Consider the following 142,891-nt stretch of genomic DNA (forward strand, 5'->3'; position numbering starts at 1 on the left):
CAAATGAGAAAAACATATGAGAAATCTATCAAGTGCTAGTTTTCCGTTTCCCATCCTTTGCTTTCCGCCACCTAATTCAGGCCTTCATTTCCTCTCAATTCAAAGATGCATTTGCCTCTCAACCACTCTCCCTGCCTCTAACCTCTGCTTCCACGTGCAACCTGCTGGATATGCAAGTGCTAGAAAGACCTTCTAAGGCTCAGGCTGTGTTGCTTCAAAATGCTCAATAGCTTCCCCTGCCTAAGAAGTAGAGTCCAAACTTCCGAGCATGCATTCTGAAACCCTCCCTGGTCTAAGGTCAGAGCCATGGTTCTCACCTCTCTGCCCTTTGTCTCCCAAATGGAACTCACCTTCCAACCAGCTAGGACTCTTCCCGTCCCTCCCTGGTCTGTCTTCACTCACTGAAAGTCTACTTACCCTTCAAGCCCAATTTAAATGAACACGCTCCTGGTATACGTTTTCTGAATCCCCACGAAGAATCTTTCCCTGCTGGGACTGCCAGTGTTTGCTTTCTACTTCTATGACAATGTCATCTCCCCTGATAGACTGTAAATGACTTGAAGTCATGGATTGAACCTCTTTATGTACCCATCTTTCTGTTCATCACAGAGCTTAGCACTGTGGTTTACACATAGTAGGTACTCAACAAGTTACATCTAATGATATATTCTTAAAAAAATTTTTTTAAATACCCCTAGGTGCCTAAAATTGTGTCAGGTGCTATGGCAGCTACGAAAAGCCTTGCCCTTGTCCCTGACTCAACACAATATTGTTGAGGTTACAAGATTGTTTCATATAGTTTTCTTATATATAAAAACTATATGAAAGAATCCGTGGAGACAATGCTTTGGGAAAGATCTGCAGTGCTCTCCTTACTTCCTGCAAGTAAGAAATCCTTCCTTCTCCTGGAGGAAAAAAAAAGGAAGAAGAAGAATCTGTGATTACATGCTAAGTTCTTAGTCCCACTTAGTGTCTACACAGTTGCATGTAAAGATCTTTGAAAGGCTTTGTGTACACTTTTTAATTTATAACTTGTTTTAGAAATGACAGAAACATAAGAAATTACATCTTGAAATAACTACATTTGCTAAAATTGAGGCTAAATACATTGCACAATTGCTCTCAAAGTATTCTAATTTTAGGTCTTGACACAAGTGAAAAATGTTTACCATGGACAAGAAGACAAATTTCTCTCTGGTTAGCAGAATTTAAGGTCATCAGCTCTAAAAAGAAAGCTCAATCGAAATTTTAATGTATTTTTCAGGTTCCTTCTATTCTATCCACAACCTAAGTTATTAAACTTTTAGAATTATAAAAAAGCACAGAAGGACTCTGTGATGTTCCAGAAAGCACACACCAAGTGGGTAGGGATGAGGGGTGGGATGAAGAAGTGGCTGGATTAGTGGAAGGACGGGGGGAGGGAGATGAGAATGCCTCTTGGTGAGTCTTTGAAAGTTCATTCTGAGCTCACAGCGCACTCGTGGCTGAAAAGGCTGGGAAACAAAGCTGAGATCCACTGAGTGTCAGCAGATGTGAGGTCAGTGCTCCCAGGCCCAGGTCCTGGACGTTGACCTTCAGAAAAGTCTAAGAAGACATGTGGGTTAACGACTAGAGCACTGAATTAAAAGTCTGTATTTTCTGGGACTTCCCTGGCGGTCTGCGCATTCCAACGCGGGTGTTGTTGGTTCGATCCCTGGTCAGGGAACTGAGATCCCACATGCCACGCAGTGTGACAAAAAAAGAAAAAAAAAAGTCTGTATTTTCTGACTTCCAAGAGCCTGTGCACAAACAAAACACAAGAGAAAAAAACAAAAAAGACTGATTTAGCTGCATAAGAGATGGCTGGGGTTCATTCTGGTTTGAGGTCAGAATGCTGGTGTTTCAGACTTGAATTAAAGCAAAAACACATATTTTCAGAAGTTTTAAAAAATTACTTCATTCCTGATATAAGCATGAACCTTAAAAGGTACGTTATATTTGCATTTGAATAAGCAGGTACTATCTGACATGCCCCATGGGTGTCAAAATATTTGGTGGGCTCTTGCATAATTATGTTTTGGGTTTATACAAATAAAGTCTTAATTAGTACCACAGAAATTCTGTAGAAATTTCGACTATTCACACTGGATGTTGTTTGTTGATATAAAGGGGACAATTTCAATGTGTTCATCTCATTGAGTATATATCTGAACACAGAAGCTGCCTTTAATATTGTAGGGTTTGCATCATGTAAACTGCCTCTCTCGTCCTGGCATCAGGGATCTCATGCTGCTATCCCGCTGGCCCCAAGCCTCTTTCCTTCTTGCCATCCGTAATTCTCTCAAGTATGTGCTTTCAAATGAGTTCAGTGCCCAGATACTTTGAAATTATTTCTTTTCTTATCGAACCATCACATAACCGAACCTCCAAACACCTCACTTAAGTGACTTCTGTTAGCTACTGCAGGACAGACAGCAACCTGACACCCCAAATTAAAGGAATTCATGCCAGGGTGTGAACCAAAGATCAAATGTCCCATCTCTTCCTCTCCCTTAGTCTCGGCACCAGCAAATCTGTAACTCTCCCAGACACCCACTGTTTAAATAGGCGAATGAATGAATCCCTGAAATCCAGGAAGGGAACCAGGCAATTAGTGGAAGGTGAGGCACGGTGATGAGAAGGAAAATTCTGGGCACTGGGTGGGGTGGGAAGCTTTCCTGATACCCTTGAATCACACTGCTTGCGCTGGGGCTTCTCCATGTTGGTCTCACCCAGTCGCAAGGGTCCAGCGAGAATATTGATTCTGGAGAGGGTTTTAAGGGGGGTGGTAGATTAAGGGGAAAAAAAACCCCCAAAGTGCAGGGCTCTTTTATGTTGAATGCCTGAAGCGCTCAGAACACTTTATAATTGCGATCCTATTGAATGCATTTAGAACAATTAAGTCCCTTTTATAATGAAAACCAACGATCAATGGGCATTAAATTTATCCACTCTCTATATACTGCAGTAGTTTTTAATCTGCAATGAGGTGGTCTCTGCAAATCGGTCCCTAGCTTCTGTTTTTACCTTTTCTGTCTCTAATCTGGTTATAACATCTGTCATTTTTATTCTTCCTCCAAAGGGTAGAGCCTGCTTCTCTCTCTCTTTTCTCTCCCGCTCTGAGGTGTGAATCGTGTTTATTTTCGCCTCAGAGCTGATGGACAGTTTCTGAGCGATAATCCCGTTCTCCACTCTATTTCCGTTGAGAACTACCCTCGCGTTCACAAGCCAGGCTGAAAGACGTGTTCGTTCGCATTTTGAAGTTCCCAAAGTGGATCTGGCGCTCTTCTTGGCTGCTGTCGGCACGGCTGGACATTGCCATTTACTGAGAAGGCCAGCGCGCCCCGGAGCGAACTAGTGCCTCCAGAGCCCCGCCTCCTCCCACCTCGGTCAGCGCGGACGCCGCCAGGTGGATCCTGGCCTCCGGGGACGGTGACCGCCGGTGGGATCTCCAGCACGGCCAAACCTCCCCGACGTCCTGCCCGCCCCGAGGGGGAGCTTCTGTACCCCGACTCCCCGCACTAGCCCGCCTCGTCGGGTGGCGTCTGAGGTGACCCTCCCCCATCAGTACTTACAAGCAGCTTTGGGGGTTGGTCGCGGAACCCACCTCGCCGGGAGTGGGGCAGCCCGTGCAGGGCTCGACCGCGCGAGGAGGGCGCGGGGGTGAGGCGGGAGTCTCGAGAGGTTCTCAAGGTTGCGCCGGGGATGGGCGCAGCGGTGGGGGTGGGCGCGGGGGGTACGGGGTAGGGGTCCACGGTGAACCAGGAACGCGGGGGTGAGCGCCGAAGCGCCGGAGGTCGGGTGGGCGTTAAATGGGCGGGGCCGTAGGAGAGCCCGGGAGGTGGGGCGCCAAGGGGGCGAGGGCGCGGGGCGGGGACGCAGAGAGGGGCGGGGGCAGCGCGGCGGGGAGGGGAAGTGGGCGGGGCGCCGCCGGGAAGGGGGCGGGCCGCGGAGCCTGGGCCCCAGGCGGCGGCGGCGGCGGCGGCGGCGGAGGCGCAGGACTTGAGGACTAGCGGTCTGGCCGGGCGGGATGAGCGGGCCCGGAGCAGCCGGCTCGGTGCGCGGGCTGCGGGTGGACGGGCTGCCCCCGCTGCCCAAGAGCCTGAGCGGGCTGCTGCACTCGGCGTCGGGCGGCGGCGCGTCGGGGGGCTGGAGGCACCTGGAGCGGCTGTACGCGCAGAAGTCGCGCATCCAGGACGAGCTGAGCCGCGGGGGCGCTGGCGGCGGCGGGGCGCGGGCCGCGGCGCTGCCCGCCAAGCCTCCCAATCTGGACGCCGCGCTGGCCCTGCTGCGCAAGGAGATGGTAAGGGAGGTCCGCGGGCTGGGGCGGGGGTCCTTCCCCTCCCGGCTCGCCGTCCCGGGAAAGTTCGCCGGAAGTCCCCGCGACACCCGCCCGTCTCCGGCTCTTTTGCCCCAAGCGCCGGCGCCGAAAGAGGGACGCTGTCCGCTCTGTGCCCGCGACTGGACCCTCGCCCTGGGAGGGCACCCCTCTCAAAAGGCAGCTTTTTGGAGACCGGGCTCCCCTAGTCCGGCCCCAGCTGGCTTAGAGACCCGGGAGGCGCGGCGTGGGGCTGGCGCTTGGCCTAGGGCCGGGGGCGGCTGGTCACCCCTCCCCAGAGGGCAGCAGACCCCCCGGGTCGGGGAGCGGCCATCGCTGCGCGCGAGGGCTTCAGAGCTGTGTGCGATTGTGTTCTTCTGCCCTGAAGAGGAACAGCTTTTTGTCCTTGCGAGTGTAGACGGCAGATGGGAACAGCCCTCGCCCCTCCCCCGCGCCCGAGGCGGCGCGTGCAGAATTGGATTACGGCGGAGCGGCTCCGGCCCACAGATGGCCGTGAAAGCAACCGCTCGACCTGACCGTGTCCGCGCGGTACGGCGACACCCCGAGCCCGCTCGGGAGGAGTGGGGCGGTGGCATGCTCGCCGTCTGGGTGAAGCCCGTGCAGGTTCTTCAGGTTGTGTCCGGGCTCTAAACAATGGGGCTTAGTTTTTCCGCAGTCGTTGGGAAGTATGTTAGGTGTTTGTGGACCAGGACGCACGACTTAGGGTGACGCCAGAAGCAACTCAAGGACAGGGATTTGGGTGGCAGAGAGCCTTTCTCCAGCCTTCTCCAGGCTTAGGCCAGCCTAGAAGAGAACAGAAGAACTTCCTCCTTCTAACCCTCCCGCAGGGCCCCTGAGCACCTTCCCCGGGCCACCCTCTCTCTTTCTAGAATTTGCCCATTCCTTTTACCTAGTGCAGGTTTTTCCCCTCTCCTGGCACAGGTAAATACTTTATTAAGGAAATCTGCTATATGAAAACTGCTTTTTCCCCAAGAATAAATTTACCAAAAAATTTATAATAGGAATCCTTTAAATATGCATCGAGTGCATTAAGATATTCTTTAGAAAAATTCAATTTATGCATTTTTTCAGGAGCATATCTGTTCTGAATACTGAGAATTAAATCTAGAAAAACAGCCTTAACACCTTTTAATCAATTAGATATTGTCTTCCCCCTCCGTGGCTGCCACTGAAGTGATTTCCAGTTCTCTACGAAAAGATTTTTCTAAGCTTCTTACAGAATGACTTAAATTCCAAGCCAACTGTTCTAAATTTATTAATAAACATTAATCGACACCAGCATTGCACAGCTGGTAAGCTGTGTTTTAATTAGATAAATGTACACCGAGTATGTTTACAGCCTGAACTTGGATGCAGCATAAATACGGGGGTGAAATAGGAAGACCCATCCTGGTTAAGTTACCAGAACAGAGACAGGAAAACCTCAGAGAGGTTTTTTCCTGTTGTGAAGCTCTCTCTGCTTTGTGAAAGTGCTTTGGAGTCTCACACACTCCCAAGTGGGAGTAAACATGCCCTTCCCGAAAGTGTTTTTCCAGGTCCCTCCTGGTGCAACTGAAGTATAGCCACAGCCTTCTCATTATGCCTTGGACCAGAGCTCTCTCAAAGCCACTATCTGAAGCACAAGGAAAGTAAACAGCCATCTTAGGTCTGTCTGATATTTAGCTGAGAACAAGACAAAATATGGCTACAGGCCTTGACAGGTCCCTCCCAAGAAACGTCACAAGGTCTTTCGAAGTACTCTGTTTTTTTGGCTTTTTGAGATTTACTAACCTAGGGCGGTGGGGTCTGAGTGGTCACCTCAAACTGAGGCTCCCGCTGGGGGGCCTTGCAAGATCAGAACGGAGAGTTCGTGCCTGAATTATCTGCCTAGTAGTTTGTGTTGATCTATTGACTCTGAAGGCCTGAGGTCAGATCTGTGTCAAGGGACCTAACTAGAAGTCCTGGCAGAATGAAATTAGTTCCTTTTGAAACAGTCCTGTGCCAGCACAGAAAGAGGGCCAGCTTCCAGCAGCAGTAGTGCGGAAGGCATCAGAAGGTGGCTGCATTTTAAGAAGAGAGAGGGTGATAGGAGTCTAGCAGCACAGCCAGCCCGAAGGGCGCTCCCATTGGAATAACGCAGGAGTGGACATTGCAGCTGCGAGGGGCCGGGGGCCGGGGCCGGGTGGGTTGCGGAAAGCCTCCAGTAGCAAAGGAAGGGGTTGAGCCGGAGAGCTGGCTTGGAAAGCGTTGATGTGATAGCAGGGCGCTGAGGAGGGAGAGCTCCTGGCAGACGCTAGAGGTATGGTCGGGGCAGGTGAGAGCCTCCGGCAGCATGGGGACCCGGGAATGGGAAACAAGAATCAAATGGGGGCTACTTCTCTGAGACAGAATCTGCAGGAGTTGCTGATACAATGTTAGGAGTCAGGGACAGTGATGCTGAGGAGCCAGAGATGACTTAAGTGTCTTGATGGAAAGTGCAGCCAGGCAAAACAACGAAAAATTACAGTCCTAGTGCCTGGGGATAGTCACCGTTAATGTCTGGGCGCATCTCCCGGGAGGCACGATGTGAATGCTTTCCTTACGTCGTCTTATTCGAATTTTATAACTTCTGCACAAGACAGGTACTGAAAGTGTCTAGTTTAAAAAGTATGACTCAGAATTTAAGTAGCTCACCTAAGGCGGACAAAGTCAGTCAGATGCGTCCGGCTCCAAGACCCTGTTTAATCACTGCATTTTACTACTTTCGGGGGGCACATATCACAAATATTTTCTAGGTCAATGTATACTCTAATGTCTTCTCTCACTCCATAGTGTGCCATTATATGGCAGTAATAACCTTGATAATCCATCATGGGGAAAGTGGGGTTCATCACAGCACTAGGGGAGTCAGGAGGAGTGGCTGCTTACGGGGGAAGGTGGCTTGCCATTACATCAGCGGAAGAGTATGTTAAACATTTCAGAATGTGGAGCTGGAGGCTGGCCTGGAGATAACTGATTGATGCACGGTGAGGGCAGAACCTGGGGAAGCTGGTGTCCAGGGGCCCCCGTGTGGGCAGAGGTTCTGTCCCATGACTGTCGACGCCCTGCTCTGCTCTGAGAGTGCTGGTTTCCTGTCCTTATAACAGGGTAACTGAAGTTCTGTGCTCCTGTGACTTCCCTTCCCCTCCCCTAGCGAGCTCGTTTGGAGAGCTGCGAGGGTCACACAGATGCTTATTGCTCTTTAGACCTGAAAAAGTCCTTTAAAACAAGAAGCTGAGATTGTTGTTTGTTTGTTTGTTTGCCAACATCAGAGAATAGTTTTGGATCATATTCAACAGATGTTGACCAGGTGTCTGCTAGTTATAAAGTGTTGTGGAGGACACAGAGGTGAATAGGAAGTATCTAGGTGTTAAGAAACTTATAACATGTGGTGGAGGTGGGCCTCTCTGCAGCAATATGATTGCTGTAGTTTCGGCCACTTGTCATTTTTTCATGTCTGAAGACTCTGTATTAGTAATAGAGACTCAGTTTGAACCAACTCTTGCAAAAGGAGAACCTTGTAGGGCTGCATGTGTACAGAGACAGACTAGAACCAGGGTTGATGGGGAACCCAGGAAGGCCACTGTATTCTCCTTTCCCCTCCTTTTTATGCAAAAAATTTTTCCCCTACATTTTGGAATGTGGCTGCCGAAAGTGTCCACACTCCCAGGTTCAGCCATGCTTCGTTTTTAAAAATATTTATTTATTTACTTATTTGGTTGCGCCGGGTCTTAGTTGCAGATACAGGGCTCCTTAGTTGTGGCACGCAGGCTCCTTAGTTGCAGCCTGCTGGATCCTTAGTTGCGGCTCGCCGGCTCCTTAGTTGTGGCATGCAAACTCTTAGTGGTGGCATGCATGCTGGAATCTTGTTCCCGGTCCAGGGATCGAACCTGGGCGCCCTGCACTGGGAGTGCAGAGTCTTGTCCACTGCACCACCAGGGAAGTCCCTCAGCCATGCTTCTTACTGCCACTTTGAAAATACTGTGTGGAAGGATGCCAGTGGGTCCAGCTTGGTGGGGTCTGGCCAGCCTGGGCCAGCTGTCAGTGACCGAGGGCAGGATGGTATTTTACTATGATGGTATGACCACGTGGGTGGGGTTCGGGGTTGGGCATCCCTCAAAGAAAGAACAATTTGCAGAAATGGAGCAGGGGGCAGCTGTTGGACAGCCAAAGTACTAGATGTCTACCGCAGACCTTTTTCTGGATAAGAATACTTTGCCCTCAAGGCCCCCATAGTTTCAAAGATTTTTATCTGCCACGCTGACAGGCTAGCTTGGCTCAGAAGATCTCGGTTGGCGTTTCAAATCCTTGCGTGTGGTTGAAGGACACAGGCGACTCTCAGGGTCCCCAGGGACCTGGCACACGCCTTTCCCTGCAGGGTTCTTCAGAGACCACTGGCCAGCAGCCCTGTGGGGTTAGCACATCAAGCTTAGGTCCTCAAAAGTGTCCCACGGAAGCGGAGAGACACAACGAGAGCCTCAGCCGTGGGGCTGGGAGATGGCCGTGTCTGTCTTTGGAGACACGGGGTCCGTGTCTTCTTGGGTTCCACTCCTCAAACCAGCAGCACGTTCTAGTAGCTTTGAAGACTCTTGGCCTCATTTTTTTTCTTTTTTTCTTCAAGCTGTCCAGCAGTTACTTTGGTCACCCACTTGTGCGTGAGTGGGAAGTCACCCGCGCAGAACTTTCGAGTTCCAGAGCTGCAGTGGTTTGGGTGAAGAATTTAATCTGAGAAAAAGGATTTGATTCCTGAGAGCAGCAAGACTTATCTTTCCCGCATTTCAGTTGAGACAACAGCTAAAGGCCTAACGAGCTTGTCCAGTGAACTGTATTCTAGGAGACAGGCATGAGCTTGAGTAGTCCAAATCCCCGCAGCGTTCAGTCCTCGTCCTACACACGAAACTAGCGTCTCAGAGAGCAGGTCTGAGTCTTTACATGGGTTTCTGGTTGGAGGTCCAATCTCGAGCCAGGCCTGTGAAATGCCATCTGAGGTAAGAGCATTAGCTCCCAATGCAGCGTTCTTGGTCGACCTTGGGCAGAGGCGACTGGGGATGGCCGCTGGCCTTTAGTATTGTCTTTGTGTTTCCACTGGTCTTCTCACCAGTATGGCTTATCTTGGTGTTCCCCAAATGGACCAGCAGCCCCAGAGTCCCCTGTGGTGCTCGATAAAAATGCAGATTCCTGGGCCCCTTCCTATACCAACAGAATCAGAATGGGGGAGAGGCAGAATCTGCATTTTTAACAAGCTCTTTGAGAGCTGGGAAGCTCATGAGCCGGGCATCAAGAGCTTGAATCCTGTTATCAAATTATGTGATATAACTTGGGCAAGCCTCTTCATTATTTTAGGCTACAGGTCCCTTATTGGGAAAATGAGATTAAATGCCATAAAGGATCCAGTTGGCAATAGTAGTATAATTCTTTTCCCCTCATGTTTTTATGGGTCCTTATGGTGCCTATAGAAGACGTTTGCTCTGTCATAAAATAACGTGGGCACGGGGGCAGGTCTTCCCTAATGCAGTGTGCTTAGTGCCTCCGAGGACCCTTGCACAGCTACACCTGCTTGTGACAGATCCACTTAATGCAAAGGGCTGGGAGCAGAAAAGGAAGAAGGGTGTAAGTTTGCCATTCTTGGACTTGGTTCATCAGAAATGTGGCTGTCTACAATAGTTCTTAAAGATTTTAGGCCGTTCTTACCCTGTGTAATACCTGTCTCCATCCCAGTATCCACCCAATAAAAGCAAAAGCTAAAAGTCTGTATGATAGCTCGTGCGTGTGAAAGGAGACTTGTGTCTATGGGGTCATTGGCCTGGTTTCATTCCCTTTCAAGGTTATCTCTAAGTGAGATCATACTTATAGTCTTTGTTTTTTTTGTTTTTTTGCGGTACGTGGGCCTCTCACTGTTGTGGCCTCTCCCGTTGCGGAGCACAGGCTCCGGACGCGCAGGCTCAGCGGCCATGGCTCACGGGCGCAGCCGCTCCGCGGCATGTGGGATCCTCCCGGGGTACGAACCCGCCTTCCCCTGCATCGGCAGGCGGACTCTCAACCACTGTGCCACCAGGAGAGCCCTACACTTATAGTCTTAAGATTTGAAGATGTAAAGGATTGAAAGATATGTTTTCGTACCACTTTCAACTTTTATCTCTTACTGTACCTCCCTGTAGAGACTCTAAATTCACATTTTCCCCAACTCAGAAGTCTCTCATGAATAGTGCTGCCCTTCTGCTTTTTCTCCCCCTTTTGGTTAAAGTCATTCATCTGTTAAGTGTGGCTCTAAACGTGCCCCAGTTGTTGGCACTTTGGGTACCTCTTTGTTTACAGAGCCAGTGCCCAGGCCTTTCTGCACCCTGCAGCCATCCGTGTCTCCTGCTCTGGGCCCGGGCCTGACGTTGCTGTAGATCTTCGAGGCAAGGTGGGCAAGGATGTTCAGAGAGGGCCCAGGAAGGGGGCCACAAGTCCCCAGGCAGTTTCTCCCACCCAGCAGCGGTCAGGAGCTGTGCAGTTTTGCTCCTGCAATGCCTGCCCCAGCACTACAGGGACTTCAGAACCCAATCTGAGAAGCTAAATTTTTCACGATACTGGGTAAGAAACCTTATGGACAGATCACAGAGTCCCTGAGCAGGAAACCAGCCCTGAGACTGGCCAGGTCAGATGTTTGCCCCCTCTTGCCCAGTGCTGTTCTCCAGAGCCCTGGCCTCCTGTTCACCTCACTGCTTGCCCACATTCTCCAGATGTTTCCAAGTGATAAGTAGGCAGGGCTCACAAAGGCTGCTCCTTCTTTCCTGTGGCTCATTCCCCCACAGACATAACAGAGATGTTCATTCTCCCCCAAGAGACAAACCCTTAGCCTTCCTTGCGGATCTACAGAAATTGTTTAAGAGAGGTGGCCTTCTCAGTTTTCATGAGCGCTCTCTGTCCACTTCCGTGATTGGCCCTAAGGAGCCATGGGCTGGCCTCGTTTTGCAGGTCAGAGAATCCTGTCTTCAAGTATTCGGGGAGGGAGGTGCTGTCCTTGACTGGAGAAGTGGAGGGGGTGTGTGTCCTCTGATCTGTGCTCTCTAGGGAAGGGGTAACGTCTGTGGGATGCCAGGCCTGTCCCAGCCTGGGGAGGCGGGGCTAAGGAAGATTACCAAAATACATATGGAGACTAGAAACTTGGAAGGAGGGTGTTTGGTGTATTCTTCGGTTGTCAACTGTACTTAGGATTGGCAATGAAATAGCCAAGTTCATGCAGGTAAAGAGAACGGCAAGGTGTTTAAAATCCCTTGTAACCACAGATATGCAAATTAAAACAATAAGGTATCGTGTTTTACCTAAAAGATTAGCAAAGATTGAAAACAATGATCATAGTGATGGTGTGGGTTCGGGGAAATACGCACCGTAAAACAGAATGGGCACCAACCTCTTTCTCTTGCTTCTCATGTCAGTTTTCTAAAAAACACTAGGTGCTGACACGAAGTTTTCTGTATATTGTCCAAGAACTTGGTTTTCTGATTTTTAGCTTCAGATGCTCTTCCTTAACTGCATCTGCTCTTGCAGAGAGGCAATTTCAATTAGTTGGATATCATTCAAGAAAGTGACAAAATGCAAGCTAACCTTCAAATGTGTGTTGAGTTCCAACGTGTCATTAGTAAGTCGTGTTTTTTCCTCTAGTCCCACCTGGTTTTTGGCCTCAACTGCATACATGTTTGCATTTATCATCTTGAGTAATGAACTTTCAGGCCTTGGACACAAAGCCTTGATGAATGGTCTGCTGTTTGTGGCCCCAGGATTGGGGAAGGACTGGAAGGAAGGCATCCCATTCCCCTTCTCTGCCTTCTCCCCTGCAGTTTCATTTTCATAAATTTATCTTACAGAAATAGTCACACAAGGGAATAACAGTACTTGTACAAGAATATCTTTTGCAGTGATACATAGTAGTATTCTATAATAATAATATATAACAGTGATAGAATACTGTATAGTTGTTGAAAAGAATGTGGTAACTATGTAAATAAACATAGGTGTTCAAGGTATGGAAAAGTTAAGTTACAAAACAGCACATGTATACGTTTGTGTATGCATGGTGTCTTGAGGGACATATGCTAAACAGCTGAAAGTGGATATGTTAAGAACAGTGGTTCTTAAATTATGGTCTGAGGACATCTAGGGGTTCCCAGATCCTTTCGGGGGTCCGTAATTATGTGGTGGTCACATTGACAAATGTGATTTTCCAAAGTAGTACCTAAGAAAATGTATCAGTATTTCGAGGAGCTAAATAATTCAGTGAATCATTTTTCCACACGTTTCACATAACCAACGCTTGACACGTGGTTAAAAGGTCCGTTCAGAGTGCGAGACTGGTGGGTTTTAATGAAACAGTATGAAAAGCTCATTGTCATAGTTTCAAATTCCACACTGGAGCCACCTTAAGGATAGCGTCAAAGAAGAATAGCCCCAATTACCTGAAAGGTGATTAAAATACTCCTCTTTTTCCCAATTACATACCTGTGTGAGGCCACGTTTATTTCAACCAAAAAAAGCATGTTACAAGGATCAAGTACAGAGCAGATAAGCCAGAGATTAAAAAGATTTACAAAATCTCATTTATAAAAATGTTATTTATATTAACAATGGGTATAGTGTTTTTGAATGGATTAATATTAAAGTTTCTCAGTTTCAATTTCCAATAAGGTAACTACTGATAGGTATAACCCACATAAACAAGAGATCTTGGGGACCCTCGATAATTTTAAGAGTATAAAGGGGTCCCAAGACCAAAACATTTGAAGATTGCTGCTTTAGAACGTGAAATTATGGAAGACTCTTTGTATAGTTATGAGCCGTTGACTTTTTTTTTTTTTGTGGTACGCGGGCCTCTCACTGTTGTGGCCTCTCCCGTTGCGGAGCACAGGCTCCGGACGCGCAGGCCCAGCGGCCATGGCTCACGGGCCCAGCCGCTCCACGGCATGTGGGATCCTCCCGGACCGGGGCACGAACCCGTGTCCCCTGCATCGGCAGGCGGACTGTCAACCACTGCGCCACCAGGGAAACCCCCGTTGACTTTTTAATAGTTAGAATATTTTATTTTTGTAATCGGGAAAGTTAAGGAATGTACAAAGACGTTTCTTAAAGACAACAGTTGATCGCTTTTCTTCATCTTCACCTAGGACACAACGAGAGGAAATGGGCTTCATTGGTACTATCATTACTTTAGGTCAGAGATGAGCAAGGCCGTCTTCATGAGAACTGCTGAGTTGCAGAATGGGCCCCATCCATCAGTGCGGATGCCTTCTGGTGCAAGCAGAAAACTCCACTCAAACTGCCCTTCCTGGTCGAGGAGTTCATGGGAGAGTGTAGAGGTGGGCCGAGCTTTGGGTCCGGCCTAATCCCCGGCGAGGCCATGCACCTGGTCTGTTTGCTGACTCTGAGTCACCGGGGCTCTTCCGAGGCAGTCCTCAGCTCAGTGGGGCCACAGTGTTAACAGGAGACGAGGCTGACTGATGTGCATCCCCCTGGGGAGGAGCCGTGTGACGGATGGAAGCCTGCTTAGGGAGCCCAGGATCACAGCATGCCGGGGAGCTCGGGGTCCTGCAGGGGCAGCTCTGTCCAGCTCCGGCTGCTGAGTTCATAGCTTTTTCTCTATTAGATCAACACCGATGAAGCTGTTCTCTTTGACTTTCCTTTTCTAAACAGTATGCGGGTCAGCGTCCTTCTGTCAACACATCCTTTATTCAGAAATCAGATTATGATCCATTAGTTACTGCTTTATTGCATTCCAGTCCTGTGGATGTACACTAGACAGTCTCATTAAGTTGGGGGCATTTACCAAGTCTTGTCTAAAATAAATTTACAAGCTGTTCATTGGATGTGCTTACTCATTCATTACGTTTTCAAAAGATAACTTTAAAAGTTCTCTCGTTATGAATTAAGACATATTCACAGGAGAAAATCTGGAAAATTCAGAAAAGCCCCAAATAAAAGGCACCTGTGATCTCAGCAGCTTGCACCACAGCTGACATGGCGGCATCTCCCAGTGCCGTCTGTGCAGGCGGGCAAGCTGATGGTCCGGCATGGACGCTGGAGTCCTACCACCTGCTTGCAGCCCCCTGCTCTTAGTGAAGGGCCTGCATCTTTCAGGGCTTCAAGTTTCCTCATCGTAACAGAATCCACACCTACCTCACAGAACAAGGATGAGGATTACCTATTTGTGTACAGCTGAGATTTTCTACTCCACGGTCCCCAGAAATGAACTGGTTAGCTGGTTAAAAGTTACGTGAGGGACTTCCCTGGTGGCGCAGGGGTTGAGAATCCGCCTGCCAATGCGGGGGACACGGGCTCGAGCCCTGGTCCAGGAAGATCCCATGTGCCGCGGAGCAACTAAGCCCATGTGCCACAACTACTGAGCCCGCGAGCCACAACTGCTGGGCCCGCGTGCCTAGAGACCGTGCTCCGCAGCAAGAGAAGCCACCGCACTGAGAAGCCCGCGCACCACGACCATGAGTAGACCCCGCCCGCCGCAACTAGAGACGGAAGACCCAACACAGCCAAAAAAAAGAAAAAAGTTATGTGATGTTTTAAGGCTTTTGATAGACATTGCCAGTGAGTCCTCCAGAAGGGTTTTACAAGCATGCAGCCCTATTAGTACTAGTTTTTAAAATTAGGAGTAACGTGCTTGTTGGAAAAAAAAATTAAGCAGTACAGAAGGCCGTGAACATCCAGTCCCACCTTCCAGAAGTAAATTCTGCTAACGGACACTTTCTCTTCTAGTCAGAAGCTTGCACGTGTGTGTGCATAGATGTATAAAGTGAGATCCTACTAAACATACAATTCTGTACCTTGAACTTTCGTGCCAAATGGTGTGTGTTGGTCAGTGTCCTACTCTAGTGCTTAGAGAGCTGCTCTGTCTTTTAAATGACTGCCTGGTTTTTATTGTATGACTATAATATAATTTCTTAAGTTTCTATCATCCGTTATGTTCCGAACTAAACTTTCACCCGACAGACTTTTTCCGCGTCTGTCCCCATATTTTGGGGCCCCCTGTACTGTAGTTCCCGATTCTATAGCTTAACTTTGGATCTGTACATCCCTCGCCCCATGTGAGGTGGGGTAGTTTTCATCTTAGGTTGAGGAATCACAGCGATAGCAGATAGAGGACTACCAGGAGAGAGGGCTCACTGCCCACGCTGGCATCAGATCTGCTTCCCCCTCCCCTGGGCCCAGGCTCCTATACGGAGCTGGGTACAAATAAGGCCATTTCCTTGTATGTTTGTCTTATTTTCTACTCACTGCTGTGTTTGGGAAGAAGTTGCACCGATGAATTACCCCAAATTTTGTTCTTAGTTACTTCAATAAAACAGACTCTTTTTCTTAAATGTATTTTTTACTTCTGAGAAAATCCTAAAATTTTTCATGATGCTTTGTTTTCAATCAACATAAATCTCCCATGAAAGTCTTCTTTCATCTTCTAGGCCTTGTACCCTAATGGTAATGTTTCTGTTATAATCTGAAAGTCAGGAAGAACTTCCTCCTCAACACCACCCTCCAAAGATATCCAGAGGCTGGGTGACCCCAGACCCAGCTGGGGACCAGCACCCTGTCTGAGGTGTATTCATGGGGCCAGCCCACTGTGAACTCTTGAAACCGTCACGAGCGAGGGTTGTTCAGGATTATCCGGCCCGGTCGTGGGAGATGCCGCGGGTTGGTGAGCCACCTGTGCGTGTAGCAGGCAGCGTGCAGGGAGCTCTGCTCGTGGGAAAAGTTCAGGAAGGAGGCAGGAAGCCTGACCAGGGAGAGGAAGGAATCACGCTAAGAGGAAGGAATCACGCTAGCAGTTTAAAGAGATGGAAGCGAGTGGCTTGTTCTGAATTGTCTCAGAGGTGTAGACCAAGGGGCTGCGAATGGCAGGGTCTTAGAAGTCTGTGTTTTTCTAAAATGAGCCGGTCTGAATTTTTCAACTGCACTTTCAAATAAGAGCTGCATTTTCTGAATCCAGCTGTGAATGAGGAGAGCAGCTGTCCTTTAGGGACCCGTGGGAACACGTCCGTAAGGTGACAGGCTTCTGCTCGCAGGGTGGGGACAGTGGCGAGGGTTAGTGGGCTTGCTGAGGGCATGTTCCCCTGCCTAGCCCCCCCCCCCCCCCCCGCCACCACCACCACCACGGCCGCCTCACTTTCTTCGGGAAGGATGAGAAGTTCTTGTTCATGGGTGATTTCATCATGTCCTAGAACATAATGGCAGTTGAGTTCTCTTGGCGCCAGTGTTGAGAGCCTGCTTTCTGGCCTGTCATGAGTTTGTCTTCCAGCTGCAGATGGCTGGCTCTGTAACGAGCGCTCAGGAAGGAATCTTGGTTTTGTGCCTCCTGTCAGGCAAGAGGCGAGTGCTTTTTTGATGACGTGGCGAGAACCACGCGGTCTGTGGCTTTCCTCAGGGGGACCTTGGTTTGGAGCCAGGGGCCTGCGGATCCTAGTGCGACGCACTGCCAGGACGCTGCCAGGAGTCCTCTGGGAGGGCACCGAGGTCTCCACAGCGAGGCGCTTTCCCTCAGGCAACCAGTATCCGAGTTTCCTCTGCAGGGTTCTGCGCTGGGTGCTGAGGGACCCAAAGGGCGGGTGGGTCCCTGCCATCTGGGCTCCTCCTACAGTAGGAGAAGGAAGACCGTGTGTGTACCCACAGCATAAGGTAGAGAGTGATAAATGCCATGAGACAGGCAGAGAAGGCAAGGGAAAGCAAGGAGCGCTGGTGGCTGAGCCCATCCAGGTCTGAAGAGTGGAGGAGACCCTGGGGCTGGGCTTCAACAGATGTAGTTGGAGACAGCCAGGGGACACTCGGGGTGAAGGGGCCTCAGCCTGAACAGTGCATGAGGCGCAGGGGAGCTTAGTTTCAGACCAGATCGGGGGATGCTGCCTAGGGATTTTCAATTTACATCTAGAAAATTCAAGTGAAAATGTTTAAACAAGCACAGCTGGGGGAGAGGGGGGGTCCTGGCTAGGAAGCTAGGTTGTTCCTAGCTTCCTGTTTACTTACCCCATGTCCTCCTAGCTAATCTGGAGGATTGCTGGTGAATCAGAGGAAGTGGAATCTAGCACCCGAAGAAGGAGGTCCCGAGAAGCTGGGTGGGGTGTGGGCGTGTGCGTGCACGTGTGTTGTTTTTAAATCCCTGTAATCCTGTTCAGTTAGTCCAAACGCTTGGCATCTGTTGGCTTGTGTAACAGGCATGTACAGGGCTGCGCTGTATCCCTGGGCTGGTCAGACTTGGTTTCTAGGCCAGCTTTCTGCCCGATGACAAGGCAGCTTTGTGAATCACCAGCCGCCACGGTGCAGAAAGGTCCAGGTCATGATCCGACTCCCAGCCTAGTGTGTCTCCCACGTAGGCCTGGGAATGCCTTGGAGAACCTTGGCACCTAAGGAGAATAGCCTGGAACCTCGCTTCGGGGGTAGCACGGCATCGTGGGAGGTCGGGGCCTCTGCAGCCTGTCAGGGGTTGTAGAGCCGTGGAGCCTAGTCTTCTGCATTCACCTGTGCCCACTGCATTCCAGTGGCCCAGCAGGGTGACAGACCTGGGCCAGTAGCATGTCACTCCCTGCTACTTCTTTTTCCCTTAACAGTTTTGGGATTCCCCCAACCCTACTGGTATCAGAGTGACCCAGCAGAAGCATCTCCAGGATTCTGGATGAATGTTTACTATGACTTTCAGAGCAAATATTGGTGTACTCTCTGGAAGGTGTGACTTCCTTCATTAAAGTTTATGTTCCCTGTATAAAATCCCAGAGAAGGTAGGGCCATGTGAATTTGCCGAGTCTGAACCTTGTGGCTTGGTTGTTGTATTCAGATCCGGATACCGTGGAGGAGGCTTTGGAAAGTCCAGAGGAAAGAACTAGATGGTTAATAGAACAGAGTCATCACGAATAGTGGAAGGATTGAGGATATTAGCTCGGAGAAGGCAAATGGTTTAGGGGGTGAAGGTGGTGGAAAGAGATTATCCTCAAATATTTAAAAGGTGGTTAAGAAAGAGAGTAACTAAATTTGTATGTGCAGCGGCGACACATAGCATCAAAGGGCTCGCAGAGTTTTGACTTGGTGTAAAGAATAATTACATCGGTTTGAAATGAACTAGCTGGTTTGCAAGGGCCTCTTCGTTGGGGTTTGAAGTAAGACACGGGAGGGCCTTTCCTCCTTGAGAGTCTGCAGTTACCACTGCTTCCCACAAAGCAGGCTGACGGGGAGAGCGTGCGTCCAGTGTGGCCGCCCCGGCGACGCCACGCACACCCCGGGCCGGATCAGGGCTCAGCGGGCGGAGGAATGAGGCGGCACGCGGGCGCTGCCCTGGCCGGAGCCCCGAGGTCCCTGCCATTCCTTTCCAAGCTGAAACCCTGCAGGCCAGCAGAGTGGAAAAGAACAGTGAAGAGGGAAACAAGGGTGGCAGCAGCTGCCGCTCTTTTCAGGAACTGAACAGTTGGTCTGCGGTGCTCTCGCAGCTTGGATACGGGCCGGCGGGCGGGCGCCCGGGGCCGCGCCGCGCCCTGGATGCGGCGCCGCGCCCCGGATACGGCGCCGCGCCCCCTGCCGGCCTGCGGTTCCGGGCGCCCAGGACAGTCCCTACACGTGGCCCGGGAGAGGCAGACGGATACTCCCGTCAAGAACCCTGGTTCTTCACTAGAACTGGACTTCAGGATCATCTGCGTAATTTTTAAACCACAAATGTCAGGGACCCACTCTTCCGACATACACACGTATATTTGTGTGCACTCACGCATGCGTACACACACACACACACACAAACACACTCATTAGGAATAGTGATGGTGTCTTGACCCGACAGTGGGACATTGTGGCCGCCCGGTCACCTCTTGGTTTGCCTTCCCTGTTCAAGGTGTGCTTTGGAGAGTAGGATGCCTTGGGGCATGTCTGTCCTTCAGGAAAGCCTTCTCCCAGGCGCTCGCCATTCGTTGAGGACTAAGGAGCGGTGGTTTAGGACACAGAGCCCCAGTGTTTGCGTAGCCACAGATTATCTGGCCCAAAGCCTCCATTTATTGACAGGTTGAGGGCAAGGGCCTCAACAAAGCCATGGAAAGTGCCAGAGCTGGGCCTGGAGGCCACGCCCCCGGCTTGTGTCGAGGTCTCTGCCTGGGAGCATCTTCTTTAGGAGTTCTAGGTAGAAGGAATTCTAGAATAAAGGGAAACGCTCCAGAAAGAACAGGACCCGCATCTCTGTCTGGGTCTTCCTTTGAGCATCCTGGCTATTATGCAAAGGCGGTGCGAGCGGCTCCGTTTCTGTGGTCTGTTCGGCTGTACTGGAGAGAGGGCTGGTGACTGGGCGTGGTTGACGGTGTGAAGAGTGACCCGGAGTTTATCGCCCAGTCTTGTCACTGGGTGACCGCTCCTTCCTGGGCCCTAGCTTCCCTTGCGCAGAAAATCTCACTGCTGGGTAATATTAAAGACTAACTCCTCTGACACTCCCTGCGGTTTTCTGTGGACTGTTCCCCGGGCATCGCGACCCCTTTAGCCTAGCGCTTGATACACAGGAGGCATTTGACTCCTGTTTATTTAAATGGTTGAGATTTCATTTGATCCTCCCAATAGATTAAGAGGAAGTATTCCATTTTGTCATCAGGTGAGACATAGAGCTGATAAATCTGGCATCTTGTTTAGAGTGTCTCCCCTCGAGACTCCGTGAGGTTTGCCACCCAGCAGCACTGCTCAGTGTTCCCGTCACCAGTGGCCTCAGGCCTGGGGCCCGAGTCCGAACCTGCAGGCTTAGCAAGATCCCCAAGTGGTTCTCACGCACAGGAAAGCGTAGATGCGTTGGTCAAGGCTGCATTTCTAGGTGAATTAACCCTTCTCCCTTTGGGATCGATGGAAACGATGCATCGCCTGTCCTGACTGTGCTCTCTTCCCTGGGATGGGCCGCGGGGAAGGGAGGAACCTGAAGGTAAACAAATACGTGACTTTTAAATGTTCTTGGTTCTGTCATCGCTTGTGAAAATAGTTCCCAGGAGAATCTGTAGAGGTCCCGGGTCTCACTAGGCTGATTCGGTGGCCGCTCTGGCGGGTGATCCCACAGCCATCTCGGGAGGAGATGTCCTCTTGTCCAGAGGAGAGGGAGTCTGACCACTTGTGAGCCTGGAGACGGAGCTGGTTGGAGGGTGAGCGCTCCAGGGGGCAGTGTGTGACACTGACCGGTGAGCCACTGGCGGTGGCAAGGAGACTGTTGGCCCAGGGAGGAGAGACGGCCGTAGCAGGGCAGGCACACGTGGGTCTTCTCTGAATCTGATCGTGGCGAGAGGAAATGACACCCTTGAATCTTGCTGTCCAATGTGAAGCCAGCTGGGGCTTGCAGAATTTGCAAAGCTGTTGCTCCACAGGGCGTGCCGGGGCCCCCGCCGCCCTGCGGGTGTGACCCTTCCCTGACATGTTGAGTAACGTCTGAGGCGTGGGCATCACGTAATTAAGGTTTTCTCAGAACTGGAAATCCGAAGCATTCAGGTGATGCTCTGCGTCGTTTGCCGCGTGGATGGAATGTGCAGGTGCGAGCAGATGGCTGGCTGAGGGTACAGCTGAGGTGACGCTGCAGTGCTGACGTGTCGTTTTTACCTGCCTGCCCCTTCCCTCAAGGTCGGCCTCCGACAGCTGGACATGTCCTTGCTCTGCCAGCTATACAGCCTCTACGAGTCCATCCAGGAATACAAGGGAGCGTGCCAGGCTGCGTCGAGCTCAGACTGCACTTACGCGCTGGAGAACGGCTTCTTCGACGACGAGGAGGGCTATTTCCAGGAGCAGAGCCCCCTGCACGACAGGAGGGAGCGAAGCCCCCCGAGGGACCCCTCACCGCCCGTCTCCCCGCTCTGCAGCGCCGACTGGATCCTGGAGTCCATCTAAAGGACCCAGGAGGGAGGCGACTGTCAGCGTGTGCTTCTCCTCTCCTCCCCCGCTGCGGGCGTCCCCAGGCCAGTGGGACCTGTGCTGCCCGTTCAGTTTGCAGGCGGGGAGATCTGCCTGGGCGCGGGGCCTCAGGCCACTTCGGGGGCCGCTTTCTACTGAGGTGACCTGGAGGCGTTCAGCAATCTCCTCACAGCCTGGCCCTGAGGCCCTGCGGCCAAGGATTTGTACTGGGAGCGTGATGAGAGGGTCCCTGGAGAAGACCTGCTCGGGTTACTTTGTGCGAGATGAGAGGACCCGTGTGTAGCTGGCGGCTTTCTCACAGGTAGGGTTTGCCTCCAGTTTACAGAGTAAGAGAGCTAACACTTCCCTGCTGCCCTTCCTCGGTGTGTTCACAGCAGCCCTTCTTGCTGTTCCCTGAGCTCTGAAGCCACTGGGTTGCGCTGTATTTATTTGTAAGCTGCATTACTCATGGTCCAGTGACTCAGTAAAAGCTTTGCACTGAAACAGTAAACATTTCAGGTCACACCAATCAAGAGAACTGCATTCTCTTAACCTGTCAAAAATTTTTGTATCATCGTTTGTCCATCAGATGTGGGAGGAAGGAAGATAGTACAAAGATACTTCAAGCGGGGGGATGGGGGGAACTGGAGCAAGCTGTGTTTTGTGTCACTCACGGTAAGGCGGTGAACGTGTCAGGTTTTAAAGATTCTGAATGTCAGCTACTATGTGAGAAAGCAAACTCTTCCACTCAAAACGGTCGTCACCTTAAGCCTTACTATATTTATTACAATCTTTCATGCACACTTTACGCTTTGTAGGTTACAAGTGAGGATAAAACGCTAAACTGTCTGTGGTTGTGTATCGATACTATTTTGGTCTGAATTAAGAATCATCAACTTTCATCCCTTGAATGCGTTGAATCCAATCAACTGCTGAAAGAAAATTGCAGTCTGTTTTCTTGCCGGTAAGAATTTGAAAGAAGCTTTATTCCTCTCTTAGCTCGTTCCTGGAGTTGTTTTATCAGTAGACTGCGGCTGACAGTTACGTCTCAGGGCTGTTCAGTCACTGAATACTCTGGGCCCCTTGCTTCTCTTCTCTTCTCTCCTTTGGTGCAGTAGTTGCTTATTAGCACCTCTCTGGGGTCAGAGAGAGGACGTAAAACTCACCATCGTGAAGCAGCGTGTTGACAGCCTGTCATGTACACAACCCCATGTCAGGGATAGGGGTGATATGCAGAGAAGGAAAAGCCTTGCCGCTCATTTGCTGTGTTGAAAGTCACCATTAAAATGAGGGGTGGCAGGAAACTGCCTTCAGCAAGTGGCGGGACTGTTCGGTGGGGAAAATTCATTTTAGTTATTTATTTTTGGCTGTGTTGGGTCCTTGTTCCTGCGTGCGGGCTTTCTCTAGTTGCGGAGGGCGGGGGCTACTCTTCCTTGCGGTGCGCGGGCTTCTCATTGCGGTGGCTTCTCCTGTTGGGGACTCTAGGCGCGTGGACTTCAATAGTTGCGGCACGTGGGCTCAGTAGCTGTGGCTCACGCGCTCAGTAGCTGTGGCTTGTGGGCTCTAGAGTGCAGGCTCAGTAGTTGTGGCGCCCGGGCTTCACTGCTCCCCGGCATGTGGGATCTTCCCGCACCAGGGCTCGAACCCGTGTCCCCCGCATTGGCAGCCGGATTCTTAACCACTGCGCCACCAGGGAAGTCCTCGGTGGGGAAAATTGAAAGTGGCAAAACCAGGTGAAGTCTGGTTGTCTACCGGAACCTCTTCCTTCGAGGCTGGGCCCCTGCTTAACAATGAGGTGAACCTGAGCTCAGCTGTTCTGAACCTTGACCACATGAGAATCGCTTGGGGGAGCTTTCAGAACAGTATCGAGCCAGGATCAAGACTTCCCCTTGTGCCCCCCTCGCGCCCACCCCACTCCCCGCTCCGGCCCCTAGCATCATTCAGATTTAATTAGTAAGGAGTGAGGCCTGGGTGCCTGTACGGTTCTAAAAGTCTCCCCTGCCCCCCCCCCCCCCGTGAGTCTAATGTGGATCTAGTTGAGATCTAGAATTCAAGATGTAGTCCGTGGAGCAGGCGTCACCGGAAACGTGGTACAGAGTCTCACCCCACCCAGCCTTCTGCCCCCGGCCCTGCGCCTTGACACGAGTCCTCCGACCATCATTCTGCACAGAGTTCCAGAAGTGCTGCTTTAAGTCAGCCCAGCACCAACACTGCCGCTCTCGGAGGGCTGTCCCTGCAGCACTGAAGAATTGCCTGGCCTGCCCCGGGCGAAGCTTGCGGGGCTGGCTCTGTCTGGGGGAGCGCTCTGATTCAGAATGCTTGCGTTCCCTGGGTCTGCGGGGACCCGCAGTGACTCCCAGGGCCTGTGAGTTTCTGGGCCTTTGTCTCATCACTGTGGGATAGCCTGTCAGAGTTAGAAGTGGAATGAATCAAGGCGAGCAAGGGGCCCTTCCCTTCCGGCTGGGCTGACACATTCCTGGCTCCTGCAGTGAAGTGGCATATACACATAAACCACTGTGGGTGGTCAGCGCTCCATCTGAAATATATATAACTCACCCCAAACCTTCTCTTACTCTAAGTGTAGTACACTTTAAATACTGTACATACAGCTTGGCAAGGAATATTAAAGTTTCCCAAATCATAAAGTGTTTTCGAATATACCCTTCTACAAAGGTGCCACAGGTGACTAGAAAATAAATTCAGCTGGTTTCGTTTTTTGCTACCTGGCGTAAGTCATTACTTGTAAGTTCAGAGTGGGTCTGTCTTGCTACTCGGTGACCAGCAGAGAAACGTAGGCGATAAGGCAGTCCAGCATTACCGGACGAAAGCTGCAGAAATTGTGAACTACTCTGTAAGGCGACATCCATAGTTGTTAAGAAAAACACCTCTAGCTTCCTAGGCATATGTGCAGTGAACGCAGAATTGTTGCTAATTTAAGCCTTGCAATTCACAAGCGATACTGTTCCCCTTATGTCCCCAGTGGAATTCATAGTCGGTTAGCCAACCTGACTCCTTGCTTTCATGCCTCTGTAACCTAGGGTGATGTTACTCCTTCAGCTAGCATTATTATTTAGCATTTATCGGGATCACGTTGATCCAGGCGCCCAGAACAGACGAACACCGTGAAGAGCCTCTGGCCAGTTCTCCACTTCCACAAATAGCTTAGCACGGGATGTTAAGTACTGTGATGGGGGAAGTACCATGGGCCGCTGAGTGCCAGAAGGAGACTCCACGGCTACTTGGGGATATTGGTGGAGCCATCTGAGCTGGCTTTGGAGGTTGAATAAGTCCCTCAAGAGGCCAAGAGTGAGAAGGCAGATGTAATGGCTTAAACGAAGTCTCCGAAAACTTTTACGTGCAGTGCCGTGTGCTTTCATAAAACACTTTCCTTTCTATAATTTAAATGGGTTAAGCGATTTGCCTAGGACCGTGGCTAAATAACAGCGGAGCTGGAGTTCTCAGACGCACTTTGTGCTTTACGTTTAAGGCGCAAGCAGGTGCTGGAATAATGTGAAATCTAAGGAGACTGCCAGGTACAGCCCATTCACCTTCATCACAGTGCCGTATTATTTAATGCTTTGTTGTGCAGTGCTTTCTGCTGGATCTTGGTCTGACGTCTACATGCACAGGCCTGATTTCTTTCAGAGCCCGTGATAATAAACATACGCCAAGTGTATTTGTGACCCAGAGACCCCCACAGCAGCCAACATCACTTCACTGGAGGCGAGTTGTCAGTGGAGTCTCATCTCTCTGCCCAAGGAAAACTTAGCGATTGTCAAAGTCCAAGCATGTCCAGTCCTCTCGTCTTCATGGATTGTACTTTCAGTTCAGAGAGATGTATCTGAGCCCATTCTGTACGGAGGTGGTAGAACTTCGGTTGGAAGGTAACATATGGAGGTTACACCTGAAGAACGGCTGACACCTGCTGGGTCAGTGTCATGGGTGAAAAGTCTATGGGAGCGCGTGGGCCTCCAGACCACCTAGTGTGGGCTTTGGAGAGGGTGTCAACAGCCTGCCTGATGCCTTCGTTCTAATCAACTATGATAAGGATGCGTGATTTCCCACCTCACGCCTCTGGCCACCAGTTAACTGAGGACAGGTCCCTAGAGACCCAGCTTCCAACCTGGTTCTCCTGACTCTCTGAAGAACTCTCACAAGGAAGCTTAGCATCGACAGGATGTTGAGCAACAACCCTGGTTAAATCCACGAACAAAGCAAGATGAGGAGAAGAAAAGCATGACGTGATCAGTAGTTTAGGAAGAGTTCTAGCCCCAGAGAGGCAGGTCCCTGTGAGAGGGGAGGACAAGAGGATGAGAGAATTAGGCACTGTCAACCTCAGGCAGAAGCTCAAAGACCCCCTCTCTCTGCTCTCCATCCCGTCTCCAAGACAGAAGCACTAATGAAAGTCAGTGACCAGTGGGGCCCCAGGAACACAGAAACCATCATTACTGGGAAGGCCGATTTCGGTGGGAGGAGTACTTGCATTAGAAATAGACGTGGTTAAAGCCACAGTCACCATACGACCTGGGAGCATTTCCCAAGTCTCTCACAAGGGCACGGGGTATCGGAGAAGAGAAGTTAGGACTTTGTTCTGGGACTTAGGGAAGAGAGCAGCTTACCTTTCATTCTCTCTCTGCTGCCCTCAGGGTGATGAGATGCCAGGGTGGGCTCAGGGAGAAAGGGCGAGAGAGGAAACCACTTAAGATGACCTCTAGGACGTCATTTGTGTTAAAGGCAAGAAAGCTCTGAAATTCCTAAGTCCAGCACAATGATAGGGAAGCCATGGGGACTTGAGGTTGAAGGGCAGGCTGGTAATAGCGCCTGTTCATCTGGTGTGTCCCTTTTGCATGGACGCCTCAGGAATCTAGATGGAGGTGAGTTTGGAGAACGAGGAGGGTGCTTGCTAACCAGACTCCACCTGCAGTTACTGTGTGTCCCCGGCCAGGCCATCGCCAGGAGTACTCCCCACTGGGCGCTGGTCCTCTCTCGCTGATGCCCATCTGCCTTCCTGGCAGAAATACTAGGGACGATGAGTTCAACTCATTTCCCCTGGGGTCATACACCATGTGACTTTTCTCAACAAGCTATCAAGACACACCCTAAATGGCCATTGATCAGTAATTTACACCAGCTCAAGCACCCTGCCCGAAGCACTTCCAGTGTGCTCGGACCTCGATTTGGAAGGAGCCCAGTATAAGACGTGGAGGTTGAACTTCTGTCCCCCAGCTGTGGAAGGAAGAGTAGAAACACGCCCCTTAGGGCAGAAGACACACTCTTGTACAGACATATGCCTGGTCACACATTTATGTATTTTAAATGGACTGGTACGATTTATATACCACCTGTGTTTAAAAAAACTGTTTAAGGCTGCTTTATAAAAATTCACACAACACAATAAAATGCAGTTTTTTTAAAAGTGGGTTTAAAAATCAGCAAAGGGAATACGAAGGCAGGAGAGGTAAGATGCAGCCAGGTGTAAAGTCAGCACAGGAAGCACCTGCTGTGAGAAAGACGAGTGGTTCTATTTGCCTGCAGAACATAAATGAAGGAGTTTCTGACCTTGAATTGAAATGAAGGCCATAGACGGATGGAGAAGGCTCAGCTCTCGAGCAGGTGTTCGCCTGGGTGTTTCCCTGCCAAATGAGTCCAAGCAAGGTGATTTCTGGGAAATATGGGAAGGAGCTAGAATGGCATTCTTTCCGTGTTGTGAGGGAATCGTCATAGCTGCACGGAGTCCACTCCCGGCCAGTGCGGGGAGCCCCTCGCAGTGCGCTGAAATCTGTGTCCCTGGGACTCTGATGAAGCCACAGATAGAAGGTTAAGTTTCACAGGCGAGTCCCGCTCAAATTTGGGAGGTTGTGTGTGTATGTGCTGGGTGTGGAGCTGCTATTCGCCAGATGATTTTGTGATAGGCTGAAAAATGGCCCCCCAGAGATATCTGGGCCAAAGATACAGTCTCTGGAACTTGTAAATGTTACCTTATTTGGAGAAAAATGCCTTTGTGGATGTAGTTCAGGATCTTGAGATGACCAGATCATCCTGAATTACCCGGGTGGGTCCTAAATGCTATCACAAATGTCCTTGTAAGAGGGAGGCAGAGGGAGGTTTGACTCACGGAAGAGGAGGTGATATGAAGATGGAGGGGAGGTTGACGTGCCCAGGAGCCAGGAACTGGCAGCAGCCACCAAAACCCGCAAGAGGGAGGGAATGGATTCTCCCTTAGAGCCTCTGGGGAGGGTAGTCCCGTCCACACCTCGGCTTTGGCCCAGTGAAACTGACTCTGGACTTCCTTCCTCCAGAATTGCGAGAGAATACATTTGTTGTCTTAAGCCGCAAGCTTGTGGTAATGGGTACAGCAGCCACAGGAAACTGGCACAGATTTCTGGGCACCCTTGTGTTCCTCCCGCTTAGCTGTTTATCTCTGTTGCCACAGGACAGCATCATTTAATCTGCCAGCCACCCCCCCCCACTGTGCCCGCCCCCTTTCAGAATACCCAGGATGCATTTCCCAGTGGGCTCTTAGAGGCAACTTCTAGGGTTATCATGAGGGTAAAGTGAGTTAACGATTATAAAGCCCCTAAAACAGTGCCTGGCGCAAAGTCAATAGTATATATAAACTCTTCTTAAATAGGAATGAATAACTATAATCCTATTTGGGTACTGAGCTTCTTGCTTTTGCAGCGTATTTCCTCTACTGGCTTAGCCAGAGAACACTATAATTTAGTCTTGGGTCACTAACTCTCCCTGCAGAATGAGTCGCCAGCTTTGGAAATCAGGTTATATCGGAAAGGTACAACCCATCTCTTAAGGATCGCAGCAATGCTGAGGAAAGAATACAACGCTCATTGTCTTCTGCAGCTTCTTCCTTGGAGGCAGAGGACTAAATTAATCTGGTTCTAGTCATTTGAGTTCCCTATGTATTTAAAACTCTGTTGTTCTCTATCCCTAACTGTATTTGAAGACCATTATCCTTTTTCTTAACAAGGGAAGAATGACTGCAGTACCCCCCCATTCGACTAGGGGTGGAGACTAATATAGATCCAGGGATCCACCCTTAGGCTAGGTAGTAGTGACCAAGATAGACCCATGGATCCACCATTAGACTAAGTAGTGGAGACCAAGACAGACCTGGGGATCCACCATTAGACTAGGTAGTAGTGACCAAGATAGCCCCAGAGATCTCCCATTAAACTACGTAGTGGAGACCAAGATAGACCCAGGGATCCACCATTCAACTAGGTAGTGGAGACTAATATAGACCCAGGGATCCCCTGTTAGACTAGGAGTGGAGACCAGGTTTTAGTCCCAGTTCTATCACTCTATGCTTCTGTGACCATGAGCGTATCCCTGAACCATTCTGAGCTTCAGTTTCTTCCTATAAGACTGATTTTAAAAATATCTTCAGCTTTTCTGACTGATGTTTGCCTTGTTTTGTTGTAAATACCTAAAAATACGCTTTCTTTGGCTCTCATGTACACCGTGATGTTTTCTTCCCGATTTAGTTCAAAGGCTTCAAACACTGTGACGGAAAATCTTCCAACAGAAGACCACTTGTCCGTTTTCTCTGTGCCTTATTCATCTATATTGTGCTCCCATAAATTGAGTATTTTTTCTCCTGGTTCTTGGCTGTGTTGAAAACTCAAGAGTCAGCAGTGGGCTGTCTGTGTGGCCACTGTGACGGTAACTGATCCGTGGTTTTAAGGTAGCTTTTCTAGGATGGCTCGGGTGCATATGCTTTTTCAATAAAAGTGTGGATAAAAATAATTTTTATACCTTCAAGAGAATTTTCATATAAATGCCTTCTTTGTTGTTGTCAGACCATGTTTCAATGACTGGGGGAGAGAGAGGGATGGCTTGGAAAACATAGACATCCTTCAAAGGCACCGAGCACCACCACTACCTCATCTTCCCAGCACAATTGAAAATTCTGCCATCTCAGGAATCACGGGGTAAAAGTTACCCACTGTAAAACCTAGGTGTGTTTTCACCGTACAATTCTTTCACCGTTTTTGTATCTTTGAAACTTTTCATAAAACATGTTGAAAAAGTAGGGCCACTGATAGCCCAGAGATAAGATGAACTCCTGTGCTAGGCACTGGGGCACGGGCGGGGCGGCGGGAGAACTGGCCACCTCGCAGTGACCTGGGAGGCAGTCTCTCTCCCTTGTTCCTGGAGTCTTGCCCTTTCTTTTCTCACTCCGGTGAGTGATGTGATGAATAGGCTGAGTGGAGTCCAAGGTCAGAGCTGATCAGACGGGTCTCCCTTGCAGTCCTTACCACACATTCTGCAGCGCTTAGCTACCTACCGCTCACGGATACCTCACTGACACCCTGGAAAGGGATTTCTAACACTTCCTTCGTTTTGAAAGATTAACAAGTACCTTTATGGTGATCTAGACAGCCTGGGAATGTATTGAGTACGAATTTATAAATGGGTGATGTGTGTCTCTTTATCTGAGTCAAAGATTTGAAAAGATATGATCAGTGTAGGGGGTTTTTTGGTCATTCTTTCCCCCTATTTGTTTTCGAATTGCTTTTTTCTTTTGGTTGTGTGCCTTTGAACCATGTTTTCTACCCCCTCCTTAACATTTACAGGCTCCATCTGGTGGCCAACGGTCCTCTCCAGCCTACGGCTGTTCTGTGATGTTATCCCAGTTGGTTTTGTCCTGTTTCTTTTTTACTTTGGAGTCTTCTTTTTAACTCTCTGTGTTGGTTTCATCATCCTTGGGATAAATTACAACTCACGAGGCCCTTCATAATCCGACCTTTACGTGTCTTCCTAGTGTCCTTTGTAAAACTCCCACTGCCCACGTTCCACCCAGTTGGACTCTTCGCTTTCAGCCCCCGCCTGTGCACATCAGCACTCTGCTCTCTAGGAACGTACGTGCACTGGCACCCTCTCTACCGGGGGTAGTGGAAAGTTCGTGTCCTTTCCCCTTCCCCTTGGAAGACCTTCTCGACTTCTGAGACTGGAACAGGTGTTCCCACTCTGCCTTTCCCGAGTACCCTATACTCACCCCTTTATAACACTTACGACACTGTACTGCAATTACCTACTCCTGTTTCTAAATCCATCACTACTCGGTAAATGTCGAGAGGGCCGTGTCTTTTTTCTCACTATATCCGTAGTGTCTGACCCAAACAGAGTAGGTGCTCAGTAAACATCTGGTGAATGAATAAGTAAATAATGAATGAAAGAACAAATGAATGAAGCAGGGAGAGAGAAAAGGAGAGAGGTGATATTTATTTAATAACAGCTCTATTGAGATATAATTCACTCCTGCTAAGTGGACAAACTCAGTGTTTAGTTATTTTTGGATCAGCTGATTTTAAAGACGAACTTAGTTACAGGGGAAGATGTTGAATCAAGTACTCACAAAAGCTCAGTTTATTGTGGCTGCGTTGAGAGAAAAGCGTTTCTCTTGTTTAAGAACACACAATATTATTTTAACCATTAACATTTAAATGTCAAAGGAACGAACAAAGATCTTTTCTTCTGTGTGACACAGGACTTCACGTTCCTTCAATTCAGACGCTTACCTGGACCATCTATAACGTAGATGGTTCCTTGTGTTTGTGTGAGTGTCTCTGTGTGTGTCCCTGTGTGGTTTAGTTGTTTCCTGCATGTAGGGGTGGGGTGGCAGGGTTAGGAGTCCCCAACGCCATAACCGTTGCTTTCTTTTTCAGGAAGTGTATCCAAATCTTTGCTTCATTTTACACAACAATAACGAGAAGCTTGGTTTGTATTTTACGCCTTCTATTTTACGGATGCAGCTGGTTATGCCCCAGAGAGTAAAAAAAAAAGGACACTGGATGATAAATGAAGTATTCAGAGTGGCACATTCTGCAGAAGATCATATCAGTAGATAATTATTAGGGCAGGCCGTGTACTATGGGAGACACAGTTAACACAGGCATGGCCTCTCCCGGCACCCAACCAGACTGGGGGAGACGAGCATAAAACATGAAACAACGTAAGGGACGTTAAAGACAGGTGACCTTCTCCTAACCAGAAGCTGTCATGGGTAGCCTGACAAGTGAAGCGCTGACAGAAGGAGGGGTCAGGCGTTCAGCACCGGAAGGGTCTCAGGAGCGCCAGCAGTGTGACTGTGCTGAGCTGGGTGCCGGGAGGTCTACGGAGGGAGTGAGCACGGCAGACTGGAGTGTGGGGAAGGGCTTCGTTCCACGGAGAAGCAGGGGTGACTGGACCTGGTTAGGCGGAGAAGAGGCCCCTCCAGGTCCTGGAGAGGGTGTGACATCTCTGGGGAGGGGGAGAGCGCAGTAGAGAACGTGGGCAGGAGCATGTCTGCAGAGGAGAAGTTAGCACTAGAGCTCAGAGAACACTAAAAGGTGTTCCTCAGGAAGAGGAAGCTCCTGTCCACAGTAGGAAGGGATGAGAAATTCAGAGAGACACCAGGAGCGGTGCTCTGTGAAGAGAAGCTGAAGGTGGGTGAGGCTGTTGTAAACTGTGAAGCAGGAGACCAGGAGGCTTGGGCTGGGGTCGGAGTGACAAGATGAGAAGCCATCAGGAAGGTTCTGTTTCCGTGGGGACGGGCGGGCGGGGTACTGAATTCGATTTTAGAGGTAATGGCCACACCGTCCTGGCAGTACCTCGGAGGCAGTGGAAGGGCATGAGTGACCTGGCAGAGGCGGAGGGCTACAGGTGTCAGATCTGGAAAGATCTGGAAGCAACCTGCACTGAGAGATGGGCCAAGGCGTGCGGAAGCCGGGCGTCTGCACGGCAGGAGGGAGAAGCGGAGGGCCGAGGACGGAAGCCGGGCACAGACAGGGAAGTCGGTGACAGAAGGGGCCCGGGCGGCCTGTTTCAGAAGCCAGCCGCTTCCAGCGCAGGGCGGCGACGGGGAGGAGCCTGACAGCCGGCGGCGGCTGCCTTTGATCGCAGGAGCAGCGGCTCGGGAGACTAGGGAGGAAGGACGTGTCACCAAGAGGGAAGGCAGTGGAGAAAGAGGCTCAGGGCACTGCTCGCAAGTCGAGAGCTGCACGTGTCTGCTGGCAGAGGGGAGGAGCCGGCACAGACGAGAGAGGATGGAGGGAGCGATGCCTGCGGGGCGGAGAGGCCGAGGCTGAGCTGAGCTGGGCGGGGGGCGGGGTGGGGGGGAGGCCGAGGTACCAGGAGAGGCGGAGAAGGTCTGCGGGACGCGGAGGACGCGCCCGCCGGCAGCTGCTCGCTTCTGCCCCACGCTTCCCTCACCAGCTGCCCCGCCTTCAAGTCGCCCGTCCTGCCTCAAGGCGGACTGCAGCTGTGGTCCAGACCCCTGAGGGTGACCAGAGGCGGGAGGACAGCTGCAGGGTGGAATCCGTCCGGGGTGCGGGGCGTGGAACGCTGAGCAGGGCTCCGAGGCGGGATGGAGGGAGGAGGAAAGAAGGCAGACGCCAAACAAGTTCCGGAACGGAGGGGGGACACCCAAGGAGTTGGTCAGTCTCAATTCTCAGCAAAGTGACAGCAGACGCGGAAGGAGGGAGCGCGGGAAGACTTCAGAACAACTGCTCTAAGGCCTCTGTGTGTGTGTGTGTGCGTGCGTGCGTGCGTGTGTGTGTTGGGTCCCTAGAGGTGCCCTCGAGACAGGAGCAGCCACCCGGCCGTGCTCTGTGCAGACCCAGGGACCGCCTGCCAGGCTTCACAGAGGAAACGGCTGGTGGACTCACCCCAAGAGCTCTAACGGGGGCGCTGACAGAAGGGTAGGAAGCTGACTCGTTTCCAGGGACTAACAGAGGATAAGGCAACAGCTGCCTCTAGGTTCCAGGCACAGTCAAGAGAGAGGCAAGGGAGGTGAGAAGTAGAGGAAAGTGAGAGGTTTAGGCAGCAAAGGCAGGGTTCATGGGAGGGAGGGAGTGGAATGGTTGGAAAGGGCGGGAGATGGCTGTCGTTCAGAGTCCGAGGTCTTAGGAGGAGTGCGTTGGAGGGAAGGTGTTACAGAACTGTGAGAACAGGGCCCCAGAAGCAACAAAAACATAGCTGTTGATGTCACTGTGGATGACAAAAGACCCCGAGGGAGGTGGAGGTGACCTCGAGGCACCCGGGTGCCGGGGGGTGGGTGATGTATTCTGCGACATCTGTCTAATTTGAGGAGGACACGTGTCTGCGTGCATGAACACTGAGAGATGCTCTCTGTACCTCTTCAAAAGTCTTGAGATTCATGGATGGCAGTCACTTCCAACAGCCAATGCCATCCTCTGCAAGAAGTAGACCATGGCGCTCTCCACCAGTAAGCCACTCAAGATGGCCAAAAAGGAGAGCTTGCGGTTGACGTTTAGGGTCACTGAAAAAGAGAAGGCAACTGATAAGTTCTTAAGAGTTTAATTAAATGATACTGGCACGTAAATTATGTGGTAGTGTGAATGGAGTTGTTTTGTAAAGCTGTTTTTAGAAAATCTGTTTGTTCTTATTAATCTATGCTGTTACTTTTCCATCTGCAAACCTTCTGAGAGAACCAAAGCATCTGCTTATAACAAAAACACTGAGCCTCTCCTGCTTGCATCAAGACACGGATTCCCATGAATATTACACAGGAAAATGAAAGATTCTAAGGTTATAAAGAGAGTAACAGAAAAAATTTGCTACTCTTGGTTTTATAGTTTACAAGATGATAAACATTATACAAAGTATCAGATAAAAGGTCCATTTAAAATAGCACTTCTCACAATGTGTGGGAAAAAGGAAGACACACAGGGCTGCTTACCCCTTCCTTGAACTGTCCTGAGCTGGGAGGCAGGCTGGCACCCTACCCTGGCTTGATAACTGCCGGCCACGTAACCTTGGTCAAGTCCCCACGAGTCATAAAGTGGAGATAATAATGGCTGCCCTACAGACCCCAGGGGATAGATATAATGCATAAAGAAGGCATTTTGAAAACTAAAGAGTACCATGTGGTTAAACTGAACAAATACCGAATGTGTGCTATATGTAAGGCACTATAGAAATGTTAGGCATCGTGATTATTCCACGAAGAATTCCAGCGCTTAACAGGTTATATAAAAACTACTCTATAGGGCTTCCCTGGTGGCGCAGTGGTTGAGAGTCCGCCTGCCGATGCAGGGGACACGGGTTCGTGCCCCGGTCCGGGAGGATCCCACATGCCGTGGAGCGGCTGGGCCCGTGAGCCATGGCCGCTGGGCCTGTGCGTCCGGAGCCTGTGCTCCGCAACGGGAGAGGCCACAACAGTGAGAGGCCCGCGCACAGCAAAAAAAAACCCAAAAAACCGCCAAAACTATTCTATAGAGACAAGACTTCAAGCTTTCAGATGGGTTGAAAGCTGAGAAAACAATAAGACACAAACATACCTCTAACTGCCTGAAAATTGGACGTAAGGACAAATACTTTAATGAGTCTGAGGCACAGGGGTGTGTAGTCATGTTCCCAGATGACAGCTGGGATGAGCAGGAGTTTCCCGTAGCTGGATAATAACAACGCTTTCAGCAGCAAAGTGAAGTTGAGGGTTTTTTTCGCTGTTATGGGTCGTTCTACCCACAGGAAAGTAAAGATGCCAGTAAAATAGGCAGTTTGTTCTAAGGAGGAAATGAAAAATAAAGATATGAATGTCCAGTCCAAAGCAGAGCCCCCTAGAAGCAAACAACCCACAATTCCAAAATGCAGCCTATCAGCTGACCACAAAAGAAATGCTTTACCAAGACCAAAGTTTCTTTTTTGTTCCGTTTTCTTCTTCTTCTTCTTTTTTTTAAATAAACCCCTGTCTCTTGTGTCAAATCCTGTATGATTTCAGAAACGTATTTCAATAATTCTTTCATGAAATACTTCATCATCGTCTGGAGAAAAAGTAACTCCATAAGAATTGTAATCATCGACATTCTAAAGTTCCTTTAGGAAGGAAGGTTCTGTGTAAACAGCTTTATTCCTGGCCATCTCCACAGAAAGGACAGACAGGAGAACGGACGCTTTTAAATCCGAAAGGTGGGACCCAGCCTAGGAAGTACATATGAGGAGGTTCTTCGTGGTTCATTCTTCTACTCTTTATGGAGTGCCTATTAGCCATAAGGTTCTGAATCCTCTGTTAGCTAAATTTAAAACTTCCCTTATTCATTTTAACAAACTTTTTTGAGTGTAATTCCATATCCTTCCAGAAAGCATTCAGAGACAGAGTCCAGACTAGAAGAAGCAATAGTTCCCCTGGTGTCCCACAGTCAGAATAGGGCACAATCTGTTCTGTCCCCATCAACTAGGAATTTAACGTTGCTTTTAACTGCATTATTCTTTTTATTAAGATGGTTAGTGCTGATTACCCGGCTGCATACATTCTGAATGGTCTGTCCCTAATTCTACCTTAAGGTTTCTGCAGGATCAGGTTTTTCTGGAACACATGGATCATATTCCAGGAGAAACAAGTGTATTCTTTCTAAGATGTTTTATAACTGAATCCAGCCAAAATAAAGAGGTTCCAAATATAGGTGATTAGGATCGATCGACATAATTTAGGATGGTTAGCCCACATGAAATTTGATATACTCTTCAGGAGAGACACACTACCTCAGAAGGACTGAAGGGCTTGTCAACGGCAAGGATCTGTTCAAACAGGCAGATCATACAGCCTGGGTTTTGGACCAATAATAGTAATAATAAAGAACTCCCTAACAACAAGAACCATCTAACGATGGTGGGTTGTCTCCCGTCACTGGGGATACTCAAACCCTCTCGCAGGAATCTAGAGAGAAGGGTTTCTTGCACTGGACAGGAGGGCTGACTAGGTCACCCTCCATAGCTTTCTAGCTTAGAACTTGGGAGACTCGGGGAACTGCAGCTGCCCTTGGGCTCTGCACAGTCCTTCACAAGGCAGATGTTGGAGAGCCCCTAGTACTTAAGGCGTTCGTGATCAGGTGGCTTCAGTAGGAGCGGCGGTGGAGGAAACGGGAGACAGGGTGCCAGGAGACCTTCCCCTGGCTCTGCGCTGATGGTAACCTGCGGGGGGACTCAGGGTAAACCATTTGCCCTTCCTGTTCCTGTGCTTCCACAGCTGCGGATAGGGAAGGAGCCCCCATCTACCCACCGAAGAGGATGGTTGTGAAAACTGAGTTGATAATACCGTAAAAACCGTGTTTAAGTTGTAAAATACCGTATTTGTGTAAAATATTATTTATGAGTTGTTTTAGGGATTTGAAACCTAACTAGGGATTAGATTAAGACACATAAAAAAGTTAAGTAACAGTAGAAAAAAATTTCTGATCAAGTGTCAAAATGGCCACTGTAGAGTCGGTGCCACAGAAATTCCAAACTATTTGAAAACAAGCCTGGTTTGCTTCTTAGAAATTATGGACATAGAGCAGTTTATCTAGAGCAATTCTAAGAGGCTTTGCTTTAAAGCTTAAAATTATATTAGGTTCTGGTTCTTGGTTTAGGTGATGTGTTCAAGGGTGTTTTTAATATTATTACGTACATTTGGGAGTTCTCGGCCTATAGATGAATTTTAAAACCTCTGGGACTGGATGAATTTTAAAACCACTGGGCCAAGGGAGTAAGGGCAGATTGAGAAGAAGAAGGGACAAAAGAGGACACACAGTCCAGAAACGTGACATTGGAGTGGACTGGAGACAACATTTCAGTATAATGAGAAGATTGTAGAAGCAGAAAAGCATGGAAACCAGTAAGTAATAAAATAGTCACAGAAATTAATTCAACCCCATTCTGACCTAAGTCACAAATGCAAATTCTGAAGAAAAGCCATTTCAGAACTTAAAGAATTTGGGGGAGTAGCCCCTTCCCTGCATGCGGCCAGATATATAACAAGTTTCCCCTATTAAATACATTGCATTAGTACAATGCAGTCAGTATAATACATTGAATAATGCCTGGCAATTATCAATCTGTTTTAATAAAGATGAGATTCAGGCAATCTTCAGATTGGATAATCAGAACTTAAATTGAAGAATTTTACTAAAAATACTGTGTCTCAAAATACTTTACGAAACACTCTGATCTGATAAGCATAATTATTTCCATGCCATATGTGTGGTAACAAAAAGAAAGCAGGTGATTTATACACACTCACCTAGCAGATTAGTGGTACGGCTGAAAATTTAGTCTCAAGTCTTCTGACTAGCTCCTCTTTACCAGTGATTAAGACCACACACCTTAATTTTAAAATCAAAATGTTAGGTCAACTAAGAATAGAAAGCATGGCTTCTTCCTACCTAGAGAAGCAACTGCAAACATTCTATAGAAATCCCACTCTTTAGCATATCTGATAAAGTCGTCAGGATCAATGCTCCGGCTCGAATCTTGAAGCTGCCACCATCTCAGGTACGCTTCACAAAGCAAACAAAACACGCAGAGTTTTCCGTGCATCTGGTAGTCAAAAAGACATTGCCGTGCAATCAGGTAAAGAAACAACTGTACTTAACACCAATAGGCACAGAGCTAACTTCTGTGGTTTTTGAAGGATGTCCCACCTAGTAGCTTGTCAAACTCTGAACTGCCCAATTAAATGCCAGCTGTATTCAGTCTGTAACCAGTAGCTCTTAATCAGCAATGTTCAGCAGAAGCATCACATGGGGAGAGTTTTCGAAACACAAATGTCTATGCCCCAGTCCTGATTCAGAATCTGTGGAAGTAAATCCTAGGCATGCATACTTTGAAACAGTTCCAGGCAGAGGGTGAATTTTTTTTTTAACATCTTTATTGGAGTATAATTGCTTTACAATGGTGTGTTAGTTCTGCTTTATAACAAAGTGAATCAGCTATACATATACATACGTCCCCATATCCCCTCCCTCTTGCATCTCCCTCCCTCCCACCCTCCCTATCCCACCCCTCTAGGTGGTCACAAAGCATGGAGCTGATCTCCCTGTGCTATGCAGCTGCTTCCCACTAGCTATCTATTTTACATTTGGTAGTGTATATATAAGTCCATGCCACTCTATCACTTCGTCCCAGCTTACCCTCCCCCCTCCCCGTGTCCTCAAGTCCATTCTCTACATCTGCATCTTTATTCCTGTCCTGCCCGAGGTTCTTCATAACCTTTTTTTTTTTTTTAGATTCCATATATGTGTTGGCATACGGTATTTGTTTTTCTCTTTCTGACTGACTTCACTCTGTATGACAGACTCTAGGTCCATCCACCTCACTACAAATAACTCAATTTCATTTCTTTTTATGGCTGAGTAATATTCCATTGTATATATGTGACACATCTTCTTTATCCATTCATCTGTCGATGGGCATTTAGGTCGCTTCCATGACCTGGCTATTGTAAATAGTGCTGCAATGAACATTGGGGTGCCTGTGTCTTTTTGAATTATGGTTTTCTCTGGGTATATGCCCAGTAGTGGGATTGCTGGGTCATATGGTAATTCTATTTTCAGTTTTTTAAGGAACCTCCATACTGTTCTCCATAGTGGCTGTATCAATTTACATTCCCACCAACAGTGCAAGAGGGTTCCCTTTTCTCCACACCCAGAGGGTGAATTCTAACGTGCACCCCTGGTTAAGAATCACTGCTTTAAATAGGAGTTCACCCTCCATTATATTTTCAACATTCGTCTGATACACGGAATCCAGCAAGAATTTGTGTGACTCAGGAGAGATGGAAGCAGCAGTAAGAGAATAGATTGAACCTGAAGATTTCATGATTCCTCCGAAGAAACAATTAGTCTGAACATGAATTTCTTAAAAAGTGCCCCTAGGTTGGATGCGTATAAATGAAAATAGTGAAAGCAATTAAAAGCTGGAAGTTTTTAAGAGGCTGAAATTTTGGTAAAAAACAGAAAATGCTAGGCAACAAGAAGTGGCTTTGTTCCATATATTTCTCCCATGGGTTGACATTTATCAATATAGAGTGGGGAAGAGAAAGTGTGTGCGCAAACTCAATGTGGTCCAGGGACGAGCGCGGGGTGAGCTCCTCAGGCTCCTCCAGCTGGCGCACTGGCGCTCCTGGCTGCACTCTGGAATTGCCCAGGGAGTTGTAGAAATACTCCTTCCTGGATCCCATCCCCCAAGATTCGCATATAACTGGCTCTGGGTGAGGCCTCGGCTTGGAAGAATTAACTGCTGTCCCCTCCGTCTCCCGCACGTTGTTCTAATGTGTAGCAAGGTTTGAGACTCAATTATATTCCTAATATAAACACTGCCTGCGTTAACTTGGGGGAGGAGGCACAGGGAAAATAAATTGCAGTTACTGTCCCCGTTAGCCCAAAATTAGGGGTGCCGGATTTGGCAAAGAAAAATACAGGACACCCAGTTAAATACGCAGTTTAGATAAACAGCAAATACTCTGTGTATGTATGTTCCGTGCAATACTTAGGACATATGCTAAAAAATTATTTATTGTTTACCTGACTTCCAAGTTTAATTGGGTGTCCTGTATTTTATTTGTCAACCCTAGCCAAACTATTAAAAGAGTTCACAAGTCAGTACATTAAATGTATATTTCAAAAAAAAAAAAAAAAAATCTAACTTCATATATTAGGACTTTTCTGATTTTTCACCTCATGCGTTTCCTGAACAGCAGAGTATAACATGCAATAAGTTATGTTTTTAAATCTTTTTCTTTCAGTGTTTGCTTATTTCTTTTAGGTATAATTCTCTCCCTACCAGGTTATATTTAATTTTATTCTGTTCAAAATTATTGATGTCTGTTTCAAAAGGCAACCTACTAAAAGGCAATCCAGATTATCATTTGTCAACTTCCTGCTAGTGACCATATTCTTAAACATACACTAAACACTGTACACTTTTTTAAAAAGCAGTGCCTGCTACTTCTAGAAATTTCCAGACATTGTTGAGATAGAAGACCCATTCTTGTTAGAATTTCTTTGTTTAAATAATATTCTTTAATTCTGTTCAAAATTGTTGATATTATTATTTAAAAATGCAAAATCATCCAGTAAAATTAGAAAAGAAAAAAATTATAACAACTTACATTTATTTTGGTATTGAAAAGAATATGCCTGTAGGCCTGGGCTCTGCATAAAATAGCATTAATCAAGATGATAACAGGATCATACTCGATATATTTGTCTACAGGTTTCTGGCAGGATTTCTGAAATAATGCAAGATAACATTAGAATAAACATATTCATACATTCTGAAATCTTAAAGGATTTCAAAACAGCGGAGTCTGTTTTGGATTTGTATGGCAATAAGGTTATATCAGCATTTATTTAAATAAACTTCCATTCAGATACAAGATGTCCATCTGCATAAGACCTGGTTTCAGAAATGCCTAAATAGAATCTTCTAGGCTAAAAATATGAATCTTTTAATCTCATATTTAAGAAGACCCAAAAGATATTTGATTTAAAGACTGATTTTAGGCAGGAAAGTATCTCAGAGCACGCTACTTTCAATTTGTAGGAACTATTATAAAATAAGTAAGTTTATAATGTACCTTCATTGCCTGTTGGCTAGATGGCCCCAACTTTGTGGTTCTTGAAACATGATCTGAAGAAAAGGGTTCAGAAAAGTAACCCTGCACCCAGAGCTTCTGAGAGCTCCAGGCAGGTAGGAATCCTCGGGTGGCACATAGCAAGAGAAGCCTGTCTTTCTCTCCATGGAGAACATGGCAAGAAAATGGTCCTTCTCTGCCATAGTAGACGCTGGAGAACGCCGGCTGTATGCAAGGAACGGGGTTGTGCCGCCTGATTCGGAGCTGCCCAAATCAAGGCCCCCTGGGCTCTCAGCCATTCCTATTAAAGGGCTTTTTTTTTTTTTTTTTTGGACACATGATTACAATGTTATGAAATCCCAATCCCATCAGAACATATAAAATGCAGGTATAGGAGAACAAGCTCATCAGAAATGACATTTGAAAGAGTATTAGCTACAAAGTTGCATCAGGTGTCCTATTCACTGCATAAACTAATGGCTACAATTGAAACACAAAACATTTTGAAACTCTGAGGGGATAGAATAGAAATAGAAGAAGTGATGGATATGCACACATACCAGGATGGCCTTTTAATTATATCAAAGTGCTAGAAGAAGAATGGAGTGCGTTGAAGAATATGAACCCTGCCTTCCCAATGTCACGAAGTTAGATTCAATTCCAATTTAAAGCTTCTCCACTTCACTCATGTCATTACAAGAAGTGTGTATGTCTGCCTAGTCATCAGGTGAACCAATGAAGGGAGATGTGCTATTACTCCAAATTTAAATCCACCTCATAGATCTGAGGTTTAAGAGGTTAGGCTTTTTAGCTGAGCAAAGAGTAAGCCAGTATCTAAACAGAAGCCACAGAATCAGAAATTCTATATACATGACAGAGCTGTTTTCTAGAACCTCTCCCTGTGCTCCTCATGTGGAGAACACTTCCTCTCTTTATACAAATGAGAACGGAAGACCAGAGATGCTACTTCACTTTAAAATGAAACTGCAGACTGGTCAGGGATCCTCTCTTTGTCCTTTAAAAGTTCCCTAAAACCCATCTTCTGACAGCATCACAAGTCGAAGACGGGCTTTGGACATTTTTTAGAAGGAGGTAGGCAGAAACCAGCAGCAGGAGACACAGCAGCGTCGTTACTCCTTTTGCAATCATTTCTCTGACATACATGTTTGGAGTGCCTATTACACTCACAACAGCTCTCTTTACTTAGCCATGTCTATGGACCAGGCACTTCCACAGTGCTAGATACTTTCCTTGAGACATAGGCTCTACCCTCAAGGACCTTACAGTTTAGAAGGGGAAGTCAAATAAACATGCTACTGTAAGTGCTACAATGGAATGAGCACAGGGCGACATGAACCCCAACAGAAGAGGCAGCTGCTGGTATCACGGGACATGCTATGTGCTATGCCCATCTCCCCTTCCCAACGTGCTGAGTAGTTTAGAAACATTGAGAATTCATTAAAGTCTGCTGGTTCCCTCCCTGTCAGTTTAGGCCACATTTTTTCCTTGTTCTGCTTCTGTTATTTGCTTTTCCCTTGAGTGCTTCCTTCACCTTGAATGTAATGAGTCAAACCACACACACACACGCACAAAACGAACAAATGTGCTAAAACATCCGATTGGGAGATAGCTCAATGCGGTAGAAATGTTTTCTTAATTCTGGCAAGATGGTTCTATTCCGTATCATTTATTACTCAACAGACAAGTATCCTGAAAGAGAAAGCTGTCCTCTAAGAAATCCCTGCAGCACAGGGACCGTGCACACCCTGGGAACTGAAATACTGCTTCCACCAGCTCAGTTTTAACATGGATATGGCTTAGTTTCTGCTGCTATGTTCTCTAATTCTATACTGAATCACATCTCTTTCAGAATATAAACTGGCCATTTTTTTTCATGAATATTCTTGCTGCTTCGTCCTTCCCATCATCTCCAGGACTAACCCCTTCCCCACTCATTCTCAAATTTTAGCTCCACCATAAGCAAACATATCTGAGAAGTGGAACCTGTGAGGGCAGTGCTGTCTTATTCATCTTTGCACCCAGCACCCAGGGGTGGAAGCTGCATCTTGTTGCCCTGAACAGAACTAAAACTTGAGACAGTCTCAAAGGAGTCTTGTTTTGTTTTGTTTTGTTACCATAATGGATTTAGCAAATATCTGAGCACTTAAAATAGGCCAGGCTCCTCAGAATATTAAAAGTACAATATCTTTAATATAACTATAATAAATTGTGAAGCGCTGAAGCCGAGAGAGTGACTAAAAGCAAGGGACACGCTTCCATTAGAAGAAAGAGAAACACAGATAAGCAAGCTGGGAGAAATGGCAGGAAAAAGCAAGAAGAGCAAAGGGAAGGGAGATTAGAATGAAAAATACTGGTAGGAGATCAGGCTGAGTATACTGCTGACTCCAAGTACAGCAGAGAAGAGATCAAAGTACCTATAAGTTACCGGCTGTAACCACTTAGAAACTTTGTATATTTTTTTTCCCAACAAAGAGCCTGATGTCTAAACACTTTTTCCTTTTAATCCCAGGACTTGGGCTGCCTTTACAAAGTTAATTAATTTATGGTTTGATTTTCAGAGTCTGGCATCACATGAATGATTTGTCTGAGTAACGCAAGCATGCATATCATTAAGCATTAGCATGATATAAACAAGGATGCTACCTACTCTGTTTCATTAGGGAATGACTGTGTACAATAATCCATAATGTACAGTACCACCGTTCAGTATTCCAAATATTACTCTAAAATCTGTCTCCTGGGTGAGAAAGTGCAATGTCTGGGGGAAAAAAGTGGGGGAGAGTATAGCTGTTGACCTAAACAGCTATCCAATAATTATTTTCTCTTTACATAAGTAAAGGTATAGAGAAGCCAGCGTCTGATGATTTGAACAGGGATTTTGTTGTTGTTAGCTTAATGCCAATATTTTTTTAAAATACAGATTATATTACAAATCACTGCTAACTAAAATGCATAGGCGTTTACTAGCTTTTCTTTGGACAAACTATATTCACAGTTACGTGGCTGTCGTCTTTTAGACGGGCCATTTAATTGGACTAGTCCAAAGCCATTAAGTTTAGACCACATATAACTTACTGTTCTCTCATACCGGGATGGCCTAGGATATGATCATCTAAAAAACCTAGAAATGGTTCACTCATTCAACAAATATTTATTTAATACCTACTATGTGTCAGACACTGTCCTGGGTGGTCCAACTACATTAGTGAATAAAATATACACAATCTCTGTCCTTGTGTCGCTTACATTCCAGTGGGAGGAGACAGGCAATCAATAATAAAGTCGATTATATACAATATTAGAAAATGATAGGTACTATGGAGAAAGATAAGCAGGGAAGGGTGATAAGGTATACCAGCCTTGAAGGGGGGCTCATCATTTTTAATAGAGTGGTCAGAGTAGGCCTCTCTATAAGATATTCGAGAAAAGTCCTTGAAGGAGGTGAGGGAATGAGCCACACAGATGCCTGAGAGAAGACTGTTCCAGGCAGAGAATTTTTACTTCCTCATTTTTGGTTTTTATATCACCAACGTCTAGCATCGTACTTTGCACATAATACTCTACATGCAAAAACCACAACGGATGAAGCTTGAAAAAGTATTCTAGGAGAATTTACTATAGGTTATGAAGTGTAAAGATGGTAACATCTGTCTATCAAAGGGAGAATAAGAATGAAATAGCTTTGGCGTGAGCCCAAATGTCACCCTAATCCGGTCTTTAAATTTCTACGCACAACACCGGCATCCATCTCCGTCCGAGGATTCGTTCGCCCGGAGCAGCAAACGTGACCGGCATGAGAAAAGCGCTGTAGGGTATGACTTCTCTACCACTATAGGGATTCATGCAAAGGTTCTACTGAGCAGGAAAGGGAATGTCAAGCAGCGAACTGAAGTCTGTATTAGAGGACCCTGAAACTCGATGGTTTTTTATCTTCATCACCCTAAAAATCTGGTAGAGGTACCATGGGCTCTCGCGGTTCCCAAACCTCGCTGCGCCATTTCTTCCCCAAGGACAGCCCACACCTGACAACTCACACAGATGGTTATCTTCAGCACGCCGTGGCTGTAGTCTCGGTACAACTCCTTGGCCTCTTGGTTGCATTCGATGCACCTGTACTGGCAGGAGGCCGAGGCAGCAGCAGTAGGAGGAGTCACTGCCACCCCATCCGTCTTCCCCTTTCCAGTTGTCACCCCTTCGGCGTTCCCCTTGCCAGGCCGAAGCCCACACCGCCCATCAGTGCTCATTTCCACGCAACTGCGGGCCAGAACTTCCGATTCAGTGGCGGGGAAGACGTCAGACGCCAGGCCGGAAGCCTTGCGCGGCGCGGTGCTTACCGGGACTCGCAGTCCCAGCACTGAAAAGGGGCTCGCAGGCTGGCTGAGCTGGGACTACAACTCCCAGGAGGCGTTGCCACTCCCCTTCTCCCCGCCCCCTCGCCACGACCCACCTGCCAGCCGCAGGTTCAGGCTGGGAGGCCGCAGTGCGCGGCGAGGGCCGCCGCACATGCGCCCTGAGGGAAGATGGCACCTGCCGGCTGCTGGTGCTGCGGCTGCTGGGGCGGCGCTGTGGCCGCCGCGGGCGCCGCCCGGCGAGTCTTGGTTCTGCTGCTACTGCTGCTGCTGCTGCTGGGGGTTCTGTCCAGCGGGCCGCGACCAGGCGCCCTAGCCACCGAGCACTACTCGCCGCTGTCCCTGCTCAAGCAGGAGCTGCAGCACCGGCAGCAGCAGGAGGCCCCGGCGGGCGGCGGCTGCAGCCCGCAGTCCGGGGACTGGGGGGACCAGTACTCTGCCGAGTGCGGCGGTGAGTGGGCGGCGGCGGCGGCGGCGGCGGCGGGCGGGCGGGCGGGCGTCCGGGTTGCCGCGGAGCGCCGGCGCGGCGGGTCCGGGGGCTGCGGGCCCCGGGGCCGATGTGTGGGCCGCCCGGGCCTCGCCGGCACCGGCCGCGGCGTGTGCCCCTGCGGGAGCCGGCTCCGCGAAGTGTCACGCCGGGGCTGCTTCCCGCCGCTCACAGCCACGCCGCTGCGCGCCCTCCTCCCGAGGCCGCCGTGGGGAGGCCGGTGGATAGTGAAAAGAGCTGACAGCATGCCCCCGAGGCCAGGGCGGCCTCTCTGCAGCCCTGGCAACTTTTGAGAGGGTGGAGGAGGAGATGGCGGGTGGCCCGGGGCAGCCCCAGCCCCTGCTCTGGCCCCCGCGGGTGCTGTGGGAGCGAGGGAGGGACCGACGGACCAAGAGGACCGGACCCGCGCCCGGAGCGGGGCTGTCTGGCCCATCTTAGGCCTGGAAATCAGGTTTCCTGACCTCCCGATTGACGTATTGTATCAAACGTAGCCTGTAAAAATGTGATCCCTGGGAAGAAAGGAGGGAACAGAAGAGTAACCCCATTGAATCTGTTCATTGACATCTTGCTCCCAGGCGTTTTAAGGTTGACCTGTGATCTGTCAGGTGTCTCCCAGAGAGTCAAAAGGGCCCTGCGGGCCTGTGTACGTCAGAGCTGTGTGTGTGGGAACTGGGCCAGTTCATTCATTAAGATTGGGCGCCATTAGCCTCAGTTTAAGGTCCTGGGCAGATTCCTCAGGGGCAAGGTAGATATGTACATGTTTCGTTTTGAAGGTCTGTAGTGAGTCTTTTTACTCTTTAATCCCCTCCCTTGTCCTTTCCCTTTCCTCTTGCCCTCCGTGAGTTCCCCTAAGGCTCGCTTTTGAAACGTCCGGGTCTACCTAACTCACTAGGAGCTGGCTGCTTGCTTTTATGGCCTGACAGCAGTCTAGCATTGTGTACCTGGGAAGACAATAAGTGTTTTTTGGTTGAGATGAAATGTCGAGGTTAGCACAGTCAGTCTGATTTCCTTTCAGCACAATCTGACTTCCTTGAGGACGTCTTGCTCACCGAGGGCTATGTGACTTCTGTATTTTGAAGTAAGCCGTGGCTGGTAACAGCATGAACGCCATGGCCAGCACTACACAGTGGCAAGAGGATGGCTTTTACCCTCTGTCACTTTCTGTGACTCCGAGCAGGTTGATTGCCTGTCTTTGCAAAATTGCCTCCTCTGTAAATTGAAGACACTGTTCCCCAATTACAGGGTTTTATTTTCTTCACAAGGAAATCGCGATCGTACACGTACGCGGTGCTCGCTGTGTGCCCTGTGCCGTTGTGACAGCCTTAGGTTGGTTAGGCAGTACCCTCAGCCTGTCAGAGCGCTGGTAACTACATCATTGGGTGGTAGCCCCTTTTCTTAGAGGAGAAGACGGGGGGCACAGTGAAATCATCACTTTCCTGAGGGCGCACAACCGGAAGGGGAGGAGCCCAGGTGGTCAGACTCCAGACAGCATTTGTCTGAAGCACTCAATGATTATAGTTAGGGAAAAAGCCTCTGTAATATTTACAAGCATACAGTAGGTAGTGTGTAAATCTTCCTTTCCTTTCCCTCCTGTATTCATGTGATGCTCACTGGCTAAGGGAGACCCAGATGCTAGGCGATGAAAGATACAAATTATGAAATCAATTGATACTGTTGCTATAGGTGGCTCATTTCACTTTGTAGCGTCAGGCTTACGCCAATGGTTAAGAGTCCTCGTTTGAGCCACCTCTGACTTGTATTATGCTTTTCACCCAAATCATGATAAATGTGGGTTGTTAGAACCGGGGCATTTGGGGGAATCCTGTTCATTCTCCGTTCCCTCACATATGGACACCGTTATCTAATGTTCTCTGCTTCAGAGGATAAACACTGTATTCTGAGGCTTTAAGCATAATTTATTTAAATGTTTCCATTTTCTCTTTAACCCCTCCGTGTAGTACTTATTTTCTTAGTTTAGAGTTAAGAACGTGCTGTTGAAAATTGGTGACACGTCTTCCAGACGGCCTTCCCTGGGCTGACGTGAGTGTCCCAGTGGCTGCCGACAGGTGCTGCAGTGGCTTTGCTGTTCCTGTTCCCGCGGCCACCTCAGGAAGTGACTCCCAGGGTCACCTGCTTATGCTACCTGGGCCTCCAGGTGTTCCGCTTAGCTTTGCTGGCTGCAGTGTGTGACAAAAGCCGTCTCTTTTGTGGTAGAAACTCACCCACCTGTCTCTCATTTCTCCTTCCTTGTCCTAGACAGCCAGGTAGAAGCAAGTGAAACCTGCCTCGGTCCCTCTCTGTTCCAGGAAGAACAGCAATTCAGGATTTACAGCGAGCCAGATTGTCGCCTGAGGGGTTCATGCTCTGCATCGAGAGCCCCCATATGGTCAGCATTAGGGTCTAAGCAAGTGCTGGGATCCAGAACTGATCAGTTATTCAGAATCAAGCCCTGCCCTCACCAACTATTTATTAATCACGTCACTGGCCCTGCTGGCTCATCCAGCCCAAGCCTATCCCTATGCAGAGGGCAGCCACGGCTGCACAGCCACTTTTCAGAAGCCTGCCCCCTGCTTTTGGTTATAAATGACTGAGTTGATGCCTGCGTGGGTCTGAATCTGCACACCTTCAGATGAGCTGCGTATGTATTCTCTTAAGGCAGAACCTCCAGTGATTGTAGGGCCGAAGAGGACGGCTGGTGGGAGCTGTCTGGACAGCAAAATGACAGTGGCCGGAATCCAGGCCCCAGGGAGCAGCCTCAGGGGGCCCAGCTGCCCAGACGGCAAGCACGGGTGATCTCAGTGCCACGGACCTCAGCCCCCCTTCAGCTCTTTCTCCTCTAGCACGTTTTTACATTTCGCTTTTTATTTGAAAAGCATGTGTAACCACAGACTTCGGATATTCTGTTTTCCCGTGGTGAAAATTACCTTGCGCTTTTAAAAACACGAACACTGTAATGTACATATTTTTCAAATAAAAGTAAATGTCCCCTCCCTTCCTTGTTACCTTTGCCCTGTTTGTAGTTTGGAACTGTGGGAAGAAAAAAGGAACAGAAGGTTTCCCCTAATTCTTTCCCTCGGGTTTATCCTTGTCAACACTGCATCCTTATTTCGCACAGTACTTGACACTGAAGTAGGTACTGTTTTTGTCTCCATGTCATGTAAGGGGAAACTGAGGCAAAGAGAAGTTAAGAATGGTCACGCAGAGAGTCGAGCCAGGATTTGAACCTGGCCTCCCGACCGTTTGTAAACTTCCCGTCAGTAATATTTGCGTGTTAGTATAATTTCGTACTAATATAATTGATAAAGTCCTATGCCCTTAAGCTTTGTTTGTTGCAGGTTATAGTCTTAGGTAACTTGTCCTAGAATTTTATGTTTACGTTATGTGCAAGGATGTTCCATTGAGCCTAATACTTGAACCGTAGAGGGGACTGGATCTGTTCTTTTTCTTAAAGATTTATTTATTATTTATTTTTAAATTTTATTTACTTCGGCTGTGTTGGGTCTTAGTTGCGGCACGTGGGATCTTTGTTGAGGCATGCGGGATCTTTCACTGCGGTGTGTGGGCTCTTCATTCTGGCGCGTGGGCTTCTCTCTAGTTGCGGCGTGTGGGTTTTCTCGTCTCTAGTTGTGGCGCGCAGGCTCCAGGGCGCGTGGGCTCTGTAGTTTGTGACACGCGGGCTCAGTAGTTGTGGCACGCGGGCTTAGTTACCCCGCAGCATGTGGGATCTTAGTTCCCTGATCAGGGATCGAACCCGCATCCCTTGCATTACAAGTCAGGTTCTTTACTACTGGACCATGAGGGAAGTCCCTGGATCTGTTTTTTACCTGAAAACCCGTTTGTGTGCCTCCTAGATTCTACTCAGTGTTGTAGACCCTGGGGTTACAGCACGGTCGGCTGAGTTCCTCAGTGGAGCCTGTGTTCTGGTGGGGGAAGGAGCGGTGTGCAATAGGCCTGCGATAAGCGCCTTGAGGAATAGAGTGGTGTGGGGATGCTTCTTTGAGAGGCGGCCTGGGAAGGCCTCTGCTAAGGTGACACGAGCAAAGACCCGGATGGAGTGAGACTCAGAGAGAGAGCTTAGCCATATCTTAACTTGACCCCCTGCTGTCACAGATCTGGTAAAGTAAGGTCTAGTTGGAACTTGTCCACTGATACAAGAATTCAGGTTCTCTCCTCTGCTCTTCCTGCCAAAGTTAAGCTACATCTTATTCCAGTGCAGCATTCGTCTGTATTAAGTATGTCTTTATGTGTTCTTCATAGATGGTCCACCTGTATTTTAGTTCAAACATATGCGTTTCTAGTACTTGTTTCAAAACTACTTTTGTTTTCCTTATTTGAAAATGTATTAATAAGAACAGTGAATTTATGTGTTTTTCTTTCTTTTTTTTTTTTTTTTTTAACTGCTTTCTTGAGAGTTTTTTGTCTGCTCCTAGGTGAGGTAGCTTTGAACTTGATGTCTTTGTGGTCGTTTTCATCTAACTGGTGACATTAGCACTGTCCGTGCTTAATGCCTCAGTCGAGTTCAATGATTAATTTGCACCCTGAAGTACTTTTCTTTAGTTTGTTGAAATTAACAATCCCAGATTTGAGTTTATTTCATTTTCCCACTGTTCTTTGTGGAGAACAGAACATTAGTGTCTGTCCGATTTGGGAGCCTTAACTGCCAGAAAAACAAGGAAGTAGCTGTGAACCTAGCTCTGTGTTTTTGACAAAGTCAGTCAGACTTAAAGAGATTGTCAGTATTTATGGTCTCTCTCTTAACTGAGGGATTGGTTATTTAAATACATGCAATCGGTCTTAATGCTCACAGCCTTAAATTACTGCTGTGTCTTAGAGGTGGTAAGGAATCAGTAGAGGGAAACTTCTACAATGAGAGCTGTTTCCTCTTTTGCTCTGGCTGCGGGGAGGTTTAGAGCCAAGTTTTTTACGCTCAGTTACGGCAGCTGTGGTAACCCTTACTGTTAGTGTATTTGCTTGATCCTTTTTCCCCTTGGCCCCGATTTTCTGCGTTAGTTATCATACCCAGTTTTGTGGCAGATCTCTTCTGATCTTTTCAAGACATACACAGTAAATTTGACAGTGTAAAGGAACTAGCTTATTTTGAGCACAGAGACTGAGGCACGGACTGATGAAGAGATTCGTGTATTGTTACCTCAACCAGCCCAGACGACTGATCACTGTGAGGGTGAATGACATTTTTCAGGAAGTCCTCTGATTTAGGGGTGGCTCTTTGTCGTGAGAGCCCTGTGAAGCTGGTGGCCCATGGTGTTTGCATACTCGTTAGCTTCTTCCTGTAGATACGTTGTCGTTAAGAATTACATTTACCTTTTACAAGTTTCTGTGCACTGGTAGATGTGTTCAGCTTTGGGTGACAGAGGTTAATTCTCTTCCCCTCTGGATGAGGGTAAAAGATATGTGGCCTGGTTTTTTTTTGGTTTGTTTGTTTGTTTTTTTGTGGTACGCGGGCCTCTCACTGTTTTGGCCTCTCCCGCTGCGGAGCACAGGCTCCGGACGCTCAGGCTCAGCGGCCATGGCTCACGGGCCCAGCCGCTCCACGGCATGTGGGATCTTCCCGGACAGGGGCACGAACCCGCGTCCCCTGCATCGGCAGGCGGACTCTCAACCACTGTGCCACCAGGGAAGTTCTGGCCTGGGTTTTTAAACCTACCTACCTGGAGCATATGACTACAGGAAGTGGCAGAGTACTTTCTATATAAAAACTTTTCAAGGAGTCTCTTTTACAGCCTGCAGAGACAGCTTGGCTTCTTTGCACTCAGTAGATACTTGCCTGACTGACCAACTTATAAAGCATCCCCTTTTCACAGTGCAGTGTTTTAAAGAGGTCATCTTATCTTTTTGTTTGGGCTTGTTATCTTGCAGATAGGATAAGTACAAAATTTATTAAAATAACAGAATTTTAATACTTTTCCCTTCGGGTTAATGCTTTCCAGCATTTTCCTTCTGCTGTCTTTATTTTTACTCTTTATTGAAATATGACATATGCAGCAAAATGTGTGCATCACAAGTGTGACGCTCCATAGATTTTCACAAACTGAGTAACGCGTGTAACCAGGAAGAACCCCAAATCAATAGCTGCTATCTGTTTTTAAGCACGCTAAGAAAGTCTTACTCTACGTCACCCTTGTTTCATTGGGAAATATTTGCTGTGGCTTCATTTCTGCCTCAGGAACCGGCACAGTGCATGGACACTGCTCAGGCGCTGGCGTTCTTCACACAGGTGCCCGGGGGCCCTGTGTCAGGTGGTCTGTCCTCCACCTGGCACGACTTCTGCACGAAAGACCAGTTGACTTCTCTTGTGACTTTTTCCTGCCCGCGTTTGGAGTGTTCTAAGTGACCCTGTGTTTCCTTATCTCTAACGGTTTCACATCACTGCCTAGATGTGCTTCAGCTTTCCCAGTAGAGCTGATGACGTTGGACAGTACATGTGGGCTTACGTGAAAGTCTTCAGCTCTTAAGAGCGCGTGCCACCCTGAGCCTGCGATGCATTTTCAGCGCAGTTTATAACCCCAGGCTAAGTGAGCAGCCTTTGTGGTTAAGGCCCGCTGCCCAGTAGGCTGGCGGCAGCACCTGCCATCCTGTTCTGTTCCTGGATCGGCGCCCCGTAACTTGCTTCCATGCTTCTTTTTCCATTCTGTGCAGCTGGCCAACTCCTTTTCTTTTGGTTTTATACATTGTTTACAAGTACTTTACTTTTAAAGTACTTCACTGAGTTAATGTAGCTTCAGTCAAATTACATTTATGTTTTGCTAAAAAGCCGTTCTGCCTCTTTTAAGATGGCGTTTGCAGATCCTTGTTCTAGAGGACTAGTTATATGTTGACTTTATAATCTAATTCTCAGTGGGCGGCCTCTACTTTCAAGTTGTTTTATGATACCTTACACATCTCAGGCACTGATGAATAGTATTTTATTAGAACAAAAGAAGCATATAAATTCTTCAGAGGAGAATTTTCCCTGTTATTACTTTTCCTGTTATTACATTCTAAAGGAAAAGTACCACCTGGGACCATCCAGCAAGGTAATCTACAACGTCCTTGTTACTGAACCGAACTTGGGTCTGCACACCCACAGCACCGCAAAGCCAGTCTGCTGACACCGGGCTGTGGTGAAGGAAAGTTCGATTATTTGCAGGGCGCCAAGCCAGGAGGGCTAGCAACTTATGTTCAGAAAGTCCAGACTCCCCGACGGCTTTCAGGGAAGGGTTTTAAAGGCAACGTTTGGGGTGAGAGTTGTAGCCTGTGCACTTCCTTCTGATTGGTTGGTGGTGAGGAAATAAGGTGATGTTTTGGGGATCTTAACCATCAAGCTTCTGGTTCCAACCAGTCTGGCTTGTGATCAGCAGGTCGTCACCGTCCTCCACCTGGGTGGGGTCTTAGTTTCTGCAGAACAACTCCAAGGTTGTCGTCCTTTAGGAGGAACTAGGACTTCTGTCGCTGAACTGTTTAAGCTACCATTACGTTTCTTGCTTGACCTTTTTTCCTTAGTTTCTGCATTCCCTCGCTTCCCTAATTGGTAACTGCTTGAGTCTGCTCTTTGGAACTCAGGGAAGACCTAGGAGACTAAAGCCTTTTTCCACAAACAAGGAACGGGTGACCTGGATGGGCTTTGGTACCCGGGAGGACCCCGCAGGGGTCAACCCTCCCCCGCCACCTTTTCTTTGATACTCCTCAATCTTGAGGGGGAACAGGGAGCAGGATAAGAAAGAGAATAAAGTCTTGGATAGAAAGGTTAATCATAAACTTGACAGGGCAGCTCGGTTTCAGGGGGACCTAGCTTCACTCTCAACAGTGGTTGTCTTACAAATGCAGAAACTGATAAAAGCAAAGTTTCTTGGGTTTTAAGCTCTGAAATACATATCACGTTAAATTTAGTCATGGCTGTTCTAAGATGTACTTAAGGAGAGAAGGAATCTTTTTGTTCACTTTTTATATGTGTTTTATACCTGCATATCTGTGCAAAAACGCTTTTACCAGAATTACTCATTAAAGTCCAGTTATTGACAAAAAAAAAAAAAGCAAAGGCACTACAAGTTGATGCCGTGTAGCACCTGTTTGACCTTCAGGGAGCTCCTCCAGCCACGGTAATGCGGGCTGCTCTTCCCGGGTTACCCTACACCTGGGACCAGAATTGTCGATAAATATGTAGTACCTGACTTCCAAGTTCTGGCTCCTCCATGGGAAAAGCCCAGTCATCCTTGCGTTCAGGTGAACCTGGCCCACCGTCTGTTACACCTAGAGCCAGGTGGTCAAGTGATGAGCACAGAGCAGCTGTGGAATTCCTTATGAAACATTTTCCTTCGGGGAAACGCAAACTTTCAGTCAGCTTTCCCTTGCAGGACAGGGATGTGTGACACATGCATGCTCTTTGCAGTAACACCGCCTCTCCTCAGCAGGAGGCAATGCTGTCCTCTCATTTGATTGAGAATTTCCACGCTTTCCCACCATTCTAGCTGTCAGCCCGCCCACAGCTGTACTTATGGCCTTTGCCTGCGGTCCTGTCTCCTTGGAGGACCCGTGGCTTCTGCCTGGTGCAGCGCCCATCTTGAAAAAAACAGGCAACAAAGACAGGACCACCGAGTCCTTCCAGCCACCACCTCATCTCTCTGTTCCCTTTTACAGCAGAATTCCTCAAAGAAGATGTTTATATACACTGTGTCAGTGTCCTACAGTCAGCTCGTGTCTCTCCACCAAAGATGCTCTTCTTAAAGTCAGCTGTGTGTAAGGTTGAGGGGGAGAAGAAAGAAGCTGGATGGCATTGCTGTAGTAGACTATTACTAGGACCCCGCTTTGGCAGAATGAGCGGTGATAAATGTGCCGTGTGCCCCTATCGACGGGGTGTCCTAGAACGCATCTGTGGCGAATCTTCGCTTCATTGTTTCTTCATTTTTGTGACCTTAAACGTGTCCATTAACATTGAGCATCATTCCCCACGTGTACAGTGAGCCCAAGGTATGTTCCACCAGCCTCAGAGGATGGAGGACCAAAAGAAATAATGTCTGTGAAAGTATTTTGAAAGCCGTAAAGTACTGTGAAGGCCAAAATAAACTTCAGGAAAGCAGGAAGAAGAAATTTACAAGAAAAACCCAGCAATTTTAGCCTAGATGTATATACTAACATTTAACAATCATTCTGTGAACTGTGGGCATTATGTCTGTTCCTCACAGTTGCCCTAAGAGGGTATGTGGTGGTAGTTATTCCTGTTTCACAGACGAGGAATCTGAGGCTAGGAGAAATGAAAGGACTTGCCCCAAGTCAAACAGCCAGTTAGGCATCTAATCGGAGTCAGTCTGGCACCACAGCCTGTGCCCTGAACCCCTCTGTTACTTTGCTGCAGAACTAGTTGCATTTGAAGTCAGGGAAAGAGGAGCTCTAAGTAGAAGAGCTGGCTGTTTGAAAATAACTGGTAAAGTTTAGACAATCATCTAGCAAGGGCAATCAAGAAAAATGAGAGGAAACAAATACAGCTGGCCCTTAACCAGCACGGGTTTGAACTGGGCAGGTTCACTTATACGTGGATTTTTTTCAGTAGGAGATACTACACTGCTACACAATCTGTGGTTGGTGAATCTTCAGTTGTGCAACTGTGGATTCGGAGCGCTAACTACAAGTTATACGCAGATGTTCAACGGCATGGAGGATTGGCACCCCAAACCCCCATGTTGTTCAAGGGTCAACTGTATTTGCCTCTAGGAATCATTATAACTCTCTGTATAGCTTTATGACAAAGATGTAGAACAGTTCAAAGAAATAGGTAGCTCTTTAGAAAAAAGGTAAATTATCAAGTTGATTCTCCCTCCGCCTCTAAAGTGTCTTGTTCCCACCAGGGTCAGCTCTTTTCTTCTCATTATTCCTAAGCTTTCTTAGAGATCCTCCCTACATTTCCTGCTTAATCATCTACCATCAGTTAATGATTATCAGATTTATATCTGTAGCTCTTTCTCTGGAATTTCCTAACTACATGCAAGACAGCTTCCTGGTTTAGCATCTCATGAGCAATTGCTTAAACCCAGAGTTAGCGCTTTACTTCCCTCTAAAAGCACTCTTCCTCTTAGACTCCCCACTTCAGTTACAGGCACTACCCCTCTCTAGCTGCACAAACGGGAAACAGTGCCTCTTTGCTCTTCCTGTGCCCAATTTTCTCAAAGCTCTGTCCTTTTTCCTTCTCTTCCCACTGTCTTTGATCTTTCTTCCTCACCGCTGTGGCCTCTCCCGTCGCGGAGCACAAGCTCCGGACCGCAGGCTCAGCGGCCATGGCTCACGGGCCTAGCCGCTCTGCGGCACGTGGGATCTTCCCGGACCGGGGCACGAACCCGCGTCCCCTGCATCGGCAGGCGGACTCTCAACCACTGCGCCACCAGGGAAGCCCTCCATGGCATCTTAATACTAAAGAAGAAAGGGAATAAATGAACTGGATACTAAACTTGGGAAACTAGAAGAGGAAATAAAGGAAATTGCAGGGCTAAGAAGACCAAAGCCAGAATAAATGAATTAGAAACAGAGCAACAACGGAATGGATCAATAGACCCAAGAGCTGCTTCTTTAAAAAAGAATAAAATAGATGAATCTGATAAGGCTGACGTGTAAGTAGGGAGCAGATGCAACTGCACGTAATGAATGAGGGGGTATGTGTGCAACCGTAGCGGCTGTTAGAATTTAAGAGACGACGGTGCAGAAACCTCTGCTAATAGGTTACAAATAAGAAGCAGTAGAGAAATATCCAGGAAGATGATGCAGAAGAAAAAGATGAGATTCTATAATGTGTTTTGAGACTATTTCTGCAGTAATCACAATGACATTACTTGTATGACCTGAACAAGGAAGAAAACAGACTTTTCCTAATTTCATGGAAATCTGTAGCATTTAAATACAGCTGGTTGGGTTATTGTTTGAAAATAATTGAATCCATGGTGAGTTAAATATTTTTAGATTAAAGAACAAATTTAACCTCCTGTTCCAGACAACTCTAGTTACAACTAGAACAAACTAGTTTTGTATCACCGACCTTACCAAACCAGCAGAAAACACTGATGCCAGAATCTGATAAAGTTCGGGGGCAGAAAAGAAAGCTATTAACATAGTTCTAAAAATCCAAAGTAAAATATTAGTAAACTGAAGCCAGCAAACAAAAGAATAATCTGCCTTGATCAATTAGTGTATTCTAGAAGTACAAAAGATGGTTCAACTTTTCAAGGAATTAATCACCTTGATAGATCAAAGGAGAGAAATCACGATTATCATAAAGAAATATCCAAAATCACTTGATAAATTTCAGCCAGCTTTCCTGATTTAAAATTTGGGGTAAAGCAAAGAATAGGAGAATTCTTCCTTTATATGGTAAAATGCATCGACCTCCACCCTTCCTTTATATGGTAAAATATATCAATCTCAAAATAGGCACATAGAGCAGCTTCCCACTGGATGTTTGTCAATGTTAAATTTAAAAGTATTACTGTCAAAAGTTGAGGAAATTCTGGGTCATCAAATGACATGTTAACCTCAGGACTAGGCAGGAGTGCCTTTCATCACGAGTATTATTGAGCACTTTGGGGAGGTTTTGTCCAGTAAAATAAGATGCTAAGTGAGTATAAATATTAAAAAGACCTTGATATAATTACGTGTAGATGGCACAGTTATCCAGTGTGTAAATGAAGACATTAATAGAGCTGTTAAAAGTTCAATAATGTGGACAGATAAAATATTCAGCTCTAGTCAGCTAAGAAGGCAAAAGATTGACAGTATGCTGCCTCTCTGCCTGGGCCACTCTCCCGGTCCTGCCAGCCTCCCATGGACCTTCACCTGTGAAGTCCTTAACTTCGCTTAGATCTGCCTTCACTCTTTCATGGCAGGCAGCCAACCAACACCTCCATTGCTTTGCTGGAGGGTGGCCTTTTGCAAATTGCTTAGGCTGTCGGCCTCGTTTTCCTCTTCTTTAAAATGGGGATTGGGGGCTTCCCTGGTGGCGCAGTGGTTGAGAGTCCGCCTGCCGATGCAGCGGACAAGGGTTCGTGCCCCGGTCCGGGAGGATCCCACGTGCCGCGGAGCGGCTGGGCCCGTGAGCCATGGCCGCTGAGCCTGGCGCGTCCGGAGCCTGTGCTCCGCAACGAGAGAGGCTGTAACGGTGAGAGGCCCGCGTACCACCAAAGAAAAGAAAAAAAAAAAAAAAAGGGGGTGGGGGATTGGGAGGGTATCTTATACATGGTGGCTATATCGGTATTGGCTGGCGTTACTCAGTCCTCTGGAAGCTTTTCCTGAGCACACACACCTCTTCTCCCGATTATGCTCTAGGTCATGACTCTTAAACTGTTGCATTCTGACATTTTTTTATGTGGCTCTGATTACTGTCAGCTCCCCCACTGAATGCTATATACAAGGACTGGGGTCATTTATGGTTTTGACGACCGTTGAGGCTAAGGCCGTGACTGGAACATAGTAGATGCTCAACAGATGGAACATAGTAGATGCTCAACCACCGATGAATCTGTGGTTATCAAGCAATTTTTTTTTTTAAGATCACAACAGACTTGAACGTGTACATCCTGTATAAGAATGATAAAGTTCCACATAGGTTAATAAAAGATTAAATTTTGTAAAGAAGTCAAGTGTTTCTCCCCTCATTAATCTACAATTTTAATGCAATTCTAATAAAAATCATACAGGGCTTTTTGTTTTGGAACCGTAATAAAATGACTGAAGTTTATCTGAAGGAAGAATGTTTATCCAAATAGCCAAGAAATTTTTTTTTTTAAAAAAGGTGATGAGGCTTTGCTTTTACATTAACCTGTATGCACTCATTGTAAGGCTATAGTAATTGAAACAATGATACTGAAGTCAGAATAAACATCATTATAAGGGATTAGAAAGTTTACAAAACAAAACAACAAAATGCAGGTTTATTGTAGAGAATTGAAATTTTATGTCTAAAGTGTTAAATTAAAATGATATATAATCTCACCAAGTTTAAATTTAAATAATGTAGAAGAAAATGTAATCATATGGTTAAGTGTTTACATTATATTGTTAAGTTAAAAGGGCAGCTTACAAAACAATGTAGCTCAGTTCTCACAACCTCGTGATAACAATAGTAGCAAACATTTTTTGAGCTCCTTCTTTGTGTCAGAAACTATACCACATGCTTTACTTATATTTCCTTATTTAAATCTCACAACCACCCCTGTGACGTGGATAATTTATCACTGACCCTGTTTTACAAATGAAGAAACTGAAGATGGAGGAGGCTAAGTCAGTGGCCAAGAGCTAGTAAGCAGTGGCAGAGAACAGGAATTTGTAAACCCAGCCACCCGACTTCAGAATTATCACTCCTAATTATACACACCAAAATTTTCATGGTGGTTCTCAACGCATGGTGGTATTCTAAGTGACTTTTATTTACATTCTGTGATTTTTCTGTATTTTCTACAACGATCGTGAATAACTACTATAATTTTTTAGAAATAAATGTCCATGTAGAGATTGAAGAGTCATCTGTCAGAGCTATTGCAGAAGGTAGATGTAAATCATCTCAAAGATTCCTTTAAAAAAAGGAGTCTAGAAACAGATCCCAGTGACTATAATGTGTTATAAAGGTGGCATTCAAGTTGATAATTTCATAAGTGGTCCTGAGGTGAGAAAGTAGATAATTAGAAATTCTTCTCTAAATCTTAGGCCAGAATAGATGAGTTACAAATTAGCAAAGGATATAAGCAAGTTACAAAAGAGATACAAATGGCCAATAAACCAAAAGTTTAATCTTACTAGTACTATTTTCAGATTGGAAAAGATGAAAAGAATGACACTACTTTGAGCAGAGGGAAATAGTGGTGTTATACACTGTGAATGGAAATGAAATTATTAAGCTTTGAGATGGAAATGGAGCAATATATATGGAAAGTCTTAAAATTGTTTACACCGTTTGCCTCAGCAATTACATATGTTATACTGTACTTTAATTGCCCAGTTGTGTAAATTTGCAAAAATATAGGTCAAGGATACTCATTGAAAGTGTCTGTATTAAGGAAAAAGAAAGGACATCCTAATTATCCAATGATAGGGGTATGGTTAAATTCCATGCAATGGAATACTGCGCAACCATTTAAAATTAAATAAATGTTTGGGCTTCCCTGGTGGCGCAGTGGTTAAGCATCCACCTGCCAATGCAGGGGACACGGGTTTGAGCCCTCTTCTGGGAAGATCCCACATGCCGCAAGCAATTAAGCCCATGCGCTACAGCTACTGAGCCTGTGCTCTAGAGCCCGCGAGCCACAACTACTGAGGCCACGTGCCGCAACTACTGAAGCCCGCGCACCTAGGGCCCGTGCTCTGCAACAAGAGAAGCCACCGCAATGAGAAGCCCACGCGCCGCAAGGAAGAGAAGCCCCCGCTCGCCGCAACTAGAGAGAAAGCCCGCGCGCAGCAGCGAAGACCCAACGCAGCCAAAAATAAAAAAAAATATTTTTAATTAAAAAAAAAGTACACCTGAAACTAATATTATAAATCAACTATACTTCAATTACGATAAAAAATAAAATTATGTCGATGTTTATTTATTGAAACTAAAAAGAATTCCATAAAGTGGAGAGATTGTTAGAAGAGAATACAGCCATGTCTGTGTAGTGCTTTGCACAGGGCTCAACGTGTGAGTTCTCAAATGGTACCTTTCTTGAAAGGTAGGGGAGACAGGTTATTGATGAACGTATATCCAACTGCCTATCAACAAGCATTACTGGTTCTTCATTCTTGTCAGACTAAAGCCTTTCTCTGGGTCCATGACTTCCTAGTCTGACCAGTCACCTTTTTTATTTTCCAGCACCGACTCCCTCCTCTAGCTAGGGTGGTCTGCTCACTGCCCCTTTGCATTTGCTTGCCTTTGTGTTTCTGTACACCACTCATTCCGCCTGGAGTATCCATTCCCTTTCTGCCCGCCATTCTGAACCCATCCATCCTTTAAACCCCGCTGTGCCTTGTGAGGCTTCACATTCCGGCTTCAGACACTGCTCCCCACCAGGGCTCTTGGATCCGTCATGTCCTTCTTCCTGTCGTTAGGATACACACATGTGAGAATTCAGCTAAATTGGTTCACGTGGTTTCTTGAACATAATTTTGTGCTCTTTAATGACTGCTGCATTAGAGCATATTTTAAAAAATAAGTTGTTGAGGCAAAATTCACATAATGTTGGGCTTCTCTGGTGGCACAGTGGTTGAGAGTCCGCCTGCCGATGCGGGGGACACAGGTTCGTGCCCCGGTCCGGGAAGATCCCACATGCCGCGGAGCCTGCGCGTCCGGAGCCTGTGCTCCGCAACGGGAGAGGCCACAGCAGTGAGAGGCCCGCGTACCGCAAAAAAAAAAAAAAAATCACATAATGTAAAATCAGCCATGTTCAAGTGAAGAGTTCAGTGGCATTGAGCACGTTGACCAGGTAGTGCGATTACCTCAAAACATTTCCATCACTACAAAGTAAACTCCCTTGCCCGTCAGCAGGGAGTTTCTCTCCATTCCCTCCTTCAACCGCCAAGGTGCATACTGCGTCTATGGATTTGCCTATTCTGGACACTTCATATAAACGGAATCATACAATACGTGACCTTTTGTGTCTAGTTTCTTTCACTTAGTTTTTGTTTTGGAGGTTCTTCCATGTTGTAATATGTATCAGTACTTCATTCGTTTTTTAAAAAATATTTATTTATTTTTGGCTGCGTTGGGTCTTAGTTGAGACACGTGGGATCTTTCGTTGTGGCACGTGGGTTTTCTCTCTCGAGTTGTGGCACGCAGGCTCCAGAGCGTGTGGGCTCTGTAGTTGCAGCACGGACTCTCTAGTTGTGCCACATGGGCTCAGTAGTTGCGGCGTGCGGCTTCGTTGCCCCGCGGCACGTGGGATCTTAGTTCCCCAACCAGCGCTCAAACGCGCGTCCCCTGCATTGGAAGGAAGATTCTCAACCACTGGACCACCAGGGAAGTCCCCACTTCATTCATTTTTAAGGCTGAATAATATTCCACTATATGTATATACCACAATTTGTTTATCTGTTTTCTGTTGATGGACATTTAGGCTTTTTCCACCTTTCGGTTATTGTAAATGGTGCTGCTATGAACATGTGCGTATGTGTGCTTGTCTGAGTCCCTGTATTCAGTTCTTTGGGGTACGTACCTAGGAGCGGAATAGCGGGACCAGGTGGTAATTCTATCTTTAACTTTTTGAGGAACCAGCCAACTCTACAGTGGCCACACAGTTTTACATCCCCATCAGCATTGCACAAGGGTTCAATTTCTCTGCCTCCTTGCCAGCACTTGTGATTTCCCGTTAAAAAAAAAAATTATAGCCATCCTAGTGGGTGTGAATTGGTACCTCCTTGTGGTTTGATTTGTATTCATTAGTTAATAATGATGTAGTGGCTGTTTGTATATCTTCGGAGAGTTGCCGGTTCAAGTCCTTTACTCGTTTTTAAAATGGGGTTGTCTTTTTCTTGTTGAATTTGAGGAGTTTTTAGATATTCTGGATACTAGATCCTTAGCACATACCTCTTAACATCAGGTTTTCCTGGCTTGACTTTGTTCCCCTCTTTGTGATTTTTTTTTTAACCTCTGGGAAATGCTGCCACATCAGAGGTATCCCATGAAAGGATCTTAACAGCTATGTTCACTGTTGTGAGGACAAAATCACCGAGGCGTGTGTGAGATACTTGGAAACTATAAAATGTTACGCAGTTGTAGAGGTGGAAGACAGGATGCCCCTTTTAGTGTTTTTTACCCTTGTCCTCGTTTTGATTTTGTGGATTCTTCACACTGCAATTCATAGTTAAGCACCTAAGAGCCCTACATCTAAGGTAAGGAGAATAACAAGGACTGTATACATCTAAGGTAAGGAGAATAACAAGGCCTGTATACATCTAAGGTAAGGAGAATAACAAGGACTGTATACATCTAAGGTAAGGAGAATAACAAGGACTGTATACATCTAAGGTAAGGAGAATAACAAGGACTGTATACATCTAAGGTAAGGAGAATAACAAGGACTGTATACATCTAAGGTAAGGAGAATAACAAGGACTGTATACATCTAAGGTAAGGAGAATAACAAGGACTGTATACATCTAAGGTAAGGAGAATAACAAGGACTGTATACATCTAAGGTAAGGAGAATAACAAGGCCTGTTTGCTTTTCAGAGTCATCCTTTTTGAACTTCCATGACTCCGACTGCGAACCCAAAGGACCACCACCCTGTGACTCTTTGCTTTCTCTCAACACTGAAAAGATTCTGGTATGCATCTTCTATGCCTTCTGTTTTTGTGACCTGAAACATGGTGACACTAGTTCCAAAAGGTGGAGATTGCGTCTGTTTATCGACTAGGAGTTGAGTCCAGTTGCATAAGGTAAAGATAGGTCATCTGGTGTTTAGTCACATTGAATTATTATGTCTTATGCGTTGGATGGTTGGTCATTCTGGACCTAGGACTCTTTACTTTCAAGTTCCAAGGAATAAAGGAGATCATGGCTGAACCTTACTTCTAGGAGCCTTACGGATTTGAAGGTAGCGTATATAATCTTATTTTTCTAGTCTTTGCCTGTGTATCTTTTATATCTATGTTTTTTAAATCAGTACCAGCTAAGCTGTACCAGAGACCTCTCCGTTCCAGGGACGAGCACCTGGCACCGTGCCACATAACGTGCATCTACCTATGGTGCTAGCGTGTGTGCCCCTCTGGCCCGGCTGCCTCAACGTGCCAGGGTATTTTTGTTCACACTTAATTCTGTGAGGCTGCTCTTCTTTCAGTGCCCAAGGTTAACAGTTTTTCACCAGGCCTTTTCCTTCAACATCCACATAGATATTGTTGGCTTCCTTTGTTTAAAATTTCCCTTTAGGGATACTCTTTTCTTCTCCAGACAAAGCTCTTCTGCCTTTTCATGTAAGAACTACTCAGTATGGGTAAAAACTGCAAACTAGAGAATGATCAACTGATCTTACTTAACTCATCGCGTAGCCGTCAACATGGTATATGGAAGAACTTTTGAATTAACCTTGTCCCAAACCAGAATGGGCTACTTTGTGAAGTAGTGAGTTGGCCATCACTGAAAACATTTAAATAGAAACTGGATCATCCCCACCTTGGAGAAGTGATTAGATTCTTAGAGTTATTAGGGACCTTCTTGCTGATAGTAATTCAAATATTACCTACTATTTGCCTTTCCAGTTTAAGATGGCACTAGCTAGTAACTTATGGGAGAAAGCTGATAAGTCTAGGCCTTTTGTTTTCCCTAGGTTGAAAATATGGGAGTTAAACTCTTCATTCATTCATTCATTTTCCAGATATTTATTTTGCACCTATTTTTGTCAAGTGTTGAGCTAAGCAAGTACTTAGCCAGGCAGTGGTGAGCCAGAGAGGCTTGGTCCCAGCACTTAGGGCTCTATAGCTACTAATCAAATAATTATACAAGTAAGCATAGACGTATAACTGTGCAAATCATGTGAAGGAAAAACAAAGGGTCAACATAATCTCCCTTAAGTTAGGGGTATCAGGCAAGACAGCTCTCAGGAATTGAACCATGAGCAGGGACCGGAAAGGTGGATTGGAGTTAGTCTACTAGCAATGTGGGGTTGTGGGTTTAAACTTCCTTGGTCATGGCTGCTCCACTCTGTCCACAGAAGATATCTATAGTTGCAGTATTAGACGTGGGGAAGATTCTTTTTGATCAGGAAATGAATTTGTCCCTACTATACTTTGCCTGCCCACTTCTGTTATAAATTTTATTTCTAATATAATACAAACCCTTTAAAATCAGATACGCTCTTCAGCATATTCTGATTGTTGCTTAGTAAATGATTTCTTCTTCTTATGGGATTTCATTTCTCTTCTCTTCCCATCTTTTTTGCACAGTCTTGGCAAATGGTTGCCAAGACCTTCGTTGAATACTGCATGAAATAATAAAAAGTTTTTGAAGTATTAAAAGCGTTGTTTATAGACCCCTTTCCTTGGCTCTAAGCAACTTATTAAGTAGAAAATGTTTTGCACTTACGTGTTTGTCTGTAAGCAGCTGGTAAAGAGGAAGGACTTATGTCTGGCCACACCTGGATGTATGTACAGTGCTGTGCTGTCCTCACGTGTTGTGGAATCTACCACTTCCTAAAGAAGCCGAATGAGGTTCCCATGTGTGGAAGCTCCCAGCTGTAGAGCAAGGCAAGAAAGAGCTGACAGCGTTCCCCTCTAGCCATCCAGGTTTTACTGGAAGAAACAAAGTATAAACATTCCCAAAGCGGTAGAATTTTCAGGTGTTTCATTTGGTTTGGGGTCCTGAATGGAATGAAGCGAGAACTCTGAGTCTCCCGAGATGGGATGCCCTTCTGACCTGTGTCTTTTAACTTGTGTTCTAAGTAGAGGTAGCTTATTCTTGACTTGTTTTACAGGCAAACCCAAAACCACTCTGTATCCGAACATCAATCTTGACTTTGTGTAGGGAATGTAGGTGGAAATACCTGTTACTCTGTTGAGTCAGTGAAGCCCAAGAGACTATGGCTAATGAGTACCCATCGTTAGCCAAAGAGCATATCCATCAGTCAGAAGAGTCACCTGTGTAGAATTATTTGGCTGCCATACATGCCTGTAGGCATCTGTACAATGGATTAACAAAAAGAGGAATTCAAATAATTGAGATGTCACTTGGTTCTGATCGTAAAGTTTTGCCAAAAGCGACATCTTTAGTCTTGTATTATCTTAGCTTTTCCTGTCTCTGTGTATGTACAAGTTTTAATCATGTCTTAGGTGAATCTGGTATGAAGCTATCATTTTAACGTGTACCCTGTAGGCTAAGCATATCACAACTTAGTGTCAGCAGTCAAATCTTCTGGCAGAGTGACAGCTGTTTGCATAATCAGACATGATTCGTCTCCAAAACACAATAGAGCCGTCATTTTGTATGTTGGACCATTGCTGCCTATAGAATCTTTCCAATTGCTAAGCTAACTTACTTAGTTTTTCCCTAGCTTCCGCTTTTGCTTTAGCTTTTCTGCCAAGTGTGCATATGCGTGTCTTCAGATGCACCAAGTAGTGTGGTTATGTTCATCGCCTGCTATGCGTTATTTAATAGCATGTCTTGTTTCTTGGTCAGGTTTGGCTGGTCCTATTATGGTGTCATCCCTGTACCACCTATAGCTTTTTTTTAAAAGATTTTTTTTGATGTGGACCATTTCTAAAGTCTTTATTGAATTTGTTACAATATTGCTTCTGTTTTATGTGTTTTTTTTGGTTTGTTGGCCACGAGGCATGTGGGATCTTAGCTCCCCAACCAGGGATCGAACCTGGGCCCCCTGCATTGGAAGGCGAAGACTTAACCACTGGACCCCCCCAGGGAAGTCCCAACAAACTGTAGCTCTTACTTCTGAACTATTTTTAAAGTTTAAAAGGCAATATTCTGGGGGACTTCCCTAGCGGTGCAGTGGTTAAGAATCCACCTGCCAATGCAGGGGCATGGGTTCGAGCCCTGGCCCGGGAAGATCCCACATGCCGCAGAGCAGCTAAGCCCATGCACTACAACTACTGAGCCTGCGCTCTAGAGCCTGCGAGCCACAACTACTGAGCCCGCGAGCCACAACTGCTGAAGCCCGCGCCCCTAGAGCACGTGCTCCGCAACAAGAGAAGCCTCCGCAATGAGAAGCCCGAGCACTGCAGTGAAGAGTAGGCCCTGCTCGCCGCAACTAGAGAAAGCCTGCGCGCAGCAACGAAGACCCGACGCAGTCAGAAATCAATAAGTTTATTTAAAAAAAATTCTGTTATAAAGCCACTTTGGAGACCAAACACTAGAGTGTGATGTTTGTAACATGATCGATGTCATTGAGTAGTCTGTGGAGGGAGCTTTGAAACAGCCGGGAAGATTAATCCCCATGAAAGTAAAAAGATAGGTGTTCCTGGAAACCAAAAACCACTAGTGATAAGAAGAGGAAGCAAATCAGTTACAGCACAAATTGTGTCCCTGAAGTACATGATTGATATGACTTAATGTGAATATTTTCTTGCTTTCGTATAAATCGAATGTAGCTTTAATTCTTTTAAATACAGGTTTCATGGTAAGTTTCTCCTCATCTGCGATAAGCTAAAAATGTATGTTTGTTTTTATTTCAGAGCCAGGCCAAGTCTATTGCCGAACAAAAGAGATTCCCATTTGCTACTGATAACGACAGCACAAATGAAGAGTTAGGTGAGACTTGACTCGGGGGCTGTTCCTGGGAGATTTGCCTAGAATTTATGATCAGATGCAGGTAGGCAGGATGGTGAGACAGAAAGAGCACAGAGCCTGGCTCTGCCGGCACGAGAGGTTTGATCTTGGGTAGGGAGGGCATTCAACCCTTGTGAGGGTCTCGGTACTATAAGTCATAAAATAAAAGGTCTGGATGGAATCCGTAAGGACTGTTCCACACCTCTGTTTCTATGGAGATTAATAATTATGGTAACGAGTTCTTATGAGCTACTAGCGTTCATTAGAAGGTTATTTGTGTGCTGTCATCAAATATGAACAATAGAGAAGTAAAAGCAGGAGAGAATCATACCTACTTCAGTCTTCTTTGTAATAAAATAGCTAGGTTTGAGTTAATTTTACTGTGGGGCCAATCAGTTATTGTTGGGTCTAAGCATGTGGGTGTAGAAAGTTGAGTTCATTCTAATCGGCAAACGGGTCACGCAGTTTGGCTTGTTCGAGGCACGTCTTAAAACAGTCTGGTTTCTCCAGTGTCTGATATGCTCTGGGTGTGTCTCCATCAGTGCCTGGTCAGCTCACACTTGAAAGAGTGGAAACAAAATTGAATAGAGGACTGAACACTGCAGCTGGACAGATTTCACATAAGTGCGTTCTCCCACATGTTGCCTGGTGGCCCAAAGCGCCTGCAGAAATTTTTTTCTGTCTGATTTACACATAACCATTTTATCCTTTCTTCTACCATATGCATTTTATATTAAGACTGAGCACTTCTTGTATTGGCTTCTTCCTTTGTTAGTGCAGATAATTGAGAGTTGACTATTTTGAAAGTATTAATCACTTTTTGTTTATATTCTTTGAGTGGGCTTGGAGAATTAATTATCCTTTAAGGCATCAGATTTGGTCTCTGTTGTAGTCCTTGGATTCTGTTGAGCCTTATATTCATTTATTAAATAATGAATTAAGAGTCTAACGTGTGCCAGGCCTGTCCTGTGCTCTAAGAATAATCGTAGTACACCCTGGGATAGGATAGGCCCTGAGCTGGCTTAGGAGCTTTTGAACCTCAGTATTTTTTTTTCTTGGAAAAATGACCTCTGTCAACATACACGTTGTACGGAGACGTGGAATTGCTGGTTATTAGCAATTTCTGGGAGATTCCAGCTATCCGAGTTTTTTCTTTATGTCTTTGAACTCCCACAACCAAATTTAGATCCTAGTACGAACAGTTCTTTATATTTGTCCAAGATTTAGGTTACTTTTTAATGCATACTTTTGGGTTTTTCTCAAAAAAATATTTACTTTTAGATGGAAATATTTGAGAGCTGCATTTGATTTTATTTGAGTGGAGTTCAGTAGGCTAGCCAAGGACGAAAATTTTCAACATGTTGCCAAGTATAACATCTGTCCGCTAAAGCCGTATTTGTTTTCATGGGTCACTTATTCATTTGTTCATTCAACAGATATTTACTGATTATGGGAAGATAGATAGGAAATTCTGAAAATTTAGATCTGAAAGGAATCTAAGAAAATTTTCTACAGGCTTGTTAAGCAAGACTCAGAGAGTCATGAGAGCGACTGAGGTCCCTGTGGTGACACAGCCAGCGAGTGGCGGGGCCAGAATCTGAGCCCAGTTCTTGGCTTTCTAAAGTATCTTCCTACACTCAAAAATGCACAAGTTTATGTTTCAGCCCCTGTTCATCCAATCATCAAGGAATTCAAACGATTTTGCAGTCCAGCCCCGTGCACAGTAGTTTCAGTGTAGCCCAGAATTGTCTCAGAGATGGGTGGGTCCTGGAGCCAGGCAGCCTGTTTCCTTTGTCTCGCTGCGTGCTGTCTTTGGACAGTTTAAATGCTTCATTTCCTTGTCTGCAAGTGGGGATGACAGTTGTACCTCCCTCACTGCGATTGAGGAGTAAATGGGTTATGATACATGCATATAATCAGGATTGTGCCTGGCACGTATTAAGGGTACTGTACATGTAACTATTATTGTTGTTGTTGTTTTTGCTACTAATGCCGCTGACCCCCGCCGAAGAGGTCTCTGGTTATCTCATTGTCTGCTACAACTACCTGAATAGTATCCATTCCCATTATTCTGAATAGCGAGTTTGAGCTTAATTATCTTTTCAAAAAAATTAGGATGGAAACAGTCCTCTTCTCATGTTGATGAATGCCCCCAAAAGCTCTTGTATGTTTCTGAACTTTACTTTTCTCAGGTTAGTTATAAAGACACTCTAAATCTCTTTCTGCATTTAATGTTTCGACTACTTTTTAGTGTCAAGGAATTTAAACTCTGAATGACCTTAAAAGTTTTAGTTACCCATCTTCTTGAACACGTAATTATGTCCTTGAATTAGAGGGTTGCATAAAGTCTTTTTTGCAAAGAAATACGATCAAAATAGTATTATATTGAGTTAGGAATACAATTTTTCAGGGATATTTGGGACTTTAGGGAGTTAGGGCAAATATTATAGATAAAAATGTAATCTAGAATATTAAAATTTATTGGTTTTTTTTTTGACAGGTGAAAACGTTTAGTCTAAGTTGTGCCATGTTTTAAGAGATATTCATGGCTCTAATTTCAAAATACCACTTACCTAAACAATTTGATGAAAAACTATTTGTGATCTCTGGAGTATATTTTGAGTAGTGTCTCGACTATATTTTGAATAGAAGAGCTAGAGAAAAGACTCGTGGCCTTTCGCAGTGCTGTGAATTATATCTACAGTTAAGCACCATATCGATATATATTAATCGGAGCCTCTGTTTTGTTCTTACTGAGTAATTGGCAGTAAATTCAGCACCTGCAGGAATCGCGATATGTGATGCTATTGGGGTATTTCTTCTAACTTTCACAGTAAAGTCACATTGCCATGTTATATGGACATTATTCAGGCTTATTACTAGCTCTTTTGTATATATAGATAAGAAACATCGTAAAGATTATTTGGTATTTGAAAGTGAGTGATGGGCTTAGAAAAAGATAATTACTTCTTGTAGGCAGGTGTTTTATAGATGGCTTTAATAATTTAAATCTAGATGGAACTAGAAGACTGATTAGCAAGTGCTGAGTGGTAGGAGAATTCAATTACATCTTATTAACTTCTAGGTTTTCTTTAACTGCTTCTAGTCCTTGGAGCTGCCTTTTAAGATTTGGTAAAGAATTTAGTTACCGATTCCAGTCTGAGATCCTTTATTCGTTCCTTTAATGTTTCTGTATTTTTTCATAGCTATTGCATATGTGTTGATTGGCAGTGGTCTCTATGATGAAGCAATAAGACATTTTTCAACAATGCTTCAGGTAATTTTTCTTCTTAATTATATGATTGCAAGTTTATAGTCACGACAAAAATATGGACTTATGCATAGCTAAAGTGCTGCAATAAAACATGGATTTTAAGATTTTACAAGAAAGTAAAGGAAATCAGCCCTGACTGAGCACTTTCTTAGTGCAGGCCTTGTAACATGCTCTCATTTAATCTTTGCAGTATTACTTTATTTTAAAGGAGGAAAATGCGATCTAAGGAGATGAGGCAATTTGCTTGTAGTCTCCCCACCATCAGGTGGCAGAGGTGAGATTCAAACCGAGTTTCAAAAAGACAGACGTTAGCTTCAGTTCATATTCCTCTCTACCTTGATATCTCGCATGAGATGTGGACACTGGAAATTCTTAGAGCTACGGATGTTTACTCTCCATGCAGGAGTTGATCTGCACGCTTAAGTCCATTCGTGGATTTGTTTCTCACCTTAAAGTATAATTATGAGACTCTTCAGTGGAAGTATTGGGCCTCTATCGATTGATGGCTGTGTTAAAATCCGGTACAGACCAAGTGCTATCATACGCAAGTGTAAGAGTTGCATAGGAGACCTGCAATGCAGCCTGACATTGCTGGCTGTGTATCTCAGGTCACGATTTAACTGTACAGATGCCTGGCCATTATCCGTTCTCTGTCCAGGAGGGTCACGTAGAGTTAGAAATACCCAAGTTCTCATCTACCCTGCTGCTTACTAGCAAGTTATTTAACCACCTGGATTATGGGCATAATAATAACTACCCCCAAAATATTCTCGTTCAGTTTGAATGAAATATCCTAAAAAGTACTTTACTAGGTGCCTGGCACATAGTAAGTGCTCAGTTAATTTCAGCTATTCAAAGGACCATTCTGGCATATTCATCTGTGCTAATACAGTAAGAGCCAATAGATAGTTTACAATCCAGCAGGCAGACTTAATTTTAAAGTATTATTTTTGAAATTTTTGCTCTGCTTTTGTTTTCTCTTTTTAAACATATAATTAATTATGTTGACAATTCTATCTTCACTCTCAAATAATCAATAAGACATTTTTATAGTTATTACTTTAAAGTGCTTAGATCCAAGCGGCTATGTGTTTGAGTGGTCATAGGGAATAATATTCTTCAGCGGAGTTTAAAGTACGATGGGTAGATTATAAAGTTCTAAAAATCGCCTTTCTGTTTACCACTGCAGTATTCAAAAAGGTAAGAAAGCACTTTAACACCCTGGCTTGAAAGGGAGGTTTTGATACATTTATAGGAACAAATGTCAGTTAATTTACGGTAGCCAACAGAAGACAACAGTACAGGCTTGCAGACATATTAGCAATTCATTTAACTTTTTGAAAAATATTGTTATCCGTCTAGCTGAAGGCAATATAACAACGTTAAAGAAAAAACTTTAAGTAATGAAAAATTTCCTAATTCTGCCACTCTACCGTTATTTAAGTTTATGACCTTTTCAAAGTATGCATTTGTTTTTTATAATCTGAACTTACGTACTATTTTGTATTACTTTTTTACTTAATTTTATAAATGTTTCTCAGTCTTTCTCTACAATCATAATTTTAGTGACTCCATGGTATCTCTGTTGTCCATTTATTATCGTAAGACATCTATTCCTTGCAGTTGCATTCAGAAAGTAGATCAGAATTTTTCTCTTTGTGCTATGAAAAGATATTAATATGTTGAAGTTTGATATAACATTTTCATCAATCTGCGTTGGGTTGCTTTCGACTGGTAAATTTTTCTTTGAGAATGTGTGGGTTATAAGGTTGGACTGGTGACTGGTGATTCAGGCTACGATGGGGCAGGAATAGAGGATGATGGAGCAGCAGAAAGTTCAAATGCTGCGGGCCCGCAGAAGACGAGACTGCGTTGTCATTCATGACACGTCTTTACATGGGAATTCAATGCCTTTGGCTTTCCTGCCGGTGCTCTTCTTGGGGATGTCTCTCTTCCCCTTTGTTTCGGTGCTTCCCAGCCTTTTCTGCATTATAACACACGTGGAAAATCATGACACGCTGGAGTAAGCAGGAGCAAATTTAGAGACATCCAGATAGAGCCTGGTGAAAATCTGTCACATTTTCTTTACGTTATGTGACTATGCTAAATGCAAAATACAAAGATTTGACATTAAGTGCTAAAATTCTTTTTAAAAATTTTAATAAGAGACTTGATCCTGCTTTTCTGGACATAACTTTTCCATATTAGGCTTTATGTTTGAAACGGATGTACATAATTCCTGTTTAAGAGCTTTTCATGGGTTTCTTCAAATCTTTGATAGCCAATCTCATCAAGAAACTGCACAACCACACGGTAGCAAGTGTCCAAAGATTAGTTATTGCTACTTCTCTAATTGACCAAAACTCCTTTTCTTACCATGAATCAGAATTTGCATAAATCAATCTCTTTATATTGTATTTTTAAAGTATGACCATTCTTTAAATCTAACTGCTCTTCCTTTTCTTTTATTGGCAAATGCAGCAATACTGGGTCTTGGCAGTAATGAAACTGATTTTTACCCCAGCAATACTTTTTCGTATCCAGTATTCAGAATAGTGGTAAAGCATTTCTTCAAGCATGGAGGGATGCCAAGTTAGGACTCAACCTAGCATCACCAGAGGGTCATTTTTTGTCAGTATATGCTATCAGATGTTCACCTGTTCCTTGCAGGATCTTTCCACATGTGCGACAACTCTTTATTTATTTATTATTTAAAAAATTTTTTTTTGCGGTACGCGGGCCTCTCACTGTTGTGGCCTCTCCCGTTGCGGAGCACAGGCTCCGGACGCGCAGGCTCAGCGGCCATGGCTCACGGGCCCAGCCGCTCCGCGGCATGTGGGATCCTCCCGGACCAGGGCACGAGCCCGTGTCCCCTGCATCGGCAGGCGGACCCTCAACCACTGAGCCACCAGGGAAGCCCAACTCTTTTATTTTTAAGCCAATAAACATCGTTTAACAAATCTTCAGTGATAACTGTTCACAGACAAGCTTTTCCAGTTTTTTTTAGCTTGTTATCTCCCGACAAAGTGTTTCTCTTGGACAGCCCGCGAACTCCAGGGTGAAGCCGGAGTGCATAGAATCAGACTTCATTCATAGAAAGCTGAAGACAGATGGGGCCATGGGGGCTAGGATTTTATTATAGTCACCATTTATATAGGATCATTTAATGTGAAATTTGAATCTATGCATGAGGGCCACTCATATTCCAGAGTGACCTTTTGATGTAAAGCTTTTATACTTTCTTGTGGTCTTAGCTCCAGCATCAGAGAACAAACTTAAGGGCTATTTCCATAATCTTTGTTGTGTCAAACTGTTCCTTTGAATATGTATCCAAGTATGGGTTGTTTGGCACGTCTATAAAGGAATACAGTGTTCCTTGAGCATCAGGGTTTCCAACTGAGCACAATTTCAAGACTTAATAGATCTGTCCGTCTTCATTGGAGCCTCTTGATTTTAAAAGCATATCAGTCAGTGTTGTCTCCACGTCAGTGTCCTTGTGTCACTTGCACATGTGTCAGCACCTCCATCATAGCGTTCTTGAAAGCGGGACCCTTTCCTGATGTCTGTGCTGCTTTGATGCTCATGCAGGGCTGGGTGACGTAAGTGCTGTGACAATGTTATGAGGCAGTTGGCCTTTGCTGTTAGTTGTGTGACCTTGAGCTCATCTGATTCTGATCTGATTCTGGTGGAATTGAATTCATGAAAGAACTTCGCATTAGCAGACAAAGTGTAAAGCATTCCTCTGCACGTGATCTTGTAACCGTCTTTTATGTACATATGTATGTGCGCCTGCCACTTACACAGAACTTAATCCTTGTTACGTTGCTGTGCAGTGACGTTTTTGACTTATTCGTTTGTCTTTGATCCAGTGACTTTCGAGTTTGAACAAAAAGCCAGCCTTGTGGTGGAAAAATTAATATTTGTAAATTTTAAAATCACTATGTAAATAATATAATGAAGGTGGTAAATTAGACTTTTGTGGGTTTAAAAAAATTGATTCTTTTGAGAATTGAGACATTTAAGTGGACATGATCCAGTAAGATAGCAGTCTTATTATACCATGATTTTGCATTTGCATAAAGTGAGTGATATTGGATGATTGAAATATTAGTTGAATTTAATTCATTTAAAATTCTGAAAACTTTATAAAGTGTAAATATTATTAGACTTGTGTATTCAAAAATACTTTGAAATGATATTCTGAGCTCAATTAGTTTTTAGAAATAAACATTGTTTTTTATTTGAAACCATAATTCATTGTGACATTTCATAAAGAAAGAGTTTTGACTTGTTAACATCCAAAGCCAGTGATAAAGTAATAAAGTTGTATCAATCAAAAAAAGCAATAAAATCTACTATTTATATTTAGGAACCTGTAATACTAGGCTATATTGTGGTGTGGTAACAGCCACAATAATTATAGATCCTTCTACGCTGTCGAAAAGAAATTCTAAAAAGAACGTGTAAGTTGAATACTAGAGAAAACAAACGTGCATCTGTAACGTCTTTAGGTTTTCTCCATTCGACTGACTCTTCTTTTCAGAATTTTCTTGCAACCGCACAGAAGGATGTTTAGTTATTGCGGTAGTTATCATAGTCTAGTATTACGGGTTCCAAATCGACTGCCTGCTCTCCCCTGATCCCACCAGACCCTCCCCAGCCGCAACTGAAAAAGAATTCCTACTCGTATCCTAGTGTCGCCAAGCTCAACGAATGGCACAGGGTTATGTGAGGCTACGTGTTCCACACACACGTGTGCCACTTACTTCATCACCAGCTCTGTCTGTGTGCCTCCTAAGTATCTCCTTTGTCCATCTGCTACTCCCGGCTCTGTTCAAACCACGGCTGAGCCACTTCCATCTGCCAGATGACAGATGGGGCTCTCGGTTCCTGGCTTCTCTCCTCACACCCTCCACACACACTCACATGTACATACCATACAAACATGTACTTTAAACACACATATACTTTGCTGCTACTTTTAGGTTAGAGATAAAAATCCTTAATGAGGTCCCTACCTGCCTCTCCAACCTGAGCTTGGAGATGCCGTGTTCCCCGCGTCCCTCTGAGCCTTTGTACCGTCTGCCCCCGCTGCCTGGACCAGTCATTCTGGGATTCCCCCATCCTCTACAGATCTCAACCCAGGTATCTCTCCCGTAGGAAATCCTTCCTAACCTTGTTTAAGTCTTTATACGTTTTCTAAAAGCACCATTTATTACTCTAGCATTTACTGAAGGTGTAACTTTACATTTATGTCTGTGATTCTTTGGCTGTGCTCCAAGAAGGCAAGCATCTTTTTTGCCTTCTGTGTTGGTTCTCGCTTACTATGGTATTCATAGCACATGGGCCGGGACATGGCTCATAGCTGGCCCTGAGTAAATATTTGTTGAATGAATGGCTCACATCCATATGACATATAGTGGAACAGAGGAGAGGGGCGTATCTATTTTCCAGGGGCATCTGGAAGGCGTCAGAAGAGAGGGTTCAAGGATTGAAGGACTTTCTTGGGCACAGAGGCCGTGGGTGGGTGTTTCAGGCAGATGAGAGCATTTGCAAATGCACCGAGCTTGGGAGACCCTGTTGTATCTAGGGAACTATTAAGTAATGCCAATTTTTATTATTATTTTAAGATTTTTTTTTTTTGATGTGGGCCATTTTTTAAAAGTCTTCATTGAATTTGTTACAATACTGCTTCTGTTTGATGTTTTGGTTTTTTGGCCGTGAGACATGTGGGATCTTAGCTCCCCAACCAGGTATGGAACCCACAGCCCCTGCATTGGAAGGCGAAGTCTTAACCACTGGACCACCAGGGAAGTCCCATTAAGCCAATTTTTTTTTTTTTTTTTGCGATACGCGGGCCTCTCACTGTTGTGGCCTCTCCCGTTGCGGAGCACAGGCTCCGGACGCGCAGGCTCAGCGGCCATGGCTCACGGGCCCAGCCGCTCCGCGGCATGTGGGATCTTCCCGGACCGGGGCACGAACCCGTGTCCCCTGCATCAGCAGGCGGACTCTCAACCACTGCGCCACCAGGGAAGTCCCCATTAAGCCAATTTTTAGAGTATGAATTGTGAGTGGGGCAGAGGAAGGAGGTGAACAGAGAGGCAGGAAAATGATCAGTACTTTTTGCAAAGGCATTTAGATGTTACCTCACTGTTTTTCAGATTACGAGGCGCTACCTTTTAGTGGGCCCTGAAATTAATTGGTGAGTCAAGACTAGCATTTTTTTAATGAAACATACCAGACGAGGAAGTACCAGATTACACTGTGTGTAGTGAGGCTCTTGATGCGACGTTAGTGACACTTGTTTCTGGTGTGTTTGTGTGTGTGTTTATGTATACACGTGTGAGTGTTCTGGGTTACGGTGTAAAATGTATTTCCTACTGTGGATGAGAGTGGAAATGTTCGAATTTTGCTAGTGTAGGTGCTGAGGGGCAGTGAACAGTCTCAGCCAGGGGAGTGTCATGATCACCCTGAGACGGCTTAGTGTGGGCCTGGAGACTGGATGGGAAGAAACAGGAGCGTGCTTAAGGCCATTGCAATAGCCAGGTGAGAGGGGAAGGCTGCAAACTGGACAGTGGCTGATCGATCAGCAGGTGAAAACACTGGGATATCTTGAGTAGATATGTTGGCTGGGGACATGAGGACGACTCCCAGGGTGGCTGGAGTGGCCACTGGGTGTATGGAGATGTCCGTCACGCAAGCAGAATAACTCGTTATTTAAATGCACTTTTTGCTAACTAACCTCCTGTCATCTGGTATAAAATTTTCCTCAGTTGAGGAGAAAAGCTTCTCTGAAAGTGGGGTTTCCTCTCCCTGGAGGCCTGTCATCAGCAGGCGTGAGCTGCGTGGGCTCACCAGCCCCACCCAGCCTGGCCGAGGTGCTGCTCTGTTGACTGTTCTGTCTTCTGGCAGGTGCCGTTGCTAGGAAAAACGTGAAGACCGTCTGACTTTGATTCCTCAGTGGAGAACTCTTTTTCCTGCTTCTCCTCACCCTCTGTACCTGTATCCCTCTCTCAAACTACTTGCTCTGCCTTTCTTTAAGCCAGGAGGAATATTTATGTGTTTATTTATTTATTAGTTTTTAATTTTTATTTTTGGCTGCGTTGGGTCTTCGTTGCTGCGCGTGGGCTTTCCCTAGTTGCAGCGAGCTGGGGCTACTCTTCATTGCGGTGCGTGGGCTTCTCAGTGCGGTGGCTTCTCGTTGCAGAGCGCGGGCTCTAGGAGCGCAGGTTTCAGTAGTTGCAGCACGCGGGCTCAGTAGTTGCAGCACATGGGCTCTAGAGCTCAGGTTCGGTAGTTGTGGTGCACGGGATTATTTGCTCTGCGGCACGTGGGATCTCCCCGGACCAGGGCTCGAACCTGTGTCCCCTGCATTAGCAGGCGGATTCTTAACCACTGCACCACCAGGGAAGTCTCCAGAGGAATATTTAAATGTTTAGTGTTATCTCTGGGTGACAGGATTGTAGGATGCCTTTTACCTTATTTTTTGAGCTTTTCTTCATCTCCTAAATTTTCTATAATTTATAATAAATTTTCTCTTTATTTATTTAAATACGATATTTTCAGTTGACAGTAGTTTTCTGTTATTTTCTGTAATATGTCTTACTTAACACTTTTTTTTCTGATTATAACTGTATGTGTGTTTGTTTTCAACAATTGAAAGGAATGCACCAGCGTATTACGCAGAATAGGAAGATACCTAGTAATCCCACTCTCTAGAGAAAACTACTGTTAGAGCTTTCTTTCTATGCACCTACTGGCCCACATAATCCTATATAAGTATTATTTATAAGAAGTGACTACCGTTCCTCTCTCGTTCTGTAACTCATACTTTTTCCCATTTAGCAAATAGCAGGGACAACCTTTCATGTCGGTTACACATACGTTATGAACCAGAGATCCAAAACTCTCTGGGAGCCAGAGAAACACATTAAATGAGCAAAGTGAATTGATGTAGTGTAGAGACCACGGGTGGGCTCATGGGAAGCTGGTGAGTACACACCCTTCATCGAAATAGGCAGCCGGTGCCTGTGTTTTTGTCACGTTCTCACATTCCCATGCCCGAATGTGGGTCTGTCATTGTTGGATTTTTTTATTTTCCAAGAGAAGCTAGAAATCTGTAATTATTTACTTGACTTTTTCCAATTCTCCATATACCCTGAGGCCCATCTGCAGGCTGGGCTGTAGGCAGCGATGCACCCACTTGCTACCTGAGGTGACGTACCTGATTCTGTTTATAGTAGCCTTTTTTTGTTTTTCAGCGCATAGCATCTTATCCTTTATTTTTTAGCACTTTCTCATCATTGAAGTTGTTGTGTCTTTTTCGGGAATACCCGCAGACACCCGATCTCAGATTTGAAACTGATAATAGATTAGCCTCTAAAATAGCTCATCTGCTGTAGCCCTGTCAGGTTCTTCCTTCAGGACCTTATAGCCAGAGGCTGTGTACTCTTCTTTCTTAAATATGCAGGGAAGCATTCAGAGAAGGGGCTAAGAATTGCACAGGTTAGATGCAGACGGGAGTTCACACCACTGCCCCACGTGTAGGGACTTGATGGCAGGGGCAGCAGACGCCCTGGTCCTTGGGACTGAGAGGCGTTGCATCCAGTCCACATGGGAGCAGGTTGCAGAAAGGGTCTGGTTCTCACTCTGACCCCTTAGAATAAAGGACTGTATTAATCCCCAACAGTCTGTGGAGTCGACTCACCTCTTGTTCCTTGTTGTGCTGGCTCCGACGGGTTCTCTCCTTTTCAGATGATTTCATGACTACCTGAAAGCAGACCAACTAGGAGGGGGCGTCACCCAGGCCCTTTACTCCTGTATCTGCTTCTCCGAACCTCCGTTTTCTCTCTGAGCTGTGTTTGCTGGTGGCCCAGCATAGAGTTGCTGAGAGGATTGCATTTTAAGTAAGACGACTGTGCGAGAGAAACTAGCACAGCGCTCAGTAATGTTGGTTTTCTCTATTTTTAAGTGGTTTTTTTTTTTTTTGATGTAAAACTCTTATTCATGTCTCATTCAAATGAGCTTTAGAAATATAGACTTTTGTGGTTGGGGACTGTGTATTGACTGACATGAGTAGCGGTAGCATAATGTAGAGCTGTCATTTGTGGCATTAACGTGCTTTAAGCAGAAACTGATTTGTTTTGTTTTGTTTTGTTTATGGTTTTTGACGTGTTTCTGTTTTGGTCTGAATAGGAGGAACCTGATCTGGTTAGTGCAATTTATGGCCGAGGGATAGCCTATGGAAAGAAGGGATTACATGTGAGTATGGAATAGTTATGCCTGCCATAGTGTCTACGTGATCAGACTCGGACCAGGGTTCCCGTAGAGCCCCTCACCGCTCCCCGGGCTCTGAGGGAACACGCAGTGGTGTCATTCCAGTTCACAGATGAGACCATGGCCGTAGGGGACTTCTCCAAGATCAAGTGGCTGGGATGTGGGGGGATGGGAGTTTCTGCCCAGGTCTTCTGAGGTTACTTTCTATTCCAAAAGGACAGCCTTTGGCAGCCTAAACTTAATTTCATGATGAGCTGGACATAAGCCTAGAAAAACACGAGACCTTGACTGGATTCCTGAGAAACACTCATTGCTGTAAAAGAGAGACGGGGCATCAGTAGTGTAGCAGGACTTAGAATCTGAGTTCCTTCCACAATTTTTAAAGGTTGAATAAAAGAACAAAGGTTTTTTTGTAAAATTTATTTTTAATTTGTTACCATACATTATACTTTCCCAGATAGATATGTCTCTGGAGGCTCATTCCCCTTATTTCTCTGAGGAATGCAGGAGAAAGGTTATAATAAGTATTGGATGGCCAGAAAGTTCGTCCAGGTTTTTCCATAAGATGTTCATATTTATTTCTAAATAAGTAGTTATGTCATTACTAAATTACTGGACTTTTCAGAAAATCTATTGAAGCTGGTTTTGAATAACAGTATGTCTCGTGATGTTACGGAAAAACCCGGATGAACTTTTTGGTCAACCCAATATATTTTGGTCAAAAAAGGCACTATGGTATAAAAATGAAGACTTTTCCTGAGAGTATATAGTAAATAATGAAGTGGTCTAAGATCAGATGTCCAAATGTTCAGTCTTGAACATTCTACGTAAACTTTTTCTATTAATTTCTTTTAAAAATATTCAAATGAAATTATGTCTTGAGGGAGAAGTGTCACTTTTGTATCTTTGCCAATTAAAAAAAACTGTCCTAATTGCCTGCCGGCCTACTGGAGAAATCTTGTATAATATTTGTATATTTCTGAGACTTGAGAAGGAAGACTGAGCAGGAACTCAGATTTGGGAATGAAGATGTTTAGGAAGGAAGCAGTGTTACATTCAGAGCATCAATAAATAGCCCTAGTTAGGTTCAGGGCATCAGTAAATGACCTAAGTTGCCCTAGTAAAGGTCAGCGATAAAGTAATTTGTAAATTTTAAAGAGAACAGGTTTACCTGGACTTCTCCAGGTGTAGGTGTGTAGGCCTAGGGGTTTTGATTGACACTGACACGGCTCCTCTCTGTTCCCTCATTGCCACTGGTCAGCGTCGTTTTGCACACTGGTGTCCGTATATGCTCATCCCTTGAAATTTGTTGATGTGGTGTTTCAATAGGTTAAACTGAGAAAATGTCTTGCCCTCTGTGGAACTTGGGATAGGTAGCCAGGTCCCATGTGCTGTTGATGGGTAGGTAGACTTGAGTGAGTTAAGTAATTGTAATAGAGCTTATTTAACTTGGCCGATCTCTTATTTAGAAGCTAAGTTCATATTTATTTCTAAATAAGTAGTTATGTCATTGCTAAATTATTAGTTTTTTCAGAAAATCTATTCAAGCTGGTTTTGAGGAACAGTGTATCTCATACTAAGCTAATGCCTTTTCAAGGACATTAAGAATGCTGAGCTTTCTCTGTTCGAACTGAGCCGAGTAATTACCTTGGAACCAGATCGTCCAGAGGTATTTGAGCAGCGAGCAGAAGTGAGTGTGGCTTTCTTTTTCCCTCTGTTGTTATTGGATTAGTCGAATCTCAGATTTTTTTCCTATTATTACATTACTGAGAAATTTTAAAACTCCCGTATACCTATTGTGTTTTCCTCCATACATACATAACGCCTTTAAACACAGTTGAAATTACTAGAAAACTATGGGCCGAGTGATACTCGTGATTTAACATATAACAGTAACATTTAGTATTAAGGTGTACAGTTTTGATGTGTACTACCACTGTCAATGTTTGTTGAAAAATATGTCCCCGTGTTTATTGTATACATGACTTACTTCAGCAAAACAATATGACAGTATGGTCAAATGAGATTTATAGCCTTTGGAAGCATGTGCGTGTGCGTGTGCGTGCGTGTGCGTGCGTGTGCGCGCACACTTGCATGTAATTTTTATGAGATATACCTATCTACATAGACATGTAGATCAGGTAAGGGTGACCATAACTGGAACTTGGGACTCACGGTGGAGACAGAGAGGCAACACGTGGTGACAGTTCCAGGTCACGTGTGTGACAGTGGACGCGGGAGAGGGGCTGCTTGGTCAGGAGCAGAGACGCATGGTCTGCTGGAGCCCTGGGACAGATCGGCAAGGGGAGAGGCGTGGGCGGTGTTTGCAGAGGCCTCACCGAAGAGGTGATGCTGGAGCTGGTCAGAAACCATGTCCTGGGGAGCAAGGTAGAGAAGGGCGTTCAGGCCAGAGAAAGGAATGTGTGCAAAGGCACCCCTTTTAAATGAAATGGGTCCATCTTACCATTTCCATAAAACGATAGTCAAGCATCCAGGTTTCATGTTGTATTTGTTTTCCTGCACATTTAACCACGTGAAACGCTTTAGAATTTATGTTAATGTTTTCAATCTGAGTAAAACGTAACTTTTCATTTTCTGATCTGGTGGGATTTCATAGTTGGACTAAAGGGACGAATGACTTTTTCCCCCTCTCCTGGGGGAGAAAACTTAGCAAGCAAAGGGCACACTAAGTGTTTTAGTAATTTTCAAACTGCATTTGTGATGTTCTCAGAATTGTAGTGTCTGAAGTTACAGTTCGGTTTCTTAAGATGAGTTTTTTGTTTTATTGGGGATTTGGCTTTCTGAAGGAAATTCCTTCTCAATTAATGAAAGAATTCGTTTTCTCATGGCACTTTTGGATTGTAACCCTGAGGGTTAAGTGACCGTAATCTGTTCGCTGCTGCACGAGAGTCCTGTTGGTTTTTAGGGCGAGCGTTCGGTGGTTCACTTGGTGACCTTCTGCTCCAGGGACTGGGTACTGTGCTTTTCCCCTCCATTACGCTGATGCTGTGCTAAAATGTTATGAATTTAATTAAGCACACTTAGAAAGAAGACTGATTTAGCAGCTTTAAAAAATTTGTATATCTAATAAAAAGCTAATTGTGTACCCCAAATGATGTTAGTAATCAGAAAAGTGATTTCCAATGATCTTAAAAATATATAGTAATATCCCCCTCTTCTGGCATCACCAGGCAGTAATGTCATGACATAGTGATTCTTCCAGCTAAATTACAGGATACCATTTATATACGTCAGGAATTCTTTTATGAGAAAGCTTTTACTTTTATACTTTCTGAAATAGTCTACACTTATGTCTCTAGGGGTTAATACACTGGGTTGGGATGTTTTTCCTTTGAAAATATAACCCTAGACCCCTATGCTTCTTGAACTCTAAGGGCATATTTTCCATTTCTTTCCTCTCTCTGAGCTTTCTTGCCCCTGGTCATGTGCCTGCCTGAATCTTCCCTCTCTTGCTGCTTTTAAGTTGCTGCAGAGGAGGAAACCAGTTAGCAAAACTTGATGGAAATGACCTATTATAAGAACAAAATTAACCCTAATTTAAGGACATCTGTTCCGGATGAATTGCTTGAGCTTGATTGCATGAATACTGATACCCGTTTTGGGTTTTCGTATGTCATTTGGGTGAACTTCTGCATTCTGAGCTGTCTTCTGTATTGTCATTGTTGCCTGAACACCACCGATGGCTCCATCAAAAGAGCATTCAGAACAGGCCTGCAGATGTTTCTTCACGGCCCTGCAGATCATGACTGCTGAGTTGAGAGTCGTTCACAGAAGAGGGCTTACAAAACACCTGGAATCCTAGAAATTGCCATTCAGCACTTAATACTACAGACGGCATAGCTAGACGCCACGGAGGACTCCAATCCGTGTTGAACAATTCCTCTATTTTAATGGTTCAAAGTTATCTTTCAGATTAATTTGACATGCCAAATTTTGTTTTGAAAGGTAAATGATAGGTTGGGGAACAAATGGTCACACTTCAAGAAAAGCAACATCTGCTTTGACCTAGAACATGAAACAATGACAAGGCAATTGCCATGGTCATAGTTCATCCGCATCCCCTTGGCTGGACAAGATCGGCAGCCCCTCAGCTGTTGACTTTGAACCTCACTGCATAGTACGTGGCGTCAAGGGTTCTAGACGGCTGAGAGGGTCACATTGCGAATGTGGGGTGGTGAAGCGGAATTGAAAAGTCAGAAACATTGACGGTTGTAGGGGCGATCGTTGGGACTTTTCTCCCCTAATTACATTTTTGGGTTTATAGATTCTGTCCCCTCTGGGACGAATTAATGAAGCAGTGAATGATCTCACTAAAGCTATTCAACTTCAGCCCTCAGCACGGCTGTACAGACACCGCGGGACCCTGTACTTCATATCAGAGGTGAATTGTTCTTGCCTTAAAACATGCCCTTTCAAAAAAACAAAAAGACAAAAAACATGCCCTTTCATGATGATATAGATTTCGCCTTTCCTTCTACTTCAGAAAGCTGCTATTGGATAGATTTGGGTTTGGGGCTGTATTATAATAGCTCGTGATACAAGACAGTTATGAAAGCATTTTCTTTAGCTGAGGTCGAACCCAGTGGAGAAATATTAAGTACCAGGAACACATTTTCTTGCTTGAACTGTCAGCAGTAACTAATTCTGGGCCGGGGGAGAAAAGAAAGAGTGAGAAACAGAAGAAGAGAAATTCGGTTTACAGATTATACCTTAACTGTGCTTGCAGATGTCAGCATAGAGAAGCAGGTATGCATGTTGTCAATGTGTGATCATTAAACTTAGAGGTACAATTTGAATTTCTTTGGGTATCCCAACCCGAAAACCATAACCTGAACTAATGCGGCTTCCCAGACTGTAGCTTCTCAATCTAGCAAGATTATCTTTTATCATCAGAGTGGTATTTATGACTGCCATAGCTATTTTTGTGGGCTTGCAGTCATTTTAATAACAATTTTCTGTGGCAAAAGAAAGTAGATTTAAAAAATCTCAACGTAACACATTTTAAGGTTGATCTATGTCCTAATTATTTTAGAATTCAGTATAATAAAATGCTAGTACCAGAAAATAATTTGTAAAATTTCTGTAACAGATTATGACTTTAATGGAATTTAAAATAATATTCTTTTTTGCGGCTGAGGCAGTTTGCTTAAATTAAACCTTTGTGAGTTTCTCCTGTCAATTGAAATCGACTCTTTCAACAAACAGTGTAAGCATTCTTCTAACATTCGTGGTCATGAAATGTTTCCTTTAAAGCCAGAAAGGGCACAAACTAAATTGGGATTTCTTTTCCTCTGTCAGTCGAAAGTAGGACATGTCCAAATATCGAACGAATACTACTTTATTTATTTTTTTTTTCATTCTCCTTTTTGTAGGACTATGCAACAGCCCACGAAGACTTTCAGCAGTCCTTAGAACTGAACAAAAACCAGCCCATAGCTATGCTATACAAAGGTTTAACTTTCTTTCACAGAGGACTTTTGAAGGTGAAAGTGCTGTGCAATACGTGTACCTACAGCGATCCTGCTGCTCCTTTGCGGTGAACTGAGCGGGGTTAAGCCTGGCAGGTTTTAAAATGACGTCTCAAGTGTCTCATTGGTTTATTTTAGAAAGTCGTTTGCATCGAGATATTTATTGAGCGCCTACTATCTGATAGGTACTTGGAGGAAGGTGCAGAAGGGGAGAGGGCGAAAGGTTATAAGGGAGAGATAATGCTTTACACTTGGGACGAATACAGTTTCCAAAGGCTTTCCCCACAGATAACTTAGCATAGGGTGAACACACGGAAGAAAGCAGTAGAAGCAGAGTGCTTTGGAAGCAGAGGTGAGAAAGATTCATTTGAACTCGGGAGTTAGGGAAGGTCCAGAGAGCACGTGGACTTCGTCCTGACCTGGAAGGCAGAGCAGGGCTGGGAAGGAGAAGGGCTCTGAGGGCGAGAGGAAGGTGTGAGTGATGACGTGGGCGGCGGGGCCATGGTCAGGCCCTTGAGCAAATAGGCAGGCTGAGTGTGAAGGGCTGCAGCACGGGGAGGGGCCCTGAAAGGTCTCGGGTGCCGACTTGAGTTGCTAGGCCCAGAGGGGCTGTGAAGTCTAGATCTGGGGGGACATACAGAGTTGAGACCCAATCTGTATTGAGGAAGTGGTTCCTGATGCAGCGGTGGCCGAGGAGGGTAGGGACAGGGGGACTGCTGAGGGGGTCACTGGCCACGTTCAGGTCAGGGGCGGCCAGACTGCCTCGGGTCCTCTGGGGGCTGCAGGAGCGGTCCCAGCACTGTCCCTTGAAGGCTGCTGTGGGAAGAAGGAGGCGAGGGACAAAGGAGAGGCTCTGTGTCAGCTGAGTGGGGCAGGGACGTCACTGCCAGCCTGCCTGCCCCTCCTCCTGCCCGGGACTCTCCGTTCTCCGAGCCTGTCTGGGGAGCCTGTCCTACAGCAGCTTCTTTCCGGCCGGGGTGAGGGGCAGAAACACGGCTGAGAGTGGAGCTCTGGCTCTCACCCAAGGCCTGACACTCCAAACTGCCCGACTGAAGACAGCCGGCCTGAGAGTCACAGACGGTCTGCCCGCCCGCCTAGGTGAAGGCACTCATTCTGACCAGGAGGTGGAGGATTCAGAGTAGGCCGCACTTGGAAAGTGGGAAGAGCTTCAACAACCTGTGGCAGAGAAGGGTACTCTGGCAGAGAGAGCATGCGTGTTATTATTAAAAATAGTTCTGAGGATCTGACACACACATAGACACACACACTGGGAGGGTGGGGAGAGGGTTTACCTCTAAAAAGGCCACAAGTTGTAAGTCCTCCGTGTTACAGACAGTGCCTGTCACATAGTAGGTGCTCAGTAAGAATCAGTGGGGTAAATGCATGTCAAGGGCAGAGAGCTGAATTGGAGTTGGAAGGCCTTGCTCTGAGCTCTCGCTCTGAATCTTATTAACTGCGCTGCTGACGCCGCTGCTTGAACTCTTTGAGCCCGTCTCTCCACATTTATCAGGCAGAGATGATGCTACTGTCTGCCTCTGGAAGTGAGAGTGAGGCTTCCATAACACAACACGCGTGAAAAGCCCTTTATAAACTGTAAACCTGAATCAGGTATTGATTATGATACAGATTATTTTACACGTGAGAATGTAATTTCATCGAAGTTTTGTGGATTCTAAAAAATAACTCCCGTCCGTTAAAAACCAAACGAGAAGGAATTTTGCAAATCTTACTTCATACACCTCATCTCCGTTTTGCAAATATGTGGAGGTGGTCCTAACAGGGACCCTTTCCGTCCCCCTTTGAGGATTCGGACAGGCAGTGCAGGCTTTGAGTTATTTAACATGTGCTTTGAGCAGCTGCCAGGTGACGTCTTCCAGTTTATTTTGTCTCTGCCGTCTGTCTTCTCGTCTTCTCTCAGTCCCCTTCAGTTAAAAAATTGAGAATCGCAATGCTGTGTTCAGAGTCTCTCCCTTGAGTATCAATCACATGGAGGAGAAAGAGATCTGAAATAGAAAAAAAAAAAAAAAAAGGCCAATTATTAGTACTAAGAGGGTCCAGATAATTTTTAAAGTAAACAAATGCAAACAGTTGATTTCACTTTTAACTGTAAAGCCACGTTTAGGAACGTGGGCAGGGCCCTTTGTGTTATTTCGAAATGAGAATTTTTCAGCAAAGAGCCATAACAGAGACACTAAGTAGAAAATAGACATGGACCAAAATTCAGTTTGGTTTATTCCAAACCTCCCGGATGAAGACCTAGAAACAGTGCTTTCATTCTCTGAGTGTTGGCAGCCCCTCAGTGAACCAGTCTCACCAAGCGGTTTGGTCTTCCCTCCTTTTCACCGTGCCCACCGACACAGCAGCAACGTGTGTAATAGATGGGGACTTTTTCTTTGCATTTTATAGATCTGCCGTCCGAGGAGGTCAGGGTGTTTCCGTAGCGTCTCACTCATCCCAGAAGCATCCCCGTGAAGTATAGAAGGAGCAGAGGGTGTCCCAGTTACAGAGATTGGAAAACTGAGTCAGTGGTGAAATGCCTTAATTAAATTAATGAACTTAGTTCAGATATCTCTCTTTCTCTCGTTAACTGTAGAGACGAAGTATTAAATGGACCAATGAGTTTGAGCTATCTCTGTACCCTAAAGGTGGTCTCTCCAGGTCAACAGCAGTTTAGAAACAGAGCGGGTGATGGCTTATTTACTTTATGATATAATACATTAGAAATATATTAGGATATATTACATGACAAGTTTCACAATTGCCCGATTCAGAAGATATATCAGACATTTTGGAAATTCCTAGGGAATAAAACAGCAAGAACTTTTCAAAAAAAAAAAAAAAAAAAAAAAAGAACTTTTCTACTGAATTCTACCCATGTTGTAAGGATATTTCAAAAATTGTATATTATAAGCCTTTACTTTGAGAGTTACCTGCGTTTGTTCTGTTCAGTTATACTGAACAGCCCCAGGGCGAAGGCTGCCCTTTAGCTAGTAAAGAAGATGGTGACTTAAGTGGTGATGATTGCATTCACGATGCCAACAAACTCAGAGCCAGTTCATGTGCTTAGAGATTGATTCAACAAACGTAGTTTCTTTGTTCCCAATGGCTCAAAATCTTGATTCTGCTATGTCCCCTCTTTGGCAGAATGAGGTAGAGAGCTGTGCAGTGATTAGACAGGAACCCCGAAACCAAAGACTTAAAAGCTGAAGAGAAATCAGACTTTGAAGAACTGTGGCGTCCAAGCATGCAGTAAGTGCGGTGGGCAGCAGCCGCCTCCCGGGCATCTCCACTAGACGTCCACAAACACCCCAGACATCACACGTCCCAGTGGACTCACGACCTCCCCGTACTTCCTAACATTCCTTAACGCCTCCCTCCACCCGGGCTCTCAGCCTAGACTCTCCCTGCCCTCTCTTCTCCCTCATCCCTCCCTCGTACCCAGACAGCCACCAGATTTTCTCTTCGTTTGCCTTTAAAACTCTCTCCCGAATTTGACCCTTCTTTCCCTCTCCTCAGAGGCACTGTCTCGATCTGAGCTTGCATTATCTCTTGCCTGTTCCATCACAGCCGCCTCCCATCTGGGCCCCATCCTCTCCCCTCTCCAGCGTGTCTTCTCCTTTTTTACCAGCATGTTTCATGTTTACAAGAAGTAAATTTTGTGAGGTCCCACACCTCCTCAGAGCCCCCAGTCCTCGTTGCTTCCTTCCTACTGGCCCCGGCTTTCCCTCTTCCCCACTCCCCCCGACCCCATGCCCCCTGCACTCCTGCCCCTCCGGCTTTCCCAGCGTCGGTGAGCGCTCTGTGCCGCTGTGCGGTGCCCCCTGCCCCGTCCAAGATGCCCTTTTGCTTTACCAAACTCCTCGTTCTTTAAGACCCGGCTCAGTTGTCAGCGCCTCTGTACAGCCTCTTCTGGTCTCCCAGGCTCAGTTTAGTGGTTTCTTTCTCCTTATTCCCAGAGCCTCTTCCTCACATCTCTGCTGTAGCTCTTAGTTTGTACTCTAATAAACTGGTTACCTACTTGGCTTTCTAATGACACTGTGAGTTCTCAGAGTACAGAGGTAATGACTCACCCATCTTCGTGTCCCCTTACTTCCTGCTATCCCTGGCACATAGTAGGCGCTCAATACATGTTTGTCGAATTAAAAGTACAGTTGTACAAATCGTAAAAGATCAAGATTATGTCACGGCAGGAAGCCCGATGAAGAATGCCCTTTTACGTTTCTTTGGTGTTAAAATTTATCCGTTCTCATCTTTCACCCAAACAGTAGCTATTCGGTGGCATTCCTTCATGAGGCAATTTTGTCCTCAGTATTGCCTTTGAAGAGTTTCAAAGCCAGCCTCTCTTGCCCTGCTGGCCCCTTCTGAGAAAATCAAGGAGCGGGGGCTGAATGACTTTCTGAAAAGAATCAAGATTGTATAGCTTTTGCAAAACTATTTTGTGTGCCTACCGGGGCATTAAATATTTATTGAGTGCCTACCATGGGCAAGGCATTTGATATCTTTAGTGGTTTTCTGCTCTGAATTCTCTAATCAGGTTGAAACGATCTATTCCAGAAGTTTTAAAGTCAAGTGTCTCTCAATTAAAGCTCTTAGAGACTGTGAGCCTTTATAGCCGTTAAGTCAGATATGTCTTTTCCTTGGGAAATGTCTTCGTAATTTTTTTTTAATCACAATAAATAGAGTCATAATGAAAAGTACGTTCAATCCCAGTGTAAGCCTAGGATGTTTATTCTGAAACATTTCATCACCAATTTTTATTTTATCACCAATTTCCCCAGGGAGTCCCCCTGCGGCCAAGTGCACTGTGGTTCCGAGGGCTCCCCTGAAAGCGTAGTGTGTGCCGCTCTGGGCCCTTAGTGCCGCCTTGAGCTGTGCTGGCAGGAGTCATGCCCACCTGCCCCCAACTTGAAGGTTCCTCCTGAATTTTACGGTTTCTTTTTTCCTCGTAGATCATGGGAGTCCTTCAGGTAGCCATCCTGGGAGCCTTTCTTCTTGTTCTAGAAATAATTTCACGTTGGGCTTGCTTTTTTTGTCTCTTCTGTTGGTTCACTTTCAAATGCTGCTAGCTGTGATCGTCTTGCATCATTTCACACAGCTATTAGGCTTACTTTTGTTCCATAGGGTTTTTATTAATTAAGGAACTGATGTTAAAATGCAGGTGTTATCAGTACTAAAGTCCTAATGAAAAAGATAGTGAGAAGCTGTTTTCCCATTTTGGAAGGAGAAACTTAAGGCTCTGTTGTTGTTCATAGTAATGCATTTGTTTACTATTGAAATTAAATCCTCCAGACTCATAGTTTATTGTACTTTCTACCTCTCTCTTTTTTTTAAGTCCTCCTATTTAAAAAAAAAAAGTACTCAGAGACCATGTATTTTATATATATATATATGTGTGTGTGTGTGTGTGTGTGTGTCCTTTAGTGATTTGAGAGAAACTCAATTTTAACAGTTAAGCAAATGAAATAATTTTCTATATACTTTTTACAGGAAGCTATTGAATCCTTCAAAGAAGCTTTGAAGCAGAAAGTTGATTTTATTGATGCATATAAAAGCCTGGGGCAGGCCTATAGGTAAGTAAAGTACTAATAGTTGGGGTAGGAGGGAGGGCGTAGAGTGGGATAGCCTCACATAATAGTGATTTTTTTTAAAAAAAATGCATTTCTTAAGCAAAAGAGACGGTCGTTCTAAATCACATAGGCATTCACATACTTATTAAGATCTTCTCTGGAACATAGAACCACGGGTAAGAGGATATCGTGATACCTGTTACTGTGTCTTAACACAGCCTCGGTCTGTATATATTAGTCTAGAAGATGTTAGTCCTTCAAGAGTTGTTGCTTTGAATAGTGGCATTATGAGCTGCCGAGTTCCAGACGCTGCTGCCTTTTTAGGCAGTAACTAAGGTTGACACCCACATCGCTAGGATCTGTTTGAAGATCCCTAGAATTGCGGGATGGAAATGTTGTGGTCATGTTACATCTCTGTAGGGTATGAGTAGTTGTGCCTGGACCCTGGCTTCCTGACTACATGCATTGCCCTGACCAGCAAAGCCGTTCTGACTTCTGGCTTAAAAATTCTTTTAACATTCTGACTCGTATAAAGGTGCTATAAAAGTTAGGAAAGAGAGAGACAGTCATGGAAATCCCCTGTTAAACCCTGTTAGGTGCCTTATTCAGGAAGGATTACATTTAAGATCTTATTTATCTGATGCCATCGTTGGAAAAGCTCTCATACTAACTTGGACAAAGTGTGTTTGGATTTGTTCTAGGTTTAAGGGATGATATTTATCCTTCCCGTCCCACGAAACTGTTGGGTATATAAATTGAAAACAGATTTGAAAACACCTAGTAAATAGTAAAGTGCTGTAGAAATGTAAGTGGGTGTTATATATATATATTTTAAATCTTCATTATTTATAGAAAGTTGACATATGGGATATTTTGAAGGTTCTTCAATTATTTATAAAGATGTTGATATATAAAAGAGGGCAAGGCTGGTCAGTAATAACCATTTCCGCTCTGAAACGATCACAGTTCTGAAATATACTTCTTATTTCAGAATTTTAAAGTAGATAATGATTTACTGGATTTTAAGTGAAGTACCTTCAGTGACAGAAAAAATTAAATTATAAGCCTGTGAATTTGATTCGCAATGATATACCTCTGTGTGATTATAACCTACTTACTTTTTTCCAAAGGAGAAACATATGTTTCTATCCAGATAACTAAAATTTACACAAAGTTTTTTTAGGGGTTGGAGCTGATCATGAGTTGGGGAAAGGGATTTGAATAAGCATTTGTCTTTGGAAATCAATAAATTAATTTTCCCCCAAAGAATTCCAAGAGCTCTCTGGTGATCCTATAATCTGGTAAGATTTAGAAAAAGCAAGTAGGATGTGATGCGTCAAAGGCTAAGTAGCTATAAAGTGGTAAAATAAAAAAGCAAACACCCACATTAAAGTATCGTATTTGTAGACTGAACCATGATTCTGAGGATAGCTTATTCTGTATGTTTACTGAAATGCCTATACTGTGTTCATTGCTATTGTTAAACGCCTAGAGAGCTGGGCAATTTTGAAGCAGCCACTGAGAGCTTTCAAAAGGCTCTGTTGCTAAACCAAAATCACGTGCAGACCCTCCAGCTTCGGGGAATGATGCTTTACCACCATGGCAGCTTGCAGGAAGCCCTTAAGAACTTCAAGGTGAGCATCCGTAAGTGAGAAGCAGTGTAACTGCAATTCTGCGTCATTCCTCAACAAGGTTCAGTGAAATGAGTGGGGTCAGCGGGGAGGGCGGGCAAGAATAGTGCTTATACTTCAGCAGAAAGAAAGAGGAAAAAACCATGGCCTGGTCCTGTAGACTGATTTACTGAGGATGTATTTGGTCTGATTTAACCTGGAGAGAAGACTTTCCTAATTCCAGATTAAAGAAGAAAGTACTTTAAAGTTTCCTTAAACTGTATCGATTCTAATACAGCATTTTCTCCTTCGATGCCTCAGCGGTGTCTGCAGCTGGAACCGTATAACGAGGTGTGCCAGTACATGAAAGGACTCAGCCACGTAGCAATGGGACAGTTTTATGAAGGGATAAAAGCACAAACTAAAGTTATGCTAAATGACCCTCTCCCAGGCCAGAAGGCCAGCCCAGAGTACCTTAAAGTGAAGTATCTCCGAGGTAAGTCAAACAGCTGCAGAATCACTGACGCTGAGTGCTTGGAGTAGGAGTGATACTGCTTGTGTCTCTGACGTTCCGTGTTAGGCAGTTGAGTCTCAGAGCAGCTGCGTGACTTGTCCTCAGCTGCCCCTTGGTTAGTGGTGGTGTCTGGACTAGAGGGACGAGCCCATGTCTTCTAAAGGCCAATCCAGTGCTTTTTTTTTTTTTTTTTTCTCCTCTTCCTCACATTTTTTCTTTCTAAAGTTAAAAAATTTTACTCATGCCAAAAAAACATATTTTGACCTAAATGTGACAATCATCTGGGTATCCATGACTTGTCACACCTCATCCAGAGATACAGGAATGACAGGAAGGGAACATTTTATGAGGTTTATACTGTTAAATAAAAACTTGGTATCTTTGAACTGTCATTCCTTCATATCAGAATTCCCACACAGTTTGGAGAATTTAAATTGAGATGAAGAAGAAAGCAGATCTTTGGGTTATCCTTTTATTAGTCAGTCTCACCCTTTCTCTGCCATACACAAAGACATTTTTGTTTTTCACATAAAGCCCAAATCTTTACTTTTATTCCTTCTCTTTCCTTTATCATTAGCCCTCTGTACTAGCACTGTCCAAGTGAAAACATTTACAAGCCATGTGTGTACTTTTAAATATCTAGTAGCCACATTAAAAAAGTAAAGACGAACGGGTGGAATTCATTTGAATAATATATTTTATCTTATTTAACTTGGTACCCGCACAGTATTAGTTCAATATATAATTAATGTGAAAGCACTCTTTATTGGATGTTTTACAGTTTTTGGTACTAGTCTTTGAATATGGCCTGTAATTTACACTCACAGTTCATCTCAATTTGGACGCTAAATTTTCATTGGAAATACTCGATCTGAACGTAGATTTCATAAAGTTTAAAGTTGTAAAAGTAGACTGATATACGTAAGTTGTTCCAAACCTACGGCAGTTTTCTAATAATTGAATAAAATATCAGTTTTAAGTTTAAATTACTTCAAATTAAGTAAAATCTAAAGTTCAGTGCCTCAGCCGCACTAGTCACCCCTTCAGTTGTCAGTAGCCAGCTGGCTAGGGATTACCTTTTGTACAGCACAGCTCTTTACTCTAAATTGTAATTCCCTCTATTTTCCTGGTTTAGGAGAACTTGGACTTGTGAACTATAGACTGGAGCTGGGGGCACTCCATATCCTGGTTTTTTTCTGCACCGCGTCCCTAGAGATAAGCAGCAGTTGGTCAGTCAGTTGATGACATCGCATACGTAGTCCGTAGACCCATTAGTTGAGAAGGAAGCAGGCTCTGTCTAACACTGAACTTGCATTCCCAGACTCTGGAATCGAATAGTGAGATCTTTGGTGTTGCTTATGGAAAGGTGGTTAGAATTTAGCCGAAGTGGACCCTGATTGGCTGGCTTGTATTTGACCCTGGTAACTCAAGTCAGTGGCAGGCCACCTCCGTTTTCATGTAAGAGTGACTTGCTAAAATTTGGAGTCTCCATTTAGAATTCTTGTAATTTTTAAATATTTATTTATTTTTGGCTGCGTCGGGTCTTCGTTGCTGCGCGCGGGCTTTCTCTAGCTGTGGTGAGCCGGGGCTACTCTTCATTGCGGTGCGCGGGCTTCTCATTGCCGTGGCTTCTCTTGTTGCGGATCACGGGCTCTAGGCGCAGTGGGCTTCAGTAGTTGTGGCGTGTGGGCTCAGTAGTTGTGGCTCGCCGGCTCTAGAGTGCGGGCCTAGTAGTTGTGGCGCACGGGCTTAGTTGCTCCGCGGCATGTGGGATCTTCCCAGACCAGGGATCGAACCTGTGTCCCCTGCACTGGCAGGCGGATTCTTAACCACTGCACCACCAGGGAAGTCCCAGAATGCTCGTAATTAAATAACGGTTTGTTATGAAGTATTTGTACAGACTGGCTATAAAAAATTACAGTTAGCTATAAAAACCGTCTCTTTGGTATATCCGGGTGTGTCAGATCCCATTTCCCATCTGCAGAGTATTCTCGATATCTTCATGCCCACCTTGATACTCCCCTTACGGAATATAACATTGACGCGGACCTGCCCGGGAGCTTTAAAGACCACTGGGCTAAGAATCTGCCTTTCCTCATAGAAGACTACGAAGAGCAGCCAGGGCTGCAACCCCACATAAAGTGAGTGCTTTATTTATTTGTTTATTTTTTACATCTTTATTGGAGTAGAATTGCTTTACAATGTGGTGTTAGTTTCCGCTGTACAACGAAGTGAATCAGCTAGGCGTATACATATATCCCCATACCCCCTCCCTCTTGCGTCTCCCTCCCACCCTCCCTATCCCACCCCCCTAGGTGGTCACAAAGCACCGAGCTGATCTCCCTGTGCTATGCAGCAGCTTCCCACTAGCTATCTGTTTTACGTTTGGTGGTATATATATGTCAGTGCAACTCTCAAAGTGAGCGCTTTAAGTGAAGATTTTTTTTTCTTTTTCAACACTGAGCTGTAAGTTCATCATAATATCTCTTGGTCAGTAAATGGCTTTCTATTCATGTTTCTGATGAACTTATTTTTGAATTGGATATGTCCGCAAATATTTCTGTTAGCTTACCTTTGGACATCGTCTTTCCTTTTAGCGCGACATTCCCTGCTAATGTGGGGTAACTTCAAATGTACTTATACTTCTTGGTAGCGTTTGATACGCATTATTCCTTTACCATGTTACTTTAAAACAAATTTCTTAACATATTAAAAGTTTGAAATTACAGCACTGGCCAATACTGCTGCAATATGGCAAAATGGATATGCTTAAAAGGCTATCCCATTACAGAACAATTAGATTTAGAACAGAAATTAATTCCTGGCAGTCTAGCAGTGTCTTAAAAATTAGGAAAAATCTGTAAAGATCAGCTCCCTCTATGCCTAAAAAGAAAGAAAAGAGAAAGTATTCAAACTACAGTGATGGATGGTAAACACATTTTAACGGAAGAAGGCTTCCTATCCAGTGGAGTGCCTTGAGGCATGGCAGGGTGGGTTTGTTGACCTTCAAAGGGCTAAAGTGATCCCATATTGGAGGCATTCCCAGGATCTCAACAGAAGCAGACGCAGATCCTTCCTGGGGAGAAATTAGTGCCCATTTGTACCCCCAGTATTCCCACAGGTTAATATCATGAGTGTGAGAATGAAAGCCAAGATGACCGAAACCATTTGTGAGAATCAACAGAAGCCACAAACAATAGACTCTGACCCTTAAGGACTTCAGATATTGGAATTGTTGAAAACAGACTCTACGATAACTCCAAATGAAATGCTTGAAGAAATTATGAAGAGATCACAAACATGAGGAAGACACATGAGATTATAAAAAATGACCAGACAGATGCCACAGACCCACATGCCACAGACCCACATGCCGCAGACCAAAAACATAAGCTCTAGGAATAGAAAATATAATCATTGAAATGAAGAATTCAGTATACTGGCTAAAAATCAGATTAGATATAGCTGAGAGAAAATTGCAGAATTGGAAGATAGAGCACAGAGTCAAGGAGTTAGAAAACTTGAAAGAGAGCAGATACATAAAATGTAAGAAGGGCTAACACTCGTGTGTGTGATTGAAACTCCCGAAGGAGAAAACGGAGGAGAGGCAGTATGTGAAGAAATAATGGCTAAGAATTTTCCAGAACGAAGGAGACACATTCATAGATTTTTTTTTTTAAAAAAGCAGGGTAAACGAAAAAAAATCCACTCAGACACATCATAAGTAACTGGAGAACACCTAAGGTAAAGAGAAAAATCTTAAAAATAGGAAAGTCATATCACCTACTTAGGGTCAATTATTGGACTGACTGTAAACCTTTCAACACCAACAGTTTCTGCAAATAAAAGTCAAACAGCTAATTAGAAAAGTGCACAAGACATGAACAGGTAATTTCATCAAGGGGAAAACATGAATGGCAAGCATATGAAAAGATGCTTCAGTTCATAAATCTATAAGACCACATGAGATGCTTCACCCACTAGGTAAACAAATATTAGCAATACAAAGTCTGATAATAGTAGTATTGACCAGGAGGAGGATATGGGGAAATTCCATACACTGGGGGATAAATTGCTCCATGAACTTCTGCCAGCAGTTTGTCCTTATTGTGTAAAATCGAATATTTGCACGTCCTACAATCTTTAAATTCCGCTCCTGTGTATATTCAGGAGACAGCCATGTACCTGTGCGCATGTCTGCTTGGAGACCTGTTGATAGCAGTTTCTTTGTTCACAACTGAAAACGAAATCATCCCAAATGTTCATGAACAGAAAAACGGATAAATGAGATACTGTCACATAGTGGGGTATTATACAGCAGTATAAACAAACGACCCAAGCAACAGTGTGGACTAATTTTGAAATATAAAGTTGAGTAAAAACAGCAAGTTGGTACACTGCAGGGTCACATCATTTTCCCCGTAGAGCTCATAAGCAGAACTATAGAATATATTGTTTAGGGATATACATACGTAACCTATTTTTTAAAAGAAGAACATCAAGGAATCGTGGACACGAAATTCAAGATAAGTTACCTCTTCCTGGGAGGCAGGAGGATAGGACAGGAAAGTGGCATACAAGTAGGTAGAGCTACATAATTGTTCAGGTCCTTTCGTTGAGTAATGAGGTTGTATGCTTTTGTAAGTTTCAATAATCAAGATAATAAAAACCAAATAGATTGCTCAAAGAGGTATGTATGTTCTCTAGCACCCCTTTTTAGAGAAATACTTATGTGCAGGAAAGCGGGGGCGCCTGAAGGGCTGTCCTTGGAGAGGCCTGCTCACCAGGCTGGGCTGGCGTCTGGGAACGGGGATTTCGGGATCTCCCCCTACCCCCAAGTGCCCAGAGCTAAGAAACGGCTCCCAGCACCTGCGCCATGTGTATGAACAGTGTGGTTCATGCTGAACACCTGCCCTCCTCTGGGGGCCTAGGGTACCTGCAAGGCAGGGGTGCTCACATGGTCAGCCCCCAGTACAGTCCCTGGGCACGGTGTGCCATGTGTCTCCCCAGGGTCCTGGAAGTGCGCCTGGATTCCTCTGGACCTCGCCCCACGTGCCTTTTCCCTCTGACGATTGTGCTGTGTCCTCAGAGCCACGAGCACAGCTGTACACAGAGCCTGGGAGTCCTCCTAGTGAATTACTGAACGCTTGGGGGTGCTGACACAGCCTGTAACTTAGAATTGCAGTCTTTGTTATGAAAACTTTTAGCAGGTTGGCGGGTAAACAGTATCAGTCACATACACAGTCCCAAGTACACTTGGCATCACGTAACTTGGGGCCGGAGCAGGAGATGGACGTAGGGTCGGGTTTGGTTGCTTGTCAAAGGAGGCAGTCCCTGTGTTCTGGAGAGGTTTACAGAACAAATAAGGCTCAGACGTGTCTTCTGAATTGCAAACTAGTTATCAGCGTTACTAACAAGCACGTGACAGCGACTGTACACACACTGTCATGAAGAGTCCTGCTTTGAATTTGTGTCTGGTTGGGTACAGACCACTGAAGTAAAGACCATGTGGTCAGAAGTTCCTTGATTATTTTTGCAGTGGAAGAAGCGACTGCTTTTCAGGTGAAACTGGACAACCAGATATCTGTGGTAAAAGTCTTTATCATGTACGTGATGTTTCTTCCAGAGACGTGTTACATCAGAATTTTGAGAGTTATAAGCCCGAGGTCCAAGAGCTGATTTGTGTAGCCGATCGTTTGGGATCTCTGATGCAATATGAAACACCTGGTTTCCTGCCAAACAAGAGAATACACAGAGGTATTTTAAAACTATCTGAAAATGGAAGTGTCTATGACAGAGGAGCGGAGGATTGGTAAAACCACGTTGTACTTTTGAAAAGAATCGTATGTTGCGCTTACTGAAAATCTCCATGTGATCAGAACAGAAATGTATAGATTCATTCACACTGAATTCTGAGAGAAGAGTGCTTCCAACTTTGGCTCTTATGCTGTTGCTTTGGTGTAGATGTAGGAGGTAGGTCTTCAGTCATTGCTGTAAATCAGACAGCTCATCCACCAGAGCTGTCTCCTTACTGTAGGGTGAGGAGGGATTTGAACCTCAGTTCTTTCAGGATTGGGAGCAGACAAGTGTGAGATTGCCTCCAATTTCCTCCGATAGAGTTGAGCTTTAGTCAGGCCATCACGTCATGCATCTATGGTCCTGTTAAATTACCGATACTTGTGATTCTTTTTTGTTTTCCCCGGTTTGTTTTCATATTTATTTTAATTTTTATTCTTTTTTGTGCCTTTAAAATTTTTTGTCATTTTTTAAAACATCTCTATTGGAGTATAATTGCTCTACAATGCTGTGTTAGTTTCTGCTGTATAACAAAGTGAATCGGCCATATGCATACGTATATCCCCATATCCCCTCCCTCTTGCGTCTCCCTCCCACCCGCCCTATCCCACCCCTCTAGGTGGTCACAAAGCACCAGCTGATCTCCTGTGCCAAGTGGCTGCTTCCCACTAGCTATCTATTTTACATTTGGTAGTGTATATATGTCCATGCCACTCTCTCAGTTGGTCCCAGCTTACCCTTCCCTCTCCCCGTGTCCTCAAGTCCATTCTCTACGTCTGCGTCTTTATTCCTGTCCGGGCCCTAGGTGCATCAGAACCTTTTTTTTTTTTTTTTTAGATTCCATGATTCTTTCGGAAGATCATTCCCTCTAAAGGGTACCTACAAACTCTGTTTTCCCCACATTTCCTTCTTTTAGCCATGGGTTTGGCAGCCTTAGAAGTCATGCAAGCTGTACAGCGTACGTGGACCAGTTCAAAGGTTCGAATGAATGGGAAAACGCGGCTGATGCAGTGGAGAGACATGTTTGACATCGCAGTGAAGTGGAGACGGTAACTGACGTTTCAGTGAAAATAAGCTAGACGTCCTATCATTGTCAGAAAATGTTAAGTCTCCTCTAGTTCGCAGGTTTTGAATCCCATTTTATTTACTAATAATTGGCCTTGTAAGTTATGTTTTCCTCTCTACGGTTTGTCAGAAATTCCTGACATCATTATTCTTTGAAATACACTCGACGAATATTTATGAACTAGGAATTGATCGTTGCCGTGCTTCCGAGCACATTTTTAAGTGAGGTGTTGTAGAAAAAGCGGTCTCTCTGGAAGAGCATATGGTTCATTACCTGTGGTACCTTTGAACGAGCTTCAGTGCACCAGTCTTCTTATGCTTGAAGTGCGGGCCTGGCCAACCAGCTACAGTTTAGAGGGGGAACCGCTGATACTCATTTTCATGAGAAAAATCCTGCTCTACTAGTAAACCTGTACTGACGTCTTCCTTGGTCCAGTTAGAACATCTTTTGGGAATTTGCAGGTTTGTGTTTCATACTTTTAGATGTAATGGACTGAGCAGTTGTTTTCCAAAGACCTCTACATGTTTTATTTTGAAAGCTTTTGAACATTTCTAGGTTTTATAAGGTCTTCATTTATTTATTTATTTATTTATTTTTGCGGTACGCGGGCCTCTCACTGTTGTGGCCTCTCCCGTTGCGGAGCACAGGCTCCGGACGCGCAGGCTCAGCGGCCATGGCTCACGGGCCCAGCCGCTCAGCGGCATGTGGGATCTTCCCGGACCGGGGCTCAAACCCGCGTCCCCTGCAGCGGCAGGCGGACTCTCAGCCACTGTGCCACCAGGGAAGCCCAGGTCTTCATTTTTCAATAAGCTCTCTTTTACAGGATTGCGGACCCAGACCAGCCAGTGTTATGGTTGGATCAGATGCCAGCGCGAAGTCTTAGCAGAGGCTTTAACAACCACATCAATTTGATCAGGTATGAACATTCTGTTTATCTTTCCTGTTCTCATAGGAGTTTATTTTAAATCGTCAGTTCATGGAGACCACGAGCAGCCCAGTGCTCCCTCCTTGGTGACTTTTTGACACAAATCAGCTCTGCACCTGCAAGGTCCTTCCCGCATTCCTTTGAGCTAGCCTGGTTGCGGAAAGAAATGCTGTGCCCCTTCTCCAGGCTCTTTGCCGCAGAACTCAAGTGAAGGGTAGAGTGCCAGATTTTTGCCTAGATGTCAGTCTTTAAAGGGCCCTAAAACATCATAGAAGGTAATTAGATGGAGAATATTACATTACCATAAGATCCCGATAATATCGGGAATTCTTGTGTTGAGGGAAAAACTCCCCCTTCCAACCCTGCAACACCCAAGGCGGTTGGATGAAAAACGCCGTCTGGGTGCTGAGCTGCCTTCCTGGGAGGATGAGCCAGGTTAGCTGGAGAGCTTTCGTTTTGTCCAGAGGCTCTGGCAAGTTAGGGGCGTGGGTGAAGTGCTCACCTCGTTACCGGACCCTTCATGTGCTTAGCCACCCTCTAGATACGTGATGAGCAAATATTAAAGAGTACCAGCTTCAGTATCAGACCCACTGAATTTAATTTTAGGTAAATTTTACACCTATGGTAGTTGTGTCACATCTAAAATGCTTCGAATTCCAGAACCCTGAATCAAGAAAGTAGTATAGTATACAACTTTGACATTTAAGTTTAATGGAAATGTTCTTAAGACATTTATTTTTTTAATTCCTAGAAAATAAATTTCCTTTCCCCTTGTGACTTGTATATTCCTGTTTCTTGCAGAATAATTTGTGACATTCACAGGTAGACCCAACCAGCTTTAACTGAAGGCCACTGTCCATGTGCTGTGCAGCATGATGGTTATTTAGCCGTGAAGTACAGCCTCTCACGGCAGAAGGCTTGTAGCTTAGTGACGAAGATGGACCTCACTAAGCTATGAGCCTACCGTGTAGTGTGTTAAGAGATGCCGGAGGGCGGGGTGGAGGGGGGGGTCCCAGTCCAGCCCTCAGGTGATGCTGTTTGGAAAGATGGAAAGCAGAGAGGTGGGTGAGGCATGGCCGCACCTGTGAGTCAGGCATGGACCCACCTGTGAGTCAGGCATGGCCGCACCTGTGAGTCAGGCATGGTCAGGGAGGTATCACTAATTCATTATGACTGGTGGTTAGTTTATGATTAAGGGGCTGTCAGCAGTCGGGGCTGGAAAGACAGGCAGAGGCTGAAACATAAACAGCTTTTTTTCCCCCAAATATAGCTAACATATCCATGCTCAGGCACTTTTTGTCCTGAAATAAAAGAGAGTCATTCAGAAGCAGAGAAGTGAGCTGAACAGGTTTACACATTTGGGTGATCACTTTGGCCACAGGTGGCAGAACAGATGAGAGGGCAGCGACTTCCCTTGGAGGCGTGGGACTGGTTAGAAAGTTCTGGAACATTCCGGTGCACTGGTCCCGAGGTCTGGAAAGCTTTGTGGAAGTGAGCTGGAGGGGAAGAGTGGATACTGAGAAGGCAGGGTCGGAACACTGGGGGTGGGTTAGAAGTGAGGGCGAGCGTGAAGCTGCGGGTAGGCGGTCCCATTGCCGAGCAGGCACGTGGTTGCCCCAGTAGGCCAGGAAGCCCCAGGGCAGAACGTAGGTGAACACGCTGGGGAGCTGGGGTGAGTTCCTGAACCTGAGGTTTGACTCGCCTGCGGGGAGTCCAGGGAGCGGTGCCCGGAAGCAGTTGGCTATGTGTGTTGCCGGACACGTGCGTCAGCTGGATGGGTACATCGGCGTGTTGGCTGTACGTGAGGTTCTGGGAGAGTTCTAAAAATGGGGGTGGGGATAGAAACGGGAGGAAAATACTATTTAGAGTGGTAGAGGAGATGAAGACAGCTAGTAAGCTGGACAGCAAGAAGGAGTACTAGCCCCTGGTGCTATCAGGAGCCCCGAGGGGCAGGAGGGAGCATATTGCCGAAAAAGGGAAAAGATCCATAAGGGGAAAGGGGCATACGAGTCTGAGCCCCGTTTAAGTACCTGAGGACTTTTCTTCCTGTTTTGGCATCTCCAGGGCTGAGTTTGGTGCCTTTCCCACCAGAATAAGCCCAGTCGCTGACCACCAGTCTGGCTTAGACAGGTGTTTGTTTCTCCCGTTCTCTGGCTGCAGACAAGCGAATTTCCCAGCTCTCTTATTGCCCTTTTGAATTAACTTTGAAATTAGATATTGTGTGGAACATATTTATTTGTAAAAACATTCTTAATTGTTTTTTCTTACAGGGGTCAGGTGATCAACATGAGATACCTGGAATATTTTGAGAAAATTCTTCATTTTATTAAAGATAGAATCCTAGTTTATCATGGGTAATCTTTCAATTTTCTTTTCATAGTAATGGTTACATTTTATGTATTTTACATTAGTTATATTTATGAAACTGGAAAACCAAGCCTATTGACAGACCAAACAAAATACGTCATATTTTTACATACTGTTTGGAACCATAAAACCTTTCATAATCATTTATCAACCTTCTTTTTAAGAGCTCCACAAAATCCATGGACCTTAACCGAGTATTTTTATCTTACACACATTGCTGTGACTTTTCTAGCCTCTTTGAAAGCGTCTAGGCTTTCTTTGAATTCAAAGCAGGATGTTTCCTTGAATTTCTTAATTAGGGATTAAATGAGGGATTTTCGCCTTAATACTCATTCTCCCTCAACTGAGAGGCAGTACCGTATAGACAGGACAGTGGACAGAATGCTGGGGAAAAAGGAATTCTGAATGTTAGTTCACCAAGTAAATATAAAATTGGTATAAGAGCTTAGTAGGGTACTTCCATTTGAGCAACTTTAGGAAGAAAAAACTTTCACTTCTAATTTCATAGTTGGAATAGGAGAATCAAGGTTTTCTGACCAAGCCCAGACCCATGCATGTCCACACAGACATTGGCTGTCCATCCTTTCAGGTTTTCCCCAGTTCACATTCTAGACAGACTGCTGTCTTGGTTCCTTAATTCTCATCTGTAGCCCAATACTCATTAGATTAAACCATCCCATTATTTCAAAACGTTGTTTGTGGTTTAGCCACAAACAAAGCCACTAGTAATTAAGGATGATTTATTTAAATGAAAGGTGAGAGCATAATTATTAATTTCTGTATTAATTTTAGTTGCCATCTCTCTTTCCCTTTTTAAGAGCTAATAATCCTAAAGGATTGTTGGAAGTTAGAGAAGCTCTGGAAAAGGTCCACAAAGTGGAAGACCTCCTTCCAATTATGAAGGTAAATTTATCATCAAAATCGCAGTAGGTGTTTTTAGGGGAAACAGTTAGTACTTTTTAAAAAAAATTTTATTTATTTTATTTTTATATTTATTTTTGGCTGTGTCGGGTCTTCGTTGCTGGGCTTGGGCTCTCTCTAGTTGCAGCAAGCGGGAGCTACTCTTCGTTGCGGTGCACGGGCTTCTCCTTGTGCTGGCTTCTCTTGTTGCAGAGCACGGGCTCTAGTCTCATGGGCTTCAGTAGTTGTGGCACGCGGGCTCAATAGTTGTGGCTTGCGGGCTCTAGAGCGCAGCCTCAGTAGTTGTGGCGCACGGGCTCTGTTGCCCCGTGGCATGGGGGTATCTTCCCGGACCAGGACTCGAACTCGTGTTCTGTGCATTGGCAGGCGGATTCTTAACCACTGCGCCACCAGGGAAGCCCAGTACTTTTTACAAAATGAACTCGTAATTATTAAATGCCTGTTTGTTAACAAGTATTTTAAGTTTTATAAAGTGTGCTACTTGAAAACACTGATAAAAACACATTCTGCAGAATAACGAAAATAAAACAAAACAGACCCTAGAAGGTAGGAAAATGGAATAAAGAAAACAAAGTCAGTTCAACTAAAAGCTTACAGAAAGAGAGGGGGGGAAAAGATAAGGAGGAAATGTCTGTAATGGATGCTGGGTCTCAACATGACGTTAATAATCGATCCCTCACTGAAAGAATGAGCATCTCAGATCGGTATTTTAAAGCCCAGCTAGGTTCTGTTCACAGGAAACACCTACAACGAGATGACATTCAAAACGTTGAAGGTGGAAAGGTAGTCAGGCAAATGCTACTGAAGAAAAGCAGGTGTGGCAGTATCAGTATCAGAAACATTGGAATTCAAGATAAAGGGCGTGTCAGGGGACAGCAATTATATTGTTTAAAAGTACAATCCATTAAGAAGTTATAATTTTATGCACCTTTTCTCCACCTAGGAACATAACTACCCATAATGCACCAGCAGCAGGTTTGGTTTTTTTCAGTTAATGGTTTGAACTATAACATAAAACTTGAATCAATGTTCTCCTTATAGCTATAGTAGATGAGATTGATTTACATCAAATAAACATTAAGAAATTTCTGTGACTGACCAAAGCTTATCCATTTCTAAAGAATAACCAGGAAGCATCCCGTCATGGACAAAGCCGTGAGCTGACTCTGTACCCAGGGTCCAGTCTGCTCGCCGGGTTTGACAGGCTCTCCCGGTCTCATCCCAGGCTCTCATGTGTTGGAGAGCCGTGATTCCGGCCGACCTGCTCGTTGTGAGGGTCTCATGAACTGAGGCAGTGGTTCTCAGTCTTCTCAGACCCGTCTTAACTCAGTAAACATGTTCAGATGGCCCCTTTACTGCACTAGAATGAAATTCATAAAGGATGTATCCCACCTACTCAAAAAATTCTTCCAAAAGTCACCACAGTGCCGTAAGGGAGTTCAAAAAGGTAAGTTGTTTATAGTAGAAAACCATGTATTTCAGTGTGTCAGCATTCAGGCATGTCTTCATGAGAAGCCACAAAGAAGTAGCCAGTTGCTTGCACATATGTGTATAATCTTGGTGAACGTGACAGCGACAGATGCAGCCCTGTATCCATGTGTCATTCGGTGACTCAAGTATCACGAGCTACGATGTCGGCGATAACGGTTTTCTGTAATGGTAAACCACACTTAATAAAGTTCCACACAATGTATAGTATCCTCTTTCCTCAATGTATATGCTGTTTGCATTCCTAGGAAAGTCAGTGTGTATTAAAATTGTAACAAATATTTAGCGTGTGAGTGTAAAACGGAGTCTGGTTCCAGGCCTAGATAATCATTACATTATAAACACGTTCTTCATCTACATGGAAGTCCAGTGGGAGTCGCGCCTGTGTGACCGTCCCCAGCACCTCATCCCCACAGCCACCACATTATCCCATAAATTCCCCAAACGCCCCCGAAGGGGCAGAAGGGCCGCACCGAGGGCCGCTGGATGCACCAGACAGAAAGAACACTAGATCCTGACTCAGGTTTTACTCTTTAGCTGTCCTGTGGGTATTTTAGGCATTTAAATTTACTATATTAGGCAGAATACAAAGTCAGCTTAGGGATATTTTAATATATGTATATCTTGGTCTAAAAAGAAAAGCGCAATGGACAAAAGGCTGCAGTCGCCTGGAGAGCAGCTAAGGGGCCGGGCATCGCCCGCCCAGTGCCTGGCTCCCAGTGCAAAGTCACTGCCTGTCTGGCCACATCTGGGAGTGGCCATCCCACTGTGGTTTTGCTCACCGCACCTCCGGCCAGGCTGTGGGCACACTGGCCTTTCTAAAGGCTCACGTAGAAGTATATAAAGATGCGCCTTTGTGTTTAAAGTGCTCGGTGAATATGATGCCACGACAGCCTCCACTGAGATATAGGTACATTTGCTGAAAAGTATGTGTACTTTTTCAGCACATTCACTTTTGCTTTCTGAAAAGCCAAGTTCAGATGTACCTCAGCTCCCCTCGGGGCAGCTGGTTAGTAAGTTAGGGGACTGGACGTCGAGAGGGCCCGGGTCCCTGCTTCCACTCTGCCACTCCCTCGTGCCAGCTCGGGCCAGACCTCACCTCGCTTCATCTCACCAACTTGGTTTCCTCACCTGTAAGGTGGAGGTCGTGTCCTGTCTTATGGGCACGCTGTGGGCATGAAAGAGCATTGGCACATACTAAGTGTTAGCGCCTTCTGCCTCTACAAGTCTCTGTCCTCCTACGGAACACCTCCCGTCTCGGCCCCTGCCGCCCGCTCTCCTGCTGACGTCCCTTCATCTATGTCCTTCTCTGGACCTTGGTGAGCGCCTGCTGGCTGTCGCTGTTTTCGGGCAAACTTTCCCTCCAGTATCTTATGCGAAGCACGACCTCTTTTAATTTTACCATTGATTGTCTTATTCAGGTCTGTCAATCCTAAAAATATGTTGGCTACACTAAATAACCGAATTGGGGAGGAATTTTCTGGAGTAGTACATTGGCATTTCACTCTGTCAAAAGTGTTTTCAACAGAAAGCCGTGTTCATATTCCTCACCCTTAAGGGCCACTCTGATCTCTGTGTAATTCCTTTAGAATACTTTGCTTTGTCACTCTGTGGTCTGCGGAGTTGGGGTGTGTGCATGCGTGTGTATAAAATTCTCAGGTGACAAAATTCTGAGTATTTGCAGACAGATGAGAGTCTGCTTTGAAGAAGCAGTAGAATAAACACAAGGTGCTCTTTCGAATTATAGGCTGTTGAGTACAACTATGCTGCAGAGTATCCGTGTGGCTGCCGCTTAAGATGAACAAGAGAAAAGACCCCAAGGGAGCTCTTGGCAGGGAGCAGGGCCTTGCCGTTGCAGGGAGGCTGTGCGCCTTTTGCTCTGAGGTTCTCTGCTGCCCTCTGGCAGGGGCCACGGGGAGCGTGACTTGGGCTGGGAGTCTGGGTTGGGGCATGGGGCCAGGACAGAGAATACACGGTGTCTGGCACACCGTGACCCTTCTTAAAAACATGAAAGTCGGAGTCGGCGCTGGCAGTTGGGAATTTACAGTGAATCTCACCAGTAACGTGAATTTTCTTTTTCCCCGAAAGCAGTTTAATACTAAAACGAAGGATGGGTTCACTGTGAACACAAAAGTTCCCAGCCTCAAAGACCAAGGGAAGGAATATGACGGCTTCACGATCACTATTACAGGAGACAAGTACGTGTGCTTCCCACGTGCGGGTGCGCAGACGGGGGCTGGTGTCAGAAGGCATGCGGATGCTTGGCGCTGCTGCGGGAGATCGGACCTCCCGGGCTTTGGCTGTCTCCTAAAACGGAGATGACCGAGGTCCAGTGTGTAACGAGAACCAGCTTTTTTTTTTTTTTTTAACGTGACGTTTAGATTATTACACCAGCAGATAGATTTTCTGACTTTGCTAAATCTAACAACTTTCTAGATATTAAGTGTAATGTCTGATGTGGTTTGTGGAAAGCATTCTTCCAGGTTCTCGAAGTCTGTCGTGGGTAAGACTTTTACTAATTAAATGGAAAAGAGATGAGAGATTGGCAGGTTGGAGGCTATTATTGGATTTTTAAATATAGGTTTTAAAGCAGTATGAGAGTATAAGTGCAGTCTTATTGAAACTTTAGAATACAGATAAGCAAAGATTAAAAATTTTAAATCATTATTTCCTTTAAAAACTGAGATTATACTGTACATATTGTTTTACAGCCTGTTTGTTTTCTACCCTTACTACGAACGCTTCCCCATATCCTGTTCTTAGAAGCATTTTTAAAAACTGCATGGTATTCCATTTTAGGGATGTTGTAGAGTTGCTCCTACTATTTTTTTGTCATTGATCATTCTGGGTGTTTCCCATTTTCTCACCTATCAGTAGTAGCGCCGCAGTGACCGTTTTTATTAATGATCTTTTTATTTACATCTGAAATCCAAACTTCACCTAGGAGCCTCCATATCCCTTGAGTTCTGGGTGGAATGACCTTGACCCTCTCCATTCACTGCCGTCCCCGAAACACCGCACTCCTCAGTTGCTTCCCTAGGAGGCGCCACCACTTCTGCGTCAGGGACTTCCGGCAGCTCAGCGGTGGGAGCCACGTCCTCTCAGCCCCTGCTGGGCTCTGGTTTCCTTGTCCAAACTTACACAGGCCTTCATGAGGAAACCCCCGTTTAGCAACTTCCAGATTCTATGACTCTGCCACGTCGTTGAGGTCTCCATCTCTAACCCAAGCCACTTATCAAAGTACTTTCCCATTAAGGGTCATCCTCCCCCCAGAAGGAATTCCAGGGTTTTCTGTCGAGGTGAAATTTTTTTCACCTACCTCTTCACCCAGGCAGAAATGCAACTGCCGAGTAAGAGTCCATAAGTCCTTCCCTGAAACACAGCATCTTTGCTCAGCTGTCTGTCTCACCCCATTTGTTGTCAGTCTCGCTCGGGGCCTCTGACCCCTACTCATGACCCATGCCTCCACGTCCGGTCTCCTGTGGCTGACCCGTGCATCCTCGGGTCCTGAGGCCGGGTCCACGGGGCGCCCCCGTGGCTCCAGAACTCCCTCCCCAGTCCATACCCTGCCGTTGCCCGTTGCCACCAAAATCGGCCCCTGTGCCGTACATTCAGGCCTTTTGTAATCATGGCCTCAAACAACGCTTCCTGCCTCCCTGAAGCACTTTCCTGCCAGCGCCTGGCCTGCTAATTCAGCTGGACTGCTTGTTCGCCGAGGTCACCTCCCACCTCCTGGCTCTGCGCCTCTGGCATCGCCGTCCTCCTCTTCAAGACCTAGGCTCAGGCCCCTTCCTCCGCAAGCATTTCCTGTTTTCTTCCATGTCTTCCAGAGTAGATCAACTCTCTCTCCTTGGGACCTCTGAGGAACTGTTACGGCTCTACACATGGGCTCGTCATAATCCGTGGCCTCGTTTCCCCCTCCATCCCTCCATCAACGCGGCAGCTCTGCTGTGTTGTCCTTTAGAGGGTGTGAGGAGTATTTTCAGCGTTTGGGTACTGGCGTTATCCAGTAACTACCTGTTGCATAGAATTTATATCCTCCACAGAGCTTCACATGGAGCTCATACTGCAGAAGCTTAATAGAAAAGGAAACAGCGGAGGCCCTGAACTCGCTTTCAGGGCACAGCCCCGGCCCCTGCTCTTCTATTGTAATAGGGTGGCTGTCTGATAAAATGTTTCCTGGGCATTGAAATACATTCTACTCTGTGTAGTTTCCTCCTCCTGTGTTAGCTGAAGCTCATGTAAGCAGGGCCTACAGTTAGACTGAGCAAAACCGTATTTTGTGGAAAAGCTGCCTGCTGTGAGCCACGCCCCATCTGTCTGCTCAGAGAGGCAGAGACAGTCTTCCTTGCGTCTTGTGCCCCCGTCGCCACGCTGCCCTCCCCACCCTTCTGTGCTTAGCTCTTTGAACCGTATCATACGTGCCTTCAACACACCTTCTTGTATTTTTAGGGTAGGCAATATACTATTTTCCGTGGAAACCCAGACCACAGAAGAAAGGACACAGTTATATCACGCCGAAATAGATGCACTTTATAAAGATCTAACAGCGAAAGGAAAAGTACTGATTCTCTCATCAGAATTTGGGGTAGGTTTTCGTTTATCTTCATTTTATCCATGCTTCTGATTCTTTTGTACACTGCTTAAAGCCTTTACCCTTTCCTTGGGATTACACAGTTTATGCTTGAAATCAGCTTTAATTGAGCGGTAAATATTTCTTTTAATATTCTTGTAGAGACAATTCCCGTATTTAGTAAGTACAGAAACGGGGGAAGGGGAATGATACATGTATGTAGTGACTGTGTCATAGTATCAGAAATTTGGGCTTTGTCAAGATTTAAGAGAACAGGTTGGTCCACGATGGACATGACCTGTGCTGCATTTAGTGACACTCTCCTGGACTGTGACCTCTGCCCTCCGTTGCTTCCCCGACTCAAGGTGGGGTAGCAGGAGCTGCAACGTCACCTCCGTCGCTGTAGCTGTCCACTGTGTGGAGAGTGTAGCGGCCACTCCATCCGCATTCTGGAATGGATGCCCGTGGCCCTTGGGAAGTTACTTTGTTTCTCAGGATCTTAATCAGTTTATACCCATAGATTAAGTATACTGATCCCCTAAATCTCAGTGGGTGGGGGTAGGGCACTGGACAGAACCCTGGAGTAGAGAGGCCTGTAGTCTGAGAAAGTGTATTCAGTATTAATAAGTGCTTTGTTTTATTTTAATCTCAATGTATATGTCGACATTTCAAGTAACATTATAGACTGAAACAGATGTCTAGGTTTATCAGAAACGGTTGCAGTTTTAAAGGCAGCCGGGGACGTACTGCTCTAAACCGAACTGAATGTATACCCTCTCGTGAGAAAAAACATCATTGGGAAGAGTATAAAATATTCAAGGATGTGGAAAGTAGGTTCTTGTAGAAGAAGAAGGAAATAATCCTCTTCCTAATGTAAATGCTTCTGATGTGTCTTGTCCCCTGATAAGAAATGAGTTTATAATCTGTTATTTAAGTTCATAAGCACATTTCTTTTTTTCCCTAGGAGACTGATGCTGTTGGCAACTTAATCTTATCTTTAGTTTATTACTTTTATAATTTAATGCCGCTCTCTCGCGGATCCAGGTGAGTGATACCCTCTAATCTGACAGTTTCGGGAGTGAAGAACGCACTCCTTTTGCTTACATCTCCTGTGTGGCCCTGGGTACAGGTACCCCAGCAATGGCGGGAAGACCCCTTGGTTTTTTTCAAAGTCCACCCAAACATGATGTCCTTGATCTACTGCATCACCAAGAGTCTTGGAAGGTAGTTTTAAAAGAAGGTGCTTGGCGTTTATAGGCTGGAGCTCGAAGTCTCACTGTGTGCGCACGTGCGTGCCCTGTGCTTTAATTCCTGATATTTGCCCAGACTGTACCCTGCCCTGTTCTCCCCTCGCCCCCAAGTTTTGGCCATTAATTGACCTTTAGCCCTAACGTTGAATACTTTTGGGTCACCAATCATTGCAAAGTATTTTTGTTATTATGAATGAATTCTTGCTACTTACTGAATTCACCAGGCATCTTTCAGGTGTCATTCAAACAAGGATGCATCTGTAGAGCTTGCTTTTTCTTCCCTTTTCTCTGGTACCGTGTACAGTAAATCATGCGAATGGCGTATGCCATCGTTAGCACATGTTTGACTTTAAGATGCTTTGGCTAAAGTGATACACTTAAATGTCTTGATCTTTAAGTACTACTTTAGAAAGTAATACTCTCCAAAATGTGGTAGTAAATGTTGTTATAATATGACAAAAGCGTTGGGGGCGGGTGGGCGACATGGGTGAAGGGGGTCCCCTGTGTGGTGATGGATGGAAACTAGGCTTGTGGTGAGCACTCCGGTGTAGACGGGTGCGTGCCCTTACACGGAACTTACATAACGGTAACGACGGCATTGAAACAAAATGGGAACATAAACCTTGTGCCTTCGGGACAGTCGTCATTAGATGTGCCCGCGATGCCCTCCACGTGCCGCCTTCCGCCCGCCGCCCTCGCAGGCGCTGTGCACGCGCGTGTCCTCACGGCAGCTGTGCCGCCCTGCTCTCTGCCTCCCCACGCCCCCAGCCCGTGCCCACACCTTCCTGTCCCCCCCCCCCGCCCACCGCCGGTCCTATTCCCCCTCCTCTGCCTCGGGGGCCCCGCCCGTGGCCCTCGAAGATGCAGCGCACGTGGCCGCGACCTCAGTGAGGGCTTCCCTGGCAGGCGACCCCGGGGCGGGCTCACTCTCTCTGGGGTCCGCTCGCCGGGGCAAGACGTCTGTCTTAGTTGTCTTCGTCCTGGGCTGCCTGGCACAGGGCACAGAGCTGGTGCCACAAAGACGTCAGGATCCAGAGTGAGTCCGGACATGCCGGGATGTCCCCGTAGCGCAGCCGCCTTCGGGCCAATCTGTTAGTGCGTTCTGCAAACGCGTTCTGCTTGTTTCGTCTTCGGGGCCACAGTGTTTAATGTTTAAACGATAATATTAATATGTTTGCATTTACAAAGTATATCGTATATATTGCGTTTTAAAGCCAAGCCTCATGAAGGCTTAAAAGGCTTAAAAAATATAAGCAGGCACATTTTCTAATTCACTCTTTCACAAGAAGAGAAAAGCCAAGTGAGGAGAAAACTCCTAATTAAAAGATACTTTTTGTTCTCAGAAAAATATTATTCTTACACGTTTACCCTTAAATTAGTAAATCAGTGAATAGTTTTATTAGTAAATTAGTAAATATTTTTAAGGCAAATGAAAATATTCTTATGTTTAATGTCCAGAGAATTCTTAAGAGAAATAAAATGTCATCTCTTAGGATGGAAAATCCGTGGTAAGCTCTAACGTGGTAACTGTCCGTGGCCTGGGACTGACCGGTAATTGTTCTTTACCTAAACAGTGTGATCGCTTACTCAGTGATTGTGGGAGCCCTGATGGCGAGTGGAAAGGAAGTAGCAGGAAAAATTCCCAAAGGGAAGGTATGTCGGAGCTGGAGCTGGAAGGGAAACGTTTAAATCCCAATCTGTGGAGTTTTGTGTTGAGACACGTGAATGCAACGGATCCCAAAGGGAGCTTCCCCTCCATGTTTGATCACATTGTTAAATTTCTTTCTTTTTCAGTTGGTTGACTTTGAAGCTATGACCGCCCCTGGTTCAGAGGCCTTTAGCAAAATAGCTAAAAGCTGGATGAACTTGAAAAGGTAACTGCTGGATAGGGGGTCAAACAAAAGGATGTTACAACTGAAAAGGGAAAGAAGGGGCTCCCCGTTACTTTTCGAGCGTCGTGAAACTGGAATTGTACTCATTTTTATGAGTTATGATTATACAATGAATTGAATCCACTTTTCAAGGTTAAAATGTTTTTGCTGTCGCGTAAGACCCCTTAACAGGTGAGTATATGGATAAACGTGAACAATGAATAGAGTAAGGAAACCAGTTTGTGAAGAAAGGTTACGAATGTCTTGTTTATATAGTCAGATGTCCATATCTCTTGCCTCATCCGCCCTTTGTCCCAGACTCTCAGGGTCAGCATGCGGGAGCGACTTTGAACGCTGAGCCGCACCCGATTCAGACTGAGTCTGGGTGTAGTGCCTGCCTTTCAGCTGCATTCTTCCTGCACTCTAGGTTTTGGGAAGGTGGTACTTTATTGTTATTTAGGTGCGGAATACACGTGAGTCAGGAAATGCTAGCCAGAAATCACCCCTGACGATTACGGTGGGAGAGCCTAGCAGACTCTGATCTTTCCTGGCCCTTGTTTTCCGAAGCACTACGGGGAACGTGTAAATTTGCGATGAAATTAAACTCACAGATGCTTTCGGAGTTAGTTAAGAATAAGCAAATCTCACCGTTCAACCTTATTTATTCCTTTATATCGTAACCACTTCCAGTTCTGCCTTTCATTACCCACTGAACACAGCAACCTCTCTAAAAGCGGCTGGATGATTTGTGCTCTGTTTAAAACAGAAATTTGTGTCTGTAGGACACTTTTGTCCGGTTTGCAAGGATTCCATGAGCTCTGTAACGGAAACTCCTAACAGCTACACCTTGTTGCAGTATATTCTTGTTTCACGTTTACTAGTTTACACATGTTTTAGTGACACGACCATAAGGTCAAAGCCCTCGCCTCTGTTTCCTACATCATTTTACAGTGTTGATCTTTCAACAACTCTTTAAGGAAAAGATAGCAACACTACCCTATGTTGTACAGCTGCCGTTTCACAGCGTACCTTGACACCCGTCCCATGCTCCTGCTAGCTCTGGGAGTTAGGAACCCTCTCCCTCTTGCTGCAGATATGGGAAGCGGGGCTGAGAGGAACCCCTAAAGCTGATAAGGGTCAAGGCTGGACCCGAAACCTGTGTCTTCCGGTTCCGTGTCCGGCATGCGCCCCAATGGGACGTGTGTGCGTAACGCTCACTATGCAAATCAGGGGTTGATTTTTCTTTCTGAAGACTGGCTGAATTCCCCAGCAGCTCATGGTGGGAGCCTGCCCGTACCCCAGATCATCACTGCAGCAGGGCCTGCTCTGTTCACAGCGCCCCCTGCTTTGTAACATTGTCTGCTGTCGTGCGTAGGGAGTACTGGAAAGTGAATATCGTAATAGGAATTAATAGACCTAAGCTTTGCCTTTTTTGTACAGTTGTGTTGATTTTCACACCCTTGCGTTGTGTTTTTTCTTTTTCAGTATCTCGCCTTCTTATAAGACTCTTCCGTCCGTGTCTGAGACGTTCCCAACGTTAAGATCGATGATCGAGGTGCTCAACACGGACTCCTCCCCACGTTGTCTTAAGAAACTCTAGTTACGCTGTGGTATTTATACAAGTAAAGGGCCGGACCTCTTGCTTCTTAAGTTATTTTTTAAAACATGGAATTATAAAGAAATTAGGTCCTTTATTACTTTTGATACCAATTTTTGATAGGAATTGAATACTTGAAGTCATTTTCCTTACCTTTCCGAACCATAACAAAATTCATGGAAGAGGGTTTTGGGGCGACAGAAGAACTCTGTGGGAGGGGAGGCATACGTATTAGCCAGCGGCCTCTTGGTTTCCACTTACAAAGTCATACAACCCCTTCCTCCCAGTGAAGAAAGTTTATTCCCAAAACCAAAAATCGACAACAGGAGTGTTTTCATTCCTTTGAAGATCTGGGTATTCTTCAAAGACCTTCTCTTTAGGCACATTGTGAGAAGGCATCTTGTCTTCAACTCACATAATCCTCATGCGTGGGCTCTCCGTTTCGTTTGAACCACGGGAGGTTCGTGGCCATCAGAGTGTTCCCGGAGCTCGTGGCCGGGAACGTTGAATGAGGCAGACAGCTTTTGCCAGTGATTCAAACACTGAATTGTGGAAACGTGTTTGTTTTTCTCCTCTTTGCTGGAAAAAAATAAATGGGGGTGATTTCTGTAAATCACCAGTTTTTGACACTGGATTATGTACGTTTTCATTGTGTGAACCAGTTTCACTGTCAGGTTATAAGAACGGTCAGGAAATTGCTTTCCTTTTTCAGGCAGGGTAGATGCCAGTAAATGGGTTCAATTAAACTGTTGCCATTTCCAAACCATTTTCATTTTTCTTTGATTTTTGTTAGAGGGTTAAACTAGTCACTGCTTCTTTCTGTTATTTAGTTTTTGTCTCGCAGGCTTGCACGAGAGGGACACGGCAGTGTCTGCAGGCGTCCACGCTCGTCGGCAGGGACTTAACGCTGGGCGCTGGCAGAGCTGTCTGTGGTCTCAGCAGAACGTGGCCATTGGGTCAGATAGGACTTGCCTTTGGACAGATGCTGTTCTGGGTCTTGACGTGTGCTTCAGAGCAGCCACCAAGATCGGCTCATCTTCTCCTCTCGTCTGGATGGTGATAGAAATTGTCATACACACCTCACTTTACAAAGAGATTTCACACCCACAGGCCAGCTTTCCCCTGGCTCTTCATTTTCATATTACAGATGAGGGAGTTGAGGCTCCGGCAGGTTGATGACTCTCCCGGGTCCCCCAGCTATTAAAAGCCAAGGTGCTAGGATGCAACCAGGCCTCTCTGACCCCCCAGGGCCTAGCCTGCCTCACCACGGTCTCGAGGCGCCAAGGATTCATTCGCAGGTTCTTCTCAAGATTCAGAGTACTTAATGCTGTTCCGTGCAAAATCTCCATCTATCTGTTACATTTCTCTGGACTCTCAACTTCATGCTGTTTGACCAAACTGGGCTACCTAAAGACTTCTGAAGCCACAGAGGAGCTGCATCCACATATAGCCTACCGCATTGCAAAGTGAGATAGGGATTGCAGAGGTTAAACAAAGGAGAAATGAATACGTTTTTAAACTTTTCCCTCTTTTTTGCTTATTATCTCAAAAGCAAAATCTTTCAACTTTATCAAGGACTTTACTTTATCACCAACTCTTCAAGATTTTTAACTGTGAGACACCCATCTTTCAGTTGGGGAAATGGTCCAAATAAATTAGCCGGCTTTTCTAAAATATACGACAGTGTGTCGAAACCCCAGAATTAGTATGTAATTTTTCCTTGAAACTTAGTTTACCAACTCCAAGTGACTACGTTTCAGCTTTCATTTAAATAGCCCAGTTTCTCCTCATGCGAGTATTATAACTATCATGTCATTAGACATACTGAAATTTCAAATTCTGTGATCCCAAGATGTTCTGGGAAAACCTTTCATCTTCTGCTCCAGGTCCCAGAATACCTGAGCCAACCTGACTGCGGTCTGAACAGAGCAGGTCTGTTTGGTGGCCGAGAGGGTACTGGGCTCCCGTTCCCATCTTTGACGGTTCTTGTCTCGAGAAGGTCATGAAGATTTGGAATGCATTTTTATATCATAATGTTTAAAGTCCTGTCATCACATCTTCTGTTACATTGAACAATTTCCCCTAAAAATCAGAGTTGCATCGTACAAGCTGTCCTCTGTTTAAAGCTTTTTAAAAACATTTAAGTCTTTAAAATCAGAATCAGGTTCACCTTTATCCTTAAAATTTCATATAGAAAACTTTTGATCATTCTGAAGAAACAAGGCTGCTCCGTGTCTTCTGTCTGTGTTTGGTTTTTAGCTCATCAGATGCCCTGATCCTTTCGATTTCGTGGCACAGAAACCAGGGCCCTCCTGCTCGGCCTGAGCCTACCCCCAGTTGGTCTAATTGTGTACCTGCATTTTCGTTCTCTTATGCTACAGCTATTACCGTTAGATATTCTTTGAGTAACTCATTTGCCTACTGGTTGTCTGTCTTAGGACCCGTTTAGCCCCTAGATGGTTTGAAGTGTGTGTTAGAGGGGGCTGTGCCTGGTTCGGTATGGCAGCCGCCAGCCACATGTGACTGCTGAGTGCTTGAAGTGGGGTGAGTGTGGCCGAGGAACTACTGAACGTTTACTTTATTTTAAAGAGTTTAAATTCATATAGCCACATGGAGCTAGTGGCTAATATACGGGATAGCACAGCCTAGAGAGTTCTGAATTAGACTAGAAGAAGCTTTGTCATGGGAATAATCCCAAATGGTGTCCTCCGGTGGTAATCAACTATATTATGAACACGTTGTTACAGACTTTTCCAAGTATCTCAGCTCTATTTGTAAAAAGGCTCCTATGAACAACACGTTCAAACTTTCAAAAGACCAGAAGATCCTATAGGTAAGACGTTAGCAAACTAGGAATTTTGCATGGAACATTATTTCTGATGAGGAAAGTGTGAGGGACAGGAAACTAAGCTCCAGCTCTCCAACGCTTGCCTTTCAGGCAAGATTTATACGAATCAGAGCAGAGATCAGCAAAGTCACCTGGAGAAACCTGTGTGTCCCAGACCAGCAGGAGTTGGCTGTATGTTCACGAACATTCTCAAGATGTCTGTCTCGGAGCCGGTGACTCCTCACCCCAACGTCACTTCCTTCCCCCACCCTTCCCTATTCCCTAAGTGACCCCCTCCCACCCAGCAGTTCCGGCCAGAGCCCCAGGGGCCTCCCCAAGCCTGCCCTGACCCGTCCAGTCGACTCCAGAGTGTCCCAGATACGCTCTTGTCCAGCCATCATCACTGTCACGCCCAAGCTATTCAAATTTAAAGCAATTAAATAAGATGAAAGTACACACTTGTTCCTCAGTCACACTTGCCCCATTCCGAGTGCCCAGGAGCCGCCGGTGACTGGTGGCTGCCCTATTGGACGGGACAGAGACGGGAACATTTCCATCATCACAGAAAGTTGTGCTGGACGGTGCTGCTACCCCGAAAACAGACCGCCCCTCCACTGATGCTTGTACGTCAGACGATAATTAGGTGGGAGTCCCTGTGGTTTTAAGCAAGAGTACAGGTTTTGAGGGGTTTGGGGCAAAAATCACAGAGCTTAGTTGCAGCGTAGGGAGATGAATGGGAGAGGGGAGAGAGAAAGGAGCTCACCACCACCAGCTTGAAAAATCTCCACTGATTACTGACTCGGGGATCTGCGGATAGGCCTGGGGACTGCGTCCTCCCCGAGGAGATTCACACACAGGTGGTCCAGGAACCATACGTGAGAAGGCTCAAGCTAGGATATGAAAACCTGCCTCGCTGCTTTGGGAGGGTTTTTTTCCCTCCCCTTTATGAAACCCCATAGAACCAAGTATCTTCTTGAATAAGAGCTGCGATTAGAATTATGGTGGCCCTTCTGTTCTTCAAGCTACATTCCCACAAATATAAAATCACTTTAGTTCTACAGTTTGCAAGCCTCAACTTTACCAGTATCGTAACTGGTAGTCCACAAAAGTTGGGTATGCAGACGTATATGAAACTGGTATTTCTCTATAATTGAATACAACTAAGTTCACAAGCTCCAGTTTCTACCAGTACTGGAAAATGTAACCCAATCACCGAATCACGGTGATTTGGACATTTCCAGTTTCAAGCTGCCTTATTGGGGGGCTTTCCTGGTGGTCCAGTGGGTAAGACTCTGAGCTCCCAATGCAGGGGGCCCGGGTTCGATCCCTGGTCGGGGAACTGGATCCCGCACGCATGCTGCAACTAAGAAGTCCGCATACTGCAACCAAAGATCCCACACGCCGCAACTAAAGATCCCATATGCTACAACTAAGACCCAGCACGGCAAATAAATAACTATTTGAAAAAAAAAAAAAGAGCTGCCTTTTTGAAGCTCCCCGTCAAACAGGACAGGATGGTCTGACCCGGAGCAGGGCAGCTCAGCTGTCCAATGGGCCCCACTGGGTGCAGCGTGTGCGCCCTGCTCACTGGCAGCGGCTGCGTCTGTGCGGCCACTGTGCCCGGCCATCGCTGGCCCACCGGTGCATGCGTGGCCTCTTCACCTCCCCTTCCCCTCGGCGGCCACTGGACGCCGTGCTGCGTGAGCAGGACGGGGCTGAACCGTCCACCCACGCTGGAGGCTCCCCCATCGGCTGTCGCTCCTCTGCCATCTTCCCCGGGGGAGGGCCCTCTGGAGCTAACACAGCTTGAGCACTTACTATGGCTGGCATGTTTCTAAGTAAGCACCAGTTTATCTCTACTTCGATGGCTCAGATGGGGGAGTGACTTGCCCGTCACAGCTCTTGAATTTTGCCCGAGTGCTTGCCACTGAGTAAACAAGCATTTACTTGCGGGGGGGGCGGGCTCTGGTACCCTTGGCCTTAACCCCTGAATATATGTCCGCTTACTAAGTCAATCAGGTAAAGAAAAATAGAGTTACAATATGATACATCAATCCCATCACGGGCGTATATCTGGAAAAGACAGAAACTCTAATTCAAAAAGATACATGCACCCCAGTGTTCATAGAAGCACTAGTTACAATAGCCAAGACATGGAGGCAACCTAAGCGTCTCTCAACAGAGGAATGGATAAAGAAGATGTGGCACATATATGCAATGGAATATTACTCAGCCATAAAAAAGGATGAAATAATGCCGTTTGCAGCAACATGGATGGACCTAGAGATGATCATACTAAGTAAAATACTTAGACAGAGAAAGACAAATAGCATAGGATCACATATATGGAATCCAAAATATGACACAAATGAAGTTATTTGCAAAACAAAGAGAGAATCACAGACATAGAAAACAAATTTATGGTTACCACAGGGGAAAGTGGAGGGAGGGACAAATTAGGAATTTGGGATTAACAGATACACACTACTATATATAAAAGAGATAAACAACAAGGACCTACTGTATAGCACAGGGAACTATATTCAATACCTTGTAATAACCTATAATCTAAAAGAATCTGAAAAAGGATGTGTGTGTGTGTGTAGCTGAATCACTTTGCTGAAGCATTGTAAATCAACTCTACTTCAATTTAAAAAAAGTATTAAAAGGCAATAAAATGTGAAAATTACCATGTTTCATTGAAAAATAAAATTGTCTTGAGCACAGCAGGCCCAGGGATGAATGCCCCCTGGGATTTGACCTGGGCGGACAAAGGAAGGAATGAAGGAAGGGACAGAGGGAGGGAGGGAGGAAGGGAAAAAGCTGTAAAGTGCACTGACTGCTTCCCGCCATATACCAGGTAGAAATGCCACCAGGTTTTTAGAGGGTCTCCCAGCAGTCATCCATTGGGGGACCATATAGATTGGCTTGTAATTTAATGCAACTCTAGAGATTGCCTAAGAATGGACAAATTTGTTAAGGCTTATAATCTCAACTAAGACTAACAATTGTCACTTGCTAGGATCAGAATTTAAAATAGTACATCTCTGATCAAAAATAGATTCTGAATCAATGAATCTTTCAGTTAGTAAGTTTAGTCGGTCTAGAACAATTTTTACATGGAAATTAAGTCCTAAGTTACCATTGTTGTGTAAAAGTCACTCCTGAAGTGAATATAGCATCTTCTGCTTCAGGTAAATATGTGTATGTTAACTATCCATCCCATTTCACAAAGGTTTAAAGTAATGCATACAAATATATGCAATACAGAAGAATAGTACAAGGGCGGAACCAACGAACCATTAAAATACACACTTCAGGGCTTCCCTGGTGGCGCAGTGGTTAAGAATCTGCCTGCCAGTGCAGGGGACACAGGTTCGATCTCTGGTCCGGGAAGATCCCACATGCCGCAGAGCAACTAAGCCCGTGCGCCACAACTACTGAGGCCATGCGCCACAACTACTGAAGCCCGTATGCCTAGAACCCGTGCTCTGCAGCAAGAGAAGCCACCGGAATGAGAAGCGCAAGCACCACAACAAAGAGTAACCCCTGCTCGCCGCAACTAGAGAAAGTCCCCGCGCAGCAACAAAGACGTAACGCAGCCAAAAAAAAAAAAAAGAAAACTTGAAATACACCCTTCCCGTTTTAAGGTACACGCCTTTCAATGCGTCCCGCAGTTTAGAGTGTAAAGGGTTCCCAGATTATCTGGTTGAGCTCTTGCAATTTGTAACGGAAGAAACTGGGACATGAAGAGGTGAGTTTCCCAAGTTACACGGTGAGGGCTGACAGGGCTATAAAGGGCACCATCGCTGATTCTACTGCCCAAAGCCTCTGACCACTCCACCCCATGGGCCTTCTCCTCTTCAGGCTAAATAACCCCTTATATTGCTCTTCTCCCTTCCTCTTTAAACTTATACCTCCTCGTCTTACTTCTTAAAATGAAACATTTATAAAAATAACAGTCCGGCTATGGTCTGGCCAGCACAGTGTGTAAAGGAGATATCTTTTTCTTTTGAAAAATCTTTTTGTTGAAGTACAACATAATACGAAAAATGCGCATATGTGTTCACATCGATGAATTGTCACAAACCCAACACACCTTTATAAACAGCATCTAGATGAAGAAACAGAACATTACCTGAAGCCCAGGAATCTATATATGTATATATATATGCATGGTAAATATATGTATATATATATGCATGGTAAATATATGTCATAAATTTTATATAAATATAACAAAGACTGCAGTAATTCTGTGAGACAGTTAATCACACTACTGACCTAAGTCAACCAAAAACCCCTAACCTAACTCTTCCCTAGCCGTGACTATGTTTGTTTAATAAAGCTTTACCATTTGATCTTTTAATCTCCATCAAGGACAATCTTATCAATCTTATCTCCATCAAGGACAATCTTATCAGTATGGGTCCATGCTTTCTTATACCTGTTTTCTTTTTTTCACTTCATTACAAAATCTAGTTGTCATTCAATACATTACCTGCCCTTTTAGTTTCGTGTCAGCAATAATTGACTTCCTTTCTTTCTTTTTGTTTTTTTTTTTAGTGTGCTCACAATGTTTTATTTGTATATGATTTCACCAGCTAATGGATGAGGCAGAATGTACCACTGCAAACACTGCCCCATTCACTGCTTTTCAGCAGTTTCTCTCCAGTATGTAATGACACGTATTGAGGGAAGGGAATTCCCACTCTTATATTTTTACCCAGTATAAGCTCACTGATGACCTATGGTGATCACTGATGATAGGGTCTATCTTCCAAAACACAGCTTTCCTAACCTCTGCATTCATACGCTTTCTGGTTATACATAACCATATAACCAGCTATACATTACTGCTCAAGGCTTTTCCACATAGAATGTACCAGGTTTTCCCTATGTGTTTTTTGTGCCATAAAATAAGGTGCAATTGGCCACTGCAGGCATAACCACATTCAGCACATTCATGCAGTTTCTCTACTCTGCACAAACTTTCTGTTACGTCCTGAGGGTGCAGCTCTGGCATCTGACTGTTCCATAAGGACTGCATTCCTCTCTGTGAGGAGCCCACTGATGTGTAATCATGAGTGAGGGGTCGCAGAAGGCATCTGCACAGTTACCGTATCAACAGGGCTTTTTCCCTTGCAGGAGTTCACTAGTATCTAATAAGCTGTGACCCTTTATGGAAGGATATTCCACCTTCACTGAATCTACTTCTTTCTCTCTTGTGTGTGTCCTCTTGTGTTTAACCAGGCATGGCATGTGGGAGAAAGCTTTCCCACATTCGTTGCATCCATAGAGCCTCTCTCCCGTGTGAGTTCTTTGGATGAGCATTGTCTTTGTAGTGAAGGCTTTCCCACAGTCACTGTATCCATAGGGGTCCTCCTCTCCTGTGTGAATTCTCTGATGTTTAATGAGTCCTGATTTCTGTGAACAAGATTTTCCACAGTCAGTAAATATATACAGGGAGTCTCTCCTGTATGAAATCGCTGATGCGCTATGAGGCATGCCTTCTGGCTGAAGGCTTTACCACATTCAGTGCATCCACAGTATTTCTATCCAGTGTGAGTTTGTTAGTGTATAACAAGACTGCCCTTCTGTATGAAACTTTTTCCACATTCAGTACATATATGAGATTTCTCTCCTGTATGAACTTTCTGATGCAAAATGAGCTGTGATTTTCTGGAGAAACCTTTCCCACACTCATTGCATACACGGGTTTTTTCTCCTCTTTTGTTTCTCTGATGTATAATGAACTCTGCCTTCCTGCAGAAGGCTTTGCCACATTCAGTACATTCATAGGGGTTCACTTCTGTACGAGTTCTCCAGTGTTCAGTTAGCTTGAACTTTCTGTAGAATGCTTTCCCACATATACTGCATACATGGGGTTTATTTCCCATATGAGTCTTCTGATGTTCAGTAAGCTAAAATTTCCTGAGGAAGGCTTTTCCACACTCACTGCACACATAGGGTTTGTCTCCTTTGTGAGTTCGCTGATGTTCAATGAGCTTGAACTTGTTGGAGAAAGTTTTCCCACACACACTGCATCCATGGGGTTTCTTTCCTGTATGAATTCTCTTATGTTCGTTGAGCCAAGACTTCTTGAGGAAGGCTTTCCCACATTCAGTACATTCGTGGACATTCTCTATTTTGTGTATTTGCTGATGTTTAATTTCAGTATAAGTTTTCTCATGATTAGCATGGAGAAAGGATCTCCCATCTCCATTAAACTCAGCAAGCTCCTTTTTAATCACAGCTTCTACTCTGGTTGATTACATCTGAAAATGATTTCAAAGTTTTCCTGTGTAAATCAAATACATCATGATTTGGCCTTAAAGGAAAACAACTTTTGCTCTGACAAGTAATATTCCCAAATGCATTCTGTTCATAACACTGTTCCATCCTCTTCAGCGTATTTCGCTTTTGCCAGCACAGCTGCACATGACCATCCACTTTCTCAATTTCTGGAAGGGGGTGACTATGAACTTAATCTTCTAAGGTCTGTGGTGGTTCTCTTTGTTCCAGGTTCGCTAGCTTGATTACCCCACTGACACAGGTGGTTCTCCAGCATCACGTCTCAGTACAGGTCCTTCTGAGCAGGGGTCAGGAGCTCCCACTCTTCCCAGGTGAAGTCAACAGCCACATCCTCCAGTGTCAGTGATCCCTGAATTCCTCTTGATCCCACTCCGATCTCCTAGTGGCTATACTCAATTTGTGAATTCTTTCATTTCAGGTCCTCTCAATAAGCAATTTTTTATTAGGATTAATCCAATGAGAAAAACTATATAATATCTCAAGCTTATTCCAGACTTTATGCCTCCAATTTTTAAAAACAATTCTATCATTATATAATTGGTATTATGTGTCTGTTTGTGATTTTAAAACTCTTTGGTCTATGAAAATTTGCATCTTAAGTGCCTTTATTTACTAATAAAGTCTTGACTTCTGCAATGCATTCAGTATGAGGAACACCTTCATTAAAATAGTCTTCACCTATCCCCATGTTCTTAACCTCTCTTCTCTCCCTTTCTATGTCTCCTTCCTCTCCGCCTTTGGATCAACTAAACTATACCCTAATATTGGTGATACACTTGCATGGTAGCCCAGTGCCAGCCTACCCGGTGAAACACAGACTGGTTCAGCCTGAGCAGTCCCAAGCTTCCCAATACTCTGGTGGCACAGGATGAAACCAGAAAGTATTGAGGTTACACACTGCTACATTTCTCCTAAAATTTTTTGAACACCCACCCATGTGTAATAATGATTAAACTCAGTTGTCTGGGACTTCCCTGGTGGTACAGTGGTTAAGAATCTGCCTGCCAATGCACAGGACACGGGTTCAATCCCTGGTCTGGGAAGATCCCACATGCCACGGAGCAACTAAGCCCATGTGCCACAGCTACTGAAGCCCACGTGCCTAGAGCCTGTGCTCTGCAACAAGAGAAGCCACTGCCACGAGAAATGTGTGCACCACAACGAAGAGCAGCCCCTGCTCGCCGCAACTAGGGAAAGCCCGTGCACATCAACGAAAGCTCAACGCAGCCAGAAATAAATAAAATTTAAAAAAAATTATAAATTAAAAAAAACCTCAGGTGTCTGGTATTTTGCCAACCTTGGAACATATAAAACCTGTACCCTTACACATATTTTTCCTTTTCGGTTGTTATTATGAAATGTACCAAGATAGGAGGACATAACGTATTCTATTTGACAATAGGTTTACAACCTCCAAATATTTAGGCATATGAAATGTGGGCTTCCGTCTCTAGCCTTGCTTCAGGCCCTCAGAATGTTAGGGCTGGGCTGGAAGGTGGCGGTCCCGTCTCTGCTCCTGTTGCTGTCTGCAGACCCTCGGTCCCCACATGGTAGGCTCAGGGCTACCACAAGCACTAGGCTTTGGTCCAGGACCCAAAGACAGGCCATCAGCCTCAGTCCTAGTTCCAGGATGGTCTCAGGGAAAGGACTCTGATGGGCCAGCTGAGGTCAGGTGACCATTGATGGCAGAAGAACCATCAATTGTGGCCATAGGGTAGAGTCCTGTGATGACCCTGTAGTGACGATGAAAAGGGGATGGGCATTGCTGGGCTGACAATCCCCACCTTGTCCAATATGCTTTGATAGAATGTAGCTGTTTTATTTTGTTCAGCAGACCTTTCTTCTTAGCTGTTTCAAGTCATACATTTACCTGTATTTAGAATAATGTATCTTTTCTAACTGAGCATGATTTCCAGAGGAGAAACTTCCCAAACCTAAGTTATAAGATGGGTGGCCATACAGCCCAGTTTGCTCTGAACAGTCTTGATTTATGCCTGTTGTCCCACTGTAATGTTTAATTGTCCCCCTTTTCATTCAAAGGTATTCTGGTTTAGATGAGCGTTCATACAGCGCCTCTGATTATAAGTGGCCTTTTGTTCGGCGAGCATGAACGTTAACTTATATTCCTGATTAATCGGTCCACATGGCGCCTTCCTCCCAGACACATTTGGCCATCATTTGGTCCCAGCAACACTAGAGGCCAAGCAGTGTCCTAGATAGTGGAGTTGGAGTTGAGTAAGAAACCCTGTCCCGAAGGAGCCCATGGCCCTACTAGGAGAGAGAACACAAATTAGGTCGGTATAATACAGCCTACGAAATCTGGTGTGAACAGAGCAGGGAAGAAACTCTGCTGAGGAAACTGGATGGACCAGGTGACGTGAACCTCAAAATTGCTGACTCTGGCATATTGGCTTGTGCCTCTTCTTTTTATCGGCTGCATGATCCAAAGCCGAGAAGTTCATCACACCGATGACTGTTGACAGGAGATGCCTTTCTGACAGTGAATTTGGGCCACCTCATCCAGGGTCAGTCCTGCACTGGGTGTCTCAGTTCCTGCAGTTAGAGGAGCAGACCGGGATGTGCTGTGCCATGTGTGAGGACACCAGAATGTCCCGACGTCCCTGCGAGATTTCACAGTCAGAATCCTCCCGAGGCTGCTCTAGAACCAAGGCAGCCACGTGAGCTGTGCACAGCATTCAGTCAGGAGACCTGGGTTCCAGAACCAGCCCTGCCGCCTTCCACCAAGCAAATCACTTAATCCTTCCAGCCTTAATTTATATGGCAAATGAAAGTGTGAACCTAAACAATCCACAGTGTTTCTTCTGGCCCTAAAACTTTTGCTTGTTGTATAGTCATCCAACTACAAATTCTTAAATCAAATGATCTCTAATTAACTAATTTGAGAAGATTCTTTCAGAAAAGTCAGAGCTACTTTAAAATAGTTTCTCCTTTTTATATGCATTTGGTGTAACCACAAAGACTTTTATACCGATAAAACCTCTACCCAAGGCCTCTGCACTTTGAATCCTTCGTGGCAGACGTGGGAGAAAGCAATCACTGTTGTAGTCTGTACCGCTTTGTAGACCAGTCCAGTTCTGGATCTCACTGTCCTTAAACCACCCTGTGTTGGGCATAAGGGCCATAAATAATTTCATAGTCTAAACTTTGGGTTTTTTCTGCCTACTCAGACTCACGCTCAGGAAAGCCTTTCAAATCCCTCACTCTGTCCTAATGTCAAGAGTTGGATGAGACTTCCCTGGTGGTCCAGTGGTTAAGAATCCGCCTTCCAATGCAGGGGACACGGGTTCGATCCCTGGTCGGTGCACTAAGATTGCACATGCCTCGGTTCAACTAAGCTGGCGTGCCGCAACTACTGAGCCCACGCCCCGCAACTACTGAGTCTGCGTGCTGCAACTAAGACCCGACACAGCCAAATAAATAAATAAATAATTTTTTAAAAAGAGTAGGAGGCAGAGTGTGAGAGTGAGACTCACTGCCTGTCCTCCTTTACCCCCTCGTTACATAGCTGCTTCTTTCCTCCTCTTGGTAGAGCCGTCTCTGCTCTATTCTGCTCTATCCAACTAGGCTTTCTTTCTTGATCTCTCTCCCCACTCCCCTCTCTCCCTCCTTCACTCCCTCTGTCTCTGTCTCTGTCTCGGTCTCTCTCTCCCTCTCCAGCCCCCAACTTTAACAGCTTTTCTTGTATTTATTGGCCATTTGTATTTCCTTTTTGAATTATCTTCATGATCTTTGGCTATTACTTTCAACTTATTAAACAATAAACACAAGGAGTATAAAAAATGATACACAAACACCTAGGCACTCACCACCTGGCTTAAGAAAACAGTTGGAGCCCTCCATGTACTCTTCCCCCAGTCTCATCAGAAGCCCTTGTTGTCCCTAAGAGGTAACTCTGACCCTGAATTGTGAGATCATATGGTCCATGTATCTCTTTATATTTTATTACACATATGTGTTTCTCTGCTATTTCTCTTTTTTAAATTAATTAATTTATTTTATTTTTGGCTGGGTTGGGTCTTCGTTGCTGCGCGCAGGCTTTCTCTAGTTGTGGAGAGCGGGGTCTACTGTCTGTTGCGATGTGTGGGCTTCTCATTGCGGTGGCTTCTCTTTTTGCAGAACACCGCCTCTAGGTGCGCGGGCTTCAGTAGTTCTGGCACACGGGCTCAGTAGTTGTGGCTTGCGGGCTCTAGAGCTCAGGCTCAGTAGTTGTGGCACATGGGCTTAGTTGCTCCATGGCATGTGGGATCCTCCCGGACCAGGGCTTGAACCCATGTTCCCTGCATTGGCAGGCGGATTCTTAACCACTGCACCGCCAGGGAAGCCCCTCTGCTATTTCTTTTTGCTTGTGGCTATATCTGCGGCAATTTGCATCATGAGAAAACAGATTCTGTAGAACCAAGCTTTTGTTGAGATAGCTAAACCCATCGCTCTTACCTAGTCTACCTTCTTGGTCGTAAGTGTAGGTAGGTAGCTTTTGTCTGGGGAAAAACGTTGGTGACTATGGTGAAAAGATAGTTCTCAGACCATGACACAGTAGACAAGGGACACAGTGTCCACCTAACAGGGATGCAGAGGAACCTGTCCCTACACTGGTTCTCAGCGTTACACATGTCTTTCCAATACAAGAGAAAAGAACAACATGGGACACAGGACATTGCTTACACTGAACTGTCTGTCTCCAGTTCATACATTCTTTCATTCATCCCGTCCATCCAACCAATAGATGTTTACTGAGAACGCATGATAAGTGCTAGGCGCTGAGCTAAGTAAGCGCTGGGGAACAGAAACGAAAAAGACATAATCGTTGCCCGCTCATAGTTGAGTTACAGAAAGAGACAAGCAATCGTAATAGTCACAGCTGAGAGCTGCTGAGAGCATTTACTATTTGCCAGCCACCACGCTAAGCACCCACTCGTCTCATTTAGTCCTCCTGTGAGACACGTGGAAGCGGAAATAAGGTAGCGCCTATGTAAAAATGGAAGAGGAGAAAAAGAAAGTCACTTCAGATCACACAGCCAGCAGGTGGCGGAGCTGGGATCTGAGCCTTGGCCATGGGACCCAGAGCCTACGTCTTTACCATCTTCAGCAGGTGTCTCTGGAGAAAATCAGTAATGACGGCTAAGTGAGAGAAGGGCTGCGACAGAGGAGCGAGAGGTGGCCTGGGACACTGACATCTGCAATGCAAAATTGAAAAGGGCTTGGGGGGGAGGCCAAGCGAGGCCTCTTCTCTCCGCGCAGACACGTGATTCCGTCCTCGCCCGACTGACGCTTCAGGTTTCACTTTACTTTCATTGGTTTGGTGTTGGGACATTATAAATAAGCTAGTTTTGAGGGTTGGGGAAAAGGCATCCCCCAACTTGCTAACTTGGGGCAATTGCGAGGTTCCCTGTTTGTAAAACGCAGGGGGCGTGGCTCTTGCCAGGTGTCAGTGGGCGGATACCCGAGTGCCTAAGAGCTGCAGGGGAATTTCTCCTTTTTAAAAGGAACTCAGGAAAGCAGATTGAGCTGTGTGGTCCAGCCAGACCCTCACGAGGCACATGAGGCTCTTTCCCACACCTTTCTCTACTATGCCTCGGTGTGAAGTCAGTGTCCCGCTACTAAACCAACAGACGGTTAGAAGTCATAAGAAGCGGGACTTCCCTGGTGATCCAGTGGTTAAGAATCCGCCTGCCGATGCAGGGGACGTGGGTTCGATCCCTGGTCGGGGAACTAAGATCCCACATGCCATGGGGCAACTAAGCCCGCGCGCTGCAACAAAGAGAAAAGAAAGAAATCACAAGAAGAGGTGGCAAGTTAATAAAAGAGCGAGTCATGGAAGGTTTGAGCATGAGGACTCATGAACACCAGGATAATGACATCTGTGGACCATACCGTGGACATGGCCACCAAATGCTGCCTCACCTTTACTGGGCTTCAGTCCTCCTCTGGAGAGACCCCTCCCCAGGAAATGGGGAGTTAACCTTTAGCTGCTAAAATGAGCTTAGATGACAGCAACAGGCTCCCAAGTCTTCTGCCTCTTTGCAAATGGGCTTCGATTACTGCAATTTATAGGAACAGTTCTCTGTTTCACGTTAGTCAGGAAAATTACCCCAGCCTCAGCCTCTCACAAGGAAAATTCCAGTTGTACTCTGGGTCCTGTACGTACGCACGTCCACTACGATTATAGCATACATCCCTGTAAATGCAAGTTAAGGCTCTGTTGATACCTTGCAAACAGATAAGCTTGTTCCTTTCCCTTTGGTAGCACTTAATGTTAAACAGTGCACTTGATTCCTAGCAAGAACTATATCCAGTAAAGATCCTCTCTGCTTCCCATGCAGGGGCTGTTGGTTAAATCCCTGGTCAGGGGAATTAAAATCCCACATGCCGTGGGGTGTGGCCAAAAAGTTTAAAAAAAAAAAAAAACTTGCGATGCTCTATTTAAATGCTTCTTTTAAAGTCAAGAGTTTGAAAAAGTTCCTGGCCTGAAGTCACATTGTTTTAGAAATCAGGTTTTTAAACATCTTAAAAAGCCGTGTCTTTTTTTAATGTATAACTTAAATACTGCATGCAAATTAGGAATAGCCATAACTCTACTATTAGGAATAGTAGAGGACAATAGGACAGCAGTAGGAAAAGGTGGACAAGTCAGAGAGAGAAACATATTCAGTGGAAAATTACAATCACATTGTCCTATATAAACCATTGGTTTTTCTTTCTTTACAGTGAAGTGAGAGAATTGAGGCGCGAGAAACAATTTCTCAGTTGTTTAAGCAGCTATGGGGCGATCAATCTAGGTGGACACTTCTCGCATTACTTAACCAGCATTTAAAGCTTCAAAAAGACAGTAAAACCACTGAGGGGAGCATCCTATAGGGGGTTTTGAAAGAGGTTTTACCGGGAATCTTGGTGATACGATCAAATCTGGAAAAGCTGGGAAAGGCGTCAAAATGAGTTAGAAAAGTGTGTTATGAAATCTCAGGAGAGACAAGTGTGTCTGTCCTCATTCTGTTCCCCAACACCACGAGTGCAGAGCTCCTGGGAGATCAGGGAGGGCTCCGAGAAGCATTTCCTACCAGCTGCCATCTCTGTAAATCAGATGCTGTCACTCCGCCCAGACTTACCAGTTCTGAACCGTGCTCCGTGCTCCGGCCTCACCTGCAGATGGTCTCTCGTTTCTACCTTAGCCTCTGATTTGATACCCTTGTCTTACTTTGTCCAGGGCCCTAGCGTTACCCTGGCTTTTGCTATTTTCCAACTGCTTTCTTGTTGGGTGTCTTTTCTTGCTTCCCTCGCCTGGATTGCTTGATCTCGGGCTTGATTCAGAAGGAAGACAAATAATACAAAACGATGGTGACTGTGGAAGAACAAAGTGCTGTGGGAAAACCAAAAGGACTGATTTATTTCTGCCTAAGTAGATAGCTGGGAGATGGCTACTCAGAGGAGGTGATGAGTGTGTTGGGTCTTGGAGGTGAATAAGCATATGCCAGGTTGGATAGAAGAACCTTCCTAGAAGCGGCAAAATGGGGAGAAAATAATCACAGATGTGAAAGTGCCCGGCACCTTGAGATGGCTTTGTAGATGGGGCTGGAAAGGTAGTGTGGAGCCTACACTTGTACTAAGAGATCTTGCACTTGTACCGAGAACTGTGGACTTCGTTCTCTGAGGAAGATGTTAAAGCATGGCAATGACTTGATTAGATTTGTTCAGAAAGATGGGCTTGGGACTTCCCTGGCGGTCCAGTGGGTAAGACTCTGCGCTCCCAGTGCAGGGGGCCCGGGTTCCATCCCTGGTCGGGGAACTAGATCCCACATGCATGCCGCAACTAAGAAGTCCGCATGCTACAGCTAAGAGTCCACACGCTGCAACTAAGAAGTCCGCATGCCACGACGAAGATCCCGTGTGCTGCAACTAAGAGCCAGCGCAGCCAAAATAAATAAATAAATACATAAATAAATATTTTTTAAAAATAAGGAAAGATGGGCTTTACCAAGTCTGACTGATTTCTGACATCTATGCCTCCCGGTCCTACTTGAGACCTCCATGCTGTTATAGGAACAACAGCCCCTGTTCTCCTGGATCATCTTATTCTGCTATAATTTCTAAAACACTGTTCCGATTATAGAGAACCATGTATAAGGTAAGTATTGAGCAGAGTCCAAATTACCCTTGAATGCCATATTGAAGTCCGACAAACCATCTCTCCAGAAGTCCAACCACAACATGAAAACACAATATTATTTCCTTCCAGCATGGGGATAGATTGCACTTTCTTATGTCCAGCACTACATAAGGTAGTTTCTTTTTGCATTTAGAAGCCATTTGGGGGGGGGGGATGTATTTTTAAACACTTCTTCTATGAAAAACAAACAAGAAAGAATTGAAACTGTGGAAGAGGGAAAATAATTTTCCCTCTACCCTTCTGAGCTCTTGGCTAAGACCCCTGCAATAAAAGGCAGATTAGGGCTTCCCTGGTGGCGCAGTGGTTGAGAGTCTGCCTGCCGATGCAGGGGACACGGGTTCGTGCCCCGGTCCGGGAAGATCCCACATGCCGTGGAGTGGCTGAGCCCGTGAGCCATGGCCGCTGGGCCTGCGCGTCCGGAGCCTGTGCTCCGCAACGGGAGAGGCCACAGCAGTGAGAGGCCCGCGCACCGCAAAAAAAATAAAAATAAAAAAAATAAAAGGCAGATTAACAAGAGAAAAGCACACAGAAGTTTATTAACATGTATCTCAGGTATACCTGGGAGAAACCCAGGGAAAAATGAGAAACTCTCCAAGGTGGCTTAGAACTCCAGCTTAAACACCATCTCGAGCTAAAGACAAAAGAAAGAAAGGTGTGGGGTAGAAGAGTTTGGGGAGGTTACCTGGAGGAGCATCGTAAACACGAGTGAGGCTTCTTATGCAGATCTGAGTTCAAGCTTTCTCCCTGGATAAGGGTCTAAAGTTGTCTAGGGGAATTAGCCTTTGTCTTTTCTGGTAGGGAGGTGAGGGGGGACAGCTTTGCAAATCTACATTCTGCTTTTAGGCAAATAGGGGGAGAGCAGGGAGCTTTTCTGGTATCTTCTTCTTCCAATTGCCTTCAGCTCAAAATAATCCTTAGAACAAAATAGCATGTTTTAGGGTGGCAGGTTCTGCTACCCTTCAAGACTAACAGAGAACACAGCAGATCTGCATCTTCCTCTCTTGTACACACACGCCAGGCACGTGCTTATGGAAAGGGTGGCACGGAACATCACCCACACTGCCCCCTCCGTTAATTTTTTTTCTTATTTTCCTTTTTGCTAAGCACCGATAATTCAATAGGTAGGAATTAAGCAGAGATATGATAGTGTTTTGCTGACGTAGCTCAGATGGATGGGTCAAGGTGTCCACATGCCTGCACTCGCAGCCCGTAGCCGTGCCAGTCAGAGCTGGGAGGGCCAAGGAGTTATCTGGGTGCCACCCTGTGCCACCGATTCACGTGGAGCTCCAAGGATTCTAAAACTTGTACATTCAAACATGGTCTTCCAGGTCTTTACGAAGGTACAGTTTTCAAGTTAGGAGGCTATAGAATATACTTTTTAAATAGTTTGTTACTCTGATTTATAACTTTTAGCTGTTGAGACACAGGGCATATGACCCTCTGCCTGCTCCCTTGCCGTGGCCCATGAATGTCAGGGTGGCTGACTGTGCATTCATCACATTCTCCTGAGTCAGAGGGAGGAGAAACAGCGGGGGCTTGGCCACTCGACCGCACAGCGCAGACGTCTTCAAATCATGGTTGGGATGCTGTGTGGCTGTTCTCACCGTCTCTTCCCCATACCTTCCCGGCTCATCCATCACCCCTCTTCTAGATCCTCTTATGCTGCAAGGAAAGCCTAATGCTCATTACGTCATTAGGTAGGGAATTTAAGTTTCTGCATGGCATTTTGCTTTTTAGACCTTTGCTACTCAAAATGTGGTCTACAGGTCCTCAGCCTCAGCCCTGGAAGCGGGGTGGAAATGCAGAGTTCCAGCTGCTGACGGGTAGCATTCACTCACTATTCCTTGGAATCCTAAGGAACGCATTTGGAGGAGAGGCAATGAGTGCTATAGGTAATCCTCAGGCAGGGAAGATGATGAGAGAACAGACGGCCAGGGCTTGGGCTTTGGAGAAGAATAGGAAAACAGAGAAGGAATGGTGAGAAAAGCAGAAACAAATCCAGGACAGCAGTACAGCAGTGGAAGCCTGAGAGAAGAGAGTTTCCCATGAGGTCCCAGAGCCACCAGGTCTGGCTGTCTCATTCAGCAAGGGGGACCCTGAGGCTTGGCAATGAGGGGACAGAGTACAACAGCCAGGTGTGTTCGGAGGGGCTTGTCTTATAGGGCCAGAGGGCAGGGGAAGATGACAAGAATCTGAAAGTGGTGAGAAAAAAGAATGAAATAAATAAGGAAATAGAGAGGAATTCAGTCTACTTTTAAGAGATGAAACAGCTAGGAAATGTCCCCCACACATCTGAGTGATGAAGGGACCACGGAGACAGCACAGCAGCCCCAGTGCTTTGGGGGAAGCAGAGAAGGATCTTGGGCAGAGGGTGAGAACCCAGCCAGTGTCAAAGAAAAACCAGAGCTGGACACCATTTAAAGGGATAAAAACAGATTTTATTCGGGACTATTGCAATAGGGCAAAAGACACCTCAGTATATAACAGGGCTCAATTCCGAATACAACATGGGTAAGTGGGAGTTGATAGCCAAGGACCAGAGTGGGGACCAGTGGATGGACAATTATCCATGCATGGAAAATTATTATTATGGCCAAAGGTTCTCTGGGGGATGTGGGGAGGGAGTGGTGAGGAACCATATCAGATATGGAGGGTGGGGTTCTGGTTAAACTGACTTAGCAAGGTTCTTGCTGAAACTGGATCTTACAAAGAGGTCCGCAGATGGGCCTAGGAGAAGGTTCAGGAGTCTGACTAAAGTTTGGCCAACATAGAATCTTTATCCCTGGAGATGGAGGGGCAGCTTTGGTCCCTCGCAAGGTGCGAACACCCAGCCGTCCTAGAATAACCCTGTGCACCCCACACCCCTCTCCACATCAGGCTGCCACGGCCATCGCTCTCATCTGTCTCCCTAGGCCCAGCTCCCTGGCCTTCAGAGGTGCTGCCAGCTAAGCCGCAGAGGGCTTCCTCGTTTCTCAGCCTCCTGGCCTAAGTAAGGACGTTCCTGGTCCGCACTATCTAAAAACCCATCTGGGTGCCATCTCCCTTGCCTATGGTTCTGAGACCATGGGAATCCTGGCAGTAGTGGCTTTTCCGGGGCAAGCCGGGGTCCCCCTTGGACCGCTGAGGCTTCTGCACTCCATGTTTCCTTCCCAAATCTAGCTCCTCCAGGCACCGAGGCTCTGCTCCCCACTCCCTCCCCACAATGGCAGCCCTCCTCCTTGGCCTGGTTTCCACCCTCCCACAGTCACCCTCCCTTCCCTCCCACCCTTCCCCCCGTGATCCCAATCTCTTCCTGCTTCTTCCTCTACCCTTCCCAGCCCATTCATATCTGCTCTGAAATCTGGCAGCTCCCAGATCTTCCTCTCTGGTCCTCAAGGGTGGAGGTCTCTGCACACCACGTTCCTTATGAATGCATGCCATCCAGCCATATCCCACTCTACTCTGGTGATGGAATTTAATTCTGAGATCCTGATAGGTTTGAGAGCTTAATCTGTGCCAGGCGCTCTTTGCAGTACTTTACGTATGTGGAAATTTGTCCCCGTCACACTGCACCGACAGTGGTGACAGCACCGGGATGCGGGCTGCCCTGCTCCGCATCTCACACCCTCTGCCCCTATGAGACATGCTTTCTCTTCGCAGCCCATGACCTTCTCCACCGGGGGAGACACAGTCTTCTGGCTGGGGAACATTGGCCCCCATGGAGGAGAAGATGCAAAAGCACCCAGCAGAATGAAGGGCCCATCGTCTTCCTCAACCTGGAAAAAGCAGGAAAGTTGACATCCAAGATGTTTCTGACCTCTATGTACCAGGCTCCATGTGTATGTAGGAGAAAGAGGGATTTTTGGTTTTTTTGTGTGTTTCAGAAGCTTAGCTTTGAATGTCAGGAGGCAAACACTTCACATATGGAGCTCAGGCTACAAGGATGAGAGGGGCTGACAGCACCGCGATGGAGGTGGCAGGCTGGCGCGGCCGGGGCAGGTGAGTGATGCAGTGAACTCCTGCTGCGAGTGGGCCAGGGTGGAGACTAGTGGACCTGCAGGGGATGTTGAAGAGCCCCCTGGTGCTGTGTGACCCTGCGAAGCTGGCTTATTCTTTGGGTGGGAGTTTGGAGATTGTCCTGTGGTCTCCTCCAAGGCCATGAAGTCTGTCTTCATGTCTCCGGGACCATTCTCCTGTCCTCCTGGATGAACAAGCAAGGAGAGACTCAAGTGGCATCCAAAGGACACTTGAGAAAAAGCAGGCACCGTGGCCCAGGCTGGGGCTGGGCTCCCCATGGGAGGCGGGTCCTGTGAGTGGGGGGACATTGGCTGCAGGGTGAATGGGCACCGGGGAAACAGCAGCATGTTGGGTTCCTGCTCTGCACGTGCCGGTGGGCAGCCTCTGGGCTTCCGTGTCCTGGCTGGTAAATCTTTCCTTCACGAGGTGCTGTGAGGGGGAATGGCATGGTGAGGACTCAGTGGAGACTGCTCCCTTAGACCCACCCTGGTTACCTTGTCCACACCTATTAGACGATAAGCTGGCTGAGGGCAGGCCCTTGCTCACGCTTACTTCCCGTGACTAGCCCTGTGTCTGGCGCACAGTGGATGAAAGAACAAATGAACATCAAGGAACAGGCCGTGAGGCACGCCAGCGTGAGACACCGCCTCCGCCACTGTGTTTCCTGAGCGCAAGTAAATCACTTTTCTCTGTCTTTACTAGTTTCCCCACCATTGGGGGAAGGCAATGTAACTTCCCTCTGTTTAAAATTTTTTATTAAAAATTTTTGTATGAAGGTATAATTGACATATTAGTTCCAGGTGTACAATATAATGATTCAATATCTCTATACATTGCAAAATGATCACCATGATAAGACTAGTTACCATCTGTCACCATTATATAGTTATAAAAACTTTTTTCTTGTGATGGGGACTTTTAAGATTTCATCTCTTAGCAACTTTGAAATATGCAATGCAGTATGATTAAGTAGAGTCGCTGGGCTGTACACGGAATGCCCAGGACTTGTTTATCTTGTAACTGGAAGTTCGTACCTTTTTTTTTTTTTTTTGCGGTACGCCGGCTTCTCACTGTTGTGGCCTCTCCCGTTGCGGAGCACAGGCTCCGGATGCGCAGGCTCAGCGGCCACGGCTCACGGGCCCAGCCGCTCCGCGGCATGTGGGATCTTCCCGGACCGGGGCACGAACCTGCGTCCCCTGCGTCGGCAGGCGGACTCTCAACCGCTGCGCCACCAGGGAAGCCCGGAAGTTTGCACCTTTTGCCCCTCCTCACCCTCTTTGCCCTCCCCTCACCCCCGCCTCTGGCAGCCACCAATCTGTTCTGGATACTTATGAGCTTGGTGTGTTTTCTTTTGTTTGTCTTTTTCTTAACAGGGGTGTTATCAGGACCCAGGTGCTAACGCGCTTACAGCACGCAGATCTTCTTAGGTGAAAGTTTCTATTAAACAGATGAGCTCAGCTTCAGAAAATTCCTTGACTTTGCCCCCAGATATATGATACACAGCAAGCTTGGCTTTTGTGTTTCTGACTCTGGTTTAGAGGAGCGTGCAGAGATTGTGCAATAGTTGGTTCCATCTAGCTCTTGGTTATTGATATAAAAACATAAAAACATAACTAACATTTCTGCAGTGTAGTTTTCTCGACCTCTCTCTGGCCTCTGTTGTATGATGTTTTCAAAACAGCTTAATCAGAACTCTCCATATTTCTGGGGTTTTAGCCTAACAGTTCTTCTAGGGACGGAGGGAGGTCACTGAAGGGTGACAGCCTATAGGTGCTGGACCAGCAGGGAGAGGGGCGGGACTGGGGGCGGCAGTGTGGAGTCGGGCAGGGAAGCTCCCAGCGGATGGCTCGCCTGTAGGCGGGCATGCAGCCACCTGTGTAACCACGATGGGCTCCGCGGAGCCACTCAGGTCAATGCCCACGCTGTGCCGGTGGGCATGGATGCTATGGTTACCACACTACAGCGAGAGGGGATGCAGTAAGGGTCAGTGACATGGCATTTAAACCAAACTTTCAAGAATAGGTAGAATTTGGACAGGTGGTCGTGAGGAAGAAAGACTTCCTAACCAAATGGACGGCTGGGCACAGAGCTAGGAACAAGGATGAAGGTGATCGCCAGAGAGAGTTTGGGCCTAAAGTGGTAGCAAAAAGAATGAAATTGGGTCATTTGTAGAGACGTGGATGGACCTAGAGTCCGTCATACACAGTGAACTAAGTGAGAAAGAGAAAAACAAATACCGTAAATTAACGCATTTATGTGGAATCTAGAAAAATGGTAGAGATTTACAGGGCAGGAACAGAGACGCAGATGTAGAGAAGGGACGTATGGACACAGGGTTGGGGGGAAGGGGTGGGTGGGATGAATCGGGAGATTAAGTTTGACTTATATACACTACCATGCGTAAAACAGATAGCTAGTGGGAACCTGCTGTATAGCACAGGGAGCTCAGCTCTGTGCTCTGTGATGACCCAGATGGGTGGGATGGGGGATGGGAGGGAGGTATAAGAAGGAGGGGATGTATGCATCCGTACAGCTGATTCACTTCGCTGTACAGCAGAAACTAACATAACAGTGTAAAGCAACTATATCACAATAAAAAAAAAAAAGGGAGACACCCAACTGGAGGCGCTGTGAAAGAGGAGGCTGGCAGAGGCAACTTGGAGGGAGTGGCTTGGAGTTGGGAAGGCCGGCCACGCCAGGACAGATGATGGGACCTGGAGTATGGTGGGGACATTGGGAAAAGGATGAAGAGATACTTTGAAGACCATTACGAATGTGATACAAATTGTTTTTTGAGTTGACCTCTAGGATGAAGCTGTGAGTTGTATCACAACATGATGGGGGCCAAGTTGTTGGTGAGATTCCCTCCTCCACCCACCTCTCATCCCTTTGACAAGTAGTTATTAAGGGCTCCCCTTGGGCACTGGTCGGTGACTGTCATTTACTCAAAGGCGGGAGCTGCTCTCCTTTATTTCCTGTCTTGCAGGTTAGACGGGGTCAGGTTCACTGACAACAGCACATATATTTCGTATTTTCAGTGTTCAGTAGCATCTCACTCTCTGTTTGGAAATGTGAGTGACTCACGGTACTTGACAATTTTAATGTATGAAATGTTTAAATAACATCTTCACAAAAATTAAAAAGTAAAATACAATCACAGAAACTTAACAGACAACCGTTTTCATTTTCCAGTCATTTTCATTCTCCATAGCATCTTGGTATTTTGATAATATTTCAAGTTAAAAAGATTCAAGGACATAGATCAAATCCAAAAAGGGACCATAGAGTGAAAATACTATGGTCCCCGAAAGTCAGTCTTTTTAACTTCATAAAGTTTTAACCGAGTGCCTGAGCTCTGGCTAACGATGAAAGAGGTAAGGAGCAAGCTGCCTAGGGTCTCCCGTGGAGCAGAGAGCTCCAGGGACTTCTACTGAACTCCCCCAGGGAGCCTGGACAACCATCTACAGATCTCAAAGTGGTGACATCCACAAGCCAAGAGCCAGGAGCCCATTTGACAAATGTCAGGGCAGCTGACATGAAGAGAAAAACAGAAGGAACAAAAACACATTCCGCATCTGGGAGTGTGTACAAGTTGAGCACAGATTGTTTAGAGGAACAGAGAGAGAGGAATTCCCTTTACTTCTCAATCAGTAAATCATTGCCACATACTTTTAAAAAACTTATTTATTTATTTATTATTTATTTATTTTGGCTGAATCGGGTCTTAGTTGCGGCATGTGGACTTCTTAGTTGCAGCATGCAGACTCTTAGTTGTGGCATGCATGGGGGATCTAGTTCCCCGACCAGGGATCAAACCCCGGCCCCCTGCACTGGGAGCGTGGAGTCTTACCCACGGACTGCCAGGGAAGTCCCCATTGCCACATACTTTTGTCTCTCCTCTCCATCAGTCATTTTTTATCTCCTTCATCCTCTCTCTAACTACATCTATACATTCTCAGTAAGCCAAAGATTTTATATGAATTTGAAGCCATTTCCACATTGTCTGAGTTCAGGCCGCTAGAAGGATACAAACAGCAAATACTTATTTCTCATAGTTCTGGAAACTGGGAAGTCCAAGATCTAGGTGCCAGCAGATCTGGTGTCTGCCTGCTTCCTGGTTTGCAGATGGCTTCATGGTGTCCTCGCACAGTGGGGAACAGTGAGAGAAGCAAGCTCTCTTGTATCCTCTTATCAGGGTACTATCCCATCACAAGGGCTCCACCCTCAGGACCTAATCAGCCCCCAAAGACCCCACCTCCAAATACCATTCCATTGGGAATTAGGGCTTCAACATGTGAATTTGACCTACAGTCCATAACACACATGTACAATGCCCAAAATGTTGGCATTGTTCTTCCCAGGACACAAAAGTCTACCTGAGGGGGACTTCCCTGGTGGTCCAGTGGTTAAGAATCCGCCTCCCAATGCGGGGGACGCGGGTTTGATCTCTGGTTGGGGAACTAAGATCCCACATACTAAGGGGCAACTAAGTCCGCGTGCCGCAACTACCGAGCCCGTGTGCTCTGGAGCCCGCATGCCGCAACTAGAGAGAAGCCCTCGCGTCACAACTAAGACCTGATGTAGCCAAAAATAAATAAATAAATATTAAAGTAAAAAGGGCTACCTGAGATCAAATTATAAAGGAGACAAACTGTCTCTTTTGTGCCTACCTACCTTCTCTTCGGTGTGGGTGGTCATGGGGACTTCATTTGGGCTAGGTCTTAAGGATGGAATTTCTATAGTTGGCGACAGTGGGGTGGGAATTTCAGGTGAAGGGGAAAAAGTGAACAATTGCTTCTGGACTTATTTATATTCTTACGAAGGACTAAAAATTGCAGAGGCTTTTCTAAATGGAAAACTTTGGACAGGGAGGGTCTTGCTGTTTTCAAGAGGTCTTTCAGCATTTTTCACAGAGCAGTTAAGCCGGTTGTCTTTGCTATGTAAAGTATGGTGTTGACAGGGAAGGACCCAGTTTTGAGTCTCACGTGGATTATGCAGCCTTACCCAGAGAAGGTGGTTCTCCTCCTGTTGGCACAGGGAGTGCCTCACACCTGCCCGGACGTGGCGACAGCCCGTGGTTGTGTCAGTGAAAACTCTCCCTACAATGGCAAAAAGAACCCAAACCTTCAAAATATTCGAAGCACATTTCCTGCCCGTAGCAGATTTGTAAAATCATCTCCTTGTCTTTTCTTTCTTGCTGCATCTCTTTTTTGTCTTGGTCAAGAACACTGCCCTCCCATCATACAGGAAAGCCGGTCTTCTAAATACACCAGGCCGACTCTCTTCCATCTCCTGTTCTTTCTGGGTGTGGGAGTGAAGAACAGACAACAGTCCTCTTTCAGGGAAGCATCTGGAATAACCAGTACCAGATGCGGGAATGAATCATCCTCCTCAGGGAGCCTGCCTGCATCCAAGCTGAAAGCGTCAGTAAGGAAGGCTGGCTTTATCTACCAGCCGACTGCCTGCTATGTCACCAACAGATTCCCTTCCCAAAACTGTCATGTTTGCCACAGTGCCTGGAATTTCACCATGAGCTTCAATTACCGGCTTGTAAAATGTCATAGCTGGTCACTCGGCTCTTAGAAGCAGGGCTAGAATGCGTGCCCTGTGGTTTCCCGTGAGCTGGCAGTGTCTTCATGGGGGGAGTGGGCTCACAAATGGTTTGTTTGGGACAACAAATTCATTCAACAGACATTTGTACTAATTGGCTGAGGGAGGGCCTTTTGCACGTGTCACCCACCCCTCTCATTTGACATGCTACCCTTGAAGGCTGGTATAGTTGTCTCTGTATCAAAAATGAAGGGATTGGGCTTCCCTGGTGGCGCTGTGGTTGGGAGTCCACCTGCCGATGCAGGGACACAGGTTCGTGCCCCGGTCCGGGAGGATCCCACATGCTGTGGAGCGGCTGGGCCCGTGAGCCATGGCCGCTGAGCCTGCAGGTCCGGAGCCTGTGCTCCACAACGGGAGAGGCCATGACAGTGAGAGGTCCGTGTACCGCAAAAAAAAAAAAAAAAAAAGTGAAGGGATTGAGGCTTCAACAGGTTTTGAGCACCTCTGTGGTGGCCAGGTGCCTGACCCCGGCACCCCACTTCAGGTGCACCCGACTTCATTGCCTCTGGACTTTTCCCCAAAGCCACTGAATCTTGGCAGCCCCCGGGTCTCCCAGAGGTGCCTGTAGGGCAGCCTCCAACCCTGGGGATGGCCTTGCTGTTTGCGTCTCTGTCAATAGGTTTAAGAAAGGTGCTGATCTGGGGAGAGGAGCTCCAGGCCAGCAACTGTTAGCTGAGACGTCAGACGTATAATGGAAATGTTCGTGATCATCTCGGGTATTCAGTTATTATACTGAAAAAATGAGCGCTGTCTTTTACTAATGAGTAATTTGGAAGCTTTAATAAACTGTAGTCATAAACCCAGTTTACTATTAATAATCCAGTAATTAACCTTAGACACATTAATCTAATGTTAGAGATTTAACAAAAGGCAAAGGAACCTCTGTTTTGTGACTCTCCGTTCCATCACATGAGGGGCGATGGGGGATGATCTCAGGTGAACTTTTTTCCTTTGATGGCTCAGTATCTTTATCTGTAAAGATGGGATAATAATGTAAACTATGCAACATTCGTTCATTTCTTCATTCATAATTCACTCAGCAAATAGTCACGGAACCCTTAACTCTGAATCAGGCACAAGCTTGTTCCCAAGAGTAAACAAGACAGATAAGGATCTCCCTATTGTGGAGTTTACATTCTGGTGGGGACTCAAGAACTCTTCTGAGAAAAAACAGCTGAAATGACACCGGCCAAGAGAGAGCTCCACAGTTCAAGACACCGAGACAGTTTAAACCTCAGTTAAAGCACTCTTTGCTATGTCTCCCTAGTTCTTAAGAAAAGCCTTCTAGGAACAAACACCAAATGCCTCAATAAAGTGTTGATGAATAAAGGAATGCTCTTTGGAACAGTGCAAGGTTTTAAAGCATTTCAGAGGGTCAGTGACCACCTGCTAGTTCTCTTCATTTTGTGAAGAGCCCACTGGCTAAACCAAATCCACAAAGGACAAGGCAGCCTGCCTCTATCCAAACTCTTGCCTAAGAAGATGCTTAGAGCTCGAATCATCCCACTATTTCATCTTACTACATATTTGGAGTTGGGCTATCTTTATTTCTTCTCTGGAGTGAATATCTTACCTATCTATCTATCTGCCCATTTACCTCCTAATTTCAGCAAAGTCATCTGTCAGAGCCATTTAATTCTCCTGAGTGTCTTCTTTTAATTTGGAAGAAATTTTCTTTCAGTTACCCCTTATCACCAAGATCATGGATTTTACATACTTTGGCTGACGTCCCTGATTTATTTCATA

The 142,891-nt window shown here is 45.7% G+C and overlaps 4 protein-coding genes and 1 pseudogene across 13 annotated transcripts; 2 read left to right on the forward strand and 3 right to left on the reverse strand.

Annotated features, from left to right (window-relative positions):
- Nucleotides 1-4,048: 4,048 nt before the first annotated feature.
- On the forward strand, nucleotides 4,049-21,205 carry FAM89A (family with sequence similarity 89 member A). The gene is made up of 2 exons (XM_065894924.1): nucleotides 4,049-4,321; nucleotides 20,942-21,205. Exons 1-2 carry the CDS (start codon nucleotides 4,049-4,051, stop codon nucleotides 21,203-21,205), a joined length of 537 nt encoding a protein of 178 aa, XP_065750996.1.
- On the reverse strand, nucleotides 8,623-12,049 carry LOC136136539 (short coiled-coil protein B-like; annotated as a pseudogene).
- Nucleotides 21,206-33,343: 12,138 nt separating the features above from the next.
- On the reverse strand, nucleotides 33,344-44,832 carry ARV1 (ARV1 homolog, fatty acid homeostasis modulator). The gene is made up of 5 exons (XM_065894630.1): nucleotides 44,615-44,832; nucleotides 40,095-40,214; nucleotides 37,369-37,522; nucleotides 34,510-34,734; nucleotides 33,344-33,488 (listed from the first exon to the last, which is right to left on the reverse strand). The coding sequence occupies exons 1-5, from the start codon at nucleotides 44,822-44,824 to the stop codon at nucleotides 33,364-33,366; spliced, it is 834 nt and encodes a 277-aa protein (XP_065750702.1). The 5' UTR covers nucleotides 44,825-44,832; the 3' UTR covers nucleotides 33,344-33,363.
- Nucleotides 44,833-45,100: 268 nt separating this feature from the next.
- Nucleotides 45,101-114,218, forward strand: TTC13 (tetratricopeptide repeat domain 13). Of its 10 annotated transcripts, none has more exons than XM_065894075.1 (23): nucleotides 45,101-45,380; nucleotides 62,590-62,684; nucleotides 66,538-66,613; nucleotides 69,838-69,908; nucleotides 79,101-79,166; nucleotides 80,779-80,871; nucleotides 83,467-83,583; nucleotides 84,575-84,685; nucleotides 90,158-90,240; nucleotides 91,730-91,871; nucleotides 92,169-92,343; nucleotides 94,346-94,502; nucleotides 97,988-98,118; nucleotides 99,074-99,206; nucleotides 100,047-100,139; nucleotides 102,419-102,502; nucleotides 103,334-103,418; nucleotides 107,013-107,122; nucleotides 109,377-109,512; nucleotides 110,462-110,541; nucleotides 112,322-112,400; nucleotides 112,542-112,621; nucleotides 114,104-114,218. In XM_065894075.1, exons 1-23 carry the CDS (start codon nucleotides 45,101-45,103, stop codon nucleotides 114,216-114,218), a joined length of 2,592 nt encoding a protein of 863 aa, XP_065750147.1. The 10 variants fall into 10 exon arrangements, with proteins under 10 accessions (XP_065750147.1, XP_065750148.1, XP_065750149.1 ...); XM_065894076.1 differs by having other exon boundaries at nucleotides 107,016-107,122; XM_065894077.1 differs by lacking the exon at nucleotides 80,779-80,871.
- A 7,948-nt stretch (nucleotides 114,219-122,166) lies between these two features.
- Nucleotides 122,167-140,233, reverse strand: LOC136136070 (zinc finger protein 649-like). The gene is given in 6 exon segments (XM_065893937.1): nucleotides 122,167-122,505; nucleotides 122,508-122,734; nucleotides 122,813-123,306; nucleotides 135,482-135,719; nucleotides 137,387-137,492; nucleotides 140,210-140,233. Coding segments are annotated over 6 exon segments (1,428 nt in total).
- Between the last annotated feature and the right edge of the window lie 2,658 nt (nucleotides 140,234-142,891).

Source organism: Phocoena phocoena, chromosome 16, assembly GCF_963924675.1.
Source record: "Phocoena phocoena chromosome 16, mPhoPho1.1, whole genome shotgun sequence".
Taxonomy (NCBI): domain Eukaryota; kingdom Metazoa; phylum Chordata; class Mammalia; order Artiodactyla; family Phocoenidae; genus Phocoena; species Phocoena phocoena.

Coding starts and splice junctions, on each gene's coding strand:
- FAM89A (XM_065894924.1), top strand. CDS start 4,049: ATGAGCGGGCCCGGAGCAGCCGGCTCGGTGCGCGGGCTGCGGGTGGAC. Junction 4,322..20,941: donor CCCTGCTGCGCAAGGAGATG/GTAAGGGAGGTC, acceptor CCTTCCCTCAAG/GTCGGCCTCCGACAGCTGGA.
- ARV1 (XM_065894630.1), bottom strand. CDS start 44,824: ATGAGCACTGATGGGCGGTGTGGGCTTCGGCCTGGCAAGGGGAACGCC. Junction 40,215..44,614: donor TGCTGAAGATAACCATCTGT/GTGAGTTGTCAG, acceptor GCATTATTTCAG/AAATCCTGCCAGAAACCTGT. Junction 34,735..37,368: donor GTTTGCAGTTGCTTCTCTAG/GTAGGAAGAAGC, acceptor TTTCCTCCTTAG/AACAAACTGCCTATTTTACT.
- TTC13 (XM_065894075.1), top strand. CDS start 45,101: ATGGCACCTGCCGGCTGCTGGTGCTGCGGCTGCTGGGGCGGCGCTGTG. Junction 45,381..62,589: donor GTACTCTGCCGAGTGCGGCG/GTGAGTGGGCGG, acceptor TTTGCTTTTCAG/AGTCATCCTTTTTGAACTTC. Junction 91,872..92,168: donor AAGCCCTTAAGAACTTCAAG/GTGAGCATCCGT, acceptor TCGATGCCTCAG/CGGTGTCTGCAGCTGGAACC.